At 41.6% G+C, this 121896-nt stretch overlaps 1 protein-coding gene and 3 long non-coding RNA genes across 5 annotated transcripts; 2 read left to right on the forward strand and 2 right to left on the reverse strand.

Moving 5' to 3' along the window:
• Nucleotides 1-9675: 9675 nt before the first annotated feature.
• Nucleotides 9676-21246, forward strand: LOC145458621 (L-rhamnose-binding lectin CSL3-like). Its single transcript, XM_080337043.1, has 7 exons — nt 9676-9779; nt 11697-11805; nt 13730-13917; nt 16467-16575; nt 18451-18638; nt 20109-20217; nt 20956-21246. The coding sequence occupies exons 1-7, from the start codon at nt 9713-9715 to the stop codon at nt 21128-21130; spliced, it is 945 nt and encodes a 314-aa protein (XP_080193169.1). The 5' UTR covers nt 9676-9712; the 3' UTR covers nt 21131-21246.
• A 3049-nt stretch (nt 21247-24295) lies between these two features.
• Nucleotides 24296-28478, reverse strand: LOC145434507 (uncharacterized). The gene is made up of 2 exons (XR_013913425.1): nt 27884-28478; nt 24296-24488 (listed from the first exon to the last, which is right to left on the reverse strand). It is a non-coding gene; the product is annotated as an uncharacterized LOC145434507 (long non-coding RNA).
• A 40726-nt stretch (nt 28479-69204) lies between these two features.
• Nucleotides 69205-113809, forward strand: LOC145458862 (uncharacterized). 2 transcript variants are annotated; one of them, XR_013921211.1, is made up of 6 exons: nt 69205-69817; nt 72914-73036; nt 75392-75957; nt 77093-77227; nt 78436-78532; nt 113669-113809. It is a non-coding gene; the product is annotated as an uncharacterized LOC145458862 (long non-coding RNA). The 2 variants fall into 2 exon arrangements; XR_013921210.1 differs by lacking the exon at nt 113669-113809 and having other exon boundaries at nt 78436-79729.
• Nucleotides 111419-113024, reverse strand: LOC145434508 (uncharacterized). Its single transcript, XR_013913426.1, has 2 exons — nt 112687-113024; nt 111419-112499 (listed from the first exon to the last, which is right to left on the reverse strand). It is a non-coding gene; the product is annotated as an uncharacterized LOC145434508 (long non-coding RNA).
• Nucleotides 113810-121896: the final 8087 nt, after the last annotated feature.

Below are 121896 nucleotides of genomic sequence, written 5' to 3' on the forward strand. Positions count from 1 at the left end.
AACCGATTAAGCTGATTGAAGGATTCCAGATGCGCATTCAAGGTTACTACTAATGGTTAAGAACCTACCGAAGTAGAAGGAGCCCCCATTACCCAGGCATATAGAAGAAACACTAAATATTGGATAATCAGCGACCACTAGCAGGCATATTTTGACAAACACGGTAGGAATTTGGTATGGATTGGTCCCCAACTCCAATCCCGCTTGGACACGCAACTGCCGTCATCAAGGTATAAAAATTTTTGATACCAACTACTTATTTTCTAATTTATTTAAAAGTAGGAATGATCGACCTACTTTTTACATCGCAACTTCTACCTGTATACCTTATTAGGAACGCTGATTAGTTTTTGGTCACCTTTTCCATTTTTTGCATGCTCAAATGTGAGGCAACCATTTTGCACGCATCTTTACCATTACAGTGTTTTCGCACGTCACCGAACTTTCTGTTCTTACATTGTGCATGTCGAACCTACTCGACACGACTGTGAGTGCGTGTTTGGTCATTCCATTGAGCCCTCGCGGAAAGCAGGTTTTTGCAAATGTCAGATGCATTATCTACGTCTGCGTGTCTGGAATATTATGTAGTTAGTAGGGATGGTGTGAACGTGAGGTTCACGTTCGCGTTCTGTGTGTGAACCTCAGAAATTTAGAAGTTCACGTTCACAAACGAACCTTGGTAGGTTCTGACTGTGAACCTTTTTCATGTATTACAATTTTCACTTCATTATAACATTATTGGTTGAAATGTATTGCATTTCAACTGCGGGCCACTATATGCATGGCGCTGGCAGCATAAAAATATCAACACTAAACGAGCACGCACCTTGACAATCTCAAAAATGTTACTTGCTTTGTTTCAGAAGTTCGATCGGATATTTAGTCACTCTCTGCTGTGAGCTTGACCCGCAATCAAGAGCGAAATACACTACATGTAGGTAGCTGGTATCGTTGTCTGATGTGAAAATCTAGCCGGAGTATGGGGTATGATTTCATATGTTTATTGTAGCACAAAAACCGAATCAGTGCGATTGGAGCGTTGGCTACTGCTGTATAACTTGTTTATGGGGTAATATCGGTAGCAGGTATAGGAATCTGTCTTACACTATCCTTGATATCAACGTAGCAATACTCAGACGCCGAATACATTTGTCTGGTCTGGCCTAGACCGTTAAGGCGTAAGCTTATATTCCCTTGCAAGTCCTTGTCGAAATTGTTGGCAAAGCGACGGAAGATATTGATTTTATGTGATTAATATATCAATTGATTGCCCCAGTTGATATATTTGACGACGTTTAAAACGTCAATATGTAGGCTACTTCAGCATTGCGGCTTTCTGTGGCCCGACTCGTCGCTAGGCATCGTGTACAATAATATAAGCTATCACTTCACTGAAATGTAGGGTGTTAATGTAGGAATTCGCAATATGACGTCACCTGACGTCATGAGGTTCGCGTTCGCGTTCACACAGAACCTTTCAGAAAGGTTCGCGTTCACACGAACCTGAACCTTTTAGAGGTTCACACCATCCCTAGTAGTTAGTTAGGTACGCATGCATGATGCAGGCAGTACGAGAAGGTACGTAGGCAGCCGGTGAAGTTCCTGCTTAGTAGTAAAGATTGTACGAACTTTCGGTCCATATTTTTGCTCAGTATGTAGACCGCACCAATCCAAATACGAATTGCCAAAATAACCACAGTATGTATATGTCATCATCAGGGTTGTAACCAAGTCACAAAGCACCGAGTCACAAGTCAATCTCACTTTTATAGTTTTGACTCGAGTCAAGTCGAGTCATTTTCAATTCACCATCGAGTCAAGTCCGAGTCCAAGTCAGTGAAAAGAGGGTCAAGTCCGAGTCACAGTATTATGACTCGAGTCGAGTCCAAGTCATTGTGTTGACTGCTCAGTTTCTTGTTAAAGTCTTGTTAAAAACCCACTTTTATAAGTCTATTTGGTGGAATCGAATGTTTCAATGTTATAATATACCAATTTACCTATCTTTTAGCAATTTCTGGTCACATTTTCAAGTACCAGTACCAACAGACGAAATCCCAATAGTGTGTTGGCTTCGGAATTATAATGAAATGCCGGTCTTGGCTGTCTCAGTCTCGAGTCAATGACTTGACTCGAGTCATGCACAATGACTCGAGTCCAAGTCGAGTCAATACACAGATTGACTCGAGTCGAGTCGAGTCATTTCCCTATTTTGGAAAAATGACTCGAGTCAAGTCGAGTCATCAGAAAAGCGTGACTCGAGTCTGACTCGAGTCGAGTCATGGCTCGAGTCATTACAACCCTGGTCATCATACACCGGGAACATGTTGGTGAAATATAACATCTGTACATTTCTACAGTCATCGCGAGATTTTGGATAAGAATTCGTTGGATTTCACCATTCATATATCATCATGATTTTAGATATAATTGTTTGCACTCTTACGCTATTCTCGCTGTAAATGATAACTTGACTTTCTCTCGTCAATGCCATACACGCTATTTCATTTCAATGGATTTTCGACTTTAATTTAAGGGTACCATCAGTATAATTAAAAGTATCGTATGATGTAAAATGACGTGCTGGAAATTCCCCATGTCGTCACCCTCATCGGCTCCACCGGTTACATTGATAACGTAGACTGAGAGAGAGTAAAAATAGTTAACTATACAAATATCAATACTATTGACAAAAGGCGTTGAACACCTTTAGTGAAATTCCACGATTTGCGTGTTTCAACACCACAAATCTGGGGTTGGCCGATAGAAATAAATACATAAGTCTTGCGTACTCAAATTGCGTCATCCCGGGACTTATCCGATACACAAAGAGGAAGTGTCTGTCAAAGAGCTTTGTGTATAAAAGGAGTTGTGCTGAAAGCGCGGAGTATGGGGGCTCATGTCCATCCTATGCTGTTGCTGTTCAGATCATAGACAGCGTGTACGAGAAATTTTATCGAAATCTCAAGAGGTACGAGCCCATAATAGTTTATGAAGCACTGATCTAGAGCGAAATATTGAGAATGTCGTAGCGCACTATTGCAGCGTCAGCTGCACCTTATGCAACCATACCATCAATGATAAATGGGTGCCGGGGTACTATGTCTATATCTTTGGTATCACATACGTCGAGAAAGGCCGGCGGTATCAAATTTGAGTAAAGCGAGAGACCGGCAATCATCCAAGATCTGCTCAGGACCTTTGCCAACACAGTTTTATATTGTCATAGTGAGAAGATTCGCTCCACGTAAGTTTTGATCTGGTCAAATCGTCATAGGTGATATGTTACAAAGATATTCGACCTTTGGCAAATCGCACCTACGCTGCCAACACTGATACATAAAATGCGCGGACAGTTGGCTGTAAATCGATCGCTCATGAAAACAATGGGCATTGAGATTTCATGTGCACGTGTGTTTCGCGTCATTCTTACTTGAGAGCATAAGACTGTTGTTTCCAGCGCATGGGTCGCGACTCGCGTCCCGAAGTTGGATCATTTCATCGTTTTCGGGGTCGCTTGTTTTCAGGCATTTTGTAGCTGACCCGAAATAACAATAAAAGTATTTCAAAACATTCTGCGGCCATCTCACGCAATGGCACTTTGAATAAGGGCTGTGCAATCGGTTCACTTTACCATCGACTCGAACTTCGACTCGACTTCGAAATTATTCAGTATCGCGTGCGGCAACTTTCCAAACAATGACTCCGAGTTCATCTCCGACCCTTTTTGACCCATAACTCTGACTGCGACATTTCTCTAAATCTAATCGAATTTCCATCGCATTTTAGACATTTACGGTTCGCAGAAATAAATAAAAAAAACATAGTATCAGGAAGAAATTAAGTTTTTGAAAGTCTGTCTCCAAACGAAAAAGCTAATAACTACAACTTCCGCAGAACTATGTAGTAAAATTTACCAACATTTGTTTGAAGTCTAAAATTTAGATTGTTAGGTTATTGAAATCGAACACAGATGATTTAATGGGTTGCTGTTAAAACGTCTTTGGAATCACTGGCACAAGATAGCTACATCATATTTTGTGCTGGATACGGTTCCCGATAGCCGATAGTTATCCAGTTGTTTTTTCATAATATTCAATTCATGTTTTATGTAAGAGTGTCCCGCGACTTTTCAAGATGGCCCCCACACATAAAAATAAAAAAGTAGCCTCACGGGCTACACGCTGTAGGCATGGTAGTTTCATACAGTCAATTTTTGATTTGTTTATTATTATTGGCGTATAAACTGACAATTTTCACGTAATGCAGTGGTTCCCAAACTGTTTCAGCTTGTGGCACACTAGAAAAGTCGTAAAACTCTCGCGGCACACTTGGTCCGAGAAAATATGTTTAAAAAAAGATCGATGTTTTTTTTTATTACATGAACAGAACATATACAAATAGAAAGGAGGATGAATTGTTCACAAACTTACCCGCATTTTGTAATGGAAATCCCCAGATAATAAAACTATTTGTGAATATGGCGAACAAAACCACTTGCGTTGTAATCGCCAAACAAATTTAATCAACAACAGGCATTATGTCATTAATTCCAAGCAGTGTCTCTCGTTTGTAGCTTTTAATTTCACTAAAAAAGAAAAGTCATCTCCCCCTAGCCATGACGACTCAAATTTTATTACAATATTGATTGTTTTTGCATCGATCATGGAATAGAAGGTGCTAGCAGACAGCTTAAAATCACCCAATTTCTTTTGAAGAAATAGTTTTGAATGTTTAAATAAATTACCTACTTTTCTGCAAAAAGATGGCTTGATTTATTAGGATTCAATAACTGATTTCATTGTCACTTGTGCTTATTTATCAGCCGTTGAAGAAGTTAAAGCGCCTTTAAGTCTTCAGGTCTTTTTCGAAGTATTTATATAGTACTTTTCCAAAACTCCAAAAATGTTCGCGGCACACCTGAGAATCTGTGGCGGCACACAGTTTTGGAATCACTGACGTATTGTCTTACAGTTATACATCGCTTATCGTAATATCACTCGTTTTTTTAATTACCTCACTATATATATAGGTAGGTATTAGGACAGTGGTTCTCAGCCGGGGGTCCGCGAAGCATTTTCAGGGGGTCCGCGAGACCTCTAAATTTGCAAAATGGTGGAAACATATTTTCTATTTTTTTTTCTAATTTGGGAAATCACGAGGCAGTTTCACATTATTACTACTATAACTTCATGACTCTCATAATCAGCATGGCCGTCGGAGATCAAATATCCTACAGTGCAAACTCAATTCAATTGCCAACAGCCTATACTGATACAAACATATTGCTGTTAAGAGATGTTTTGTTTCGTGTTGTGGAAAAATACCAAGTTGGATTAGTAAGATCTATCAGGGTGACTTCGAATTATTTGCAACCAACCACATTCTGCTGTGACAGTGGTTCTCAAACTAGGATGAGGTGAAAGCATCTGAAAGGGGACGCAAAGCCGTAGTCAACTGAAAAAATTGCCGATTTATATATCATTAGTAGTTATTGCTTTGTGTATATTGTATAACTTCGATTTTCATATTTGAGAATTCTCTCTTCGACAGCCATAACCTTCCATGCCATCAAATTATCCGTTGGGATTGTTGGCATTCTGGTTGCTTTATCGCTGGCATAAGGCCGATATATTTGCACAAGAAAAATAACGGTTAGGCCTACTCGATAATCAAGCTGAATTTGATCTAAAAATTGGGGGTCCGCGGGGTTCGATGACAGTCCCAAGGGGGTCCGTGGAGACAAAAAGGGTGAGATCCACTGTATTAGGGGGTAACGGGGCTTAGCTACTCGGCTTTTTGCCCCAGGACGATTTCTGGCGATAATGACTCTAGCACTAATTCAATGATTTACTATTCTCTATATTGTCCTTCCATATCGTGAGTTCGATGTCTGGCCATATAGTGTGATCATCTGTGAGTAGGGAATCTGTCGTTATTCGTACTTTATTACGCTCGGCGGTCTCGTTATGTCACTTGTTACATTTCCGCTTCAAGTAATAAAACGCTCTTCTCTGTTGCGATAACTTGACCTTGAGTCAATGTTCCCTCTAATTTTTCACAAGTCTGCGCAAACTCAATAACTAACAATGCGGTAGATGACTTTGAGCAACAACCAGGGCCGAAACAGAACTTAGTCACGCTCCACCAAAACGCGTATTGCCGAACCAATCGATTTATTTCGTTTAACTTCATGCGCATTTGTTTTGCAGGGGAAGCGAGTGGCGCAGTGTGCTAAGCGACACGGTCACGACACCAATGGTTCTTGGTTCGAGTCTCGGCTCTATCATGTTTCTATGTGTCGGAGGTTATCTGGGCTCCTCATCGCCGATCCCGCTGTACCAACAGTGTGTTGAAAAGCCCAGACACAGAGTAAGCCACGCTCTCATAAAGTCGGCAGCTGAGACCCGAATACGGAGTACGGACGCATGCAAGAGAAAGAAAGAGTGAAAGAGTGAATGCGCTGATTGACAGTCGTCCAACGAGGAAGCAATGCATGATGTTGAAGATACTGACTGTACGATGAATCTGAACTGTACCTATATCTGTGTCGTGACGCACAAGGCCTAAACGGCGATAAGCGTCACTGTAATACCCATGTAATAATAATAATAATAATAATGCGCATTTGTTATTTGCGAAATCTTTTAGGTGAATAATGACGGTACTTGCAGTTGTATATTCTACAATTATTGTCTCAGACTCCTAGTCAACGTGATCTGATACAATAGTAGTAGTACAATAGTAATAGTACAATGTTCAAAGGAACATCTTAATCTATGTTCATGCCACGCGGATAATACTACTCACAATTTCTCGCGGTAAATATTTGTTTATTTGCATTTACGGGCCACAATTGAGACTCGGGCTCAGACTGAAGGAAAAAGAATTGAGCTTGTTACGTCATCAATTTGTGGAGCGGCAGTGCGGCAGTCACGGTCCTGGCAACATCACTCGTCCGCAGTGTGGTCATGACAGCATCGCGTTCATTCAAATCTAATAAATTCTTAAAATGACCAAGTTACAGCATTTACACTTCTGTGGTACCACTTTTAATTAGGTGCTTTAGCCCTCCAACAACGCGAGCATTAGAAAAGTCAGGCTAGATAGGCAAGACGTGTTTGATTGAGGTTTTAGCAAATTGCGTAATAGTATAATCTCTAAGCGCAGTTCCGAACTGCTATAACACTTAAAATGTGACATATATATTCCTATGTAGGCTTCTACACCGGATCTCAATTGCAACACTCCGACAAGCCGTATCTTGATGTCATGCCAATATATCATGACGACTTAACCGTATAAATGGTCATAATGACGTTGATAAGCTATGTAAATGCTATGTGAATCGCAGAATTGACTGGAACAACTGGTCGCTCACTGACTCACGTTGTAAAATTATGCGTTCACTTTATTTTCAATTCAAGTTGGATATTCTGTGCGTAAAGACCATGTCGACAGGGTGCATTTTCGCATCCGCGCACCTTTGAAGGTACAGGGACATTGACCATGATTCAATAGAAATAGCACTCATAATATAGAAGTCTATTCAATGATGAAATTGGATCCAGCCGCAGCGTCGGACCTGGAAGATCCAAAACTATAATATTCCTTCTATTATATTACGCACGAAGCATAGTTATCATTAGGGCCATTTAAAGTCATTAAAGTCATATTTTTTCAATGCATCAGTAAGTCGTGAAATCACTTTTAACACAAAAACCGCATCCCTATGAGGTAGCCTATATTAAGAAAGTTATAAAGTCATATAAAGTCATATTTTCCTGGTTAGGTCAAATCAGCTTTTCACGTTATATAGTCATATTTTCGAGTTATAAAGTCAAATCGTTGTAAACTTGAAATAAGAAGTACCAATTTAAGCGGTGAAGCAACTAAGCAGTAAGAAAGTAAGGCAGTTACTCTTTGGAGTAGCAGGTTGAATACTGATCAATATGATGCCGAGAGACCTCTACAAGTTGAAGAAATAGGGGAGATGTGGTACCGATGGATCACCGGGACCGAAAATACTTGAAAAATTCTCCATGATAATTCCTTGATTACACTCCTGGAATTTGTCTACAACTACATGCTGACAGCATCTTTCCTCACATGCAAAAAAATTCGATCTTCGTGAGTTATGGGGTCTGTGACGAATGATTTACGTTTTAGGGGGTTTAAAGTAAATTTGGATCGACATTTTATTTTTCTATATCACCTTTCAGACTATCAAACCCGCCATAATTTTTGATGTGAAGTATAGGGCTTGTATCAGGGTATATAATGGCACATATTTTTTGAATCAATACCATTCTCGAGTGTACTATTTTCAAGTCAATTACAATATTTATGAAGTTGGGGACCTATGGTACCATAGCCAAATCAAGCAAAATAGATGGACCAACTAATCACTTAGCAACAGAAACTCGCCTACATATATACAGGCTGTAAATCATAGTTACCTGTGGTGTTTTATCGCTATTACGAGGTATTTGAAAGTCAAAATGTCGATTTGCGGGTAATATGTATGTGGCATTAATTTTGTAAGTTTAGGCGTAAATCAAAACATGATTTTACGCCAGCATTTGAGTTGATATAATCAATTTTATTCTTAAAGGTCGCGACGAAACATTCTTCATTGGCTTGCTGTAGCTTAGCTTATAGTACACAACAAAACAAGCTTACAAATTTGAGTTTTGAGCGTATGTCTCATTGGTCCCAAGGTCGTGTGCCTTTGGACCCACCGGGTGGGGACCGATGACACGTTCGAGCAACAAATTTTAAACGTTTATAAATATTTTTTGAAAAGGCGGATATTCATGTAAATGTCCGCGATAGGTACAGCTTGTATCGAAGTGTTGAGACAGCAAAAGATCTGCTATTCCCGGTTGAAGATTTGAGGGCCAGAGATCATTTTGCGATTTTTGATCCATCGGTACCACATCTCCCCTACTCAATGCATAGGAAGGTAAAGGACGTATTGTAAAGAGCGACAAAAATTCAGTCAGCGATCCAAACTTGGCTAGTCAATTAACAGAAATATGCCTCCACCATAACAATATTTCAAACTTAATACTCCAAATGGAAAGTTGTACGTACGCCATCATAGAGGCCCATGCTGATCTAAATGCCCTTGATTTCGGAAAAGGTTCGCTTGAGCTCAGAAATTACATTAGGAAGCCTTTGGACAAAAACGACATTAAACAAATTATGGAGCTACAAACAAAGACATTTCACCAGCGCTTTATGCAAAACTGCAGAAGTGTCAACCCACATCAGTGTCTGTGAAGCGCTCATTTTCCTCACTAAAGTCCTTTTACGTCTAAATCGTAACTTCATAGACTCTAGCATTCCAGACCACATGAAACTGTACTACAACAGTGGTTTAAAATAAAAACATGGATGTGTATTACTGTTATGTTACGTATGTTCTACTCTTTAGTTCCGTGAGTGATGTTGTTCGCAGGTAAAACTGCATGATTTTCACATAAAGTCATATAAAGTCATATTTTCTAAAAAATATAGTCATGTTATTGATTTTTTTAGGTCATATAAAAATGGCCCTAGTTATCATTTAATCCACATCTGTAGCCGACTGATAGGTAGCTCCATGATTATTGGGTTGAAGACCTAAAAAATGTATCGAAGACAGTACAAAAGCGTTTGTGTCTTTCGATTTGCAGTTGCATAATTCACTTAGGACCGGAGTTAGCGTAAAATGAAGTCGATTTTGTCGGTCTGCTTGTTGGTGTTCTCTGCCCATGCAAAGTTCCATTCATCTACAGGTGAGTTAGATGTACAATACAAGATGCATGAAAGTGAATAATGAAGGTACCAGGGTAATAAAATCTTTCCGAATAAATTAGGGACATTATAGAACATATTTTCGATATGACACACTCTCCCACGATGCGAATACCTGACTTTAGAGCAGAGGTCTCAAACACGCGGCCTGCGAGAGCAGTTTGTGCGGCCCGCGACGGCATTTTGGAATTTCAGGTATTCAACAATATATTCACTAGGGTTATGACTAGAAAAAAAAATTTGCCTGTAGCAGGAATTAATGAACATTTTGATATAAATTATTAAAATTTTAATTATTTTGTTCAAATCGAAAAAAATGTCCCGCACAAATTAACTTCAATTTTTGACACCGGTCCAAATATAGAAATTATTTACAATTCAAAGGTATTCTTTGCTACAAATTTAATCTTCATATATATGTCCTTTTCCACTCCCGGTACAGTTCATCCATCAATTTGACTTCCCTTTCTGTTATTATGTTAGTGCCAGGGACATCTACAACAGACTTGCAATGGGATTTTTTGGCACTTTATCGCTGCAGGACATTCGAGCGCAAAGATAGCAGCAAATTAACTTTGGTATACTCTAGAGCCCGACCGATATTGAATATTTCTTGGTCGATACCGATATCTCACACCTTGGCCGAGAACCCCAATACATTCAGCCGATATTCAAAAGAAGTTGGATATACATAAGCACATTTTCAAAACTTCAGAGCATTTATTTGAACATCTTTACAGCCATTGGTAATTTGTTATACTTGAACATAAAATAAACTAGATAGGCTACATCTGGACACCAGTTAAGTGTAAGCGATGTGACATACATCAATATTCCCAGTTCATCGGTCAAAGATGATAGTTTTGTGACTTCCTACCGCAATGTTGTGACGTCACGAAAATTGTCGATAATTTTTCAGCTTCAATGGCCGATACTGATAATTCTTTCAAAGTGTGATATTGTCCTGATATTATCGGCGAACCGATGATAGGACGGGCTCCAGTATATTCCATCTATGGACTGGACATATGGTTATAATACCAGGCTTCCTAACACGCATTTACGATGAATAAGCATACCCTTAATCTCCCTCTCGCATTGCGTAGAGATGGTAGTTTATGCTATCTGATTAGTGGTAATCTACTATTTTCTCTGAAAGAGCGGCACGCTTTGCACAGCACATAGATTATTATTATTATTATTGACATATTACAGTGGTGCTTATTGCCTTTTCCAGGCTATGTGCACCACGACACAGATTTTTGTAATGTTCATTTTTCTTGGGCTTTGGTAATCTTGGGGACGACTTCGTCAATCTTTCGCTCATTCATTTGTCAGTCTCTCTCGCACCAATGCGTCCCCGTCGTGGTCTCTGCCGCCGACTTGTAAGCACGGCTCACCTTCAGTCTGGCCTTTTCAATTCACTGCAACTGCAGTGAGGTCGGCGATGAGGAGCCCAGTGAAACCTCCGACACATAGAAGTTTGTCCGAACCGGGATTCGAACCACTGCTAGTGGTGTCGTGACGCTGGTGGTTAACCAACTGCACCACTCGCTTCCCCAAATCATACGGATAAACTTAAAATTATCACTCCATCCTCGGTTTTCTAATATTTTCAGTTCACGAAATCATGGAGAACTTATAAACAGTAACGCGCTGTTTAGTTTCGATGGAGTATCAGTAATGAAATAGCGCCACCAGTCCAATATAGGGCTACACAAGTTTTCCAAATATAAGCTGGGAAAAATATCATTCAACAATAAGTTATTGAAGCTTCTGTTAACCTGCCTATGCCTCATATTTTATTTCGAAAAATAATGAATTTGTTCCATTGCATCTCCTAGTTTTAATGATGTAAAAGTGCCTTGCATATTACATATCGAACACCTTACTTTTAGCCGAAAGCATAACAGTCTGTGAACATGAAACGATGCAAATATCTTGCGATGGATCAATGCAGATCCACATTACAGATGCAAGCTACGGAAGACGGGAAGGTGCCAAAACGTATGATGCCGGGTTTGTCGTATAATCGCACGGGCGAAAACGAGCCATTATTAGACCACATAACATTCGAAAAGCCCCTAATTGTTCAATGAAAGCGTGCGCGAATAAAAATGTCTCTTCTAGTGGTTGCCATCGCATAGCTCATAGAATGAAAATCAGATTGTTGGCACTTTCAGGTACAAACTACAACCGTTTGAGGGAGGTAAATTAGTTAAGATGTGATCAAAGTAGATAGTGTTTCTACTCAAATGGCAACTAAATTACAAGTAGAAGTGGCAATTTTCAAGACCACTTAAAAGTGCCTGAAGTGGAAGTATATAAAACGAAAGTTGTATAATTATACTCCAGTAAGTCGATTACTGTGCAAAATAAAATGAAACCTTCGAAATCAATTCAGTTACCGCTTACCATGATACGGGATATTCATACCCACATTACGACTATATTCATTCATAACTTAAGCAGACTGATATTACAACTACTTTCTACTCTTCCAAATCCGAAATTATAAAATGTAAGTAGTATTGCCAGGAAAACAGTCAAGTGGAAGTGGTTGTAGTACAAAATCAGAGTCACTTGTGAAGTGGGAAAAGTAAGCAAGGCCTACCGGTGTACTCCAGCATAGTAGAATTACTTCGTTCCAGGCCACCGATAGCACAACAACTAGCTATACTCACTCTTCCGGCCAACAGAAAGCAAATCCAAATTGATATTTAAATAAGGTCTCCGAGGTGCGATCTGCAGAGTCTCCCTGCATCAGTGGTTAATATTTTTTCCTCAGTGCCCCTTTTCAAGAAATTTCCTTGTTCCACCCTTATTTTGGGGACTGCAGTAAAAAATTCGAGTAATAGGTTGCTGTCCGTACTTCTTTTCGGGCTGTGACTTTACAATTGGAACCATCGGGAACGTGCTCATATCATCTGGTTCCAGCCCGATACGGGCCCAAACATCCCGACTTCACCTCGATGATTGGCCACACGGGGATGTCTATTGTATTGGGTTTTGTTTTGTTGCTTTGTGTTAGGCCTATTGGTAAATCAACTGAAAATGTCATAGAGATCCATTCTCACATTGAATTTAGTGCTAGGCCAAGTTATTAACTTCACCATAAACTTCACCAAACAAAGCAACCAATATATTGCGAAAATTTCGAGATTTATCAGATTTTGCCTTATGTGAATTTGCAATGTCAGACATATGATCAAATAGTATCCTATCCCTACTAAATCATATACTGCGTCACCATTATTCTTCAGCGCTTCTATACCGCCCATGTCGGCATAGTGTCCCCCATATCGCCCCCTGAGCGTTTGAGCCCCATCAAAATTAAAAGCCCATGAGAGGGGATGAGAGAGCCAAGGTTAAGAAACACTGCGAACCTTAAGTCGAGTCGTGCACAAGTGTACAATTGTAAATATATGATGATTCACCACGTCAGTAGTAGTATAGATCGGTCGTGACGCGCCATTGTGGCTTATAGGCCCGCTCGCACGCGGCTGCGAAACTCGTGTTCGCACGGTAACCCTTTTGACCCCCTGTCGCTCGCACGCGGCTATTGTGTCTTATGGCCCCTCTCGCACGGTAACCCTTTTCAGTATAGGGATCGCTTGCACGCGGCTTCGAAAACCCGTGTTCGCACGACCACCCTTTTTGACCCCCTATCGCTCGCATACGGCTATTGTGTCTTGTGGTCGCATGGTAAACCTTTTCGAAGCCGCGTGCAAGCGATCCCTATACTGAAAAGGGTTACCGTGCGAGAGGGGCCATAAGACACAATAGCCGCGTGCGAGCGACAGGGGGGGTCAAAAGGGTTACCGTGCGAACACGAGTTTGCAGCCGCGTGCGAGCGGGCCCATAAACCACAATGGCGCGTCACGACCGATCTATACTACTACTCACGTCACCTCACTTCCGTCAACCACAGGTGTCCGCATTCATCGGTCAGGATGGAGTCGTACCAATGCCACGCTGAATCAAGTGAGCGCGTGCTGATTGAGGCCTGCGAAGGAAAGTCAGCATGTGTTGTCGACGCCAAGAATGGTGTCTTTGGTGATCCGTGCCGTGGTGTATTCAAGTATTTGCGGGTGGCATATATGTGCATAGATCCATCACGTAAGTGAAGTACAAAACTCGTAGAGACTATATTAGGTAAGCAAGGTAGAATCCACATTCGGTTTAGTGAAATTTGTTCCGAATTTGCCCGCGTTTGAGCGATTTTCGAAATCAGGTGGTGGCGGTGGTGCTAATGGAGATTTCATCAAACCATTTACTGGTTTAATTATAGCGTGGATAATACGAAGGATGACAATGTAGAGGATGAATTAATTACCACTACAGTTGATGAACTCATGGCGCACATATAAACAGGAAGGCGCTGTTTAGTTTTGATGGAATATCTTAGTTGATACGTGCCTTGGTCTATTCAAGTATTTGCTGGTAGCATATCACTGCATACAGCTAGGGTTGCATATAAAACAAACGGCGTTTTAAACAGTGATTTTAAAAAAAAAAACCTTTAAAAAAATTTTAAGTTGTAAAATTATGCCATAATGGTGTCAATACTTACCAAAAAACATGTTGTATGAGCTTATACGTACAATTACCACCCGGTATAGCCGACGTATATCGACATGGGAGGGCTGGAATCCGCAAAATAGTTTGTTCAATGGCAATAGCACATATATTTTTACCTTATATTTTTAATTGTCAAATGTCAATCCACTATGAAGTCACAATTGAACATTCGTGGCGTCATTACTTCAAAAAAAAACATAAAAAACAATAAAACATATGTTTCAAATTAGAGCTTTGTTTTAAACATGTTTGTTTTAAATTGATTTTTGTTTTAAATGCAACCCTACATACAGCCATCACGTAAGTAAAGTACAGAATTCTGAACAATGTTAAAATATGCAAAATATGCATAGTTGAATAACGGAGATGGTCAGAGAGAGATTGCCTTTGCTTTGCCGGGTTACTCAAGCAGGTTTGGACTAACTGCACTACTTTCACAAGTGGTTACTAAATTTGTTAATCCTTTGCCTATCCATATTTCCTCGTTTGCTTCCGAATGTCCCCAAAACACTACAAGACGTTTGATATATTTGATTTTTCGTCAATGCCTATATCGATTAATACGCATAATTTGTTTCGTACTAGTTACTGTACCAGAATTTGAGATTCTATTTTAACAGCTTCCGAGTATATGCTTCTCTAATAGTTTGCCAAACAATAGATACATTTATCTATATCGCTTCAAATAACGATTCCTGGGGATCTGTGCAGCAGTATAGATCAGGCGTATATCTAGGAACGTATGCGCGGAGGGATACCGTAAGCAGCGTTCGAGTCATGCTTTTCAAAATACAATGTTGCTGTGACGTCCGGGAGGTCATGCTATTTTAGATCGTATCCTACTAGAGGTTACACTACGGTTAGCCAGTGTTGGGATCAAGTCACTATACCTTCGAGTTATGAGTCATCTCGAGTGATTGTGAATTTTGACTCGAGTCAAGTCAAGTCAATCGATTTTTGAAGGTGACTCGAGTCAAGTCAAGTCACGAGTCAAGTCACAATTCAAGTCGAGTCGTCTTTTCGAAGTACGAGATATGATCAAGTCTTTGCATTCGCCTAATATGGAATTAAATAGACGTGCTAAAAAGCGGGTATAGCTCACGCATGCGTAGAATTGCTAAGCTACGTAAGTAACTCTATATCCTTCGTCTATATCAGTGGTCGGGAACCTATGGCTCGCGAGCCATATATGGCTCTTTTGGACATAAGATATGACTCTTTAATAAATTGTTATTTTTGTGCCTAATTTATCAATATTGCAGCAACTTGTTAATATATCTTCAGCACGACCAGTATAATTATTCTTATGGCAGTATAAAAACCACTTTGAGAGGTTAACACAGTGGCGTATTCAGGGTTAGGGGCTCGGACCTCCTTTTCAAAATCCTCAAATTTAAGTTGCTGTTGCGCCGGCGACCAATATCCCTCTCGAATTCGATGATTCCACCAACAAATCTTGGATTGCACGATACGTTGATTGATCAAAGAGACTAGGAGGCATGGTGGGCCATGGCTATACACGCTCTTGATTGATAACGTAGCTTTGCAGTTGCTGTTGAAATGTAGGCGTGTGGCTCAACGTTATGTACCAACTCATACTTTCAGAATTGAGAAGTCGAATCGGAATCAGTGCGACAATTGCATTCGATTATTATCAGTTACAAATTCTATGATATTCACGACGAATTGCGCTATCACCTATGCCCTACCTTTCCTTTAACGTTTGGTAGTAGAAAGGTTGAAAATCTAGTAGACAGGTGAGACACTGCCTCACTTGCCTCTCCTGGCCCCACGTCACTGACCCATCACATATTACAGTGGGTATTGCTGGATAGCGACCAAGTTTGACTCCACCTACGTCTGTCATTATGGGTCCTCGCATTATTAATAGCATCAAGACGAACCTACGATCTCGTATAACTGACGAAAGTCTCAAATTTTGTATGAAGCTCAACCTCAACACTAATCAAGCAAAATACCATGCAACACCAAAAAACTCATGAACTGTGAAAAGCATGCATTTCAATCCTGATTTTGTTTTAATAAACGATACATGAATGCAACGGATTTCTCTCTTATTTTTAAAGAAAATATCATGACCGTTTGCGAGCATCAGAGGATGAACATCGATTGCGGAGATGGCAAGACAATTAAAATTGAAAGCGCCAGATACGGAAGAAGAGATAATAGAGAAACGTACGTTGCCTGAACGTTACCTTCACATATTCATCGTACATTAATTCTAGACTTCTAAATCTCGCGACAATTATACTCGTCATTCCTCTAAATGAATGGTTTGCAGCCAGTGCTGGTGGGTTATTTTCATGGGTTCTCTGGAGCATAGGTGTATGGGAGGAAAAACTTTTTAGGATGCGAAAAAGTAATTCAGGTGACCTCGTTCCCCTTCAGATGCTTTCACGGTCCCAGTGGCTAAGCTGTTTAGTTGTGTTGCTGTATAACACCATGATCTGACATCCAGTATCATGTTTTACGAGGAATTGATCAGAGGTTATTAATTTTTTATCGCTGTGCTTTCAAATTTTGCGGGCGGTTGCGCGTACGGCAATAATTTCAAAAGTCGACGAATAAAACATAAGACGAAAGGCATCGCAACAAGCTCAATTATATTTGGGCTCTTCATTGCGTAGGGGAGATGTGGTACCGATGGATCAAAAATTGGAAAATGATCGCTGGCCCTTAAATGCTCAGCCGAAAACAGCAGATCTTTTGCTGGCTCAGCACTTTGATACAAGCTCTACCTATCGCGCACATATACATGAATATCCGTCTTTTCAAAAAATATTTATGGACGTATCATCGGTCCCCACCCGATGAGTCCAATGGCACACGGCCCGGGGACCTATGACATAGTACCCTAAAAAACTCAGATGTGACAACTTTTCTTGCTCAGTATTATAATCTAAGCTACAGCAAGCCAAAGAAGAATGTTTGGTCGCAACCGTCCAAAAATAGAATAAATATTAACTCAAATGTTGTCATAAAATCACGTTTCGATTTAGGCTCAAAATTATGAATTTGAGGGTACATACATATTGCCCGAAAATCGAAAGTGTGACTTCCAAATACCTCGTTATAGCGATAAAATATCATATGCAATTATTACATAAAGATTTTCTGTACGTAGGCATGTTTCATTTGTTTCATGATTAGTATGCTTGATTATTTTGCTTGATTTGGCTATTGTATCATCGGTCCCCACCCTACGAATTATATAGTTGATTGAAAAATATTCCACTCAAGGAAGGCACTGAAAAAAATAATAGGTGCTATTATATAGCATGATACAAGCCCTACACCTCACAATAAAAATGATTGCTGGTTTGTTCGTGTTGAAGGTTACAAAGAAAAATGTATTTGTCGATCTAAATTTAGTTTGCACCCCGCAAAACAAAAAACATCTGTGAGAGACCCCATAGCTCGCGCACGTCAATTTTTTTTCTATGTGAGGAAAGATTTTGCCATCATGCAATGGTAGACAAATTCACGGAGTGAAATCACGGAATTATCATAGAGAATTTTCAAAGTATTTTCGGTCCCAGTGATCCATCGGTACCACATCTCCCCTATAGATTAAACTGAATAATCACTACAAAACTAAGCGACAGTCCACTCACGACGCCATTGTTTTAGGATTATCTCATGTCATCGAGTTGATAACTTATACTGCAATGAATGTAGTCTTCAAAGAAATATAGGCCTACCCATTACTATAAATATATACCGGTGCTCGTATATTGTATGCGTGCGCATACGCCGCATCACCTTTCATACGCTGGGTCCCTCGAGGCAAAGACATTTAGCGACTACTACGGCATAGCCACACTGATTTGCAGTACAAAATCATTGTAATATTTTTTCGGAAAATCATATTGTAATAGAGTTCTCTGCTTTCTTTTATAACTGTTGTTGATACAAAGTTAATTTTACAGACAGGTCCTATGTAGGAGAGCCATATATTTATTTTTTGTCAGTAGGCAAAAATATTAACAGATAAGGGAACGGTCTCGCTAGGTTAGGAAGAATTAGGAACTCTTGCTTCGTATCCATCAGGTGCCCTCACCCAACAGTCACGTCCGCAACGTATGACTGCCGCGCTGAATCAAGTGAACAAGTGGTAATTGAGGCTTGCGAAGGAAGGTCCCGCTGCCATGTCTACGCCAGGAATAGTGTGTTTGGTGATCCGTGTCCCGGTTTATTCAAGTATCTGCGGGTCGCATACCAATGCGTAGAGTCATTACGTAAGTAAAGCAGATGATTCAGGGTTAGTTATGCCTAATTTGCGTAATGTATGAGAGGAGGAATTCCTTCATAAATTACTTTTCCTTATTCAGCTTACTTTTCACACATAAATTTTCTACTTCCCCGTGAATTAGTTTTGCTAATCTTCCGATTCTTAGTGAGTACCAACACTGAATCCTTCGACCGTATTGTATAGGCCCAGTCTTCGGATTGGTAATGCTTTATTACGGAGTTTTACACGCAAACTGTATCGCATCGTCACCACAGCATACAACATCCTTAAGCCGGCGGTCACACGACCGGCCTGCACGACGTTCCAACCGGAAAGGGGTGGATATCATGATCACAAGAAAGAAATCACGTTCACAGTTCATGGCCACAGATACAATAATAACAAGGTTAACAGCAGCACTAGGTCTGCTACATCATGTAATTAGTCATTTACATGTAGACATTCATCCAGACCAATAATACGTTGGAATTCTACCATCACAGGGAGGTTAGGAAGCAGGGTTGCAATGACTCGAGTCATGATTTTCTGATGACTCGACTTGACTCGAGTCATTTTCTCAAAATACGGAAATGACTCGACTCGACTCGAGTCATTGCGCATGACTCGAACCAAGTCATATGACTCGAGACTAAGACGGTCAAGACCGACATTTCATTGTAATTTCGAAGAATAGTAAAGTATAACCACTCCATTGGGATTTCGGCTATTGGTCCTGGTACTTGAAAATTCGATCAGAAAGTGCTGAAAGTGAGGAAAATTGGTATATTATAAATGCAGACCATCCGATATCATCAAACAGAGTTGTAAAAGTGGGTTTAACGCGACGGTAACTGCAAACTGAGCAGTCAACACAATGACTTGGACTCGGACTCGTGTCATAATACCATGACTCGGACTCAATCCTCTGCTTGGTGACTTGGACTCGGACTTGACTCGGTGGTAAATTGAAAATGACTCGACTTGACTCGAGTCAAAACTAAAAAAGTGAGATTGACTTGTGACTCGGAGCTTTGTGACTTGGTTACAACCCTGTCAGGAAGTGTACATTTTCATATAGCTCGAGATTTATTGCCGGTAATCTAGGTAATGTCCGTGGAGAAAATTGAATGGTATACCTGCAACATGTCTATTTGTTGTGACAGTAATTTTGTGTTAATCGCGAATACAGCCATCTTAAAATTTTGTAAGTAGTCACCTCCGATTAGCTAGTAAACATATGCCACCCCTCCGCCAAGTTATTTTTGACACCACTTAATTTTCTACTTCCCCTTGAAATGGTTGTCATTAAGAGAACATTCCTACCTCCCTCCTAGATGCATTTTCTCTCTCTTTCGCATTTATGATGTTTAGAATGGCCACGTTGAATAATTGTCATCATATAGGTTCGCGTTCATGTTCACTACGAGCTTGAATCCGCGATGCGTCAGCATTCGTTACGTTCAGATTACTTCTACAGCGAAATCCAAAACGGTTTGTGAGAATCAGAGGTTGGATATATACTGTGACGAGCCGAAGAAGATCATAATTGAAAGTGCAAGTTACGGGAGAAGTGACAATGGAGAAACGTACGTTATTATTGTTTGTCCCCTATCGTTCTGGGTACTACACACTGCTTGTTATTATCACTGATTTCGATATGCCACTAACCTAAATTTATCGAACAGTATGTTATGCAGTAGTACGGAATTTCGCAGTTTATTGCAACATGTTTGCGGCTGTTTTGTTGTGTTGCTGTTTAACGTCATGATCTGACTTCCAGTATCATGTTTTACGAGGAATTGTTCAGAGGTTATACATTTTTTTATCGCTGGGCTTTCAGATTTTGCGGGCGGTTGCGCGTACGGCAATAATTTCAAAAGTCGATGAATAAAACATAAGACGAAAGACATCACAACAAGCTCAAGGACTCTTTATTGCGTATAGATTAAACTGGATAATCGCTTGAAAACTAAGCGACAGTCCACTCACGATGCCATTGTTTAGGTATATAATATTGTTTTGTGTTTTTGACGATGTAGTTAAACATTACTCTTTCACGGACCCCCTAAAATTAGTTCACGGACCTGAATTGACCTACTAAGGTAGATTATCTTAGTTCAGAAGAGTCAAACTGTGACGTAAAGTGCAGAGCATAGAAACATGGTTTTCGAGTAGTTTCGTGTAGCTACTACGTCAACAGCCCTCACGTTATAATTGTGATCAATTCTAAGTGGTGTTGTTATTAGCGAGCTGGTTTTGATGCTAAGATCCGTAACTGTATGACTGTGACATAATTTAATAATAGTATGTGCTTTCTTTTACAGATGTCCCCATCCATCGATCAAGACCAACAGATGTCATGCCGAGTCAAGTGAGCGCGTGGTTTCCGAGGCCTGTGAAGGAAATTCGCAATGCCGCCTCGTGGCCTCGAATACCGTGTTTGGGGATCCCTGTGGCGGCACATTCAAATACCTGCAAGTCAAATATCGATGTTTCTGAAGCGCCACGAAATTTATGGACATTTCGAAGCTTCATGACTTCGTGATTGATCCAGGATATAATCGTCTTTGCCTATTATTGGTTTAGAATAAACTTGTTTAGAAGCGAAATAATAATCTTCGAGTCAGCAAATAGCTTGAATTAATGCAGTGCTTTTCAACGTGTTGGATGGTACGCTCTTGTGCGAATGAAAAAAAAAATGACAGGCTTGACCTATACAGTGCATCAGCACGTGTAAGCCAGCGATACGCGCGAAGAATGACGTCAAATTGACGCTCTTCTTTTTTTCTCTAAAAACAGTCTATTTATAATAACGGGTTGATTAGTGTGAGACACTAAGGTACTAGTAAATATCATTATTATAGACTCACACTGGCAAGTTACTGTAAATACTAATTTTCCCCTTTAAGGGCTCTTAAGGCAGTGGTTCTTAAAAGTTTTTATACCGTGACCCAAATCAGAGTTTTAGTTGGAACTCGTGACGCAAGCTTCACAATTTAAAAGGGATGCATTTTTAATGTCTGTATGTTTCGTTTTTACGATCCTGTGTGACATAAGAGGACGCGCAGACAACCCATCAGTTGCTAGGAACGCAATTATATGAGACATGTCGTGTGACGCACACGATGTCAAATTCTGGTGTTCTGGTGGATTATTGTCTCTGTGGGTCGCATCGGCATATCGCTTTCGGAGGTTTGGGTCAATCAGCGATCTTTTTGGAACCGCACTCTGACCAGCCGTGTCTGTCGCGCAAAACGTCATATGTTCATATGTCCCGGTCCTGAAAGGGACTGACGCGAAATACTTGTGTGTAATACTCCTGCACCAGCTCGACGGAATATTACCAGGGCCAGTTACAGATTTCCAGGGAGACCAATGTCGGACAAGTTTTATCATAACATCAAAAAAATGTATAATACTAGGTTCGGCACATTTTCATGATCAAGTCATATCACCGTAACCACTATAAGTAGCCAACACAGTGACCTTGGATCATCAGTCAATCAGGTTTATTAATATTGTCATCGTTTCAAAACATCACAAGACTGCGATACAATGAAAAGATAGGAAGGTGTCGAAACAACTTGGAGTAGCCATTAAGATCAGACACCCACCTTAGCCTAGGCGAAGTAAATAAGAGGCATGCACACTGAATGAAAAGTAATGCAGAGAATATAAGACGCTATAGCGACAAAATGAGGTGGCATGTGGCAGAGGGCGAGGTCGATGTTAAGATCGTGGTCCGGTAATCCTGAAGACTGGCTAGTATTGATTTAAAAGAAATTGCTTGTATTTCGACTTGAATGCGGACATGCTCGACGACAGTCGGATATCCGGCGAGATACTGTTCCACAATTGGGGTCCGGCATATTTGATAGAGCAATGCGTTTTCTTGTATTCAGTCCTGATCATATGGTAGTTGTTCTTCGTTAACGCGCGTGTGCTGTACTTGTGCGCTTTTGTCTCCGAGGTGAAGTAGTTGAAATTTGAGGGACATTGACCGCAATGGAACTGATACATAAACTTGGCAATTTCTAGCTTCCTCATATCTTCTAAGTTTAGAACACCAAATCTTTTGAGAAGCGATACGGATGATCCGATGTTGAAGTTTTTGCAGTGGGTCAATTGTATTCTTGCATAGGCAGCACCCTAACAAAGAATTCCGTATTTAACTTTGATAGGAATAGAGTGTTGAAGAGTATCAACAGCACGCTGACTGGCAGAGTGTAGCTAAGGCGGCGAAATAGACCACATACCTTTGATAGTTGTGCACTGTAAAAATAAAACTCGATTTACCGCGAAATGTTTGGAAGCACGGTAGCCAGACAATTCGTGGTAATGTAACATTACCGTTAGTCAATGTAAATTTAACTTACACTCTTCCGGTAATCTCACTTTACACGCCACACTGTAATGTTACAGTCACCTTGGGTATATCCAATCTACTATTATTATTGATGAAAAGATGAGTGACGCTTTTCGCCTGTAAGGCCAGGTGCGTCACGGACTAGAATGAGCGATTTACCAAAATATGGTCAATCTACATTTTCTCCTGGATATTTGCCACTGAGACTGTAATTTTACAGCCTACCTATATACATGCTGTCTGTGTAAATCAGGATTACATGCCAGCTTGTAAATCCACGTACATCCCATTAGGGATGGTGTGAACCTCTAAAAGGTTCAAGTTCGTGTGAACGCGAACCTTTCTGAAAGGTTCTGTGTGAACGCGAACCTCATGACGTCAGGTGACGTCATATTGCGAATTCCTACATTAACACCCTACATTTCAGTGAAGTGATAGCTTTTATTATTGTACACGATGCCTAGCGACGAGTCGGGCGACAGAAAGCCGCAATGCTGAAGTAGCCTACATATTGACGTTTTAAACGTCGTCAAATATATCAACTGGGGCAATCAATTGATATATTAATCACATAAAATCAATATCTTCCGTCGCTTTGCCAACAATTTCGACAAGGACTTGCAAGGGAATATAAGCTTACGCCTTAATGGTCTAGGCCAGACCAGACAAATGTATTCGGCGTCTGAGTATTGCTACGTTGATATCAAGGATAGTGTAAGACAGGTTCCTATACCTGCTACCGATATTACCCCATTAACAAGTTATACAGCAGTAGCCAACGCTCCAATCGCACTGATTCGGTTTTTGTGATACAATAAACATATGAAATCATACCCCATACTCCGGCTAGATTTTCACATCAGACAACGATACCAACTACCTACATGTAGTGTATTTCGCTCTTGATTGCGGGTCAAGCTCACAGCAGAGAGTGACTAAATATCCGAGCGAACTTCTGAAACAAAGCAAGTAACATTTTTGAGATTGTCAAGGTGCGTGCTCGTTTAGTGTTGATATTTTTATGCTGCCAGCGCCATGCATATAGTGGCCCGCAGTTGAAATGCAATACATTTCAACCAATAATGTTATAATGAAGTGAAAATTGTAATACATGAAAAAGGTTCACAGTGCAGAACCTACCAAGGTTCGTCTGTGAACGTGAACTTCTAAATTTCTGAGGTTCACACACAGAACGCGAACGTGAACCTCACGTTCACACCATCCCTACATCCCATACCTATCGCCAAGCAACCCAATGCTAAAATGTCGCAAAAGCTTCTTCACACCCCAAAACGACATTGGAACAAACTGTATATTCATTCATGATTCACGATGAGAAGGTTATCGATGGAAAAGTATCGCTGTTTGAGGTCTAATTCTTCTTTAGGAGACATGCAGTAACACGATTGGTCTCCCACCAGCGGCCAAACTTCCAATGGTTTCTTTTTCTCGTCCTCATTTCTTCTGTGTAACTAGTATCTTGCAGTTCCACTAAAAAGAATTCATGCATAAGTCGCTGTATTAAGCAGAGTTCCTAACCTAGACATGACATTATAAAGACTACTAAGACAAATGGGCTAACAAAAATATACCAATTTTTGAAGTACCGCTACCGGTACATTGTGTGATGACGGCTCCGCCTTTTACATGATATAGCAGAGATTCATGACTTACTTTATCTAATACAGTGGTTCCCAACCTTTTACGGCATGCGCCCCCCTTGGCGATGGCCCAAAAAATTGCGCCCCCTGCACTTATCGTCATGTCAAAAAGAGCACATCATCTAATATAGAGATAGGCTATGTTGATCGGTCCATATCAATTCCCGGTGAACTCCGGAGGTCCGGACTAATATACATTCGACAAAGGCCTATTGTACGCACCGAAATCACGAGTGGCAATGTTATGAGTAGTTGCTGGGATTCCATATTTTCACGCAGAGGGAGCGTGAAAATTTTTTAGATTCACGAATGAATACCCTAAGTAATAGTAGCAGTATCACATATTACTGTCAAATATTTATCTTTTTTCAGCCCATGTGATCAGATTCATCGGTAGGGTTCATGGAGGGAGTGCTTTCGAAAATTTAGGGCAAGTTATACATGATAATGCATCTTCGTGTGGGCCAATTGTTATTAGTCATGCACTTTATTGCATGCAGTTATTTCTTGGCTCCCGATCAGGATTGTCCATCGCATCGGTAGTGGAAATATATTGAAATCGCCCAAATGTACTATAAAAAAATTTCTTCCGTGAGGAGCACACGTTTCTGATTCCTGCTAAGATTTAGAAGGGCGCTACTATATTAGAATCAGAAAATTAAGTTATATTGAATTGCGTGGAACGCGAAGAAAATTTCAGGAATAATTAGGATCTCTAAAAAAATTGGGAGGGAATTGGTAATTTCAATTTGCATGTCTACGAATGCTAACACATCCTAATTGAATAAGGTGTCGACGGCCGCAAAAATTCCCTTCTACGGCAGCAGGTTTCCCATTACTGATCTAATAGCATACAAATGGTATGTCTTACGCCAAGTTTGAATCCGTATTCCAGTCTTTAACATTTCTGACAAATACCCCGAACTTGTTTGAATATAGCAAAAAAAAAAAACATTGAACAGGAAATCAATTTATTCCAAGGTAGGTTGCACTGAGACTAATCCTAATGCTGGTGGTGACTACAGAGAACAATGCCTCGTTCTGTACTGCCATGATCAATTTGATCAGTTTTGGAATTGAATTAAATTGTGTTGATATAGGGTAGCTTAATTGAGGGCGAAACTGTGCAACCTATATTGCATCCAAGCAGACATGGGGTAATCGCGATTAGTAATCGTAATCGATTACGACGATTACAGCATTTTCAAGTAATCGGAATCGTAATCGACTACTTCCCGTATTTAATCGATTTCTTTGTGAAAGAACGATTACTTTTTATTTGTACGGGACTATGACATAAACTGAACATTCGTGAACAAGGACGAGGTATTATAGTATACCAGTTAGTGATAGCACAAACGTCAGATTTTCAAATGCCACTGCTCATTATTACGTCAGAAGTGGCCTATTAGCTTTGCTCGTTATTGCGCAAGAGGTATCCACACATGTGAATAAATATTCGATGTACAATTTGTACATTGGTATGATTGTAAGAACTCTTGCCGTGCTGTATATCAAGTTATCAATACATTCCAGACGCCACTACCTCGCAGCGTAGGATAATTAATCACCACCCTGCCTGGTTTAAAATAGTAACTTTTGTATTGATATTTGTTTATGCTTAGTTAAACGCAGTTTGACCGTTGCTGCTTGGCGAACAGTAGGCCTATGTAGTACGAACGTACACCGGACAAAGGTTTGCAATTTTGTAGCCTACTTGTCAAATAAAACATTACGGTTTCCACGACGAAGCATTAAAAATCAACAGCTGCTGATATATATCATAACAGAGCCGTTTCTCATAAAGGCCGCTTGCATTACATTATCTGTATTAGGTTGAAGGCAGAATTTTGTATTCACTTTCTCGTATTCTGATATGATTCTGCTTGAATCGGGCGCCAATCGTTATTTTACTCAACATTTGAACCTGTCGCCATATCCAATGTTAGCGTGGCTTGTAGCTAGAATCAGGACAAAAACAGCAAATCGTCCCCCAATTCAAACGTTGGTATTGGGCCCCCATAGGGTAGTTAATTTTCATGTTGAAGATTTAACTTCGTCAATAATATTGGTAATTGCATAATATTACTATTAATTTTTTATCCTTTCTCAGTCCCCGATCCTCTCTCAGTCACCGATGGTCAGATTTACCTGAAAAGCTGGGAGCACGTAATTCATAATTATTATAGGGTGACCACATTTTGGAATCGAGATAGGAGGACACTTTTTCAAAATTTTCAAACTTAGAATACCTGTGGAAAATCCTGAAAAAATGGTAAATTTTTTCCACTACTAGTCGGTTGACTAAAAAAAAGTTAACTTTTGCTTAACTCGCGAAATAACCGCCTGAGCGTGAATTCAGTGCAATTTTATCTCGGTTCAATTTCAACTAAACTTCAATTAGTCACGCCCACCCAGCGCGGCTATTGTCAATGGACACATACCCAAAGTTTCGGCCAATGTCCTTCATTAGTAGTACACTTCGTGGATTCGCATGTTGGCCGAAACTGCATATGTCATTTGGTGTGTCGTGACGCGGTATTGACGGGCACCTAAATGCCTGTTACTATAAATTATGCATGCTTTTTTCTTGATGAGGAGATGTGGGCTATATATTTCAAAATCAAGCTATTTAAAGACATTTAAATCGCGATGCTCGTAGACAATTTCCAAGTTCATGAAATCTCTCGAAAGTAGTCTATAATTTGTGTTGGTTTACGAAATACTTTCGAGCCCCCTTCGAACTCGCTCCTCGTCCTATTAGGAAATTTGAGGTGCGGCAGTTGTGGACCTGGCAAGAATGCCAATCGTTGGGTGCGATAAATCGTCCGATGTAAAATGGGCAATGGGTACTTTATGACGTAACCAGCAAATGCCGCATTTTTTTTAAAGAAAGTTGTTATCTCATTAGGCCTTTTCAGTGCAATCCATATATTGTCTTACAATATAACTTCCAAGATGCAAAATAAATGTAATCGTGAGTAATCGTGATTACTTTTCCAATGTAATCGTAATCGACTACTTCCTGATTTTGCTGTAATCGTAATCGTAATCGCGTCATTCAGAAGTAATCGTAATCGCAATCGATTACATTCACGAAGTAATCACCACATGTCTGCATCCAAGTATGTCTTACGCAGTGCAGTTCGCCAGCTATTAACGACAGCTACCCAGCGCACCGAGCTTTAGGCTACTGCCAAAGCTATAAAGTAATGAATGACTTACACGTGGGAATTCCTTCAAATATTCAAAGAATATCTAAAATGTGCTCAAATGAAGTTGAGTGCGACTGTTGGAGTTTGCATTTGGCGAGCTTTCTTGAATACGGAATAAGTTTCAGCTTTAACAATCGTCTTCTAAAAATGATTGCGAGACACATGTTTAGTCAGAATTCATACAGACTTGGTCAATTTCTCGCGTTCACCAGCTTGACAACCACTAATCTTATGTATTGAAGCAAAAGGTTCCTCATTTGAGGTGACATGTGTGCCAAACAAATCCAGCAGTGGATGAAAACATCTCTTTGCTATGGCCCGAAAATGACATAAACATGCCAACAGTTTCAACTCCTCCGCGGCGGAGTATGTGGTGTCACAGGTCACTGGATAAGTCGACTAATATCCAGAAATAGAACAGATAATGCGGCGAATGAAATATTTCAATCATGAAATCTAAGTCATCCCGGTGGTGTGCACAGTAGTAGATATTCACGGTAACGAATACTATGTAGTACTATACCTTTTACGATGCGTTTCCCATTCAGCATTCTCAGGAATCTTCAACGATCGTGTCCACTTTCTTCAAGCACAGCAAGCTTCGCTCCACCCTTTGCTCAAATCTCAATAATGGCCAGACGACGATACGTCAGTGTTGCCAACTCTGGATGGAAGAAAATCGCTAGAACTGGTGTCAAAATCGCTAGATGTCGCTAAATCATGAGAAAAAAGCGCTAAGAAATAGCGCTAAATCTGCATTAATTGCTAAAGGTGTTAAATTGAACCATAATATTAATACATTTTTCTCTGCTATATTTTACTCGTCTGGCGCCAAAGTCACTCATCATATTTCTAGTTCATAATACTTAATAGTCATCTCTAAGCGGGACAAAAATGCAGTGCATTTCGATAAACCAGATCTCTTTGCGCAATGATCGATATGCGTGTGACCACTGACCAGGTTTGCAGTCATAACCGCTCACTATAAAAACGTGCCTTGCTCGATGCATCCGTGGATACGTGATGCGATATACCGTGGAAATGCGCTCGTCTTCTCTAAACTGTGTTGGGGTACTCGAGCACGACATGCGACTTGACACACTTGTACACGACATGCGACTTGCCCGACACAACACGACTTGAGCCGGGTTTACCAGCCACTATAAGTAGAGACCTTAAGAAAATAATCCGAGGACCAACCCAGGGTATGAAATTTAATAAAACTGGTCCTAATCGAAAACTATAGTGTCACACTGATTACGACAATGCGAATTAGATTCTTGTCAAGACATTGGAACGACCTCAAAACAGCCCCCAAAGTCTGAAAATAGGCATTGATACAAACAATCGCTGGACAAAATTGGTCATTGTTATGTTCATTGTGTTGCGGCGGTGCCGTTGTTGGAGCAATGCCGGTTTTCAGGCTTTGCGGGCTATTTCGGGGTGGTTCCATTGTCCTGTCGAGATTTTAATTTGTATTTCCGAAATCACTGCGACACTAGCTTTCGATCAAGACCAATTACGTTAAATTTCAGCGCTCAGGTCGCCAGATATAGCACTGCCAGTGCCAATTATGCTACTTTTGGAGTACTCAGCGCATGCGTAATCACCAGGAGTTGCGTATCTATCCGTAGGTTAGTAATCTATAATTATATATCAGTGATATCATCCGAGACAGCACTCTGGAGGCCGGTATAGCCAATGCCGTTGTCGGCAAGAACTGATCCTTATTAGGTGTTTTCGGCGAAAAAAGCGCTAAATAATCGCTAAATACTTTTCAAAAATCGGTAGATTTATCGCTAGGCGCTAGATTGATATTTTTTGGCGCTAAACCGGATGAAAAATCATTAGATCTAGCGCGAAAATCGCTAAATTGGAAACACTGCGATACGACACTCGAACGATTTCGAAATAAGCGGTATTCATCCGCTGACATGCCACCAATAATATTTATTGGCCACTTCGTTATAATGTTTGATTTAGGTCGTTTTTTCATATAGAAACATTTATCATTACATATAGTCCCTCTCTTTTCCATCTTATTGCGTATAAATTGATATTTCTTCCATGTGTTGTTGACTACTTACCGTACCTACTAAACCAGACGCTGCCTGTGATGTCACAGTAGTGCGTTGGTTGTTTACTACGAATCTCAGAAAAATCAGTAGCGCGTAACGTTAACCTAATGTAACCTATTACAGGTCGCCTTGTTCGCCAAATGGTCAACAGAGCTTGCGTTGATATTTCTAGTTTCCCGAACAATATTATACATCCTAGACTGATATTCTAACTCATCAGTCCTATCCGTAACAGCGAATGTAACCAGCGAGACCGGCATTATAGCCATAGCCTTATAATATAATATAATGGCTAACTGGCTATGGTGCATCACATTAGCTACGGTTGTCGGTTTTTTCTTTTACCCTACTATGTACTATACTGAAATCGGTACTAGGGCCAACAATCTCCGTATGACAGACCCCAGTCTCGCGAACGAGGTTGAATCAGGTCAAATCACCACGAGAATGATATCAGTAACATTCAGTTCCACATATACATTGGCTGCAGAGATTTTCAAGCTAATCAATGTTGCCAATAGCCTGGTAAACTTCAGTAACGAGTAACTGTCAGTATTTTTGCGAAGAAATTCTGACAACTTGACTTTACAGCTAAATTGAGGTAATATTACATATCAAAATGTAAAATTACAAGCTACGCACAGTTATTGGCGGCGACCGGTAATTCGTTGCAAAATTTACAGAGATTTCCCAGTAAATGTACCAGATTTTTTACAGTGGGGTTTGAGTGATTGTATGTGACTCTTCCATGACATGTCGGAATCCAGTAAAACACTAAGGTATTTGGCATTTTTAGTGTTGGAAATTGGTTGGCCAGCGATGTCAACGGTTAGGTTATCGCAGGAGTTCACGGTCAATAATTGGGATTTCGCAGCGTTAACCCGAAGGCTATTATGGGACGTCCACTCATGCACTTTGGCCATTTGATCACGGGTGACGGCATTCAAGCTTGCGGTAGTAGGTGCGTGAGATAGGAAGTGAGTATCGTCAGCGAAGAGAGTGGTATTCAATGATGAGGTTTCAAAGATATCATTGACATATAAAGTAGAAAGGACAGGTCCAAGAACAGAGCCTTGCGGAACACCACAGGTAACAAGGTGGGGGGGAGGACAAAGTGTTGGATATCGAAACCATTTGATATCTCACAGTGACCTCGGACATGTACTAACTATCCACGGTGGAACGTAAGAAGCGCAAGGAGATTTTATTTTGTTGCAAGATATTCAACAAATATTACATGGATATTACAAGATCGTTCTGGTGCGGCCATCCTTCAGGAACGCCCGTCTTAAAGCAAGGGTCACAAAGGTAGATTTTGAGTCGCCACGGCATCAGAGCGAACAGCTGAGATGTGTGTAATATTTGTTGATTTTTTTCAAGAAATTTCCTAGCCCTCGCGCGATTTTCAGAGGGATGGCTTTGCACAACAAAAATCACGATGTTGCTTACCATAAGCAATAAGATAAGCGAGACACGCAGAAAGTATGGCTTGATCATGTAAATGTATCGACCTTTGTAATACACAAATTGGTTTGAATTCATGACAAGATTTGTCCGGCTGGTTTTTCTGGAAATCACCGTCGAAGACCGTTGGGATGCATTAGTGTAGAGATGTGCAACTAACGTGTGAAGGCCTATGAGACACATTCATTTCGAGGCTAACCCCTTCCGCCTCGGGACACAAGAAGACGTAAAGATTTCGCCATCATATCGCTGGAAAAGTGCGGTGTCAAAAAGATGAGCGGCGAGAAAACCGTGGCCAATAATGGCCGTCGCGAATTGGCCAAGACTTTCTATATTGTTATACTCGGTCGTTGAAATGGTCGGCAGTCGTTGCCAAATAGTCACGTCCTCAGAATCTGAGTTAATAGTAGGAGTAATGCAAATGCGTCGCTTGGAGGAAGAAAATTCTGCCAATTGGAAATTGTGTGCGTCAAACATGCTTCGGGGAGCTGTGTTGCGTACAATTGTTGTTGGCGCGTTCTTTATGTCATGCACCCCGTAAAATCCAAGCATACTAATGTTAAAAAGGCATTCTTTTTGATGTGTGAGGCTTGGCTCGCGATATGCCACTACAACCTTTGCATCTGTCAGAAAGCATTTGCTATGCACTCGCGGAAAAAAACGGTGCATTCTGGATAGGAGTGTTGGATGGTTCTTATGAAGACCTATGGCCATCCAAGCACTAGGCATTCTCGTACAAAATCTAACAACGTATTTGGCCGAAAATAATTTTAGTGCAATATAGTTTAAATAAAAAGGAGGAAATAGAATTGTCTTTTTAAAGAGATACTTGATGGTGTAAACCGATAGCCTACTTGTTGAACACCCGGACAAAATATTTATAATTATCTTCATTTACTTTTTGTACAGCCATTTTCGGTTGACTTGTAAGAATTAATTTTTTTTTCGTCAAAAAAGTGGGAATGGCGCTTAAAACTGTTTAAAAGCACCACCGTAGTCGTACAACAGGCTTCAAACACGTCAGCATGAGAGTTACCTCCGAAATAAACGAGTCAAACCCGATCCACCGGCGTTCCACACAATTTACTGTATATAGCAGGGGTAACCAACAAATGGCTAGCGAGGTCACATTTTTCGGTCCGCGACCTGATTTGAAATTTCGGAAGAACGCATAGTAAAGCGTTTTGAAATCCTGAAATTGATTTCATTTTAAACATATAGTTGTTGTTGTTGTTCAAAGTAAGCTATTCTCCTGTGCTCAATATCACTATTCATCACTAGCTAACCTGGATAGTCCAGGGGTGGCCAATCTGCGGCCGTAGAAGGAAACTTATGCGACCGTCGACACTTAATTCGATTAAGATGTGTTGGCGGCCGTCAATATGCAAATTGTATTTACGAATTGACTCCGTAATTAATGAGAAGTTTGAATTATTCTTTGAATTTTCTTCGCGCAGTGCGCGGTTCAGTGGGAGACGATTTTCGATTTTAGTATAGTAGTATCCTTTGTAATCTGAGCCCCACAGTACATATGGGAAAAGCAGAGAAAAATAATACGCCCCATAAAGAAATACCAATTTGTAACCGAGTTCTCCTCATCACGAAATTAATTTGTTTCTGGTATAGGCCTACATTTGGGCGAATCCAATATAATCCACTCTACCGACAATCCTGAAAAAGGTCACGAAATCATAGCATGCAACAAATGGGACTAATAATAATTGGTCCACCCAAAGATGCAACACAGAATTAATAACTTCCTTAAATTTTCGAAAAAACCCTCTGCCTCAACTCTACCGGTGGATCTGAAAATATGGGCAGAGAAATGATAACAATATGATAGCAATATATGAAAGTATACTAATATTAATGACGAAATTCAGTCATGAATATAAAAAATTGCGCGCTTTGCGCGACTACAGAACGGGTCCGTGCAGTCATTCAAAACATCACTACTCACGATTTCCGTGCGCATAGTAGATTAGTTCTGAGTTCATTGGCAATGGACAATTGGACGTGTACTGTTTAACGTGGGTATTTGGCATCCAGTTAGTTCATTACGACTATGGACTGACCGTAGGCTACACAAGTAATGAAAATGCGGACGTGAGTAGTAAACAAGTTGACCACCTCTTCTTTAGTTGCTGCAGAATGTTGTCAGGTATCGTGCGCAGCTCATAGTGCAAAATAGATTGAAAGTGATGATGATGATGTTTTTTGTTGTATTTGTATTTCTTCAATGAAATATTATTTATATTATGGTAACCATGCCCGTTGTCCATGCTAGAGAGTACAGCATTGTACTGACGTATAGTTATCAAAACTTGGGTGGTAAACTGCGTTGCCTATTTTTATTTCGATTTTAAAGTCATGTGGCCCACGGCCTCTATAAATTTTGAAAAGTGCCCCGTGACCTGTTTTGAGTTGGCGACCCCTGGTGTAGACCGTCCCTGATTGCAATTAGCAGCATTTGACTGGGCCGCTGACCGATGCTAATGCTTTTGGAACTGCGAATTTGGAATCAGTAAAAAGTTAGAATCAATCCAAACGAAGTTTGTTCGCATCTATTAGTAAATCTAATCAGTACAATATTACACCACAACAATGCGATTCAATGAAAAGATAAGGGATGAGCAAATATTGCTCAGTGAGTTCAACATGGCGTATTTACGGGGTCGTCTCAAATACCGAAACATGAGATCAACATCGCTATCAAAATAATGATGACCTGAGATTCATTGAGCATCGCATCTCGGAATACTCGAGTTCCCTTAAGGCGGGGGGGGGGACTTTTGAGCTCGCGGGCCGCATTCAACATCTGAATCTATACGTGGGCCGCACTAAAATTGGGATTATAAACCAAAACGCAATATTGGTATTTGATTATATAGTGAGGGCATGGATATAATATATATGCTTATTTAAAACAAATCAAACAGTGCTTTGATGATATCGTACACGCGTCAGAAACCGTGGCGAGATTTCATAGTCTGGGCGACCTCATTAACCAATTTGTCAAATATGTAGACATGGTGGCGAGATGGCGCGGTGGTATAATCCGCGGCTGCAACGCTTGTGGGCGCGGGTTCGAGTCCAACCAAGACTTAAGATCATATGTTCTGGAGGTTTATCTAGGCTGCTTCGACACCTCATCCGCGTAAGTGGTGTCTTTCAAAAGTCTAGAAGTGCATGGGCCGTGCTATAAGTCGGCATTTACGGAAAAATTGAAGAATATCGGACTTGTGTAAATGACCATAGTAGACTACAAACACCATGAATACTACAAAAACAAAAATAAAGCTATAGAGATGAAAGTCGGTTGTCCCGGTTCTTAGAATAGGATTGAAATTTAAATCTGTGAGCACTGAGCAGCGATCTGTTCATATATTCACTAATTCCACTTTTGGTTCAGTTCCAGGACACGCAATATGCTGACAGCATCATAACCATGTTCACTTCAAACACGCTTCTACTATGTGTAAAAAAATATACATCCCTAATTCTACGCATACAGAGAACAAATCTACTTATGGCACGTGCGAGTCGTTTTCATGAGCACATCACTGAAATAATTAAAACTGGAGTGGCCAATCTGAAATCAAACTCGTGATCCGAATTATGTCAATCTCGTTTATGATTTTCGTGATGTTTAGCAGCAGTACCCTTTCAAACTGCGTGGGCCTTGAGATCAGGCTGTCGCGCCAGAAATTAAACATAAAAAATATTATAGGAAATATTTACCTTAGAACAGTGGTTCTCAAACTTTTTAAGAAGCGCCCCCCTTATAATGGTGAAAGATTTCGCGCCCCCTTATCGTCATATCACAAAACGCAACCAGGATGCTAGCCAACCTAACGGACAGTTCGATGGCTTGCAAGGTTACGAGTGTGGATGAGAGATTTTTAAATATGAAATTCAAACTAAATACTGAGCAATAATTATGAATTTAATGTAAATCGCGCAGAGCGAGAAAAAAATTCTCAGTTGAGCTCAGCTTCGCGCCCCCCAGTTTGAGAACCACTGCCTTAGAATTATCGTGGTGAAATATACCAAGAAAAAGTTTAATCAAGTCCCTGCATTATTTCGATTTTTAGTACGCATTTTATCAATATTTTTAATTAAGTTTCTTTAGCCACTCGCGGGCCGCAAAGAACGGTGTTACGGGCCACAGTTTGCCCACCCCATGACTTAAGGCAGTGCTTCCCAACCTTTTTCCACCTACGTACCACTTTGAGGTTTCATGCAGTGCTCGCGCACCACTTAAGTTACGGTCGCCATAATAGGCGGTCAAAAATGCTTTCCCCAGTTATGACGTCATTATCACGTATTTGACCTATGTGGGGTGTAATAGCTAGGACGATTGTTTACCTAAAATCGGAGGATTTTGACCCAAAAAAACCTAATTTTGACCAAGTCTTGGCCTCACGTATGTAAATTGGGTGTTTTTGCACATAATCTTAAAATTGTACTAATTATATTCATTTCAGGTTGGGACCTTCTTTTAGCGATATCTGGCCCTATGAAGAATTCAAGTAGTTACACCACGTATTGCGATATAGAGTTATTTAAATTTGTTGTAGTGCAACGTTAGATACTTTACCACATTCTCGGGTAAAAAGTGTCTGTCCTTTCTAAGTAACCTGGCAAGAATGGAGAAAGAACGTTCAACAGCAGTAGTTTGTTGGCTGACAACACTCAAGTTGTGCGTACACTGCTGGTGACACATTATGTTACTTCATTCTGACAATGTTGCGTACATAACAATTTTTCATCTTGCTCTTCTTGATATAAGAACCATGCAATGCCCAAGCAGTCTTGCATCAGTTAGGATATTGCGGTACGTTTACCAGAACAGCATGTCAATTGTCAACCTATTTGTTTCGTTTGACCTTTTATGATTCTCGATGAGAGCTTCCTTGAGGTACAGAACTTCACGATTAGATTCACGATGACCAGACAATAGGCCGTCTACAACGGTAGGCCTATAAAGTAGGCTAAAAGCTGTAAAATAGCAAATGATAAGTTCACCGACAGCGCAAAATCTACGATACAAACGAAATGGAGGGGTCAAAAATATTTTGTCTTTGTAGACAATTCTGACAATTTTTTGACCTAACACTTCAATTTTGACAAAATCTTGACTCATTTTAACATGTCAAAAAAATCGCCCTAGTAATAACAAATTCTATTAAACTATGCATTATCAGCTAGGTTGATGGGATGCATGGAATTGTTTTTCACCACTAGTCAAAAAACTTGGAAAATTCAAAATCAACCCACCTGAACAAATAATAACTCCCTTCGGTCGAAAAAAAAAACAGAATCTACTCGCGTACCACCTGGAAGACCTTCGCGTACCACTAGTGGTACGTGTAGCAAAGGTTGGGAACCACTGCCTCAAGGGAACTAGCAACCCAAAAACCTAAATTTCGGATGGCTACCACCATCACCATGAAATATTCACAGTTGGTAGATGTCACTATGCTGTAAACAAAAACCAAAAATTCTTGGTCTACCCAGCAGATTGTGTATTTTTTTGGATTTCAAGGACAGAAAATGCACCGACACGGATAATGCAAAATCTCGATATTGTGAAGCCCCTTTACTGACCTAACGCCTTCTGTAGGGCGTACTAGGACAGTGATGTGCTATGCTAAAATTCCAAGGATTATGTGCAACCCATCTCAAAGAAATTTCATTTCGAAATTTAAAAATTAGAAAATCCTAATTTTGGTCATCAATTTGCTGCAAGTTTACTGTGCCGTTCTGTACCTCCTGAAATGGTAGACCTATGACTAAAAACTTGTAGCATAGCGTAGGTCTGAATCTCAGGTTTTCAAAAAACCTTGAGTGACACATTTACGACAAGTATTTCATACAAATTTTGGTTTACCGTGATGCGACGTAACACAATTTTTCAATTTAGGAAACGACAATCAAACATTTGAAACATACAAAGTCAATGAACAAGTGTTACCGATGAAATGATAAGAATGAGTACCAGAATCCTAGAATGTCATCTGACAACAATCTAACAAATCAGTACCCGGAGATAATATAGATAGATATATCTTATAACAGGCAAACCATATATTTCATATAGTTTCGTACGAAACGTGCGAACTTTTGGTTGGAACTTGAAACTTGGGTGAAATAAGGCCATGAGGTGACAGCAGAGAAACAATGTTACTGGTTCCTATCGAAAAAAAAAAATTGGAAATTTTGATTATTTTTTGGGTTGCTAGTCCCCTTAATGTAAATGTCATAAGAATGACGTGGCATCTCTGAAAGTCGACAAAATGAGTCGTAAGTTGTAGTTCGCTCGCCAGAGGAATTTAGACATTCTACAGTAGGATATCGAACAAATAATCTCGGAATGCGTTGTGAAGACAACATCCCCAAACTTATTTGTTCTCATAATGTGGAATTCACACTGGTGCGACAAATGATATCAACTATATCCTGGGAAATATACTACACTGTATTTTACCTGCCTGGCAATATATTTTCTGTTTATGGTCCCAGATTTCAGTGCTGAAAGTATTCAATTTGGAATGTATATTACCATCGTTTTCACGGGGCTCTCTCAATATATAGTTCCAGCTTATCAGTGCCATATTCAATTTTACTTTATCAGCAATTTCATCATCCAAAATTCATCACAGGTACTTGGAAAAGTCATCATTCTCCTTTCAGACATGCCTGTAGCACGATTGTGATAGAAGTGTCGAAAAGATTCCATGGCTTTTATTGTGGTCTGAATTGACCAATATTTGGCGTGTAGCTTTATTTCAGGTAACCTGGCGATTTTATCTCGCCACCGGTGCGAGTACGACGATTATGATCGGAAAGGGAGTTTAAAGAGGCACTGCGCTCTAAAAATGATGTGGTCTCAAATTGAAGATAAAAACGAACAAAAATTTTTGGCCATTGTCATTTCCTTCAGAACGCCACCGTAATGGAGCTGCAATTTATTGAAATTTCTACAAGACCAGCTGTCGCGGTTGCTTAACCCGTTACATGGCAATATATTTCCACCGTCGCACTTGCTCGACGCGATTAGGCAGTCACGCAGAGAACGAATTTTAGATAGTTGTCAGCCGATGTTTTGAAGGAAATGTGTATAACTTTCGTTCTCTGCGTGACTGCCTTATCGCGTCAAGCAAGTGCAACGATGAAGACATCGTGCCATGTAACGGGTTAAGCAGCCGCTGCAGCTGGTCTTGTAGAAATTTCAATAAAATGCAGCTCCATTACGGTGGTGTTCTGAAGGAAACGGCCGCGACCAAAAATTTTTGTTCGTTTTTATTTTCAATTTGAGACCACATAATTTTTAGAGCGCAGTGCCCCTTTAAGTATTGTGCTAGCTTCTGTTTGTACGTGGTTGAACGTTGAAGTGAGGCAAAGTTGCAAGATAACAAAAATAATTCGCGAACGTGTGAAGCAACAAATCTTTCGAAACATATCAAGACACATTCATATATGATTGTTGTAATTAGATTAGACTATTTTCACGAAACATTGTCGCCCCGAGTTTGACGGCTTTGATGGGGATGGATATGCGCATGTGAGTTTTCTGTTCATGCTCTTAGACGTACTGTTGATTGAAAATCAATGTTCCAGTTATCACAAAATGTAGGCTTTTGCCAGCATGGAACGTGCCAGTGGTGAAGCGGTGGTAATATTATGTGAACAGCGATTACTTTTGACATGGATTGTGCAAGGCAATATTGCAATTTTCGATTGAGCTATTGCAGGTGCAAACAAGTCCGTCAATTCAGAAGCAGTGTTGTAGCAGTGGGGTAATTACTGAATAACTTCCGTGAATTATAATGGAACGTATACTGCTATCGGCATGCGATATGCACCAACTGCAGGCAACTCGTATTCGCGTGAGGCAGTAACAAGAATTCCTGTTTCAATCGAGTAACCGAATCTGTTCGCGATACGCAGTGTCGGTCCCGCCAATGTTGATTGACTTGGTTCATTGAAAGTTATTGAGTAGCTGCCGACGTCCTTCCTTGAATGATTCTGATTAATGTTTCCTTCTAGATTGAACATGCTATCGCCGATCGTTTATTGTGAATTCACATCAACTGAGCCCTTGGTGATTCTGTTTTGCCCAGGCCTATATTCATACCCGCCTTTCCCGGCATCGAAATTAAGTTGCTTCATCCTGAATGTATATTTGCGTCTATATTTTCTTTCATAATAATCCTATTTTATGCACAAAATTCTCTGCGTATCTTCTATTAGTTTAAGTTAAAAATGATGGCTCGAAATGCGTTTTCAAATTGTCGGGCGCTGCAATATGTTATTGATGCGGTACTTGATCTATGATGCCTCTTTGCATTTGTGGCCGCATCATGTGGCGTGAATATTTTGTACTTGAATCGCAATAATAAATACATATTCAATAATTCTGTGTTTTAATTTAGCGACTAAATTACAGTCTATAATCATCCATCCGATTTCGTTGGGTATCGATTCAACACACTCCATACCACGAGACTCGCGCAAAATATGGCAAATCCTAGCAATGGTGGAAACAAGTCACTACGTTCGAGTCCTATAGGTCAAGTCGAATCATTGAAAAAGCACTCGATCTTCAGAGGGGACTCGAGTCAAGTCGACATAGCGAAGTATGTGGAATGATACAAGTCAGTGCATTTTGCGAGATAATATACTTGCAGACAATTCCCGCTAAGATGTGCGCGTGCGCGGCCGTGCACTGCTGACCGAAGTCGCCGATTAGCATACATAGATAGTCCATTAGACATGATTCTGCCTGCGTCTATAATCGCCAGCGCGGGATTCAGACTGTCGCGCAGAAACATGAGCTGCTGTCGCGTCGCTGGCCAATATCACTCGTGAATTTGATGTACCGGACATCGCACGCCCCGAAATCTTAGATTGTACGATACCTGGATATATCAAAGAGAATAGCAGACATGGCGAAGCCCGTATGACCATCCATTTTTAATGTACCCCTTTATTCCTGGTCTACGCGGAGAAACGAACTGCATCGGACGTGACATCCAAAATTACGAATTCAAATTACAAACAATGCGATAGATATCCGCGTTCTTAATTGGTAAGTAGCTTTCTAATAGAGGTGTTGAGCCAGGTTATATTACTCCGAAGACTCTGGGAATTGAGAAGTTGATCAATATTTAGATTTTCGGAATCAGTGTGACAATTTCGTTCAACTAATATCCCTCATTATCAGTTTAAGCCATTTACGATGAATCGCGCTATAACAAGTGGGGCTTGAGCCGACTGTGCCTCACTTGTGCCTTACCTCTGCCGATACTTCCGAAAAACAGATGTGAAAATTGTGATATTTTTCCAGATAGAAATGTTCAAATGTTCATGAACAATTATGGAGTATTTGTTTGAAAATTTATGCCACTTTTTCAAAAAAATGTCGCGCTCGGTGCGCGATTTAATAGTGCCGAATATCTCTATCATTGGGTACCCTTCCCCCACGAAAATACGTAGATTTTATAGAAATGGAGACTTCGGCGTCGGCCATTACTGCGCGTCGACGCACCAATACATATGAAGTTATAGGCCATGTAACATGCGACTCCGAGCAGTGTGCCAGAATGATCAGCAGCGAGAAGAGCTTGCTGAGAAGGAATGCCCTTGTTCTGTCCGATAACTTCGATATATATACAATATACATACATGTTTAATTGTCCAGGCGGCTAAATGGCTGGCGCCGAATGTTACTGTCCTGGCGATCTGAACCCCACAGGACAAATGAGATCCCTCAGGGAAAAATTATTTGCCGGTAATGCAATACCAATTTGAAATCGTGTGTGCCTTTCAGTTTTGGCGATTTCCAAATCGTTTGACATAGCATATATAGGAGGTCACGAAATAGCATAATCTAACGAGGGCAATATACCAACGGGTCTGCCCGAAGAGGTTCAATACTTAGTTCGGGTCTTATCTTTTCCAGGGCACCGCACTCAGCTCTACCGGTAAATCTGATTACGTGAGCAGAAAGGGGATAAAAATTGATAGCAAAATATATGCAATTCCCGATCATATTGACCGATTCAAACATGAATTATATAAATTTTTTGCGCTTCGCGCGTTTAGTCGTTATAAGGCGACGCACTGAACAGTAAACCCAATATAGCTGATAAGTGACGGGGAAGCGAACAGGCTCAGGGTGATTGAGGCGGTTCTGGGGGGCTTTGTTTGGTGTATCACCATGTGGGGGGCCCAAGAGCAAAGTTTTTCTGGGGGGGAGGGGCTGACGAAGTGCTGTTACGGTGTTGGTGGGGAATGAAGGCTCGGAATAAATCTTAAGTGGGGAATGAAGACAAAAAGGTTGGGAACCACTGATCTAGCGTTCACTAATGATTAATGATTATTGCGACGCTGGAATAGGATATTTCGGCGAAAAGCATTTCGCAGCTGGTCGGTCTTCACGTCGGTCGGTCTTTACGTCTAACCGATTGATTGTTATTATTTTGATTGGCTAATTTAATTGTCGCGGCGTCCGTTCTCGTTTCCTTTATATGTCACTGTTCCTGTTATGTTACATTTCTCGCCAATCGACTTCTATATCGGACGAGCAAGCAATCTTGCGATCTCGCCATTTATGTATCTTCATATTTGAACAAGCTGCCCCGTATTTTCGTTTGGACTGCTTGTATTTGACTACAGAAGAGAGTTAATACGCAACGGTTCGACTAGTCCGAGTCAGATTTAGTGTGCAGCAGACAGGATCCGACACCTGAAAAACCGCCACTCATTGACTTCAGTGCCGCGTTGGAACAATGATAATTGGAATTTTCTTTTAGCGGCAATTTCATGACACTGGCTTTCGTGGTCCCGGTTTTATATTTGAGACCAAATCATATTTAGAGCGCGTGACCCCCATATCTATAAAATGCGCGTGAATAGCTTAGATTCACACTTTCACTGTTGCCTACATCTGTTTAAAATCGAAATGGTAATTGTTTGATGCTTCGTAAAAATAGCATATCGCTCTCACTGAAATACATTGAAAAAGAAGTAACTTGCAAGAAATCGATATGTAACTCAAGTTTCACATGCTCAAGTAAGCCAACCGGCATGATTGGTATGAGTTTTCACAGAGAAACTACGGCTCACGTGACGAATCAAATGGTGACTTTGGATTAGTGCTGTGATGACGCCACGACTTTCCAATTGTGACGTACTTGAAGAGTTTCTTGGATGTACAGAATATGAATATATACCATTGAATAGCATATCCATGTTGAAATGAAGCTGAATATTTTCGGCTGACACTTGTCAGGGGGGATCGTTATCAATTAGTAGAGAATTCAAAAGAACATCGTATATCAACAATCGTATCACAAAATATAACGTCACCAGCATGAAATTTCGAATTAGAGAGCATTCAATGTACCATAGTTAGATGGTACACGAACTTCTTTTGTTCGCACAGCCTTAGCTGGCTTTACTAGTTTTTGACGATTACCCCTGACTAGTGACAATCGAACGTATTCCGGTTCATTTCAATATTAATATAATGATTTATTGTGACGTACCAGTTGATTGATATTTATGGTTTTTGCCAGTGGCGGCTCGTCCTATAGGGCAACTGGGGCATTGCCCCACCTAAAATTCTGTTCAATACCAGTTCTTTACCGTTTAAAGACGCACAGCAATCTATATATACCGAAATCACAGAAAAAATCGTATTCTTCTTGTCCTTTCGCTTGTAAATGCCCGTATATAGCGAAGTCTCTGCGAAAATCGAATTCTCTTCCGTGTTTTCGCTTTGCGAATGCCTAGCTGGGGCATGCCCCGGTAGCGCTCATAACCAGCTTTCACTGTCTATTCTCTCAAAGCCGCGCACAATAAAGAAACAGTGATTTACTCTCTCCTATTCATAAAATTACCGAGCAGCCGGGGCAACATAGCCTGGTTGCCCTTAAGGTGTGATGTAACAATCGTATCTATATCTGAACTCGGTTACCGTCATATGCGTTTAGTCGACCTTTGCTGGTATAGGTCGATTTTGATGGTGTTTCACACCATGATAATTCTTGAAACTTGGTATGTCATGTCGTGATGGTGGTATTTAACACTGTCCCAAGTTTCAGGGTTTCTACTTAAAGTTTAGGGTAGTAATTCCGTTTCCGAAGTTGAGTGTGTGCTGATCCGTCATGTATCGCAAACAGATTTTACTCAAAAGCCGGTATTGGTATCCATTGATTTTGACGATGTTCCATACCGAGATCGGTCATGACATTAGGTACGGTAAGTCTTAATGTTAGTATCGAACGCTGTACGAAGTTTCAAGTTTGTCACTGTACTGTGTTAGTGGTAATTTCGTTTCCTAAGTCGAGTGAGAGCTGACTCGTCATTTATCGCAAACATATTTTACGCAAAGCCGGTATTGGTCTCCATTGATTTTACCGATGCTCCTTACCTAGATCCGTCATGAGCTTTTGCATGGTATGTCTTGATTTTAGTATCGAACGCTGTCCCACGTCTCAAGGTTGGCACTCAATGATTAGGGCAGCAATTTCGTTATTAAGGTCGAGTATGGTAGAGATGTGCGCTGATCTGACACTTAGCCTACCTAACGCATTGCGGATTTCACGCAAAAGCCGGTGTATCTGTGTTAACGCTAACTAACTGAGATAGGTGATGAGATGATGATATGGAGAAACAGTTTACTAACATCATCGATTTGCATTCAAATATTTACTTTTATTTTATATTCTCCAATGTCAATTTCACCGTGAAATTGTGGCCTTCAGGCCATTTGCTTACAATTACAACCCCTGTCAAGCGCGATAGCTGTTTCGTTTTCGATGGCGGCTAACAGCTGATCGTTTGATCAGCCTATTCCTCAGTAAATTTTACGCAAAATTCGGTATTGGTCTGTTCGTATTAATTTTGACAGTGTACCATACCGAAAACGGTCATGAGGCTACTTCTCGATGATTTCATGTAACAGTGTAACAAGTTTTCGCCTTTCATGCACGTATTTATTCGGTAATATATTTTCCAAAGGCGATTTTGCAGCAGACATATACACACTATAGATCAGAGGTCTCAAACACGCGGCCCGCGGGCCGCATGCGGCCCTCGAGAGCATTTTGTGCGGCCCGCGAAGGCATTTTTCAATTTCAAGTATTCGACAATATATTCTAGTGTCATATATCTTTTTTTTAGATTTAGGAACTTAAAGTTCACTTAGAACTACTACAAAAACCTGAAATCTAAACAAACTTCACCATCACATCGCTTCCTAAAATCTACCATGCAATGGAAGATCGCTATTACGTCACATTTCAAGTTCATGATGACAAAATATGAACCGTTTGATGAATCGCGACTGAAAATTGTGATTTTGTTTGGTGCGACCTTTCGTCAAATTACTCGATTTTGGATTGACTGAGTGATAAACTAAAAATGACTCGAGTTGAGTAGGGTAGAACGTTAAAATTAGAGAAGGACTTTCGTCGCGGAATAGTGACTTGGCAATCCTACGGACGCAAAATCTAGGAAGTTGTCGTGGGGAATAGTAATATACGAAAAGGCCGTAGCTTGCGTTGCGTAGGGTATATAGAATAAAGAAATCTAATCAGGTCTGTATGGAAACCATTGACATTCTGTGGCCCCGTGACGTATATTGGGTTACATCCTGGATGTTGTTTGTACTCTCTGTCCATGTTATTATCGGCGGCGAGTAAGGTAGTGGTACGCTCCACAGCTGTAACACCAATGGATTCTTGCGCGATTAGTCATTTCTATACCAGGGGTTCTTAACCAGGGGTCCGTATCCCCTTCGGGGTACAAAGCACCATAGGGGGTACCAGATGCATTGTGGAAATTGGCCCATATGCTGTGGAATATTTTCTGGGCTAATTTATTCAACTGGAAAATAATCTTCGCGCTACGCGCGGTTTTGTGTGAATGGGCTTTTGATTTTTATATAGGTCCCATCAAAAATTGTGTTGAAAATCGACACGGGTCACTGGAAATCTAATTGAAAGTACAAGGGGTACGATCGCTAAAACGGTTAAGAAACAATGCTATTACAATGGAACAATAATGATTATATTTAAGTTGTTATTGATCTGTTTCAATATTAATCGAAGAAAACCTAACGCTGGTTTAATTTGACTTTGGCAATGACAGTAACAATAGCCTATACTTATCACGAGTATATCAGAAACCCCGATTAGGCTACACCGCTCACATGCTCTGATACCAGATCAATCTTTAGTGAATTCTAAAATATTCTACATAAAATTGTGGCATTTCAAAGGTCCAATAGCGGCAATATTACAACCCGGCAGCTTTTACGATATCATCATGCGTCCTCACGCATGATGTCTTAACTCATTATTTCTAACAAATTATGCCCGGCACAAAAACTATTTTTTCAAATATTTGAAAATGCGATTTGTTCGTGCCAAGCGTGAATAGTATTTTCTAGATGGTTGTGGAATGCCTGTCTGCAAGGTGCCGTTAAATAAGGCCTATACTTGGATATTATAGATTGAATACCCATATTTATTGATGCTGCGGCCCGCGGATCATCACATATTAGGAAATTGGCCCGCGAGCACATTTGAGTTTGAGACCTCTGCTATAGATAGACCGTAAGCCGTATGTGTCGTGTGACAGTCTCCAGCCTCAATGCCAAAATCTCCTATGCTGTACCGGGACCAAATTTCCGAGGCTGCTATCCGTCGTAGTTCTTCAGAATTATGTTTTGGATTCAATGTTCAATCTATGAGATAACAATTGCGTATGTGTCCGAACTCGTTGACCTTTCCAGTTAGGCTTACGCAATCTCTCGAGTTATAGTCATTTCCATTTCTGCAGATAATTAGTCAGGTATAGTGCGAACATGAACCGTGTCGAATCTTTGTTCCGTACGCCGTTTACGCAGTTACCACACTTCAAGTCACAGCTCACCGGCAGACCTCTCGCGGCACATACGTTAAAATCACTGTTGTCGGGAAGTTCGTGTTACCGTAGTCCGTACCACCAAGTTACTTGTTTACGTTGGAAAACGCCATTGTGACGTCGTATTGGTGAAAAGTCGCTTGCAGCCCTTGCCCCACCACCCGATATTGTCACGAGCCGCCACTGGTTTTTGCAATTGAAAAAATAGGGCAAATGTCGCTCATTGGTTGAAAAAGGTTCCCGATCCCTGGTTTAAATATATGCAAGTAATCTATACCGATGTAGGAGAGAGAATTCGCTCGAAACAAAATGAAATACTATTGCCATAATATCAAAGCTCGACATCGCCCCAGACACCGTGATATATAACCGTAGGCTTACGATACGTCCTCTCTTAAGAGGATTTGACCTCTTTTTTAACTTTTCTGAAAGTCTCCTCGGAGGACGCCTAAATCTCTTCTTTCTTGAGAATATGTCCTCTTTTTCAGAATTTTGGTTAAATGTACGTGGAAATTGGACTGATATAAAGGAAATCAGCGGCCAAGTAACGGTCGAACGGGCGTCTCGGGACTTGAGAGCCAGAAAACTGACCATTTCTTAGTCAGCCAGCGAAAACCTCATGGGAAGCCGGTAATACAGGACTTGAGTCGGAACGTTGACCGTTTTTAGTCAACCGATCACACAGTCGAAAAATATTCACCGTTCTTCCAGGAGTTTATTCCGGTATTGTAAGTCTGGAAATTTTGAAAAAGTGTCCTCTTTTCAGATTTCCAAAATAAGGTGAGCCTAAGTATCGGTGAACAACATACTTTTATTTCCTTATTCGGATATCACGTATTCGTGAATTAATGAATTTTGGAGACGATGTTGGTCATTGCATAGTATCTATTTCGACGGGTACGCAGTTTGAAAGTGTATGATAATTCTCGCCTACACTATCTTACAAACCACGCCTCTCTACACCTCGAAGATGATTCGAAGATGACATCAAATTTTAACGTTAGGGACTCGTACAAGGAGTTACCCTATAACTCCATCGACGTGTCGATGTGCCAGATGGATTAGATCAGGGGAGAGCAAACTACGGCCCGCGGGTCGCATGCGGCCCGCAACACCGTTCTGTGCGGCCGGCGAGAATCTGAAGAAACTTATCAAAAATATTGATAAAATGCGCACTAAAAATCGAAATAATGCAGGGACTTGAGTAAACGTTTTCTTAGTATATTTCATCATGATAATTATATGGCAGTGGTTCTCAAACTGGGTGCGTGAAAGCTTCTGAACGCGAATTACATCCAATTCCTAGTTCTTGATCTCTATTTAGCCTGAATTACATGTTTAGAAATCTGTCATCCACAGTCATAACCTTCCCACGCCATCAAACCATTCATTAGGTTTGCTAGCGTCCTAGTTGCGTTTTGTGATATTGTGATATTGTAAGGGGGGGCGCGATATCTTTCACCGTCATAAGGGGGTGGCGTGTCTTACAAAAAGTTTCAGAACCGCCGTTCTAAGGTAAGTACTTTCTATAATAATTTTTATGTCTAATTTCTGGCGCGACAGCCCGATTTCAAGACCCACCCTGTTTAAAATGTTTCCACTGCTAAACATCACATAAATCCTAAACGCGATTGACATAGTTCGGATCGCGAGTGTGATTTTAAATTGGCCACTCCAGTTTTAATTATTTCAGTGATGTGCTTATGTGCTTATAAAAAACGATTCTCGCGTAGGTAGTTTCGTTCTCTGTATGCGTAGAATTAGGGTATTTATATTTTATCTACACACTGTATAGAAGCGTATTTGAAGCTAACATGGTTATGATGCTGTCAGCATTGTGTGTCCTGGAACTGAACCAAATCTGGAATTAGTAAATCTATGAACAGATCGCTGCTTCCAGATTCAAATTTCAATCCTGTCCTAAGAATCGGCACAACCGACTTTCATCGCATTAGTTTTGACAAATTGGTTATTGAGGTCAACCACCCTATGAAATCTCGCCACTGTTTCTGACGCGTGTATACGATGTCATCAGAACATTGTTTGGTTTGTTTTAAATAAGCATATGTATTATCTCCATGTCCTCACTATATAATCAAATACCAATAATGCGTTTTGGTTTATGATCCCTATTTTATATAGAGCAGTCCGCGAATAGATTCAGATGTTGAATGCGGCCCTCGAGCTCAAAAGTTTGCCCACCCCTGGATTAGATCAATACCGAACTGAGGAAACTGGTGCACCATTATAGAAGGTTGACGCTGGTGTTAATCGGGTAAATCAAAACACACAATAACTGGACACATGTTTAATAGTGCAGTTCATCGAGTAGAGACTAAGTTCGCGTTATAAATGAAAAGCGTCATCATCATATATGTAATTCCGATTTATTGTAGCCGCGTCAATAAGCTGCAACGAATAAATATCCCCAAAAGCTATAAATCATATAAACCAGGGCTGACAAACATACGGCTAGTGCACCGCATCCGACCCGCCATATACTATTTCATCAGGCCCGCGAAACAATTCTGAATAGATTGTGAAAGGCTAGTATTATCCAGCACATTTCTAACGAAAGTTAAGAGTTTTAGTGAGGAATACTTCCATTATAGAATAGGCCTACCCATGACGACAAATGTAACATAAGTATGCACATAAACCACAATATAATCATTTGCTAGCGAGATGTTGGTGCCATTCTAGTCATCATTTGGAACTAGTCGAGTTGCCAAAAACGTGCATACTGGGTTCACAGTTATATAGGGAAATTAACCAAAAAATAGTTATTCAGAGAATCGAATGCGTCAATACCAAACGTAGTGTGCAAGTGTATAATGTTGCCTACATGGATAATTTATTACAGGATTTATAAAAGTATGGGTGTCGTATACGGTATTAATTTGGGTCGTTATCGGCCCAGAGTCATTGCTAAATTTCTTACCATACAGTAAAAAAACTCGCCCTTCACACGATGTTCTGCGCATAGTTTGTTTATGTACAAGAGTGTTTCTCAAACTTTTTACATCGCAGCCCAATTATGAACTTTATTGAGATCTTGTCATCTAAGCCATAAATATCTAAATAATACATTTTAGTGTTAGTATGGTGCGTTATTACAGGTATGTATGAAATAGAGGAGATGTTAATCACCGGTATGGAACGCAGTTCTATGAAACATGTGTGCTGTATGCGATTTAAAATAGGGGTGTATTATTTTCCTTGCGTGCCGCATTTGTACTGATGGCGCAGATTACAAGGACGGCACTATTTGCTATATTGGGTAAATGTGGTACCGATGGATCGAAAATTGGAAAATTATCCCTGCATGGACCCAAAATTATCACCCGATAACAGCAGGTCGTTTTTGCTCAACACCTTCATACAAGCTCTACCTATCGGTATATATACATGAATATCCATCTTTTCAAGAAATATTTATGAACGTTCAAAATTTGTTGATCAAACGTATCATTGGTCCCCACGCGGTTTGTCCGAAGGCACACGACCAGGGGAACTATGAGACATACTCTCAAAAACTCAGATGTTACCACTTTTCTTGCCGTGTAATATATTCTAAGCTACTGCAAGCCAAAGAAGAAAGTTTGGTCGCAACCGTCAAAGATAGAATTAATAAAAATTCAAATGTTGCCACGTTTCGATTTAGGCTCGAGCTTATAAATTTGAGGGTACATACATATTACCCTTGAAACGACATTGTGACTTCCAAATACCTAGATACAGCGGTAAAACATCACAGACAATTATTTCTGTATGTAGGCATGTTTTAGTTGATACATGATTAGTTAGTGCAACTATTTTGCTATTGTATCAGCGGGCCCCACCCTATGAATTTTACATATGAATTGCATAAAAATCCAACTAAACGAAGGTATTGAATAAAAGAGTATGTGCTATTAGATAGCCTGATACAAGCCCTACACTTCACATTAAAAAGGATTGCTGGTTTTTTCGTGTTAAATGTTACAAACAAAAATGTACAATTTATTTTACACCCCCCAGAACAGAAAACATCTATCTGATACCCCATAACTCGGGTACGTCGAAATTTTTTGTATGTGATTGTGGAAAATTCACGGAGTGTACTGATGGAATTATCAGGGAGAATTTTTCAACTGTTTCTGGTCCCAGTGATCTATCGGTACCACATCTCCCCTATGAAGGGTGCGAAACTCGATTGGATCTAATGTCGATGTTTGACGCTTGGGCCGCGAGATGAAATAAAGCTCAAATTTGGGTCACGGTTCTAAAAGTGTAAGAATGCTGATATATTAGATACACAAAAATAAATTAAAATACAGTCGGTTCGACTTCATTTCCTTTCACATTTGACAGAATTCAGCGGAGCAACGTTGATCGAAATAAGGGTAAAGAAATCAATTTTTCGTTACATATGGTCATGCGTAAATTCAGACAAGATGATTGAAAACAATTTTATATTGCTTATTTAATGAATTTCAGATGCGCTAACCTGCAATAATTGGCACTAACTGCATAAATCGCTCAAGGAGACAATTAAGCGGACAATCATCCGACTTAACCGGAGGTGATTGATCTGTAGTCGCACTATAGCAGTGGTCGGGAACCTATGGCTCGCGAGCCATATATGGCTCTTTTGGGTATAAGATATGGCTCTTTGCCAAATATTTATTTTTGCACTGAATTGATCAATATTGCAGCGATTTGTTGGTTATATTTTCATCACGACCAAAATAATTATTCTCGTGGCAGTATAAACGTGTCTGTGAGAAGTAAAGACAATGCCGTCTTCAGGTTTAGGGGCCCGGACCCCCTCTCTTCAAAATCATCAAATTTAAGTGACTGTCACGCCGGCGGCCAATATCACCCGCGAATTCTATGCACAGGAATCGAAATCTTGAATGGTGCGATACGTTGATTAATCATCATCATCATCATCATCATTGGTTTATTAGCAATTTTATCAGTTCAATACACCACAAAAAATGCGATACAATGAAAAGACAGCTATTTGGCATTATCTGTGTTGGAAACGGGCTGACCAGCGATATTAACGGTTAGGTTATTTTTTGAATTTACTGTCAGCAATTGCGATTTCGAGGCGTTTATGCAAAGGTTGTTCTGGGCCGTCCACTCATGGACTTTGGGCATTTGGTCACCAGTCAGGGCATCCACCTCTGTCGTCGAAGATGCGGAAGAGAGGAGGTGAGTATCATCAGCGAACAGTGTGGTGTTCAATGAGGAGGTTTCAAAAATGTCGTTGACATATAAGGTGAAAAGGACCGGTCCAAGTACTGAGCCCTGGGGCACACCACAGGTCACCGGGTGAGGAGAGGACAAGGTGTCTGAGATCGCAACCATTTGTTGGCGTCCAGTGAGGTAACTTTTCATGAGCTCAAGTTGTGGGCCCCGAAGTCCGTAACGCGCCAATTTCGAGATGAGAATTTTATGATCTACGCAGTCAAACGCTTTTTTTAGGTCGAGAAAAATGCTACATCCCACATTTCGCTTTTCTGAGATATCATAGTACTGTTCGGCCACTGTTAGGAGGGCATGAGCGGTTTGGTGTTTGTTTCGGAAGCCAAATTGTTGAGGGTAAATGACAGACATTTTGGCGAGGAATGAGGACAGGCGGGAGAGGAGCAACTTTTCGAATACAATCCCGATGCATGGGAGAACGGATATCGGACGGTAGTTGGTGACATTAGTTCTATCCCCAGCTTTGTGTACAGGGACTACTCTGGCTTTTTTTAGATAGCTTGGGTAGACTCCATTTTCTATCATGAAGTTGAAAAAATGGGCCATATATTGACCGATATGCAGGCTTATCATTTTTAAAAACCATGATGGGATTTGGTCATAGCCGTCGGCCTTGTGCGATTTCAGTTTGTGGATGGCTACTTCTACTTCGTATTTGGTCGTAGGTTTCAGCTCAATTGACTGGGATATCGATCTCACCTCTGACCTGGCCGACACAGGTTTTGTAATAGAAGAAGCAATATTTGGGCCTACGTTACAAAAATATTCATTGAAGTGATTCGCGATGGCCGCCGGGTCTGAAAGTTTGTTTCCGGTATCCGAATTCACAATTTCCGAAACAGACTTATGGACTTGTTTTCGATGTAGGAGAGAGTTAAGTCCTGACCATGTTTTTCGAGTGTCCTTTATGTGTCTGTTGAAAAATCTCTCATTGTACTTTGCTTTTGCCTTGGAAATGAGATGCACGGTGCGATTCCTGAAACGTCGAAATCTTTCTCGTTCATGTTCTGGGCAGTTCTTGGTGTCTATTCGGTTATGCCACCGGTTACGTTTACGGATAAGTTGAATCAGCTTTGTGGTCATTCACGGATTTCGCTTAAATTTTCTTTGACTTCTCGAAAGGCGCTGTAGAGGTGCAAATTGTTCCAGCAGTGATTTGATAGCAGACATAAACTCTACAAATTTTTCGTCAAAGTTGTTTACGGAGCATAGAGATATCGCGACGACCATTTAAAAACGCAGTTTTCAAATACTCATTGTCTTCCTGATCTCCGGCGCGAAATGAACTGTTGTGGATGTAACATTCACAATTACAAACTCGAATTACAAACAATGCCATAGCTATCCACGTTCTTGATTGGTAAGTATATGTGAGTAGTGCCGACGATAAAATGTATGCGTGTAGCGCAACGTTATAGTTACCGCCGAATACTTTGAGAATTGAGAAGTCGATAATATTTAGATTTTCTGAGTCAGTGTGACAGTCACATTCGAATAATATCAGTTAAAATTAAATTCTAAGCAACTTACGACGACTTGCGTTATCAATGGTGAGGCTTGGCCCGTCTGTGCCTTACCTCTCGTTTTGAGCTTTATTTTCGAATAATAAATACCAGTTTTTACAGAGAAAATATGGCCCGCACGAGGAATCCCATGTAGTGAGTTCGAATTAGTGCTACCTAGACGTCGCGAATTTTCAATTGTGACGTAACAGTTTATTGGCATGTATGGCTCTTTGAGAGTTGAGATGGAAAAAATAGGGCCAATATGAGTCTTCAGACGAAAAAGGTTCCCGACCACTGCACTATAGTGTATCACAGTGCTTTTCAACCTTGTTGAGCTCCGTTTGCACTTTTTTTGTAAAATAAATTTCATACGCACCTACTAATCGAAAATTGTTATACAAAAGGAAGATGAAGATAGGCCTACTTAATAATAGTTTTTTAGGATATGCAACAAATTGGCTACTATGTAGCTTAAGCTATCAGGTGTCTCATTAAAAAGGCAACTTTTTTCGCTCGTCTTGCTTTCAATTATTTCACTAAAACCCTTCTCGGCCAAACAATTTTGGTGGGAATTTGTACAAGAACATGTACTAGTGCTTGGATGGCCAGGTCTTAAAATCTGTTCTGCACTCCTATCCAAAATACAGCGTATATTTCGCGAGTGAAAAATAGTTGTTGGCAGAAATCATTTTGAGAGCTGACACAAAGGTCCCGCGAGGCTCTAGTTTGTCGAAAGGATGAAAAACCCACATGTTTGTGTTGAGGCTTTTGCCTTTTACATTTGGAATATAAGGTGCAAAACGATCAAGAAGAGTAGGCACATTAGAGCTCGCTACCTGATGATACGTTGCTCCAACTTCTGTATTTATGAGAAGAGCAAAAAAGCTCACGATACTGTGTGTTTTACTCTTTAGCTGAATCTAACTTGAGAATTACAGAGCTAAAGAATGACCGTTTAATAATGGTAAAGCAGCGTTTACACTACCACAAAAATCCGAGCTTTTGTGGCATCTCGCGACCCGAGCCTCACCAATGAAAAGGAATTTATTTTTAATATTACAGTTGTATGCTACGATTTTACGGGCATGTATGACATACATAACCCGCACAGCACAATTCTACCCAACACAGCTTCACAAACACGATTTCACGCGATTTCAAATTAGGGCGAATCAAATTCCTCTGCGTATTGCAGTTGTACTCCTGTCTACTCAGATTGCAAGAACTGGACTATTTATTCCGTGCCGACGACGGAGCATATCCAATCCATATCGAAAGGCTTGGCCATCCAGCATCGGTTATTTTTAGACCAAAGTTTTTTCGCCGCTTATGTTTTTGGCACCGCATTTTATCAGCAGTTTGTTCGCCAAAACATTACGTCTTCATGTGCCCCGACGCAGAAGGGGTTGGCCTCGAAATGAATGAGTCTCATAGACCTGAACTCGCTCATTACACACCCCTACACTAGTTCATCCCAACGGTATTCGACCAGTGGCGGCTCGTCCTATAGGGCAACTGGGGCATTGCCCCACCTAAAATTCTGTTCAATAACAATTTAACCATTTATAGACGCACAGCAATCAGTATATACCGAGATCACGGCGAAACCCGCATTATTCTTGTGCTTTCGCTAACAAATGCCCATACATAGCGAAGTCTCTGCGAAAATCGAATTCTCTTCTGTGTTTTCGCTTTGTGAATGCCTAGCCGGGGCTTGCCCCGGTAGCGCTCATAACAAGCTTTCACTATCTATTCTCTCAAAGCCGCGCACAATAAAGAAACGGTGATTTACTCTCTCCTATTCGTAAAATGGCCGAGCAAGTGGGGCAACTATGCCTGTCGCCCTTAAGGTGTGATGTAACAATCGTATCTATATCTGAACTCGGTTACCGTGATATGCGTTGACTCGACCTTTGCTGGTATATGTCGATTTTGACGGTGTTTCGCACCATGATAATTCTTGAAACTTGGTACGATATGTCGTGAAGGTAGTATTTAGCACTGCTCCAAGTTTCAGGCTCGCTACTCAAAGATAAGGGTGGTAATTTCGTTTCCGAAGTTCAGTGTGTGCTGATCTATCATGTACATTGTACAGCAAACAGATTTTACTCAAAAGCCGGTATTGGTCTCCATTGATTTTGACGATGTTCCATACCGAGATCGGTCATGATATTTGGCACAGTAAGTCTTAATGTTAGTATCGACCGCTGTAATAAGTTTTAAGTTTGTCAATGAACTATGTGGGTGGTAATTTCGTTTCCAAAGTCGAGTGAGAGCTGACTCTTCATTTATCGCTATCAGATTTACGCAAAAGCCGTTATTGGTCTCTATTGATTTTAACGATGTTCCATACCTAGATCTGTCATGAGCTTTTGCACGGTATGTCTTGATTTTAGTATCGAACGCGGTGCCAAGTCTTAAAGTTGACGCTCAATGATTGAGGCAGTTATTTCGTTTTCGAGGTCGAGTATGGTAGAGATGCGCGCTGATCTGATACTTAGCCTACCTACATCATTGCGGATCTCACGGAAAAGCCGGTGTCTGTCTGTGCTAATCTAGTCTGCGTTCCATAACGAGATCGGTGATGATATTTCCAATGGTATATCTCGATGATCGCATGAAACAGCTAACTAAGATTCTCGGTTTGCATTCAAATAGTCACATAATTTTGTGTTCGCCAATGTGCATTTCACTGTGAAATTGTGGCCTTCAAACCATTTGCTTACAATCCCCTGTCAAATGCGATAGCTATTTCATTTTCGATGTCGGCTAACAGCTGATCATTCGATCAGCCTATTCCTCGATCTATTTTACTCAAAGTTCGGTGTTCGTCTGTTTGTATTGATTTTGACAGTGTACCATGCCGGAATGGGTTATGAGATTGCGAATGCTACTTCTCGATGATTTCATGTAACAGTATGCTAAGTTTACGGCTTTCATTCATGTATTTATTGATTAATATATTTTCCAACGGCGATTTGGCAGCAGACAGTAAGCCGTATGTGTTGCGTCACAATCTCCAGTTTCAAGGCCAAAATGTACTATGTTGTTCCGAGACCGAAGTTCCGAGGCTGCTGTCCTTAGTTCTTCAAAGACCATTCAAATTGATGTTCTGGATTCAATATGACAGGCCCAATCTATGAGATAACAATTGCGTATGTGTCCGAAGTCGTTGACCTTTGCAGTTAGGCTTACGCAATCTCTCGAGTTCTAGTCATTGGAATTAGTCTGGTCAAGTCAAGTGCGAACATGAATCGTATTGAATCTTTGCTCCGTACGTAGGCTAGTTTACGCAGTTGCCTTTAGAGCGAAAATTAAAGGTCTAGAAGACTACTCCTTGTCGCTTCGACATATTCCTGTCTTTTCATTGTATCGCATTTTTGTGGTGTATTGAACTGATAAAATTGCTAATAAACCAATGATGATGATGACAGAAATTGTCCAGTCCATTGATCCAATCGTACGCCGGGTACCTCCGCTTTGGTTGCCTATCACCTGGTCGTAACTCGTAACCACCAGCTCAGTGGTCGTAACACACCAGGATCGTGTACGAAACACTTTCGGACGGCATATCGATTTGCGTAATCTCTAACTCTACCATGAAATCATAACGCATGCTACTAAGGATGACCTGATAATTGATTCGTGGCATAGGGACGATTCTTAGTTCACGTACATTATGTAAAATAATCCTTTGATTAAAAAAAAATGAATAAAACATTTGGGATCACATGAACTATACGCCGTCATTTCCCGTACACAGGGAACACGAGTAAAACAATGTATCCCCATGTGCATTAATGATCCCCTATGTACGGCCTTTTCTTCAGATGCCTTTTTCTTTTTGCACTCTCTCGAATGTCATTGAAAAAGTGCTGACTCAGCGTATTTCTAGTTACGAGGTTTGAGTTTTTTCCGTCTACTCCCATTATAGAGAAATTCGCACATCTCCATAATGTACACTTTTCTTGCCTTATAATCTCAGCAGGTATGGGCCCTTTGTATTCCCTCTATTTTCCAATAAAAAGTGCTGACTCAGCGTATTTCTAGTTACGAGGTTTGAGTTTTTCCCATCTACGCCCATTACATAAAATACTTCACTTGATATCTATTACAAACACTGGCTCGTCGGGATTATTTTTGTGTGCCTTATACATATCACAAAGTCACTCAACGATTTACCAATATTACAGCATCACGCTTCACTACTTCACTATAGAAAATAGGTATATCCTGTATTTACAACTAATTTTTAAGAACCTAATCTCTAACCTTTAAACTCTGTCATTCTCCGTTGTGTTTCGTATTACTCTTATCGCCATCCATTGCTCTGCTCCGTTTCGTCTCCTCGTGTTCCTCATGCGACTTAAGGTACTACGTCGACGACACTTTATATAACTTACCCATGTTACAATCAACGGAGCAATCAACCCTATTACCGCTACTAATTCAGTCACGTTTTCTAGGGTAGGTATCAACTTCGCACCTTCCATAATCATCCTATCGATCAAGAACAATCCTCATACCTTATATTCACCTTCCATCATCACCAGTCGTGCAGCCGTTGAGTATAGTTGTAGTCAACGAATTCTGTGGCTATCTTCTCCACGGTGGTTCTTGATAGTCGGGGACATTCAGGTACGGATGTTCCCACCCCTGGGTTTTTCTGCCCAGACAGTGGCAATGCGTCAACCGTTGTTGACGTCAAGGTAATGGTCATCAGCTCGACACTACTCGTGAATACGTCGTCCTTGTCGTCTCCTGATGAATACAAAATGGACGTTTCGGCACCTACCTTATTGCCGTCATCCATAGTTAGGTAGTGCGTTCCGATGCCGCTCCCGCCGTCATCCGTGAAGTTCTGCAGAGCGTCCGTAGTGGTAACCGGATGCACTGACGTTTCTCTAGGCATTTCCACCATGATTTTCGTCATTCCGTCGGTTTGGTTTCGCGCGCGACGAGTTTGCAACTGTTGCTTCCCATGAGTCGCATCAGTTGGTTTGACATTTTCATTTTGTCCCCTTATTTTAACCATCGATCTTAATCGTTTAAAGGTTTTCGTCAGTTTTAGTTTTACAAAGCATGTCCACAGGTTTAACAACAGTAACCGGTGTGGCCTCTTCCAGTTTTCTTTCTTCAAATCTAAGAGGGAGAGTACTTCTCTTCCTTGGGCTTCTTTCAATGCCTTCGCCTGGCCCTCCCCCTTCAAATTACAAGGTCCAGATACAAATGGTTTGGTCGAAGGGTCCTTAAGTTCGATGCCGCATCTGTATGCCATGGCGTGTGAGTAGCCGAGGTGACCACGCAGGTCCTCGAGTTCGGACGCAAACGGCGCGTAGAAGGCTTTCCAGACTTCATCAGAAATAATGGTATTTTCTGGAGTCGTCAGGTCAGGAGGTTTGTACGGGAGTTTGGCCAGCGCTACATATTGTACACAAATATCTTCAAGTTCCGTCATGACGCTTGAGTTAGTGTCTTTATGCAAAACATACGCAGTAACTGGTCCAGTCATGGGCTGGTGTGAGCCTCGTGATGATCGAGGTTTTGGTGTTGGTGGAGAGAGGGCGAGGTCCCTCGATGTAGGCCTCTGATCTCGGCGCGTGCCCGCGCCTACCGTCACGCCGATGGACTCCTTTTCCGCCGGGGACCCTATTTCTGGGGTGACGTGCATCTTAAAATCCCCAGACTCCTTGTCGGACATGACTGGGCGTGTATCCGGTTGACCGGCAATAGCTGCTTTGTTTGAACCTTCTGGGAAAGTAATCATAACTGTGGCTGTCGTCATGCATCTATGGGCCGAATCATTACAGTTATTCGGACAAGTGCATCCACGAGAGCATTTAGGACCAGTTTTCTCGTGCAGGTCCTTATTTACGCCAGCGGACATTCCACGCTCGACGTCAGCTGTAGTTGTCGCCATGCATCTATGGGCCGAAGTTCTGCAGTTCTTCGGACAAGTGCATCCGCGAGAGCTTTTGGGACCAGTTTTCTCGTGCAGGTCTGTATTTACGCCAGCGTGCATTCCACGCTCGACGTCAGCTGTAGTGGTCGCCATGCATCTATGGGCCGGATTTTTACATTTATCCGGACAAGTGCATCCGCGAGAGTTTTTGGGACCAGTTTTCTCGTGCAGGTCCTTATCTACGCCAGCGGGCATTCCGCGCTCGACGTCTTCATTAACGGTGTCAGCAGGCATTCCTGCCTCGACACCAACAGTTTTCCATAGGTTCTGGGTGACGTTAGTTGTGATTTTCAACTCGTCGTTCGCACCAGTGGTGATTTCCATTTTGGTACTCGCGCCAGCGGTAATTTTCCGCTTCACGCTATCTTGGTTTGCAGCATCCATCAACCCATCGTCGATTGCAGTGTAGCTAATACCGCTTTCGACTTCGGTTCCCTTCCATTGATTGCACGGGTTCTCATCATGTAGTGTTACTAAAGACAACTCTCCATTTGCGTTAGACGGGGTTTTCAATTCCGTAACTATGCTTGGTAATTGTTGGACTCGATCAATCCATTTTAAGCCAATTACATTGAGAGGGACTCCTTTCCCGGTCGCAAATGGAACCGGTAGTTCGTCAAAATCAATTACAACCAATGAGTCAACGTGGGAGGAGCCCCCTATACCACGTAACTTCATATCTGAAGGTTGCCGTTCCTCCCAGCTCTTTGGATACATGGCTTTTACGATATTTTTCATAATTAGATTAGGTAGGCTTCCCGTGTCGGCCAAAAATGTCGTACCGGTTGTTGAATCAGTCAAGTACAAAAGCCGACCGCCGAATAACTCCGTGAAGTCTGGCTGTAGAGGGTTATCCGGTGTATTAAGGGGTAGAGAAGCGTTATGAACAATCTTTGCGGGTTGGGGTAATAAATTTTCTGGGAGCTGATTTACCGGATCAATCAGCACCCCCAGTCGTTTTTTGAGAGTCTCAACCCTTGTTCAAGTTCCTCATCCGTCCAGTGTGAGGCGTCATAGTGACGTGGCGGGCGTCGAAATAGCGGTTCCGTCCAGGCCACTTGGCTATTGCTTTGATTTGGCTGTGCAGACGGTCCCTGAGGACCCCATTGATCCTTATCATGCCAGTGAGTTCTATCTCTATTTTTTGGCCTAGTGTCATAATAGGCTTCGCACAAGGCAGTTCTCTGTGTCAGCGAGGGAGAGCCTTGGGTGGCAAGGTATCGGTCGAGGTCCGGGACCGTCAGTATGTTATTCCTCGCAAGCAAAGGCCCCCAATCACGTTCAGCGGACTCCTTAACGCGAGTAGGTATTGGTTGTACTCGCTTGCGAACTACCCATCCCAAGGTATCATTCTTGGTAAGCACCTCCTCATTTAGCCGAAGTATGAATTTTGCCACGCAATTTCGGGATTGGTGTCCCGGGGCCTTACAGCAAAAACATACGGATAAGGACTGCCCCTGAGGAGGTTTCAGATATAAGCCTAGAGGGGCGAAGATGTTTGGGTTCCCAAGAAAATTATATCTCTCCCCTTGGCTCTCCGCGATGCGGAGGGCTTCCTGACTGCTTGATGGTGTGATTTCCTGGCCACCCCTGCCGATCCCAGAGTCCTGCGTCTTCGTCAGTTGAGGTGTCCGGTTCCAAGTACTTGGTCCCTGACTAGGTTGAGAAGACCTGGAGTTTCGCGTTGGTGTAACGTTGAGTCCATTCGATGCGTTGCGCACGTTTTGTGGTCGGGCAGGTTTAGCCCTGGGAGTCGGACCACGTCTGCCGAACCCATTGCCACTCATAACGTTGGTAAAAAAACGGTTGGTCTTGGTGCCGCGAGGAGGGTTACGTCGTGGCTGTGAAGCTTGCCCGACACCGACGAGCTGCCGTGGCCACATTTCCCCAGACGGTTCGGGTGGTGTCCCTCCGATCATGTGTAGAGGTGGTTTAGGTGAGGATGGTTGCACCATCAGAGGTGGTGTTATAATCGGTGGGGGAGGGGTGTTCAGTCGTCCATCTTCACTCCCGTGAGTAGGGTAACTGTGCATCATGGGTCCTGCAGGCTGAACATAATATATGTGCACAGGTGGTAGGGGTGACATTGTCTTTCTGACCTCCCGAGAGGTGGAACGTACCTCTTGTTCATCCAAGAACTCAGAATTCCAGTACAGCTGTAAATCCTCCGCCACCTCTTGCCAAGACCTGCTATCCCATCCCCGCATCAGCAGCCTAAGTGCTTCTGGTAATCGTTGTCTTAGGTTGCGGAAGAGTCGCAGCCCATCCGGATTCTCTTTGATTTCAGCCTCCATATCTATCTCTAGTTGTTTTAGGGCACTATTCAACAGCGGAAGAGGTTCGTCTTCCCACTGATAATTCCTCCGGAAATCGTTGATGACCTTTTCATTGTTAACCAAGCCTTGCGGGTTGGATAGCGACAATGATTTCATGACCGAGACCCATTTTGCATTTCCCGAGTTGGTATTGAAGAAATTCCCCAGCTGATTAGCTTGTTTGAGGCGACCTGCACTCCGCAACTTCTTCTGCATGGCATTGGCCAGGATTATATCTGTATCGGTGTCGCCCTCGCCGTGTCGTATTCGTCTCATCGTATTAGCCATCCACTTTAGAAGGGGCATATCCCCTGGGTCCATCATTAGCTGTAGCATCTCCTTTTCCGACTGGAACCTTTCGGGCGTAGTCAACACCGGGTTCACGGCATCATTCCGTGGTTGACCTCGCGGAAGTCTCGACCTTCCTTCGCTTTCTCTTGGGGTAGATGCGTATCGAGGTAATCTGAGGTATTCAGAGATGTTTGACATATTCTCTTCGGGTTCGGTTGGGTTGGGCTGACCAGAGTCTCGCTGAAGCGTCCGTGTGGTCTCCCGAATGGCCTCCCGTGCCGCCGCTATTTTCCTACCCAATCTGTCCAATTGGGCATCAGTATCTTCCCCCGAGTCGTCAGGGTCCTCGCCTCCGTCTTGTCGGTAGTTCGTTCTCCCTTCTTGAAAGGTAACGCGCCTCGTTGCACTGCCGGCCTCACCTTGTGTCCTGGCCCGGGTTCTCTCGGCGGTTCGTTGAACGTCGGTCCATGCCCCGAGCCGCTTTCGAGCGTGTGCATAGCCGTCGTCTGAATCGGTGACGGTCCCGTTTTCACTTAGCCGGAATAGACTGGGTGTATCGACTAGGTTCCCCCTTCGTCGTTCGGGGCGTGTCCCATTCCGAACCGGTAAACATGGAGTCGTTCCTGGACGAGAATCAGATAGTGAATTCGGCTTGGAACCTGGCAACGCAGGGTAGACTGCCGTCACGGTATGGCAATCCAGGCCCTTCTGAACTGTAAGCGTGGGCAGGGGCGCTGTTGCCCTGGACGATTGCCCAACGAGCGGATCATACGCCGGTGGAGGTACTGTAGACATTACGGACAGAGAGGAAGGTGGCGGTGGTTTATCCCCAACCACTTGTGCATGGGCTTTGCCCAGCTCAAATTCTGATTTCAAGATCTCACTGAGGACGTCAGTGGAGACTTTCCCGCTGACCTTCGAAGTGGCATCGCATACTGCTTTGAGGTGGACTTGAGCTCGCCTGCCTTCTTTCTTGGCCTTTTCCAGCCCTTTTTTTGTCTCGGGCAGAGTTGATTTGACTTCTTTTAGTACCTTTGTTTGATCAGCCACGTCTTTTGCCAGCTGTCTTTCTTGTTGTCTGACGTCTTCATGGCGTTTTTGCGTTGCTTTCAGCAGCTTGATACCCTGCTCGAGCTCGTCAGCCGCCTCTGACAGCTTCTTTTTCTTCTTCCTAAAAAATTTTAGCATTCTTCGCATAATTTATGTAAATTTTGATTGTCTGTATATTAGTTCCGTGCCTTTTACTGGCCAGGGTAAGTACCGTTCTGAGGTAAATTACTCACGGACGTGGTTGTGTTGTCCCCGATCACTCGTCCTTGCGTCGTGGGTACGGAATGTCTTATAAAGATAACCGGGTCAGTTCTGTTGGTGATTACCACAGCAAATCCGTTATGTGGGACATGTAGTAGTTCGGTCGTTGTAGTGACGTCGTCAGAGAGACCTTCAGGAGTCTTCGTAGGATAGAATACCGGCGCAAGGTGTGCGTAGATCGATGCCAATATTATAAGCAGAGATATAACAGAAGTGACTACCGTCACACTGAGCACAATTCTCACGAGGGTCGTCCTTGAGAATATCAAAAGGTCAATGTTTTTACACCGGAAGTATCCCAGTGGTGCCTCCATTTGTGTCTTTATAGTGCAGCTCCATAACGATTGGTATGCGAGTCGTCTACACTTGGTTCGGATCACTTCACGGCGAAGAATTGAACTTTTATTGCACTGTACTGTCCAGACGACGTCCGTGGACGTTGATTGAAGTAGCAGTAGTTGCAGTAGTGGTATCTTTCAGCATCAGACAATGACCCTTAGGTCCAGAGTTCTAAACTAGCCTTATATAACGTGTAATTAGGCCTTAATACAACCAAATACTCCAATCATTATCATGCAGACAGAATGAGGTATCTAAGCAAAACTCGGTTAATATTGGCATATAGAATATCCATCAAATATAACACAAGATAAAGCTTAAACCTATTCATTTTCATGCACGATTAAATGTATTTTAAATACTCCAAGGTTTGTTTTCGCATATAAACTATGCGACGGCCTTTCCTGCCGAAGTGGTATCTTTCAGGGTTTGTTAACACATGATTAATGTGACGGCCTTTCCTGCCGAAAAATAGCTCATAGGTTTGTTTACACATATAATGCATGTGACGGCCTGTCCTGCCGTAAAGCAGCTCCAAGGTTAGTTTACACATATAATGCATGTGACGGCCTGTCCTGCCGTAAAGTTCATTTATGACATATCGCTACATTGTACACCATTCAATCACAATAGTCATGCACGAACTAATGTTTTCTGTTATATCTCTGGGTTCCTTTAGTATCGGTGTGTATAAGCTTTTTATTCATTCGTATGTACCGTGTCTCACAAACAATAGATTTGATTTACCACGAATCTTTAACTCTACACATGCTCCAATAAGGTAGAGGTTCCTAGCTTAGTCTAAGGGTGCGTAGCTAGTTATAACGCATAACTCCGGGAGGTTCCAACATTAAGGACTTTGTATCGTTGACCCGATTAACATGGCCATATGCCAATTAAAGTGCACTTGTTGATACTACCCTTAACAAAGGTGTTGCTTATTCGAACACTGTTAGATACCCAGGGTCCCTTTCACGGGTTTCTGGAGAAATCCCTAACCATTTCTAATCCTAAACTTCTATCCCGCTAGGGTGAAGGGTCCCGACACTAATATAGGGCGTGGTCGGTGTATAACGCCTAATTAAAGCCTACAGGCGTAGTACTCGCTATAATGTTACTGTAGTAACAACCAATTATTCACACAATAAATGTTCACTAACCCATACACATATCTACGACATAAAATGTTAGCGCCATTTTAAAGCAACCTGATGGTATTGATCAAAGATACAGTAAAGGCAGTGCTTAAACAAAATGGCGTCACTATACAATATTACATCAAAGTAACCCTCACATGAAAATACCAATGTCCTGTTATGACTCGCGCGTCTCGTCATCATGCCGCAGATTGATTCATGTCGTTGTTCGTCAACCGCATCTTCTCCGATCTCCGTCATGGTATGTTCAGGACATATTTGGCAACCGTTCGTTGGGGTACTTCGTCTCGTGCATCTATTTCGAAACCGATTTCTTCAACTCCCTTGCTGATGAAACGATTCTTCTGCGTATCTCTTCTTGATTTTGCAGCCATCTTGATCGTCTCTTCCCACCGTTATCTTTAACGTGAATTTTTGCGGGCTCTGTTTGGCACGTTCCAACCTTTGGTTCACTGGTCCTTGCTGAGCAGTGATTTTTAGTGCCGGATTTCTTCTTATTTCTTCTATTTCACTTCATTAAGCCCTAGATTCTATCGAGGGAAGCAGTTTTTCGGGACTGTCGAATAGTAATTTTATAGTTGGTACCACCAAGTCGTTTTTTAATGCCAATAGAATGTCCAGTCCATCTCGATATTCTCATGCCATTTCATCACTCCACCCAGTCTTATTATGGTCTTATTGAGAGCAAGTCATTAAGTTCTCGGCATGTTTTCCAGACGCTCTTCTTGTCATACAAGTTTTAGATACACTCGATGCGCACAGAGAGAACATTAAAACACACACATATCAGAATTTCGCGTCATTTGCTATCGTAACGTTGTCACAATACAATAATTCGCATGCACGTACTGATCACGGTGCCATAAGTGCACTCGTAAGACACATCCATTTCGTGAAACGAATGTGCAAACAAGGCGGGTCTTATTCTAATGTCATACTCAATCATCGACACATCAGTTTCGAAAAACGAATGTGTGGACAAGTTCAACCATGGGTTACTTTTCTAAGGTCTTTATTTTAGCAGTACTGGCTTGAGGTATTCCTAATGTTATAGGCCTATTATTTCCGGTTATAATGTTCATTTTTATTCAACTTATGTAGTTCCATAGCCATTCACGACGTAGCTACGTTGTAAATCGCTATGGTAGTGACCTAAACGTTTTGTAAAATCTGTCCGTCTTACCCAGGATCTAAAATCAAGGTACGGAGCTGTATCCATTGTGGATATCGTCCTTAACATTTGGGAAAATATGTCCGTCTTATCCAAGATCTAGAATCAAGGTACGGATCTATATCCATTGTGGATATGGTCCTTAATATTTTGGAAAGTCTGTCCGTCTTATCCAAGATCTAAAATCAAGGTACGGATCTATATCCATTGAGGATATGGTCCTTAACATTTTGGAAAATCTGTCCGTCTTATCCAAGATCTAGAATCAAGGTACGGATCTATATCCATTGTGGATATGGTCCTTAACATTTTGGAAAATGTGTCCGTCTTATCCAAGATCTAGAATCAAGGTACGGATCTGTAATAATTTCAATAGCAGCCCTAAACTTTTGGAAAATCTGTCCGTCTTATCCAGGATCTAGCATCAAGGTACGGATATATCAGATTTAGTAAGCCTTAACGTTTTGGAATATTTGTCGGTCTTCTCCAGGGTCTAGCACCGAGGTACCGATGACTATTGATTACAATAGTAGCCTTAAACTTTTGGAATATATTTCGGTCTTCTCCAGGGTCTACCACCGAGGTACCGATCTAGCAATTTTAGTAACCCTAAACGTTTTGGAACATATGTCGGTCTTCTCCTGGTCTACCACCGAGGTACCGATGACTATTGATTACAATAGTAGCCCTAAACTTTTGGAATATATTTCGGTCTTCTCCAGGGTCTACCACCGAGGTACCGATGTATATCCATCGTTAATTCTAGTTGCCCTAATCGTTTTGGAACATATGTCGGTCTTCTCCAGGGTCTAGCACCGAGGTACCGATATATATTAATTATAGTGGCCCTAATCGTTTTGGAAAATCTGTCCGTCTTATCCAGGATCTAACATCAAGGTACGGATGTTCATTTCTGATTTCGAAATGCGTCGCGAGGTGTCGGTTCAGATCGCTACCTCTCGTAAAGGTCCGAGCGCAAATCAAACATCGATGTGTCTTCAAATTGTAGTGTGTCATTAAATGACCGGATAGAGTTGATTTGCAGTTGAACTGTTTAGCGCAAACCCAGCATTGATTTGCTTCGACCTTGTAGTGACTTGCCAGATGTCCGTCGAGTCGATATCTCCGCGAGAACTGTTCGTCGCATAACTGGCACCGATAACTGTCCATCTCTGCGCTTAATATTTTGAGGTAGAGACACTAGTAGATTTCTGATTTTCGACAGTTCCTCTGTTGCTACGGCACTCCGTGTGCCCCCAGTTCAGACTGGGCAGACTCATTTATTGGCCGTTCATCATCAGTTTATATCTTATTTTTTCCGGAAGAGAGTGACACTTGACGGCTAATTGTGTGTGACTCCTTTGCACAATGACACATGCTTGTATATTCATGATGTGGTTCTATCTCATTTCAAGTATCAATGGCATTCATCAGCAACCCCTAGAAGTTTTCAGAAAGCCACAATATTACCCTCGATACTTCCATTCACTATTCACCATTCTGCACCTCAATAGCCAGATATTTAATTGCAAACATTGTCTCCTTCTGACTATAGACTAATCCACAAATGGATTCCTATTCATCTTTTATTCAGGGCACTTGCATGAATGACACTTCGACTAGTTGCGCCCTTTGTGAGCTTTATCACCCCCCCTGTCAATCAACCAGCACTAAAGAATGCTTGATATAGGTGTCAGAGAAGCGTCGACAATAATAACCAGTTTGTATCAATATTCGAATGCCCCAGCCGAAAAGAAATCAACTTTGTCAATGCCTAACAACTGAGGCCTTGATTTCTATTTTTACATGGGGCGGTTGGAGGCGAACGGCCAGGAATTGTCAAAACCTCCTTCTTCTGAAACGCTAAAACCCGACCTTCCAAAATACACAAACTGGACACTAACGCTCAGCTACAAATCAACGAGCCCCAGTAACAATCTGTAGCATGTAGCTTAGGGTCGTCAAGTTCAATCGAAGTCGCGGGCCAGACTCGGACATTTAGATCACTCACTGGCCAGACCAGTCAAATGATTACACAATATTACCAACTCCACAATATGTTCACTCTTGCACACCCTCCGAATCGGTCGTCAGTGTTTGCGATCCGCCCCCGACGATGACTAGAAATCACAACTCCGCCGTCAGGCGGGCCCAATGCGGTCCAAATAAGCATACTCGATATTCGCTACCCCGAAGGAAATTTCATCAGAAGCATTTTTCACCACAAACCCGATAAAGGTGCCAGTCAAAACACGTACCTTCTTCAACCCGAAACCATAATAGCCTGACGGGTCGGGTGAAACAGTTGGCCAGTTGCATGCTCGATACCCCTAAGGTAGCTATAGGGCTACAGTTACTGACGCATTCATTAGCAGTTATACGTGTGCGTGAGCGATATAATACATTTTAGCATCTATATTCACGTTCTATAATCGCCTTTTTAATTTAAGTTGTATTGCCAATCAATTTGCCTCCAGGACGGCTTAGCTATAAGAAATGACTCCGACCGATCAGGCGATCGCTCTTACTCTGAGAATTCAACCTGACGTGGTCCTTGTCCCGGCTCGGGGTCTGATCATACCCTGCTTTTGAGTAAATATCATATAAATGTAATTAAGACCATGTTCGCGTGGATTTTCATAACTGTGTTATCATTAATTACTCAATAATTTTTGGAGAACGTAGTGAATATTGCTTTTCAATACAGGAATCAGAATCATAATGGCTTAATATCCCGCGTAGGTTATATTTGTCGCGAGTATAACTGATTATAATGTAAAGAAGTGACGCTGAATGCCTTTTCATCAACGCGCACCAGAATAGAAGTATCGTTTCCAAGAAAATGCCGCGTTGGCAATATAACTAGAGTGTTACTCTCAAGTAAGCAGTTCGTGCTATGAGAACTTCACATTTCCGTTACTACTTTTTGTCATGTGCACAGCGCTAAGGTATACATTTGCAAGCAAGGTGAGATTTAGTACCATGCGTTTCTGTACCGGCTTAAACCAAATTTAGCCATACCTTTTCGACGGAGCCATACACTTCAGCTTGCGGTCTATAGCAACGTATTTATTTTATAAAATGTATTAGATTCCAGATTGGCTAAAGTTAGTGAGCTGTACTAGAGCCTGCGCGGATTGTGTGCACAGATTGAATCACACCAAAATAATATTATGACTTAATAGGGCAGAGTATTTCTAAGATTCGCTATGCTACGGCAGTTTGAAGCTAATTTTTATCATCCCAGATCGTTATGCCGACTTTGCCTACAATTATCGCTCAAGGAAATTTCACCCTACTACTGCAACCATCGCCGGATGCACTCCAGCTACGACGCAGGCCAGTAAAGTTGCGCTACTCTTTTCGAATTTACACTAAACTTGGTTATAACTACTCTATGCAGATGAATTTTCGATCAGAAAATTTCCTCTTCTGTCGCAATTATCGGGGAATGCACCTCAGCTACGATGCAGGCCAGTCATGTTGCGCTACACGTTTGTATAATGACTCTACGCAGACATACACTCCAGATTTGAAAGGTTTGCGGCATGTCTGCAATTTTGTCATCAACGCAACCCTGCCGGCCGATTTTACGGCCTAATGAGATTGATCACTTCTAAGTACTCCGTACAATATACTGAAGCTGATTCCGGCAAATTAACGGTCCTTATTTAGATGTACAAATTCGATCTCATCATTAGGAACGTGGATTCGAAACACTATCACGATTTGACGATCAAATCCACTTTCTCGTTATACAAGTTAAGGTGCATTAATCGCATTGATGAGGGCCGCAAGTTGAGCCTGAATTAATCTCTGAATCACTTCTGTGTTTTATATTCTCGAAGCGCGAAGTTAGATAGTGTTTAATTGTGTGCGCCTACTAGTTGGAACATGTTGCAATGCCCGTGACATAAATCCAACTATGCTTCGCGAACATAAGTCGAGAACTGCAGCAATGCACTCGAAACCGGGTCTTAAGATAACAACCAATAGTCGCGATGTGAGTTACTCTATATTAACAAAAACACATTGTGCCGGCGATAAGGGGCCTGACCGGTGGGACAGGCCCTTATACCATCATAATTTTCATATGTCCCTTGTTTTCTAGAATTGTCGCGCCGCAACAAGTTCCAGCACGCTGCATTTTCCCCCGTAAGTCCATTGTATTTTCAATTTTTGTGTTGCCAGCCTGCATTACGCTGTGACAAAATGTAAATCAATGTGCGAGCATGGCCATTCTTCGTCACCATGCGGTGCAAGTAACGCGATGGCGGATTGGTAATGGTTTTGTTGCAGGCCCAGACTTGACGGATGCTTATTGGGTAGATATAGAATAAATTGTGGTCCCAACCTTATTATTGCCTCGGCGAATTTTGTATAATAGGCCTATGTTACGGGTACGTAAGGCATTGCGTATAATGCTATTATATTTATTGACTCCATTCAGAAATAGACCATTTTTTTTATGTGTATGTGGGATTTCCAACCATACATTCATAACATGCCCAGGATGGGACTCGCACGTCAATAGCGGCTTATCGTAAAAACCGAAGGCCCTGTAAATAATCCATTTAAACCAGGGTGTGGCATGTTGTGATGTCAATTTTTAACTATATTAGGGAACGTTACATGCGGGACTTGTACCTTCACGTATTCGACACTGCCACATATCTTTCAAAGGATAGAAAGCTCAAAATCCACTACAAAACCGTTTCAAAATCGTTAGGCGACCCATCAAACTCAATACGGCAACACTTTCACAAGCGAGCGTGCGTTATAAGATATGCTGCCACGCCACACCACCTTTCCACAAAGAGGGAATGTGTCCCGTTGACGATCCGCGACTAATATCGAGATTCCAACACATGCGCGATCTGTTGGAGAATCACTCGAATCAGTACTGATCGGCTGATAAAAATCAAAAAAGGACCGAGTTCAACCAGTTCAAACGTCAAAACTTTCAGAAGGACCTGTGACTCGGAACCTCATCTGTTGGTAGATTGACGAACACAAAATAAGCCTCAAATTGTTCTGAGGCTCAGTAATTCTCCAACATACGTCCCACTTAGACTTGAATATCATATCAATCCTTGATAAATCCTACATATTTTACATCACATTTTCACAATTTGTGTGGAATATGCGCAGTCCGAATCTAAAATGGGGCCGACTCAACACTGATTATTCCAGATTTGGTTTTTCGAAAACAACGTACATATATATTTTTATATTTTTAATCTGCCAAGAGCCATATTTTTCGGTCGTTCATACGAAAGATCCAGAAGTGGGTGGTGTTATAAGTCTGTAGCTACGGAGAATTAACGAATAACATCGGCCCTGTGTAAATGAACACAGCGGTCGACAATCGCCATGAATACTGCAAAAGCAAAATCAACTATTCTATGCTCTTTCCGCGGCCTTTCTACAATTCACCTATTCAAATCCCAGTATAGCACATTGGTTTCCGGTTCTTTTTGTGGAAAACGGACACCTCGCAACCCTATAACTTACATCCTATTCAATTGTCAATTCGTACGCTCGATCATGAATAATACTTATGAACAGGCCGTGTTGACCTGTCATATACTAGGACAGTGGTTCCCAACCTTCTTCATATCGTTACCCCCAAGAAGAAAATGACGGATTGCAATCACCCCTTTTCAATAAATCACAAATTACAGCTTGCACTTAATTAAATCGAAGAACAGCACAGAGATGACGTCATAATGTACACTGAAAGTTACACTGTTAAAAATATCAAGTCCATGCGAAAGCTGATGCTGTTTTCGTGTTATCCAGTGGTCAAATAGAAACAAAGGGTATGATAATAATTGACAGCATCCCTCATGTAATTGTCAATCGCAAAATCATTCAGTTTGATAGAAAACCCTCCTTCATAGCAATAAGTTGAAGGAAATTCAATCACAAGGTTCAATGCCATACGAAGATTGGTTATTCATTTTTGAAGGAGAACCCAGAAGGTTCGAAAATCTTCCCCTCGTTTCTTTAAAGGCATGTTGATGATTTCAAACTTAATTTTACAGACTAGACTAGACCAGCACTACACTTTTCTATACTAACAACTATATTTCTACGATATTGTTAACGCATTATAGGTGTAAAGCTAAACTTAGACGCCCCTTGTTGTCTTTCAATTTGTCAGCCTGCGCAACAATATATGATCCGCCCTACCGCGAAATAAATTAGCATTACCTAGCACTATACTGAACTACATTCGGCCCTGTTATTCGTAATCACTAATGGTTACTATGATCTCACAGCAGGCATGGTGAACTAAGTGAAACGAAATATATAGGTCCACAAGCTCGCAAAGACATATGTTAGCCTACATTCATTTTTACGTTTGGAAATACTTTGAACAGTGCAGCGTTATAAGTATAAAAATTTGAATTACCCCCCAGAAATTGGCAAATTACCCCTTTGGGGGTAATTACCCGCTGGTTAAGAACCACTGTGCCAGGAGCTCAAATATAGCTTATCATTTATTTTTTATTGCCATTTTTCATATCTATTCCTTAACCCCTCTGGCATCACCAAGGACTCCTATATTCACGGCGTAGAATGCTATATAGTGCATTTATTAGCCTATATCAAACGAAAGTCGCTAAACATGCAGTGTCTGCTTTGTGTATGATACGCTCCCATGTTTAATACGCACCCTTAAAATAGCATGCAAATTTTAGAAAGGCCTGCACCCATGTATATTACTTGTTCTGCGTCTCAATGGGCGAGTAGTTGCGATTTTAGGGTGCGCTATCATTGCGTATTTGCGATGCAGTTATTAAACGATCATTACTCAATCAGTGGAATATTCTTTGAACGATAGCAGATAGCAGCCAAAGCTCGCAAGGCCGGCAGAGCGATAGTTTCGGCTATCGACACTATATCTTGTACACGAGGTCCATGACAAGTGTGATAGGTCAGGCCAACGATTATGTCGTGCGTACCAGGCCTGCCGATGATGCGACCGATCGCGAAAGCATTTGTATCCCGCGTACATGGCATACTATATGTGCGATTGGGGGGGCCTGTCGTTGACGTGATGAATTGGCGATTACTGCCGCGTGCGCGCTGCGATCAGTCATAAAGAATCCGATAATTTAACTGCCTCAGTGTTTTGAGTTGGACATCTTCTTAGTATACTTTACATAATAGCATCTTAGCTCATACAACGAAATGGTTTTTAGCTCAGAATTACCCTTTGCTGACCGCTATCAATTTTTTTAGCATACTCTCCACGCAAGGTCCGCTGCAACAATTCTATTCGCCTTGGGCACCTCAGAGCAAGATCGGGAAAGATCGGGAGCCACCTCAAGACGTACACCAATCGTCCATTGATCCATACCACAGGTTTGTCTTACACAATTAGTGTTTAGTATTTGATATTTTCCTGGCAATGGCGCACAACATTAGATTGAAGACATAATATTTCAAAAGACACCCCCCATTAAAAAAAAACGCTGTTTAAAATACGTTTTGAACAAGGTGTTTCAAAATAACGCCTGATCCAAATGCAATCCCAACGGCAACGCCGATCAGTTACCACGGCAACAGGCGGGATAGCCAGTAGTGTAAAAATTGATCTGATTTTAATTGGCAATTTGACACTACCCATGACGCGGAAACACGCATATGTGCGTGTTTACGCCCATATTTCCTTGCATTCACCATTCATTGCATTCATCTTCAGGGACCCTCAATGGTGTTCAATTTCTATAAAGTCTTGCGGTTCTATAGCGTTGAAATTCTATAGCTTTACAATTCTCACGGGTCGCTGTTTTTTTCCATTTGTACTATCGTCGTCATGTGTGGCATATGTAACTAATTTCGCCTAGTGCATGGTATTCGTCTAATAGATATCAGGTCCCAAACCCTAAATACAAAATACTTAAAACGCTTGACGCCTGTTAGTTAGCGAGTCCGCAACATCGCGCAAATGCCAACCAACCATCATTCTACCCCCCTCAACTAAACTGCATTGCGCGCATATCCACCAAATGTATATATATATATTTTTTTTCTTTTTGGCCCATAATAGTCTCGTAAACTATAGGTCGCGAAATAGGTTAGTATGTTTGTGTATATCCGCGAATTGACGTCATTCCTGCGCAAGGTGCACATCTACCCTGTGCGATCAAGTCATAATTAACAATTATCGGGAAATGGAGCAATACAGCTCCGACGTTGTTATCATAAGCAAACAATTGTCGCGATGTTAGATCCGGAACCTCATTGTGATGTACGCCGGTAGGGGAATTCGATTAGAGATAGGGCTTCGGAGCTGGAGTCAGTTCTTTAGGGGTAGCGACGGCTTCGACGTATTTCATAAGATGCCATTGTATATGTAATGACCATATCTGCTGAGTTAACATAATTCAACAGCAGGCCTTTTCCCCCCTTTGGCGCTATCGTTCCCGACTAACCATGTTCTTGGGGATTCAACAGCAAGGCAGTCGTATGTTCCATATTCAACTTTCATACATTAGTGCTGAACCTCGGTATGCGAATTTCGCCTGTGAATATTGTGGATATTCTGTATACCCGCAATTTCATCATCAGCACAACCTTATTGGCCAATTGTAACGTTAACGAGTACAGTGCCAGTGTTAAAACGCCGCATCAGAATTTTAATGCTGTATACTGTACAGCATTGGCACGAAGCAAAGTGGGTTCCAGTGCAACTATGACGTTAGCGACAACTGACAAGTACTCATTATATCGCCACAAGCCGGCACAGCGGCACCCATGTACCGTTGCCGCATCCGATTTTACTGACGGCCAACAGACTCCAGATTACTATAGATAACCAACTTACGGGTAAATTAATCAAACTACTCAGAATTGCTTCACATGCCGCATGCGGTCTGCTGGCCTTATGCTCGACATCGCTATCCTAGGCCATCATTGTTCGAGAAATTGACAAGAATAAGAAAAGTCGCGGTATGTCATGCTATAGCGTCTCAAAGTTTCCAAATTGCAACTGTGTTGATGACAGCATAATCTTTGCTCAGATTATAGAAGAACCTACAAAAGAGCATGGCCCAAAGTACAGTCCTTCAACTGCTGCTGAAGTTTTGATGAAGCCCTCTTCATTCAGGCAGTTGCTGACTGATGATATCCACAAGAAAGACTGGATTCCCGTCATTATCCACACTTACTTTTTTTTTTTTTACGTGTTCCCGCACCAAATAAACCTGATTCAAATTTACTGGTCTCAGGAGCTTAAAACTGCTGCAAGGGACCAGACGAGTATATTGATATTACAGTAGATTCCTGTTACCTTTAGTTACGGAAATTTTCCGTAAAACTTCCTACGGTCAGCATATGTAAAATCATATTACGGGGAGAGTTATTTCGAATTTACTGGTCTCATCAGCGTAAAACTGCTGCACTGGACCAGACCACTAACTTGGTATTACAGCCGTTTTCCGTTACATCAGGTAACGGGAATTTTTCCGTAAAAACTTTAACAGTCAATCTTTGTAAAAAATAAATTACGGTCAATAATATTTTATGGGAAAATATTTTTCAAATTCACCGGTCTCAGAGTCGTAAAACTGCTGCCAAGACCAGACCAGTAATTTGGCATAGAATATTCTCAACAGTGTATTTCATCGTTGACGATCTTTCTGTGAGCACAAACGCGAAAATAAACCCTCTCTCGCAATTGCTCATCGGCTAAATCCGGCACTTTTTCATTTTCAGATGGGGCAGTCTCCAGAGAAAAAAATCGTGTGACAATTAAACACGTGAAGCACGAAGAACGATTTCACCACTTTTTTAGTCTATTGCAATGTACGACGATTTACCAAAAATGTGACTGCTAGACCCTCGATCTGCCAATGCGTATGAGTTGACATTTCAGTCATCATCATCCAAGTGTCGCGGCCACGCCGACTATATTTTTGGCTGGCCCTGCGAGCCCACAATCTGAGCCATTCAATTTTGATAATAATATATTGAAAGTTAGCTCGCGCGCTACTCAAACCCACTCGCGGGTCACATATGGTGTTTACGTACATTTGTCACTCACACCCATGCTAGTAGGTGTGATCAAATATTGCACCGTTCTTTCATGCAACTATGAAGATTTTCTCCCTTTTAAAAAAATTAGTTTTGTGCTTTGATTTTCCAAAACTTGACCTTTGGAGTGTGGAATCTGTGTCGGTCAGGAACCCGGATAAAAGAACAGGGATGCGACAAGTGTGCACTGCTAAATGTATCCTTGTGGAAAATTTAGCCGAATCATAATGCTGCTCACCGTATAAGAAGTGAGCACCCATCTGCTGAAGTAAGCTATAGGTTGTATAGGGTATTGTCTTTCGAGGGTGAACTATCAATTGGAACGCGTGGTTTTGCCCACTTTATTGTTGTTCGTATCTCTAAATTATACGGTCTGTGCGCCGGCATCAGATATATCATTGACGAGAATCTCAAATTCGTTGATTTTTTTGACCGCCGCAAGATCCAGATCGGTTGCAATACAGCACCTGGAACGGGTATCGCAAAGCAACTCACGTTAGTGATTTAGTTAGCTAGCTATTGCTCCGCAACCTTCGAATGACGCGTAATGAAATAGGTATGGTCCAAATGAATGGTACTGAATCATCTTCGACGTGACGTCGAATTGGCATTACATTTTATAGTAATGGTTTTTGATGTAATTTTCCCTATTCTCTGATTTAAATTAAAATTAGTGTTATAGCTTCAAGGTTTTCTGTTCCAAGTCAACCTAGAAATTAGGGTTGCAGCTGCAGTTATATATATATATATTTTTTTTAAACTTAGATTGTATTTGTAATAACTATATTTCCAATATTACAACTCCGAAACTTAATCTTGTTCAGTTCATGTCAAATCATGTTCAGTCTACCAGTCAATCAGGTCCATCAGTTTATTCCTATAAGCACGAGATTGACGAATGTCTCAACAGTAAGTCTCGCTTGTTTTTCACTACGCAGTGTCCCCGCATTATCTCCAGAAACGCCGGGAACCAAATCAGAATCAATATCAGGGAACAAAATCAGAATTAATATCAGAGCTTGAATTCATTTCGCAAATTAGATCAGAATTAGATTACCGTATGAGCACTCCGCTCCAATAAGACTAAAATTTACTAGCTATCCAAGTCTACCCAATCAGAGTGATGTCACCGTTTTTGTGTCGCCACCGACATCGATCGTACGTAGGCTAAACGTTTTCATTCTTTATTTTTTGTTAGCCCTATATGTTTTTCATTATTACAGTTTGCGTGACCTAATTCCGTATGTTGAAGTCCCCGTGTCAGAACGAAGTCAGAAATCGTTACGTGTTTGCAGCCTGTGATCTGTAAACTAAAAAAAATCTCTGCCGCGCGATTATCTGTGACACGAGATCCGATATCAAACGTTTGCGAATGTAATTCAGGACAATCCCGAGAAGAACGAAGGTAAAGAGGCTCCCGACAATCCAAGGGACAGGGAAGACAAGCTGGACGAAGCGGCCCACAAGCGAAGATCAAAACTACAGGCCACTCAGGATTTTCTGCATTTCAACTGGGAGGTAACGTGTTATAAATTTTACTATGACTCCCGATCCCTGGCTCAAGGTGCGATTTTCAAAAGATCAGAGGTGTGACCGCAAATTCGAATTCTTCATTATGCAGTACAACATTTCCCGAACCCTTTCGACTTGTAGTTTTTCGTTGACTCCAAAAATCACCTCCCAAACAGTAGCGGTCAAAATTGACCGAGCGCTTCTCCCCACAGCACTTAAGTAGGTTTATCTACTAATTTCACATACCCGAGCGGTCCCTTTATTTATACTACCTATGCGTAGTAATAATTTTTAAGACTCACCTCGAGCAGCAAAACACTATTTTTTGTGAGTACCGTAAACCGGGGCAACTTTGGACATTAAATAGTAAAAGGTTACGGTCGCTAAATTATAGTTTTACGGCGGAATGTGGCCGTACGACCGCGAGTACCCTTGGCACCCTTGGTCTGACCGAATTCAGGATGAACACTTGAGCAATGCTGCAACGTATTGGGAATGCTAAACACGAATCTGAGCTGTAGCGGTGATTTCCTCAAGAATCATTAGACAGATATCGCAAGCTGAGCACATGCTAGCTCCACCCTGTGTCAAAGAGAACTTCGAAGTCCATGACCATAGGTTAAATGATGAGAAACATTTGCTTACGGCCTCACACTTTAAGATATTACACATCCAGTCAACCTGCCCTGAAGCATAAACCGGCGTATTTATTGTGATAACTATATAGTCACCGACTTCTCGGTTCATTTGCGGATCCGGTACATCCCACTACACCCCATCCGAGTGGTACACCCCCTTTTAAATATATTATGGTACACCCTGAGGTGTGCGAAAACCCCGGTTGGAGATCACTGCCTTAGACGATTCGAGGTGCCATGGCACGCTACGCTGCATAGCATAGTGTAATTTTAGATCTAATAAAAAGGTATCTGAGCATAGCAACAACAACTTACACACTTTACAGCGCGAGGGGATAAACACTTTGATGTATTTTAAGGCAGGTATAGTATGAGGCGATTGCGAAAAACAGTAGCTCCAATCACAGGGTAGGGCGGTACGAAATTTGATTATTTATTTGCTACAAATTAACTCCCGAATTTTTGGTAGGTATCGATAAATTTTAAGGTTTTCTTCGCACCGCTCCCGAGTCAATATGACTTCATTTTCGATTTTAATATAGTTTGGCCCTTAGTGATTATATCCCTACATTACAGATACGGGCAGCAGAGGGAGATGATGCACGCCATATAGAAACACAAGTTGGACTCGTGTACCCCTCACTGCAACTACAATCTTGATAGGAAACTCCAGGTCAGTGCAACTTCTGTATCCTGTTTGCCCCCTCAATAAATTATGTAGCAGACAACCAACACTTTAACCACACAAATCTACGTTAACGAGTTATCTGACCCAAACACAACTCCAAAAGCGAACATTCAAACAGTACTAAAGAGTTGCGCAAACCTTCTCGCCCCCAACTAATACTATCGAGAAATATCTTTATTACTTATCTCTCTATTAACAGTATAGTTTGTCCTGCCACGCGATTTTTGGTTATTTCGTCGTGCAACACCTCTAAAATATTTTTTAGACCCGTTATTGCAGTACCTTTTGTAAATAACATATATTAATAGGAATACGACAGACATGCATACTGACTTTGGATCAGTTCGCCATTTACGGTGTTCTGCGACGTGCTGTGTTCATTGAAAATCATCATCTCTAGTTCTGCGATTTCTGATCCGATTGGCAGAGCCAGTTTGCTGGTAGTTGACGACAAGATCGCCGTGTCGTCCCTCGGATCAATTGTTGTTGGTCCAGATGTGCTATTTGCTGATGAAATTGAAGTGGTTATTTTGGTACTTACCTTTCGATCATGCTGTTGGGTTTGGCGATCCGGCCCGGTGATGAAGAGGTGCGTATTCGTCACATAGTACGGCTCTGTTTCGATTGTTCTTCCAGCCCGTTTTATTTCCATCACATCTACGCGGCGTTGCATTGATATTGTGCGTCGATGATTTACGCGCAATGGTTGCGTATAGGGCTTGGTTTTTAGGTTAATTTCGAACGTCTCTAGTAGTCGTTTCTAAGGCATTTTTTACACTTCATTTTTCGCACCAATAGTCCGTGCTCTCTTAGAAACCGTACGTAATCACCTACGTTGGGCAACGCTCCCGCTTGAATTGATCGCAATACGTTGTATGTCCTTCCATGAACGCCTACGTAAGCTAAATGGTAGGGCATGTGCAGGTTTTCGCTTTTCGGGTATCTGCTGTTTCTTGTGGGGAAACGCCATTTTTTTTCAACAGCGCGTCGCTAGACGGTTCTCTCCTATCTGTTTCCGTGCTATGGTTAGGCAGGGCGTATAATTTACTTGCTCCATATGAGATCTAGTGAATTTAAAAACCTTCATTTCAACGTTCATGTACAGCACACATCTTATTAAAGTGAAACATTCACACTCCTATCGCACACCCACAATTCAGTGTTCCACACTGGCGCCGTCTCTATTTACGGCGCTTACTACACTTGAACCAACATTTGTTACCACACTTCAAGTCACGGCTCACCGGCAAACCTCTCGCGGCACCTACGTTAAAATCACTGTTGTCGTGAAATTCATGTGACCATCATATTAAAGTTACTTTTTTACGTTGGAAAACGCCATTGTGACGTCATGTTGATAAAAGTCGCTCGCAGCCCTTGCCCCACCACCCGATATTGTTACGAGCCGCCACTGTATTCGACCATGTTTTCCAGAAAAAGCAGTGTCGGACAAATCTTATCATGAATTATTTTGATAAAGCCATATTTAATGCGTGTCTCGCTTATTGGCTACAGTACCCAACACAGTGATCTTGGATATGTAAAAACAATCGCAGGATTTTTTTCCAATAAATTCAATAAATAATACATACATATTAACAGATAGCTCTGGCCCCGTATGTCGACCCAAAATTTACCTTCAAGGGCAAAAATCTGTGTTACAGTAACTTGCAACTGTGAGTCTGTAATGATGGTATTTACTACTATCCTCGTGCCTCGAAAATATGAAAATATGATGATTGTTTAGCAAAAGAAAGCAGAAAGTCATTTTGACGCCATTATTCCAGCCTGTCGCAGGTGGCTCATGATGGGCTGATATACGGTATGTCTGCCCCTAAAGAGATTGCAGAGATCTCTATACTGCCACTACACCAGCTTCCAAACCAGGCTTTTGATTACGTAATAATTATAGTGCAGGATTTGTGAGAGCTACGATGAGCGACGTGTCGTATCAAGTTTATACAATTGCGTCGCAACTACAAATGTTACACTGATCTTAAAGTAAACAATTACGGTAATCATGATTTTCATTCGCCCTTGATCCAGATTTTCATTCGCACCGTTCGCACCACCTTCGTCATTCGCACTTGATCCGGATTTTCATTCGCACTATTCGCACCACCTTCGTCATTCGCACTGCAATTTTTTTCATTCGCACCAGTGCGAACCGTCACACAGGTTGAAAAGCACTGGTGTATCACTTTTGACTCAAAAGACCCCCGCTTCCAGATAAATCCGAATCGCAATTTAACGTACCAAATCCCAACGTCCTCGTTTTTAGTTAAATGCAGATTAAACGCCAGATTACGACCAAACAGATAGGCACATGTAAATGCCAATTCCGTTGTTTACGATTAAAGGTGTTTCTAGAATAGAAAGAATCCCATATGACCCGTAATATAATGTGATACGCAATTATGTATATGGGCTTGATAGTAAAGTATCCAAGTGATAAACAAGGGCATGGCATTTGAGTTAACATTTTGGAATCATGTGACCGGTCCGACCGGCAAGCGATCTGAAGGTTTGAATCCCGCCCGCGACTCAAGTTTAGTTTGACACACCTGATATAAATAAATGAATGGCTATACGAGTAAATATGGCATTTGATGAATATTACAGTTGCTGTCGATTACATATTGAGATGACAGGTATTGTTCATTTTAATCGGTTTCGGCCCATGCAATTTTGACACCGGTCGAAGTAGTGGCGAGGTTGACAGTGGCCTCCCCATCGGCTGTTACTGGTGCCGGAGCATTGCTTGCATACTTGAATAGCTTTCGCGCATCCTTTTTCAGTCGATTCGCCTCGTCTCTTATGTCATTGGAAGCATGGTAGTACAGAAACGGATTCAGGCATTCCGTAAAGCGTAGTATGCCACTGGGTATGACGAACAGCAGCCACATGGCGATATTCGCTATCTTGTGCCGTAGAGCTGTGAGTATTATCTTCGAAGTGTAGTCAATGATGTAACTTATCAGGAATGTGATGACAATCGTTATAAGTTGTAGCAGTGCTTGCTCTTCTCTCTGCTTTGCAGCGGGACTTTGACTTACGGTAGTTACCGACCTTCTCTTGATTAGGAAACGAAGTGTTGCAATACCCAGGCCGATGATCGTGACAGTGGGCACGAAAATACCCAATGACAATGATATCAACGTGAGCACCTGCCACCAGATCGTAAGTTTAAGATCCAATGCGCACATCAATCCTATTTCTCGCGTTATAACAATCGACTGAAACCACATCGGAATGGCTAACAACGTAAACGACAATAGCCATGAGCTCGCAACCAGGGAACGGCACATTTTGACACTCACTTCCCACTGTGTGCTGAAGGCATGAACGATGCCTCGATACCGGATGAGGGACAGCAGCATCACGTGTTGCACCGTCACCATCGTCGTTGCAATGTCCGCCATGCCTGCCAGACCGCATGTGAAAGCGGGCAATTCGTACTGCGTTCAGCGAAGGAATGTGTGTAGCCTACACCACAAAAGGATTGATACAGGACGACACCAAGTCGGAGAATGTCAGTCCGAGTATTATGGTAACGAAGACTGTTTGCTTCAATCTGAGCAAGATGGTTAACATCACGGTGTTGGTTATACCTCCGACGACGGTGAAAATTCCAAATGTGACTACCACGGTCATTTCACCGATTACGCCATGCACAGGCTCGGTGATGATGATGTCTGAATTATTCAACTCCAACAACTCTGGCAATTTCTCTGCAGCTCCATCAGACATTGCTGATCTTGTGCGTTTGTCCCATTAAATATGCAACTACAGCTTGAAAACCCCTTTTGTCAACTTCGTGCCCATGCCTCGGTAGCAGTCCCGCACATACCCTTAGCAACTGGCACCTAATATATTGCAGCAATTTATGAGTTCTGTAAGACGAGCTAGGCTATATTACAGATGATTACATGTCAGTGAGATGAACTGTGTCTCAAAAATGCCTCTTTGGGGTAATAGCCTATATAGATTGATTGCCGGACGCTGTATTGCAAAAGTGACAATCGTAGACCAACTGCCGTCATTATCTAAACACTAGAGCGTAGATGCCTAATTGGTACTTTACCATGCAGAAATGTATTTTCGCACGGTACAAGGTAGTGCCTCTCACCTGTGTAATTGCGCGTTGTGTTTTCTCAATCGCCGGGGTGTTCCACTATTGCAGTGGCTCTTGGCCTTTTCTCTCCGCGGACCCCCTTTGGACACTCGTGGATCCCTGCGGACCCCCACATTTAACGTTCAAATTTAGCCCTATTATCGTTCGGCCGTCATCTTTCTGGTGTAAAAATTAATAGTCTAGGCTAGTTATAAACAGCACCTATAAATGATTTTTCTTGATAATAACATCACACTATTCATCTAGAAATTGGGTAGACTTTTATTATTTCCAAGCGAATTTGACAGCTACATTACTTCAGCTCGTGTCTTGACATTTCGCGCCTTCGATATGATACAAACGATTGCTGAAAATCCATTTCCACAAAAATAGGTGGTGGCGAATATAATAGTAACGGGCAGCGCTGCCAATGACACCTTTAAGTATGATCGCAAAATATGTATGGCAATGGCACCAAAATAGGGAAACCGATTTTAATGAACGTAAAACCTCCAGATCAGCCTAGTCATAGCAGGTCATCTTGAAGTTATTCTGGAATAGCGGTCATGTGTATCACAGGAGAATATGGATTTTTAAATATTTCGAAGTCACATGTCAGCCTGATCGACCTTACATACTATCTATTGCACGGGTCGGCAACCTTTTTTGTTGAAAAAGCCATATTGGCCCCATTTTTCCGTTTTAACTTCAAAAGAGCCACACATGACAATCAAATGTTACGTCACAATTGAAAATTCGTAGCGTCACGGTAGCACTAATTTGAACTCGCAAAAGAGGATTCGCTGTCTGCGCCACATTTTCTCTGTAAAAACTGGTATTTATTGTTCGAAAATAAAGCTCAAAACGAGAGGTATAAGTCACAGACGGACCAAACCTTACCATCAATAACGCAATTCATGGTAAATACACTTAAATTCATTATACCTGATATTAATCGAATGTAACTGTCACACTGATGCCGAAAATCTAAATACTTCACAATTCTCAAATTATTCGGCGGTAACATAACGTTGCGCAAAGCGCATATATGTTATCTCCAGTACTACAGAGCTACTTACCAATAAAGAACGTGGATATAGCGATGGCGATGTTTGGAATTATAGTTTATAATTGTGAATGTCACGTGCACGGTAGTTCATTTCGCGCCATAGATCAGTAAGGCAATGTGTATTTGAATATATGTGAGTCATTTATACCGATGTTGGGAAACGAATTCACTGGAAACAAAATGAAATACTACTGCGGTTATATCAACGCTAAGCATCGCCGCCAGACACCGTGATAAGCACCGGTAAATAACATAATTATAGATTTCTTTTTTCGCTTATCACGCCTTCGTGAATGAATTTTGTCGATAATATTGGCCGTTGCATAGCATATATTTCGAAGGGTACGCACGCAGTTGAAAAACGTATGACAGCTCCCGCCGTACACTCTCGTACACCCCACGACTCTCTATACCTCGAAGAAGAAGCGATGATTCCGCAAGTGATGACTTCAAATTTCCATGTGAGGGGCTTGTACAAGGTTTTGTCCTATCACTTCGTCGACGTCTCGTTGTGCCAGATCGATTAGATCGATGCCGAACTGAGGAAACTGGTGCGCCATTGTAGAAGGTTGAGGCTGGTGTTAATCGGGTAAATCCAAATACACAGTTACTGAACACATGTTTAATATTGCAGTTCATCTAGTAAACAATGTTCGCGTTACCAATGAATAACGTCATCATATATGCATAATTTCGAGAACATTGTAGCCGCGTCAATTAGCTTCGACGAATAAATATCCCCAAAAGCTATAAATCATATAAATCAGGGTTGTCAAACATACGGCTCACGTGCTGCATCCGGCCCGTGAAATAATTCGGAATAGATTCTGAAATGCTAGTATTATCTAGCACATTTCTAACGAAAGTTGAGAGTTTTACAGAGAAATACTTCCATTGAAGAATACCCCATGACGACAAATGCAATGAAAGTATGCACAAAAACCACCATAACCATCTTCTAGTGAGATATTGGTTCCACTCTAATCATCATTAGGCACAAGACGAGAAGACAAAAACGTGCGCACTGAGTTCACAGTTGTAAGGGAAAATGAACCAAAAAATAGTTATTCAGAGAATCAAATGCGCCAATGCCAAATCGTTATATTCAGGTGTCCAATGTACATGGAGAATTTAATGCAAGGTTTCTTAAAGTATGGGTCTGTAAATTTGGGTCGCTCTCGGCCCAGAGCACTTGGTAAATTTTTTGCCACAATGAAAAAATCTCGTCCTTCGCGTTGTCTCCTGGGCATAGCTTGTTTATGTACAATGATGGTCCATACACTATTTACATCGCGATCCAATTCTAAACTTTATTGTGATCTTGCGACCTAAGCCACAACCATCGAAATAATGCATTTCTAATGTTAGTATGCTACGTTATTACAGGCATCATCGACATGTATGAACTAGAGAAGGTGCCGCCAATCACCGGTACGCAACCCAGTTCTATGAAACATGTGCGATGCACGCGATTAAAAATAAGGGTGTATCATTTTCCTCGCGTGCCGCATTTGTACTGATGGCTCAGATTACAAGGACGACACTATTCGCTATATGTCAGAGGTCCCTAACACAACTTGCGCCGCGGGCCGGATTCAATCCTTCAAATCGCTCGCGGGTCGGACTAGTCAAATGATTCTAAAATGTTACCTCAAAATCCATGCCTGGGTTTTTTTCCTTGAATACCAAATTAACCAGACCATACACGTGATATTATATCACATTATGTTACCAAGGGGCTCTATTCTAGCAACGCCTTTATTTGCAAACAATTGAATTGACAAAAGCAGGATGATTTTCCGGTTGGACACACTTACAAATCCCTAAAACAGTGACTCTAGCGACGCTATGAATTTGCATATTTCTTTGCTTCCTTCGTCGTAATCTGGCGTTCGCCCTGGATATGCGTTGTGCGGAATGCAAGAGATTCAACTGTAACCGCGAACGTTGGAATTTGATTCATCAGAATTAAAGATTCGGGTTTTCGTGGACGCCCGGGATCCTTTGAGTCAAACCGGATACAGCTGTGTGACATCAAATATTTTATTACTATTTTATTCTCCATGTAACCTGCGTATAACGGCTTTGCATTGGTGTTTTGGTTTCTGCGAAGAAGTACTTTTAGTCCATTTTCTGCAAAAACCTCTGACCTCAGCGTGCACATTTTGTCTTTCGTGAATTGGATGTCAATGCCAGCGACTTGGTACCTAATGGGGACTACAGAGAGTGAAATCATAACATCTCTGTTGGGTGGCTATAATGCGACATTTTCTGTCTTGAGGGATTAATTGATGGAAATATTTCTTCCTAAATATCTAAGCATTTGTTGGATATGGGCTTCATAATTACCGGTATTTTTTTTGCGTTTTCCCGAAATTGCGTTGCGGACCAGATCAAATCGTCTTATGGCGGAACGGATGCGGCCCACGGGCCGTTAATTTGACACCCGTTCTATATATAGACCATTGCGAAGACTGGACAATGGACATATCAATATCTGCTAGCCAATCAGCGACGGTAATTTTTCGCCAACGTTTTAGCGCAGCCAATGATGACACTGAACTTTCTCTGGCCGCATGCTTGTCATAACCTCATGTCCTCAAGTGACCAGAGCGGAAAGGGTTTACCCGAAATATTTGTGTTTAGTAATCACGCACCCCCACGTTGCACTCCCCAGACTAAAGCTTCCTGGCCAGCTCTGACACCGTTAAGCGAAATTAGAAATAGTCTGTTCTTTCACAATTACAAATACCGTTAGATTCTATTATTATCCTAGCAAGTTACAGTTTTCCAGAAAAGTCACTGTCAGGCAAATCCTATCATGACATCAAACCAATTTGGGTAATACAAAGGTCGGCAGATGTTCATGATCAAGCGATATTTTCGTAACCGCGTTTCTGCGTGTATGGTATATTGGCTATAGTGCCCAACAGAGGGCTTCTGGATATGCTAAACAAAACCGATGGGATCGCGCTAAGCGCGCAGGAATGTATTTTGTTGCACGAAATTCAGAAAGTATTACATACATATTGAAATATTTGTCTGGTGCGGCGCGACTTGTGGCCCAAATCTATACCCTTCGTGACAAATACTTTAATTACCGTACATATATGGACAGGGTCACTGTGCTCGGTAGTGGGTAGTATGTCTGATTAGCGAGACAAGTAGAAAAGTGGGTACTACAATGGCCTGATCGTGAATATATACCGACCTTTGGTTTGGAACAAATTGGTTTGAAGTAATACCAATATTCGTCTGACATTTGTTTTCCTCGAAAGGTAAAAGGAGGAAACGAGCGTGACCGTAACTGCCGTATCCTATATTGTTCTTGTTTTAATTAACAGAAATGAATCAACTTTAATTGCAATTGTGCAGGAACATTCTATCCCTAGTATCGCTTAACGCAACTGGAGACCGTTCGGGTGCTTTAGTTTGGGGGTTTGAAAGGCATTACGTGGCCCCCCTTTCCGCCCGCGTCGGGACACATTAAGACATGAAGTTTTGGCAAAAATTCGGTGCCAACAACATCGGATCAATGCGATAAAACCTTCGCTGGATGGCCAAAACCTCTAATATTGAAAAGTCCAGTCTTCGAAATGGTCGGCACTTGCAATCTGAGCCCAGCAGTACAAATGTGACCCACGTAGGAAGATAATACTCCGATTTGTAATCGGGTCCGTCACACATGAGTCCTAGAAGTGCACTGCATCCAACTGGTTGTCTCAGCTTTCTCTATTTCCTAGATGCCCGCAAATACGTAACATTCTGACATTAAAAACGATTCAATGTCGATGCTTGAGGCTTGGGTCGCGAGATGAAATAAAACTCATCTTCGGGTCACGGTCCAAAAAGTGTGAGAACGCTGGTGTATTAGTTACTTAAAAATATATTCAAATACAGTCGATTCGAATTCAGCTCCGCTTTCATTTGACCGAATTCAGCGGGGAAACGGCTTCGATCGAAATAAGAGTAAAGAAATCATTTTTTCGGTACATATGGTCATGCGTAAAGTCAGGCAAGATGATAGAAATTAAAGTTAGGTTGCGTATTTAATGAATTGCAGATGCGCAATGCTGCAGTAATGAGCACGGACTGCATAAAACGCTCAAGACATAAGCAGACAAGCATCCGAATTAACCGGAGTCGACTAATCTGTAATCGCACTAGTGTATCACTTTTGACTCAAAAGACCCCCGTTTCCAGATGAATCTGAATCGCAATTTACCGTCTTTCCAAATTTCAACGTCATCGTTTACAGTTAAACGTAACGCTAGATTACGGTCAAACAAATGGGCACATGGAAATGCCAATTCCGTTGTTTGCGAATAAAGGTGTTTCTAGAATAGAAAGAATCCCATAGGATCCGTAACATAATGTGATATACAATTATGTATACAGGCTTGATATTAAAGTATCCAAGTGATAAACAAGGGCATGGGATTTGAGATGACATTTTGGAATCATGTGACCGATCCGACCCGCAAGCGATCTCAAGGTTTGAATCCCGCCCGAGACTTAAGTTTAGTTTGACACACCTGATATATATAACTAAATGAATGGCTATATACTAGGGAATATGACATTTGATGAATATTACAGTTGCTGGCGATTACATATTCAGATGACGGGTATTGTTCACTTTTAATCTGTTTCGGCCCATGCATTTTGATGCCGGTCGAAGTAGTGGCGCGGTTGGCAGTGGCCTCCCCATCGGCTGTTACTGGTGCCGGAGAATTCCTTGCACACTTGAATAGCTTTTGCACATCCTTATTCAGGCGATTCGCCTCGTCTCTTATGTCACTGGAAGCATGGTGGTACAGAAACGGATTCGGGCATTCCGTAAAGCGTACTATGCCACTAGGTATGACGAACAGCAACCAGAGGACGATATTTCCCATCTTTTACCGCCGAACTGAAAGCATTTGTTATGTTCTTGATCTTGTTTGAACAATAACTCAATACGACGAAGTTGCAGTATGAAATCAGTATGTTATACAGCAGAATAACTTACGACAGGCGACACGATCCAGAGTGCAGTTAAACGAAAAGCCAGAAGACGACAGAACACAGGGTATAAATACAGGCGCGACACACGAGGAAATAATGATTGGCTGTAATTACTAATCCTATAGAAAGAAAGAGTTGTACGACTCTAAAACTTAAATGCACTAACATAACAGTCCTCCCCAGTAAGTCGAGAGGGTTGTCCAGATTTACGTAGGTTTGTAGAAATCGGTTGGCTTTCTATGTCTACGCGGATAACGTCTACCCAACGTAGGAACAGGACTAGATCTAGAACAGGGGTTCTCAAAGGGTGGGCCATGCCCCACTGGTGGGCCAAGGAGCATTTTGAGGTGGGCCACGGGGCTATTTAGACAATTTTAGAATTAATGCAAGTTTAGTTTTATTAGTTATGTTAAACGCTAGAAATATATTCATAAACTTATCGTCCGACTTTGATGAGACGTAGTGGCACGCACGGAGTCAGCATGTACCAGTCGAAAACGGGAGGGGCAAATTGCGGCTTTTTCCACTGGCTATGACAACCTACAGCTAACAGCAAGCAACTAAAGTAATTTCGAGTATATGATACCTGGAAGGTAATGCTGAAGTAACCGAGTATTCCGACAGGGTCAAATGTCGTATGATGTGGAAAGGGGGTGCAATAAACTCGGAATATAGTGTATTTGATGAATAGATTTACTGTACTTCGGCAGGTCGTATTATTGTAAGACAAACATAGCCTTAATTAAAAATTATTAGCAACTTCTGGTGAAGGTACACTGCACCAGGGCAACGAATCGTAATGGATTGAGGATTTAGCGGAGCGCATATAAATCGTTGGAGTCGGTTTAAAATGTCCGGCCTGGAAATCATTGAACATAATGTAAGATCACATGAATTGATTGTATCATTGGATTGAATATTCTGACATTGCAACTTCAGTTGGTTTGGTACAAGACATACAATGTGCATTGTACAGCATGCATATTAAAAAACTCTTTCCCCACTTCTCTGTAGTAGTAGTAGCTCCCCATTTATTAATGAATTGTTTGAAGCTGGTCCAGAATGATTATATTTTCCCCACAATAGTGGAACTAAAACCCTAATCACAAAGTGGATGCGGTAATTTCATCATTGTGTTTCGCGACGCGAATGGAGCAGCGGACGATCATAATATACACAGGAGTTTTAGCCTATGATCTACGAGAGCAGCAGTAACTGCCGCACCAAACCCTCAATCGGGGGAGCTCGAAGGAGCCCAAGATTATGTCGTTGGTCGTTTATTGAGGATATCTATTCAACACGGAAATTTTCGTCGCGCTTTGCGCGATTTCATGTCCCTAGAGCTGTAGATATAAATATTATCAGTAAATTAAGAGAAAAATGCGCATATTTTAGATAAATAGGCATATCGTCGCCGTCGACTACCACGCATTGAACAGGATTAAGAATCTAAGATAAGAGGTGGGCCACAACACATTTTCAAACCGGAAAATGGGCCACGGCCAAGAAAGGGCTGGGAACCCCTGATCTAGAACGTTGTGCCCTATTTCTAACCAATGGTTGCTCAATTTGTGGTTGCTGAGGTCGAGCAACTTCCTGTGTGGCTATATTATTGCCAGCTGAAATCAAGCGTGGTTGGAGTTGGTTTTTGTGCCTCCTCCAATACCAATGATCTGTTTTTATAATGTAGCTCTACACAACACGTCCCAGTATTTCCGTCACCACGCCATCAACCCACTTTGGTCCGCTTCGGTAACTGCGAACGTAAACCGAGGAACCAATCTCGAAATGTGTGACTGCCGACCGTGTAGAACAGTGGTTCTCAAGCTTTTTCACTGTGGGAGCCATTTTATGAACCTCAACTCTGTCGGGAGCCGCATGATGGCACGAATAACGTAATTTATTGAGAATAGAAAAATATCATCAAAAATGGTATCAACGAAATGGTGTACGGCTAAAATAGCGACGGCCTTAATAGCGACGGCCAAAACACCGACTGGCCACAACAGCGACGGCCATAACAGCGACGGCCAAAACCGCGATTGGCTCAAACAGCGACGGCCAAAACAAATACGACAATTTCCCCAGACGACACTGTGACAGCGGGCACTCCCCATACGGACAACTTCCGAAACGACGTTACCCAGCCACGTCCCTTCACCGATGGTATACCGAGGTATACCCTTCACCGTTGAAGCCGATTGCGGATGATTTACAATTTACATTCTTCCAGATAGTAAATAGATAGTGATCACCACAGATTTAGCGTCACAACATGTTTATTGAGACTTAATCCACAATCTTTCTGAGTTCCGAGAGCATGTGAATTGAGTTTGGATGAACAAGGCGTGACGCTAAATCTGTGGTGATCACTATCTATTTTGCAACTTAGTGCGAAACTTGAAATTGAATTTGATTTTTCACAAGTTTGTCATAACGAGGTTTCATCGTGGAGGAAGCTGTGCACAAGAGCTGTTTCAGATGACGATCAGTCAATCGGTTGCGATATTTGCTTTTGATCCTCACTAATTTGCTGAAAAGGGCTTCACATACATAGGTTGAACCGAACATGCAGGCATTCTTCGATGCGTTAGCTATCAGGTTGGGGTATTTTTCTTCAGGAACAGCACCCCAAAATTCAAGGAGTCCATTGCTTTGAAACAACAGTCGCAATTCTATATCGGACTGCAAGTCCAGCAGTTCCATCTGAAAAATATCAGGGGCAGTGGCGGCATCTACTGCCATTGGGTTTGAAAATATATTCATCAGGGGTACGGAATGATGCATTCCCTCTATTCGACGTTTAAACCCGTCAATCAAGGTACTAATAACCTGGTCATATGTTTTGAATGATCCATTCTGTCGGTGGTTTGAAAGCGTTACAAAATGTGTCGTAACACCCTCCTCTAGGTGCTTTCTCCAAAGACACAATTTCTCAATGAAACCAGACACTGTCCCGTACCAGGCGTGACAGAGCTTGTTATTTCCTTGTAAGTTCCGATTTAGTGACGACAGGTGTGAGGTAATATCCACCATGAACGCCAAGTCAGCAACCCAGTGTTCGTTTCCCAACTGAGGGATGTCTTTCTTTCCTTCGACAAATATTTTAATCTCAGGAAGTAGCGCGTAAAATCTTTTGAGGCATGCAGCTCGGCTTAGCCATCGTACAGCGGTGAACATGATCAAGTCTCCATGGTCAGCATCAATATCGGTGAGAAAAGCCTTGAATTTTCGATGGTTAAGTGCGTTTGCTCGAATCCAATTTACGGTCGATATTACTATATCTGTCACATTGGACATCTTTAATGATTTAGCAACAAGACTTTCCTGGTGTATAATGCAGTGTTGCCAAGTCACAGCGTCAAGATTCTGTTCAGCACGCCATTTGTTGACGAGTCCTTGAAGACCTAGATTTTTGCCGAGCATTGCTGGGCAGCCATCTGTCGCCAATGAATATAATTTCGATGGGTCTAAATGCGCTTCTTGAAGAGTAGCATGAAATTCACGAAACATGTCGGTTCCCTTCGTTGTGCCATGAATAGATCGCAAAGTAAGAAACTCCTCGCAAATCTTGAAATCTGGCATGACTCCCCGGATGAATACAGCTAATTGCTCTATGTCGGTAATGTCGTTAGTGCTGTCAAGAGCAAGCGAGTAGTAAGAAAAATCTTGCGACTTGTGAATAAGTTGCTCATGCAGATCTTGGGATATGCAATCGACACGACGCGTTACTGTATCATTGCTAAGCTGCAATTTTTTAGCTTTCTGCTGAATGGCAGGAGAACAATTGTCTTCGGTAAACAAAACAATAGCCTGCTTCGTAATTTCGCCATCAGAATATGGCTTCATATTGCTGGCCAATAGATGACTGATCTTATATGATGTTATTGTTACCTCTTCGGGTTCTTTTTTTTTTAAAAACATTTTTCCTTGTTTGCTACGCTCTGCTTTCAGACATTCTAACTTCCGTTTCCTTGATTCACCTTGATAGACGTCGTATTTTCCCGCATGTGTTTTATAATGCCTCTTAACGTTGAAAGATTTTACACCGTTTATTATTATAGGGCACAGAAGGCATTTCGCTTTGCCGTTTTCCTCAATTTGAAAATACGCCTCTTCCCATTCACTTTGAAAGGCCCGATTTTCTTGCACAAGGGTGCGAGATTTCTTTGCAGGTTGATCTGAACCTGACATTATCATTGAACCAAAGTCTCCGATATTTTCTAACGCTATCAAGATCAAAGCAAAGAGTAAGAAAATAAAGTACCTGCAGTTACCCCAAACGTTGATTGTCTTATTGACCGAGTCTCTTGTCACCCGTATTCTAATATGAGCCGCCGTCTCGAGCGAAATAAACTTCGCCCGTCTCATTACAGACACCTGATTAGGCTTAGGTCAGACGGTCAGAGCCTTCAGTAAAGCAGTAAAGGTTCGGATTTAAAGCCTACCGAAATTACTATCGGTAATGTTACGTCACAACCCGTACAACTTGTATTACGTAGGATTCTATTGTGATCAGGGAATGACCTTCGCGTCAGTAAACGTGAACATAAACGTACATTTGTTGTGTTGAAGGCGCGATTTATTTATGATCATGAATAATTAGAATTTCCGTAGAAGCATCAATGATTTCACATCGTTAGTGAGAGCCGCACGGAGAGCAGTCGAGAGCCGCGGTTGAGAATCACTGGTGTAGAATCTCAGCAGGCGTTTTCCAGTCTATGCCCGGGTGCGGTGCATATCGGTACGTAGCGAGAAGTGTTTGGAGCGCGAAGTTGAGATCTTTCCCCTGTCGAAATTTTTTATTAATCCAGCTTTTAAAGTCTGGACGAAACGCTCCGCTTCCCCGTTCGAGGCAGGGTGAAAAAATGGTGATACGATATGGCTGATTGCCGAATTAGAACAAACCGTATCGAATTCATTCGATGTGAATTGCGGCCCGCCATCCGTGACAATTGTTATGGGCAAGCCTTCGATAGAGAAGAATTCCCTCAAAGCGTTGACCACACACAAGGTTGTGGTAGAACCGACATTCATTACTTTAACGAAAGGATATTTCGAATGCGCATCGACGATGGCAAGGAACATTTTATTGTTTATTGGACCTGCGAAATCCAAGTGAATTCGTTCAAAGCTTTCAGACGTTTTTGGCCATTCGCGATGCTGACGATCAGGCGCTTTCATTACCTTACGGCGAGCGTCGCAACTCATAACGAGATTTTCAATGTGGCGATGGAAGGCCATGCGATGTAACGTCGAGCCATCTGCTTCATTTTCGCGATACCCCAATGACCTTCGCGCAACAATGATAAGACTCGCCAGCGAAGTGACTGAGGAATACTACGCGCTGAAAACCATCAATATTGAGCATGACTATGTCTTCGTGCAGAGAAAGCGAATGTTTGCGAGTCGAAAACCAAGAAGAATCATCAATGTGCGTGTTTGGACTACAATTACCATGAGTGACAGATAATTTTGCTAGTTTCATGGTTTTGTCCGTCAGCGTCGCGTCGCGAAATTCATTGCGAGTTAACGGTAAGACATCTAATGCCATGTTAATAGCGTGAACGATCTCGGCGTTTTCACGAATTTCCAGTTCGTCAAACTCAGGGTCTGGACCCTTTGGTAGGCGAAATAAACCGTCAACGTTTCCGTGCTGATTGGTCGGTTTATAGCGAATATCGTATTGGTAAGCCATAAGCGTCAGTGCCCATCGCTGTAAGCGTTGCGCAGTAATCACGGGAATTTTCTTGACCGGCGAGAAAATAACTAAAAGCGGTTTGTGGTCCGTTACGACCGCAAATTTTCTACCATACAAGAATTGACGAAATTTAGTGACTCCGTATATGATTGACAGAGCTTCCTTCTCGATTTGAGAGTAGGATTTTTGCGAATCGAAAAGCGTTTTCGATGCGTGCGCGATCGGTCTCTCTTCGCCATTGTGCTCGATTGAGAGGACAGCGCCGATTCTGAATTGAGAAGCGTCCGTTGACAAAATGAGATGCTTGTTTACATCATAATAAGCTAACTGCGTAGCGTCGATTACGTCGTTTTTGAGAATGCAAAAATCTGCGTCACAGTTCGTATTCCAAATGAATTTAGCGTCTTTTTGAAGAAGGCGATATAACGAAGCGGCTTTTGGACGTAAATGCACTAACATAACATCATTATCTTCGAAGTGTACTCAATGCTGTAACTTATCAGGAATGTGATGACAATCGTTTTAAGTTGTAGCAGAGCCTGCTCTTCTCTCTGCTTTGCAGCGGGACTTTGACTCACGGTAGTTGCCGACCTTCTCTTCACTAGGAAACGAATTGCTGCACTACCCAGGCCGATGATCGTGACAGTGGACACGAAAATACCCAATGACAATGACATCGACGTGAGCATCTGCCACCAAATCGTAAGTTTAAGATCTAATGCGCATATCAATCCGATTTCTCGCGGTATAACAATCGACGGAAACCACATCGGAATGGCTAACAACGTAAACGACAATACCCATGAGCTCGCGACCAGGGCGCGGCACGTTTTGACACTCACTTACCACTGTGTGCTGAAAGCATGAACGATGCCTAGATACCGGATGAGGGACAACAGCATCACGTGATGCACCGTCAGCATCGTCGTTGCAATGTCCGCCGTGCCTGCCAGACCGCATGTGAAAGCGGGCATTTCGTACTGCGTCCAGTTAAGAACGAGTAGACCACAAAAGGACTTATGCAGGACGATATCAAGTCAGACAATGTCAGTCCAAGTTTTGTGGTAACGAAGACTGTCTGCTTCAATCTTAGCAAGATGACTAACATCACGGTGTAGGTGATACCTCCGACGACGCCCAAAATTCCAAATGTGATTACCACTGTCATTTCCCCGATTACGCCATGCTCAGGCTTAATGCAGATGATATCTGAAATATTCAACTGTGTCAACTCCTCTGCAGTTCCAGCAGACATCTTGTGCGTATGTCCCAATAAATATGCAAATACAACTTGGAAAACCTTTCTTTCAACTTCATGCGCATGCCTTGGCAGCAGTCCCGCACCTACCCTACTAGCAACTGGTACCAAATGTATTGCTGCAATTTATCAATTCGGTTTATGAGGTGATTGCATGTTCGGGAGATGAGCTCGGTCTCAAAAATCCGTCTTTGGGGTAATAGCCTATATAAACTGATTTCTGGACGCTGTATCGCAACAAAGGCAATCGTGTACCGATTGTGGTTATTATCTGTAGCAGAGATGCCTAGTTAGTACTTTACTACGCAGAAATGTATTTCCGCACGGTACCAGGTACTGTCCCTCGCCTGTGTAATTTTGCGTTCTGTTTTTCCAGTCGCCAGGGTGTTCCGCTATTGATATATTAATTCCCGAGTGGAGTGCACAATATGGTGCATTAACGAATAATAGCAATTCATTTTTAGTCTCCCTTCATTCAGGACTTACTCAAGCAGATATGATTTTCACTACTTCCACTTCTACTTCGTAATATTTTGTGATCTACTTACTCACTTTTCGCTATTTTCAATTTGTCAAGTAGAAGTAGTTTAATCCTCCAATCAGAAAGATAGCCTGAGGAATTTCGGGTCGTTTCACGGAGTATCAACATTTTTTTCATAAAAGTTGTGTATAGAGCCCAGAATTTTCGTCGCGCTTCGTGCACAGTGGATACAGCGTAACCAGTATGATTTCATGAAAGCATTTGTGAATATAAATTAGGTAGCGGGTGGGCGTGATTCCGTTCACACCGCATTGTCGCCCTTCGCCCATATGAAATATTTCATATATATGGCTGTACATTGTACATTCTGAAAACAGACGGTATTTTTAATTCTCATACATCATTCGTGTTTAATCTCATGTACAACTACAAATGCCAATACAGAAAGCATCCGACTGCCTTATACTCATGTTGGCGAATACAATCATCAAAATCGAGTTACTTGATCACCTCTTGTCGTTACACTAACACTGTTGCCCTACCTCGCCCAGACATTGCTTCATTGATCATTTGCTACCATTGTTTAATTTTTTTTCTATTTTCCTTTCGTAACTAAACATTTTTTTACAGCCAGACTGTTCTGAGTCAAGTGTACCTGTTTGATGCTGGTGTGATCAGACTAGATGACCTTCACGGTCTTATCGATCATTCCTATATCTAATACCGAATACTGTGCACGCATATTTTCTGTACCACCATCACTGCCGTTTGTTATGTATTTTGGTTCGATGAAAATAAAGACTCTCTCTCTCTCTCTCTCTTACCATGTCGGCAACATGCACAGGTCACGTTCTAAAGCAGGGGTGGGCAAACTTTTGAGCTTGCGGGCCGCATTTAACATCTGAATCCATTCGAGGACCGCACTATATAAAACTGGGATTATATACCAAAACGCAATATTGGTATTTTATTATAAAGTGATGACATACAGATAATAAATATGCTTACATAAAACAATTGTCACGATTCTTAGAACAGGATTGAAATTCAAATCTGTGAGGAGCGATCTCTTCATAGGTTTACTAATTCCACTTTGGTTCAGTTCCAGGACACACAATGCTGACAACAGCATAAGTTCATAACCATGTTATCTTCAAACACGCTTCTACCATATGCGTAGATAAAACAATAATACCCTAATTCTACGCACACAGAAAACGAATCTACCTAAGACACGCGCGAAACGTGTTTATAATCATATCACTGAAATAATTAAAACTGGAGTGGCCAATCTGAAATCACACTCGTGATCCAGATTATATGTCTATCTCGTTTAGGATTTCGGTGATGTTTAGCAGTTGAACTTTTTAAACTGCGTGGGCGTACATTAAACATAAAAAATACCGTAGGCAGTATTTACCTTAGAAAAGTGGCTCTGTAACTATTTAAGACACTCCCCACCCCCTTTTGATGGTAAATCATTTCGCGCCACCCTTATCGTCATATCATAAAACGAAACTAGGATACTAGCAAACCATACGGATAGTTTGATGGCATGGAAGGTTACGGTGTGTATGAGCGAATTTCAAATATGAAGTTAATACTAAATACAGAGCAATGATTATTAAGTGGATAGGAATCGCGCGGAGCGCGAAAAATAATTCCAGTAGGGCTCAGTATCGCACCTTCCTTCAGATGCTTTCACGCCCCCAAGGGGGGTGCGCCCCCCAGTTTGCGAACCCCTGCCCCAGAATTATCATGGTGTAATATACTAAGAAAAAGGTTTCTTTAGACTCTTGCGGGCCGCACAGAACGGTGCTGCAGGCCGCATGCGGCTCGCGGGCCGTAGCTTGCCCACCCCTGTTCTAAAGCGCCTGGCGTTTTAATCTAATTCCTCTGATCATAGCACATTGCCTGGTTGTAACATTTGGATGAATTCAGTTACGCGTAGGCTAGTCTGTTTTGAATGAAGCTGATATCTTCGAGCGGTCTGGATAGATTATATCCAATTCGTTACGGGTGAATAATGACTTACCGCAAATCGTGGTAAGCGCATCACAGACAAATTTGGGTACCGCTATTGATGACTGTCCCAATCGATGCTTGGTGCTAGGATACCCATCACCGACATAATCTCTGGTGCGACGAAGGGTAATTATATAAGATTTAGCTCGTTAAGACAGTCTACACACCAATGGCGTGAAGAAACAATATGAACAGTATGCGAATGCGTTCAGAATAAACATAAGCGAATTAAGATGAGCTGATTCCTCTCTCCGAGAGAGAACAAAGTGAAAATTTTAAAGGGGTTAAAGTCGAACTTGGAAAGAGTGTAGAATAGAAAGCGATTCTACCCCCTGTTCACGTCCGTATCACGCCCAATGTTCCATCTAATTTTTGACGAGTCTGCGCACACTCACCAACTCACTGCGCAGACCCTTGGAGAACAGTGCGTAGCGACAAAAAAAGGTCACCACTACGGATTTTTTGTGCGCAACTTATATTTTCTGTGCGCAGAGACCGTGTGAGCACTGCGCATTTGCGCACGGGAATGAAATGTTTGGAGGGAACATTGGTCACGCCCCCTCCAAACATTTCATTCCCGTTGAACTGGAATTATGACGCGCTTGAAGATACGCTAAACTTGTGGTGTCGTGAAATTGTGGTGGTAGAGATATCGGTGTCAACAGTGATGACACAGACGCGGTATTCTAGTAACATTACTAACAATGAGACGGGCGAAAGAAGTGATGTTCTACCAACTACCGCCACTGGTATTTGAGGATCCTAACTGTTATTAATAACTATCTGTTATTCTTTCACTTCTCTGCTCTTTATGTTGCTATGCACTTTATGATCTTATCTGATCTGATCTTATCTTATCTGATCTTCGAATCAAACAACGAAATTTGTTGCACGCCCATGTTATGTACAAATAAAAAATGTCCAGACTATACTCATGCAGTGATTCTAGTTGGTTTGGCGTGTTCGCAAACTTAATGGTTCATCGGTTTGTATTACTGCTTGTGGTATCGTTCCCACTGGCATCTGTTTCCTACACTGACGCACCGGTTTGCTTTGCTCCCATACCTTTGGTGGTACCAACAGAGTTCATAATCATCCGCCTTCGCTTTATTCGGTTTGGACTTTGGATGTTCGTTTTTGAACGGGTTTGACACGAGTTTGGCGAGCATTTCTATGGCCTTTACAATCGTGTCGGTATCAATTTCGAGATCCGATTGTATTGGATGTGACATTTGGTATTTTATCAGTTTTGTCACCCCATCTATGAGGGCACTGAATCTGGTATTTTTGTCATCAACTTTCTTCCTTCTTCTCTTCGCAGAATTTCTAGGTGTGGCATCCCTGCGAATGATATTATCCGACGACCGCAATGACGACAATGTTTTGTTCAATTCGTGCGCCATCTTGACTAGATCAGTTAAGGATTTACCGCAATCTTCCCTGATGAGGTAGCTCTTTACCGGTTCGCCAAGTAGACTCATAAAAGCATACTTCCATTTTGTTGCGCGTAACGGTTGCAGCGGTGCAGGCCCGTATAGCTTTATGACTATGTCATGTGCCTGATCCGGCGTTAAGTTGGCTACGCTTCCGAATTCGGTTAACGTGAAAGATTCGTTGTCAAGATCATCGATAGGCCTCCGGTATATATTCAGTACGCCGCGCTTCAAGTTGTCATAGCAGCTCGGATCTTCTCTCCCTATGCGGCCACCACTGGCGAGATAGATTACAGATGCTGGAACTGAGATTATCAGAAACAAGAATCGAGTATACTGCTTGGTGATTCCGTGAAAGCGAAATTGCAATTCCACCTTTTCGAAATACGATGTGACATCATTTTCGTCGAATAGTATTGCTCGAAGTTTTGTGAGAATGTACATCAGTTCTCCGTTGCGAAGACCCTCGGTAACCACGTCCTGTATTGACGGGTAATTCGATGAAAGATACGAGGCCGGAGGCAGCGCTTGAAGTCCGGGGTCTCGAGAGGATGACTCTGGAGTCCGTTCGCGTGCTGGCATTCTCAATTCGGTAGCTCTGTTGTCGGTCGGTGAACCGTTGTTATCCATTCCAGGCTAAATGCGTGCAACAGCGAGGCAATTGCGACGAACGCTTATGATAGAATGATGATGACCGTCGAACACGTCCAGTGGCGTCTATACTCCAGATATAGCTGATCCCAAACGGTATTTCGTCGATCGTAATGGACAGCACTTTAATTAAGGATTCGCAATTTTGTAATTCTGTAATGAATCAGAAATAATTCAAAATTATCTCAATTGGTAGAGGTAATACGTCCGTCGGTAAAAGGGTTGTCGAAGGGAGCTGAGCGGCGTTTAATTTATAACAACCTATAATCGCAGCGCAGTGATCAAAGTTGTCGCGCCGTACAGTATTAGATGAAAAACTGGAAACGATTATCAGCTATCAGGTAATACTCCAAACCAAACTAAAGAAAAAGCCCCATTCGTTAAGCTTACATTTCTTTTGTCCATTTATACCTTCCTGAATGTTTTTATCAGGTAAAGCGCCAAAAGATTGCGATAAAATGATGATATACGATTGAATCGAAATAACTTGATGAGGTCTATCTATCATGCACTCGTATGCGGCTGCCGAGCTGACCGAAACTGTGTTACTTTTTGGGCCTAATGCGTGGTCTCAGTTATGTAGCTCTAAGATCAGTCTTACTTCCCGCCTCAACTATTTATTCCAAACTGATTTTAGATGGTTCCTTGTTCCTTCCTTGTTTGGAATGTTTCTTGCAATAAAGCACGTGCTACGATCATGCATGGTTGCGTAATTCAATCTCTAGAAAGAGAGGAACGAGGCGATATCTGAGAGAATATTGAAATGCCTGATTAGGCATAGAAACGAAAACTTTGCGGCGGGACATGTGGGCTATGCTTTATCACAGGACGGCGATTCAATCAGAATGCCAGATATGTTAGCTCAGTGGTTCTCCGACTTGTTGAACTGTATGCCCTTTCTAATTGATTACATACACGCCGTACGCCTCAAAAATAATGTTGAATAAAGTTCACGCGATTGAAAGACAAAACAAAACAAATAATTGAAAAGTATTCAAATGAATCCGAATATTTTTAAATGTATATTGAAGGTCTGTACTTTGAGGTCGCTTTATAACAGACTATGTGTTAAAAGTTTAAATATCATTTCAACGTACCGGATAAGCTTTCTTCGCTACTCTATACGTGCAAGTCTGTTCTTGATAGTGTTTTGAAAAGGCACGCATGTTCAATTATGTTCAACGGAAAGTCTGGTGCGAAATCTGTTCTTTATCGTGCACATGCACATACAATAAAACCTTTGATCACAAGCCGCAACTGTTCCTGTTGGGGAAAAGCAACAGACACATGTTACGGATACGCCTCGGGGGAGACTGGGGGAAGTTGTAACTATTTTCACGTGTTTTGCAGTAAATCAGATTTACATAAAAATTCAAGATTCACAGATAATCAAACTAGCAACCTAATACTTGATATAATATAGGTGTAGGTATGATATGTGACGTAGGCCGTTCCTCGCCATCTCATCCGTGTAAGCAGTGTCTTATAAAAGCCTAGAAATGGGTCTTGCCAAAGTTCAAAATTTGGTCTGGTATAACCAGACCAGAGTCTTCAAATGAAAAACGAACTGGTACAATGGTTTCACTAACATCTGGGTGGAAGAAGTCGTAAAAAAAACATGCCCTACCATATAAAAGTTGATGGGTATGGATGCCTTATCAGAACAACTGAAGACGCTTATCAGAAGCGATGTTACAACTGCAATCTGACGGGACATATTGTAAAGGAATGCCCGAATGAAAAATTGGAATGCACGATGTAGACACGACTGGGTCACCGTGCAGACGAATCCAGGTCCAAACTTCGACGAGACAAACCCGGGCATATGACCAAGCCTGAAAATGCGGAAATAGACAACAAAGAAACAGTAGATACGGTTGTCCCGAAAACAACCCGGAATGACGACATGCAGAGTACTGAAACAAGGCAGACGAGCCAGGCAATTATCAAAACATACTCCTCAACTGACGCCGCATTAAAAATGCAGACCAAACACAGGAAGAAACCGAACCAGCGCAAGTCGTGTTGGAACACTACAATACTAACAAACATACAGATGGCCCCAAAGCCAGCCATCAAAAAGTCTTCGGATACGAAACTCCAGAAACCTCATAAACAGACAAGCAACGATGGAGTGACTACCAGAGGAACAGCAAGCAGCCAAGCGAAAAACAATTCTCCTAACAGAATCGATGACGAATCTATTGAAACTAACGTCGATTACCTTGAGTGGATTTTCAAATAGAATTTAAAATCTGGAACAATATATACAAACCTGCAAATGGCTATCGACGCTACACCCGACGAAATTATGCGCAACGTATACGACGGGCCACAAGCCCCGACTGTAATGAAAGCTATCCGATAGTGCGCAATAAATTGTATTTATCGACCCACAAAACCCAACCGTTTCACCCACTACCTATTCCAAGCATCCTAATTTCCCATCCCATAATCCCAACCCTTCCTCAACCCATATCACTCCCCCACCAATACCTACGAAAATTATCCACCAACCATCATAAACGATCAAATTACGACTACAAAGACTTAATATGAACAATACACGCATTCGAACCGAACGCCAATCAGCGGCGGCTTCTACTACGACTTCAACTACAAATTCGCCTCCGACAACGACTGCGATGAGATGACCTGATGATGAAGACGAGCCAAACCGAAAGAAATGCATTTATGAAATTATTGATTTATGTATACATAATTGAATAGAAATCACAAAAACGGTATAAATGACCATTGTATTGTAGTCGACAAAGACCATGTAATACATCAAACAAAATAAACTAACCTTGATATGAAAACAATTCGAAATAACTTTGATAATAATAATAATTCATCATAATTATATTTGTTTTGAAAATCACTCGCAAAGTGGGGCAATTGAAACAGCGTCTTATCGGAAAAAACATGGTTACAAATATAAGTGGTAATGTAGTATCTATATAAGACCTTCGTCTTTAAAGAGGCCATGATAACACAGCCGTAATAATGTAAATAAACATAAAAGAAAAGTTGGCGTTCTTTTGGCCAAAATCTCGAGGGTCTCTTCACTAGGTTCACGAAATTATTCACGGGTCAAAGTGGTGCAAGAAACAAGATGACTACGGCTGATTCCTAAATCTCTATACTAGCGTATTATTATCTCCCAAGGCCAAGCAAATAATTCATTTTCTTATAAAATTTATGGCGATCCTTTTCATTTTGAGACGATATTTGTGTTTTGAGAATTTTGAATAAAAATGCCAAATCAAACTGTGAAAATGAAAGCAGGAAGCGCCTAAATTGAACGTGGTCACGGTCGTGGTATACAATGATCATACATGGTTCGTGTTACAGAACTTGAATATAGCTTTCAATACAATATCCATTGTATAATAATATTTATTAACTCGAAGACTTTTCGGGTGCCTCTTTTCAAGAGTTAACGGCACACTAAAGAGATTTAAACCGATTTAAAAGCAAAACCTAAAAGGCAAAGTGTGACGCAACAATGAAAATCACAAACCATGAAATTCGCTTCGTACCAATGGCAACAATAACAAACTATGAAGTATACGGACAGATTTCCAGTAAATTTGGCCCTCGGTAAATTCGGCCCCCGGTAAACTCGGCCATGGCCAGGGTAACAATAACAGTTACAATAACATTACCTAACATTAACCCTAACCTAACCCTAATCATAACCCTAACCTAATCCTAACCTAATCTTGACCCTAACCTAACCCTAATCCTAACCTAACCTTAATCATAACCCTAACCTAACCCTAATCCTAACCCTAAAATAACCCTCACCCCAACCCTAACCTAACCCTAATCATAACCCAAATCATAACCCTAACCTCCTAATCACTTGATAATAATATAATTATGTAATATAATTCACATTAATAGTTGATAATACAACTTTACACAAAATTCTCCGAGGGCCGAATATACCGGTTGAATTCGGTCCTCAGTAAATTCGGGACCGTATATATCCGCGTTATCTCCCGTGACTGTGTGATATACGCATACCCTGGCCTCCAAATCACTCGATAATAATATAATTATGTAATTCATTCACATTAATAGTTGGTAATACAATTTTATACAAAATTCTCCTAGGGGCGAATTTACCGAGTAAATTCGGCCATCGGTAAATTCGGATCCGTGAATATCCGCGCTATCTCCCACGATTACGCGATCTACGCATACCCTGACATCCAAATCACTTAATAATAGTATAATTATGTAATTAATTCATGTTAACGGTTAGTAATACATTTTAATACAATATTCTCGGAGGGCAGAATTTACCGAGGTCATGGCCGAATTCACTGGCCGAATTTACCGAGGGCCGAATTTACTGGCAACCATACGGACATACGGTACTATAGTAGCAACGCAATTCGTAAATAAACAGTTACACGCACGAAACACATGCACTAGTGAGAATTCTCATGTTTAAATCCCTTTAGTGTGCCGTTAACTCCTGAAAAGAGGCACCCGAAAAGTCTTCGAGTTAATAAATATTATTATACAATGGATATTGTATTGAAAGCTATAATGATCATACAATTCGATAAACAGAAATACAATATACAATTGAATAGTGTAGCCAGTGGTTCTCAACCGCCGGTCCGCGGACCGGTGCCGGTCCGTGACGACGTTCCTGCCGGTCCGCCAAGCATATTAGAATTTTATACTTTAATTTCAAGATGCAATGTTGAAGGCTTGTTCATTGATAAAATAAATAAAACAGCAAATTTTAAACTGATTGATAACTTCCTGAGGTAACATAAGGGCTGGAAACATGTTCGATTTGACTTAAAGTTCAAGACGTGTCATTTGACGATATGCGAGCGACAAGTACACAGAACAGATACGAGCCGACTCAACGCTAAACAGCGCAGTTTGATCATTGGTTTTCGATTCATTCATCTTGTGCAGGACCGTAACTGGGGCACCACAAACCGCCCAATTGGAGAGGGGCCGAGCTTGAATAGGGCTCATAATTATTTCGCAAATGAACATAAATCACAGAATATTTATTTGAAACTTTTTCTAACATTTTTTAATTTCTTTTCGCGCTTTTCACGATTTAGTATCCCTAAATGTCTTGCTTATTAGGTGACCTTTTCTGGGAAATACGCAATGATTTATTGGTATTTTGGCATCAGCCATTACCACGCCACGACGCACCAACACATAATCAAGCTTAGGTTAACATGGGACTCCTAAAGAAGGGCCAAAAATTTGGCCACGAGAAAACTGCTTCACTCGTGAATGATCGAAAACTTTCTATATTGGCGCAATTAAGCTACGTAAACCCTCTGCTTACGCTGAGTAGAATGGGTGTGCTCACAAGTACAGGTGAAAACATCTACTCAATAATAGGGTCTTGGGGTGAAGCCCCCGGAAGTTTGACTTATCGCCCTGTGGGGATCCCAAGACCAGCGTCTTTGGGGATGGGCCAACGAAGTGCTTTTTCGGCTCGGATTTGCGGATGGGTGGTATAGCTGCTGTAATGTGTTTTCTTGCAGCACGCATTGTATTCGTATAGGTAGTTGTCAGAGTAGCCTGCGTCTGGTGGCAGTGGGCAATGAGCAATGTAGCACGACAAGGTGCTTGGTTCGACTACGATACGCTTCATCGCTCGATATTGTCAAAGAGAAGAATATTATTAGAGTTGGCGTGGTCGGTTGAACCGACGGCCTTCGGCGCGAAAGACTGTAAAGGACTCTCGGCGGTAGCACGTTTATCTGGACAAGGCAATTTTACCTCGACTCGGCAGACTCACTACCATAAAATCACATGGATGCCATCATGAATATCATTAAATACGATAAAAACCCTCTAAATATCGCTCTCTAGCACCATATAATTGCAGAAAACGGTTGCATACTTTACATTTTGGCTTCATTTCAATTTTGAAAGTTCACCGGTCCCCCAGACATTTTTTGAAATTTTACCGGTCCGCGAGGTGAAAAAGGTTGAGAACCACTGGTGTAGACTATTCATATCGAAATGAATCCGAATGTATTCGGTTGACACTCGTCAGGGATAATCGTCAGCAATTGTCAACAATTGGAAAGAACAATCGAGACGACCGATTTCGAATCGTAGGTCGAGGTCGTTCACAATTCCATTTGTGTGCCTTGGAATCAACTTTTATCAAAATACACCAACCAAAACTCTGTCAACAAAAGGAGTTCGTGTATCACCTAAAAATAGTACATTGAACGTTCTCTCATTCGAAATTTCATGCTGGTGACGTTATATTTTGTGATACGATTGTTGATATACAATGTTCTTTCCAACTCTCTACTAGTTGCTGACGATTACCCCTGACGAGTGTCAGCCGAAAATATTCGGGTTCATTTCAATATGAATATACTATTTAATTGTATATTGAAGTTCTGTACCTCCAAGAAGCTCTTCAAAGAACAATGTATAAAAACAATCTTATTGCAAAATATGACGTCACCGGCATGGAATTTCGAACAATCGGAGCAAGAGTAGTAAACGTAAGCCGTGTGACTCAGAGAGAGATTTGATCTGGAAATTAATGGCAATCTCTCCCGTAGAGCGTTCGAAGCTATTATGACTCCATAATTAAGTGTTGTAGCGGATAAAGGGGCATCGCAACTAGGGCAGAAACGTTAAAAGCACAAAGACCGAACTGTTTGGGTAGAAAAATATGAGGTTGTATCGCGAGCAGGCAGGGAAGCCTGTGTACAATTGGGAATTGAGTCATCGCGAGATTATACGGGATGCTCGAAAATGCCTTTCTCCAAATTGAAAGACTTTACAAAAGATAAAAAGGACGCTGCCGTAATAATTCAGCATTGCCAGTGAATTGTCATAGTGATATCTGCATTAGTTCTAATTATAGTTCTATAGTTGGGATTTTGAAAAGTGACTAGTTTTAGCTCTAGTTCTAGGTTCGGAATTTAAGAAGTCAGGAGATCTAGTTCTAGCTGTGGTTGCACATTCGAAAAACAATTAGTTGCCGAACAATTAAAAAACACGTTTGGCGTGAGTTGTGATACCGGTGTTCTGTTGTGTGATGTTTTTGCAACCATTGCGAGATCAGAGTCATCAGTGGCGTAGCCATAGAGGGTGGGTTTACGGGGTCGAAACCCCTCCCATTACATACTCGAAACCAGGTCTTTTTGAAATATCGAATAAATGTGTTGCGTCAAAGAATGAAATCTCGTTCAGTATAATTCTTGATGACCTGGGAACCCGTTCGCACGTCTGCAAGCTTTCGGGGAACCCCTGATTTTCACTTGCGGTCACAAAAACATAAAACTACGACATTGCACATCCAACTATACACATTTGATACATTACTTGTGCGTGAACATTGTTCGAGATCCATTGACATAGTTAGCTTTGTTTTACTCAATTGGTGATAGTCCCGTTGAGTAGTTGTAGTTCTAGCTGTGCATTTTGAAGATGCAGTTGTTTGTACGATTCTGCACCTGGTGTTCCCTAATCCTGACCATTACCGAGTCCTATACCCGCTAGCGCCAGAGTCACCCTTGACCACTAACCCCAGTCATCAGCAAACCTCAAACCTCAAACCGTAAACTACCTCTAACCCAGAGGTCTCAAACTCAAACGTGCTCGCGGGCCAATTCCCTGCTTTTTGATGACGCCGCAGGCCGCAGCATCAAGGGATATTCAATATATAGTTTCCAATTAGGACCTATTTACCAGGACCTTGTACACAGGCATTCCACAACATCGTGGAAATGTAATTCACTATTGTAGGCCTACTATCCATGCTTGATGCGGGAAAAGCTACATTTTCAAATATTTGAATGAAATTGTTTTTGTGCCGGGCATAATTTGTTAAAATAATGAGTTATAGACATCACGCAAGACGACGTATCATGACATCGTAAAACTGTCTGGCTATAATATTGCAGCTATTAGACCTCTGACGTGCCACGATTTTATGTAGAATATTTTTAAATCCACTTAAGATTGATCTGATATCAGAGCATTTGAGCGGTGTATCCTAATCCTGGTGTTGATATAGTCGTGATAATTAGGCTATTGTTACTGTCATTGCCACATTCAAATTAAATCAGCGTTAGATTTTGCCTTCCACTATTATTGAAACGTATCAATAACATCTTAAATATATTAATTATTGAGCCATAGCAATATAGCATTGCTTCTTAATCTTTTTAGCGATCGTACCCCATTGATGCTTCCGAAAAGATTTCTCGTAGCCCCCGTCCATTTTAATCACAATTTCTGATGGTAACTATATTAAAATCAGAAAGACCATTCACAAAAAATCGTGGGTAGCATGAAGACTATTTTCCATGACAGTTTCATAGATTGTTGCGTCTGTAGGATTACCAACTCACCGCTGCGAGTCGCAGGTCCTTCTCTGATTTTAACGTTTGACCCAACCCAACTCGAGTCATTTTATTTAATCATCCAATCCATCCGAAATCATGAGATTTTACGAAAGGTCGCGCCAAACCAAATCGAAATTTTAAGTCACGAATCATCAACGGGTCATGTTTTATCATCATGAACTAGAAATTTGACGTATTAAGTGATATTATACCGCATGGTAACTTTTAAAAGTGATGTGTTAGTGAAGTTGGTTGAGAATTCAGTGATTTTAGTAGTAGTTCGGGGTGAACTTCAGAAAAAGAGATATGGCACTTGAATATATTGATGAATACTTGAAATTCTGAAATGCCGTCGCGGACCGCACAAAACGTTCTCGCGGGCCGCGGGTTTGAGACCTAGAATACATAAATCGAATTCACTAAGTGCCGAAGTCAACATGCGCAATGTACGTCTCTCATATTCAGTGTAATAATAAGTTGCGTTTAATAATACAATTGATTAGTATAGCGGTCTCTTCGCGCCATGTATTCGAAATTTCATATCGGTGACGTCATATTTTGTGATACTATCGTATTTTACTATGAAACAGAAAACTGCCGTTTTCCAATAGTTACGTAACGCTCGACTGAATCTAGTCTATTTGGTCAATCGCAGCGCAACAATCGCAACAATTTACCGTAGATCATATTTACAGATACTCGACTTTGACTTCGAAATTACTACCCAAATCAGTTAGTCGTAATCTTGAAACTTGCTACCGTGTTAGATGACATCATTAATACGTACAATTTGAAAGCTAGTCGCTCATCTGCGTATGCAACACAATCAAAATCCACATATACCGCCACCGGCTTTTGCAAAAAATCCTTTACGCACTATAGGCTGCGCGCACCGTGCATATACATTGTACACAGTACACATACTCGACACAAATTGACTCGAGTCGAGTCGAGTCATTTTTCGTTTTCAAGAAAATGACTCGAGTCAAGTCGAGTCACCAAAAATCGCGACCCTAGTCATTGCAGCCCTGGTTAGATCGCATACAATGAAAATATGCCATACAAAATTGGACGTATTGAACACCGCCAAACTCTGGACAGGGCAATACCGACATTGGCGTAAAATATATTACGCAATAGCTCACTTTACGCACACCTTAAAGGTCAACTATATCGACCAAAACAACTTTGGCTCATTTTGTAGAGTTTTTTATGCTGATTCCAATAATATACATCCTAACTTCTAAAATTACGTATTTTCTGAGATATCGCAGTGCAAACTGCCGACCTCTGAGAAACGGCTGTAAAATCAGCAACCGTGTCGATGACGTACTACCATGAGGATTTTGCCGATACATGGAACACTGAATGGGATGTCCAAGTCAATCGTTGGCAGCACCGTAACTGCCGCACCCCTAACCCCCCAATTGGGGGGGGCCCGAGCTCGAAGGGGGCCCCAAATTATTTCGTGAATTAGCATAAATTATAGAGTATTTTTTGAAAATTTATGCAATTTTTCCCAAAATTTTTCGCGCTATGCGCGATTTAAAGTTACCAAATATCTTGATTATTTGGTACTCTTCCCCCAAGAAAAAACACGCAAGATTTATAGAAATGGACATATCGGTGTTGGCCATTAAAACCGCCACTACTCACCAAGATATATAACGATTTAGGACTTATTACATGCGACTTCAAGAAGTGTGCCAGAACGATCGGCAGCGCGAAAAGCTTGGCCGAAACGGACTGCCCTTACGCAGACCGAAAACTTCGTTATATATACAAAATATTAGGTTTAATTGTCCATAGGCGCCTAAATGACTGGCGCCATATGTTCCTGTCTTGGCAATCTGAACCTCAGAAGACAAATACCATCCAGCAGGAAAAAAATATGCCAGTGAAGAAATACCAATTTGAAATCGTGTGCGTCTTTTAGTTTAGTACGTTCGAGCGATTCTATATTTTTGATACAGCAGACAGGAGGTCACGAAATAAAATCATGTAACGAAGTCATACCAACGGGTCCGCCCGCCCGAAGATGTTTAATTATTATTTACGGGCCCTACAGTTTCCGGTAAATCTGATAACGTGAGCAGAGAGAACAAGATATTAATAGCAATAGATATGCAATTCCCGATCTTATTGGCCGATTGTATCATGAATTATCGAAAATTTTCGCGCTTCGCGCTGGCTCACTAAACAGTGCAGCTAATTTCGTGGCTAAAGCGAACACTGTGATGGCGGGTCGGTTTATCACCCTATGAGAACCCAAAACCCAAGTTTTTGTGGGGCGGGGGGGTGGGGCTGACGAAGTGCTGTTTCGTTCCTGCCAACGGGTATACTCTCGAAGATGTCTAATTATTATTGGGCGGTCCTACGTTTTAAAACAGACCTCGCTCAGCTCTACCGGTAAATCTGATTACGTGAGCATTGAGAGGATCAAAATTGATAGCAATATATATGTAATTCCCGATCATATTGCCCGATTCAATCATGAATTCTGAAATTTTTCGCGCTTCGCGCGTCTAGGCGGGAAAAGTTGTCTCACCGAACGGAGACGCAACGGAAATGTCAAATAGCGTCAAAAAGCGGATAGCCAAAGGGGGTCTGGGGGGCGAAGCCCCCCAGAAGTTAGGTTTATCACATCATGGGGGGCCCAAGGCCAACGTTTTGGGGGGGGGGCCTGACGAAGTGCTGTTACGGCCCTGATCGTTGGTTGTTGTCTTCGCCTAAATTACCTGATGCTGCGTAGTTTTGATTCGTCATGCCCGACTGGACTATTCAATCTTCATTTTATGGTACTTTAGGTTCTTATAATTTGCGATGGCTTGTGTAGAGGAAGTACAGAAGCCAACGTGCAAGGCAAGCAGTTCTGTTTCCATCTCATGTATTGATCGCATGGAAACGCCACCTCGGTAAGGACGAGGACGGCTAGCTGCCCCGCACTTCAATGAAAACAGATGCAGAGAGCAGAAGAAAAGCAAGTCCGGAAAGACCCTTTTGCAGCCCAATATAAGGAAGGCTGCTGTGCTCACCGATGTACAGTGTTTTTCAATAAGCTGCTGTAGTCGGAGTAGGAGCACTTTGCCATCACACTTTCTCTACCGCAAAGGATGCTGTACAATAGTGATGAACGACTTCTGGAGGCACATCTGTCATTCAATCATTGACCAGTTGGCCACGAGGTGTGGCCAGAACCCCCTCCCTTGCTGCTGCACGTGCAAGATTGCAACGAGATCAAGCCATACATCACGATGATGCCGTGTCACGGTACGTAATTATTATTTGAACCTCACTTTTCCCAACAAATTCAGAGTTTTGTAACTTCAAACAACCACCTCTGATCTAGGCTTACATAAAAAACTCTTGTCCTGCTGCTGGCTTTCACATAGATATTGAACCGGTGTTACAATAAAAATAAAGTAAATGGAGTGTTAGTGACTGTATATGATTGAATTTCTGCTGTAAATTATTATTTCAGAAACATTGACAATCCTGGCCGAGGGCATCATGATGGAGCATACCTTAAAAAAAGAAAATTCGCCGAAGAATCCTGGGAATATCACTTATTCACAGAGATTTATTGAGATAATTTCCTTCTATATTATAATTTTTGCGATTCTGTATTTATTAGAACCCAATAAAAGCTTTCGACTTTTCTGTATGTATTAGGATCCAGTAAAAGCTTTTGAGTAAAGCCATTTTATTACATACAAAGATAAAGTGGAAGTAGTAGTCTGTAAGAACTGATCAGCGACGTCGAAATACTTCGGATCCAGTGCATGCGGCGGAGCTGAATTCCTTTGAGTGAATCTAGTCTGGTCTAGCGTCTCTGAAAATTCAATATGTATTAGTCATATGCATCAGTCTTCAAGCTTGGATCGTCAGCATACCACACAATCTTACATGCATGCGTTACACCAATTGTTTTAGACGCGCAAGTCCAATCATTTGACCAAACGGTACGGTACTTTCGTCGTCCAGTAATGCCTGATTGTATATACCATTCAATGGCTTACCTATATACGGGAATTCCTCAATAGCGTCGGAATCAGATTTACTAGACACCGTGTAGCTATCAGTTCAGTCCACAGCTTCACAGGTTGACATTATCCCACTTCAATACATACACCACAGCCGCAGCATCAGAAATCCTCATGGTACTACGTCATCGACATGCTTCATTGATTTTACTACCGTTTTCGTCTGTGGTGGCATTTTACGACTTTCGCTGCTCGATATCTCAGAAAATACGTAATTTTAGAAGGTATGGTGTATATTTTTGGAATCAGCATGTAAAACTCTACTGAATGAGCCAAAGTTGTTTCGGTCGATATAGTTGACCTTTAACATTAAACAAGCAACTTCTAAAACGAAATTACTACACAAACCATCTGAGTGACAACCTTGAAATCTGCCGGTGTTGCTTGCCGAGAGAGATGACGAGATTGCTCATGGAATATTCGGTTTATGACCTAAACAGTCTGGCTGTAAAAAATGTTTAGTTAAAAAAGGAAAACAGAAGAAAAATTAGACGATGGTAGCAAATGATCAAATTAAGCAATGTCTGGGCGAGGTATAGGGCAACAGTGTTAGTATAACGACAGGAGGTGATCAAGTAGGTCTTTCTTGAATCTATTATAACGCAATTCACGGATATGTGGTGGTGATGCATTCCAGATGATAGGTCCCGAGTAGTCGATAGATCTCTTAGTTAGGTTGCTATTGGGTTGGGGTAAGTAGATACTTCCCTTTGACGAGGATCTCGTGTAATGGGAATGGACATTTTTAGCTGGTATGAAAAAGTCATCAAACACAGGAGGCAGACTATTGGAAAAATATTTGTGAACAACTGTTGATACTTCGAAGCGATATAGCGTTTTTTTTTATGGTACGTAAAGGTACAGATGAGATCAGCCGTATCGCACGGTTTTGCAGGGTTCGAATTCTGCGCAATAATGTTGTGCATGCATTTACCGGTACTACGATTCCATATTGCAGGTGAGAGTGGAAAAGAGAGAAGTAGATGGTCCGTAATACTGATCTGGAAACCAAAGATTGCAGACGGATCATTATTTCCACACACCGATCTAGTTTTGATATTGTGCATTCAATATGTTGCTTCTAAGACATTTTGGCATCAATCGTGACGCCGAGATATTTTGCCGAGTCACTTATGGAGATTTGTTTATGATTGATGTTCACAGTGAAATTCTGATTGGCCTTATTTAAAACGAGCATCTTGGCCTTGTCTGCATTCAAACTGAGTTTGCTTGCTTGCAGCCATCTCGACACATTCGGGAGTTCCCTATTTACAGATGCATGCAAATCATCGACAGTGCTGGATGTTATAACGGGGTAAGTATCATCAGCTAATAGGGTTGTGCGGAATAAAGATGCAATAACAATATAATTAGTATAAATGAGGAAAAAATTCGGTCCAAGGACTGAGCCGTGTGGCCCTCCACAAGTTATATCTCAAGTGTAGAGTTGCTGCAATACCCCTTATTCCATAGTGTTCTAGTTTGTATTTTAAGACTCTGCGATTACCTGTGTCGAAAGCTTTGAGTAGGTCGATGAAAATGCTGCAGTCGCTTTTTTGCTTGATGGTTTTGTTATAGTCCGGTACGATTGATAGTATTGGATGGTAGCCTAGGTGTTGTGGTTTGATCTGAATCCATGCTGAGTCGGAGACAGTACTGCATTCAATTCAGAAAATTCTTGAGTCGGCAGCATGTTCGATTTGACTTGTCGTTCAAGCAGTCTCCATCAACGACATGCGAGCGACAAGTATAGTCCTATACGAGCTGACTCGCTAAACCGCGCAGTTCGCACAATCATTCGTTTTCGATTCATTCATTTTGTGGATGAACCCGGTGTCGCTGTTACCAGGTGTTTTGTTTTCGTACGGCACATTGTATTCGCAGTACGCCTGGTGCTGGGAAAAGAGCAAGGTGGCATCACTAGGTGCTTGGTCCGACTCCGAAACGCCTCTTCTCTCGAAAAGAAAAGGATTATTCTAGTTGCCGTAGGCGGTTAACCCACGGCCTTCGGCGCGAGACTTCAGTGGACTATCGGTGGTAGCACGTTTATCTTAGGGTAACCATACGTCCTCTTTCACGACGATTTGTCCTCTTTTTCGACGCTTTTAAAGTGCCCTCGGTGAACCCCCACTCTAGTGTCCTCTTTTTACGAATTTGTACTCTTTTTTGAAAATTTAGGTTAAAATTCGACTGAGATATAGGAAATCAGTAGTCAAGTCACGTTCAGGCGGGTATTTCGGGAGTTGAGCCGGAAAGTTGACATTTTTTTAGTCAACCAGCAGAGAATTCAACTAAAGTGAATATTTCTGTAATCGAGTCGGAAAAATGACCTTTTTTATTTATTTTTTAGTCAACCAATCACAAAGACGGAAGGAATTTACAATTTTTCCCTATTTTAGTCCAGTGTTGTAAGTCTGAAAATTTTGAAAAAGTGTCCTCTTTTCAGATTTCCAAAATATGTTAACCCTAGTATATCTGGGCAAGGCGATTTTACCTCGCCTCAACAGACTCACCACCGTAAAATTTCATGGATATCATCATGAACGTATTTGACTACGAACAAAACCCTCAAATCTCACTCTCTATTACATGGGGTTCTCTTCCCGTGGCTCCACGGGCCGCATGCGGCCCGCAGACGCTTCTTTTGCGACTCGCAGCATCTTTCATCACGAAAGCAATTACTGCTGATATGGTTTTGTTACATATCAATTTAGCTATGAAGAGATGGTGTGAGCCCATAAAAGGTTCAGGTTCGCGTGAACGCGAACCTTTATGAAAAGTTCTGTGTGAACGCAAACGTAAACCTCATGACGTTAAGTGACGTCATGGTGCAGATTCCAACCCTACATTTCAGTGAAGTGATAGCCTATATTAGGGTTGCCATATTTTTGCGAAGCAAATTCCGGACACGCTTTAGCGCCCACTAGCGGATTTTATAATGAGATGTAACACATTGACGGTCAATATGACGTCACAATAGCAAAACAATGCCCATCGACTGTATACACTATACAGGAATGAAGTGGAACATAGGTCATGAATTTGGCCATCTGTAATGCAAGCTCTGGTGATTGCTACTTGCTAGGGTTTGCCATAGATTCCTCCTCGGGCCTGATGAAATCATCTGGCGGGCAGTGTCTGGCCTGTCAGGATTGTGTTTGACAGCTCTGCTATACAGTTAGGTCGGTGCGGCTATCTGTTTATGTGTTTTAATCAGGCCCGAAACAACATTTTTTTATCCCCCCCCCCTTCCGCCCCAAAAGCACTGATCTTGCGCCCACCATTTAGCTGTTAAATTTTAAGTATGAATTCTGTCAATAATATTGATTCTTCGATATATTAGGCTACTATAGAATGCAACATCAGGTTGCACATCCGGTGATTACCAACCTTTTATGCTCGCGACCTCATTTCCCACTTGAAAATGTTCCGTGGCAAAGCTCAAAACTTGATGAGCTGATTATTAAAAAAAAAAAAATTCAGCTTGCACAAACTCACTCACGGCCTAGGAAGCTGATTACGTCAAACATCATCGCGATCTCCAGATCGTGGCGGACGGCCCCAAGATTGGGAACCACTGTCTGTGATTGAAGCATCCAATCGGCCTTAACCAACTCTAGGAATATACCGTTAGCTTATAATTGCGATTACAATCGGACTTATTTGAGTAAATAATGGTTATTTATATTTATTTTGATTGCATTTTTGGCGAGGGTGGTGCCTGGAGCCAATACTAATATCATTATACGTTGCATTAATTCGCGCGCGGCACGAAGAACAATTTTGAAAGCATAAATCGGCTTGAAAATAATATTGTTTATGTTGATTTACGAAAAACTTTTTCGCCTGCTTCAAGCCTTCAAAATTCCGAACATTTTGGCATATTTTAGAAATTCCTCCCGGACGCAGATTTTTCAGTGAAATTCCGGACATGTCTGGGAAATTCCGGATGTATGGCAATCCTAGCCTATATCAATGTACACGATACCTAGCGACGACTCGGGCCACATAATGCCATAATGCTGAAGTACATATTGACGTTTTAAACGTCGTCAAATATATCAACTGGGGCAATTAGGGGAAGCGAGTGGCGCAGTTGGTTAAGCGCCAGCGTCACGACACCAATGGTGGTGGTTCGAATCCAGGTTCGGACTAATTACTATGTGTCGGAGGTTGTCTGGGCTCCTCACCGCCGATCCCGCTGTGCTAGCAGTGTATTGAAAAGCCCAGATACAGAGTATATGCCACGCTCTTAAAAAAAAAAGTCGGCAGCCGTGACTCGAAAGACGGACGCATGCAAGAAGATATGCCTGAAGAGTGAATGAAAGAGTGATTGAAAGACGTCCCATGATCAAGCTGAAGATGAAGATGAACATTCATAACTGTACAAAGTCAATGCATCTGAACTGTACAATAAATCTGTGTTGTGACGCACAAGGCCTAAACGGCGATAAGCGTCACTGTAGTACCGTGTGTAATAATAATAATAATAATAACTGGGGCAATCAAATGATATAATAATCGCATAAAATCGATATCTTCCGTCGCTTTGCCAACAATTTCGACGAGGTCTTTTAAGGTAATACATAAGTTTACGCCTTAACGGCCTAGGCCAGACCGGACAATGTTTCCGGCGTCTGAGTATTGCTACGTTGGAATTGAGCAGAGTGTTTCTATATACTTGCTACCGATAATACCCCCTTAAGTTTATACAGAAGTTAGCCAACACCCCAATCGCACTGATTTGTTTTTTTTTTTACGGTAGGTCTACAATAAATATATGAAGTTAAGATTGACCCCTACGCCTGCTAGATTTTTGTTACATCAGACAACGATATCAATTTCATTGATTGATTGAATAAGTATCTTTCGCTGACCAGGCTACACGTAATGTATTTCGCTCTAGATGTTGTGTGATTGTGGGTCGATCTCACAGCAGAGAGTCACTATATTCACAAATGGAAAGCTAAATATTCCGAGCAAACTTTTGTATCATAAAGCAAGTAAATTTTTTGAGATTGTCAAGGTGCTTGCTCGTTTGGTGTTGATTCTTATATGCCGCCAGTGTCATGCATAGCGTGGCCGGCAGTTGAAATGCAATAAATTTCAACCAGAGCATGTTATAATGAAGTGAAAATTGTAATATATGAAAAATGTTTACAGTGCAGAACCTATCAAGGTTCGTTTGCGAACGTGAACCTCTAAATATCTGAGGTTCACGCACAGAACGCGAACGCGAACGTCAAACGTTCACACCGTCCCTATATTTAGCTACTTATAGTTCTTTCATCGCACCATTCCTGTTCTGTTCATTGGTGACTCGTTCTTTGAGTGTTACAATCACGACTCACCACGACTGGCTTGAACAGATCGCGACAAGGAAAGGAAAATTAACGACGAAAACAACTGGGCTTTCAACTCTGCGCGGAACGAGGAATTTGTTTTCGCAGGGATTTCAAGTTTAAAACGACGCCACTAACAGTTTCATCTTGAGTTCGAAAATAAGTATTCACCTGGCCCACCGGATCTTTGGAAAAAAGCGTTGCAAGAGTCAAGCCCAGCAATCCATATTCAAGGCAATAACGTTAAAGAGGCATTGCTCAAAATTGCTTGGAATATCGCTGAAGCCAAGAAGTCAGGTATTCAACATGGACTTTTAAGAAAGACTGTGTGAACTCGCTGTTTCTGGAATTTAGGAACAAGGACAAAGTAACCGGGAAAATTTCGAAGTTACAGTTGTCTGATTAAACCGTGACCAGGGCCGTAACTGCCGCACCCCAACCCCCCCCCCCCCCCCAATTGGGAGAGCGAGCTCGAAGGGGGCCCAAAATTATTTCGTGAATTAGCATAAATTGATGAGTATTTTCTGAAAATATATGCAACTTTTTCAAAAAATTTTGCGCTCTGCGTGATTACAAGTCGCCAATTTCTTTATTATTGGGTACTCTTCCCGCAAGAAAAAATACACATGATTTATAAAGAAATGGGCATATCGGCGTTGGCCATTACCGCGCCATGACGCGCCTCGACATGTAAAGTTTTAGGCCATGCAACATGCGACTCCAAGAAGTGCATGAGCCAGAGAACGATCGGTAGCGAGAAAACCTTGGCCGTAATACGTAAAGGACTGCCCTTATGCTGACTGAAAACTTCGTTATATATACGAAATAGCCTACCTATTGGCCGAATTGTCCATAGGCGCCCAAATGACTGGCGCCAAATGTTCCTGTCTTGGCAATCTGAACCTCACAAAACAAATACCATCCCGCAGGAACAAATTATATGCCAGTGAAGAAATACCAATCTGAAATCGTGCGATCTTCGAGTTTAGTACGTTTGGGCGATTCTATGTTTTTTGATATAGCAGGCAGGAGGTAACGGAATAACATCAAGTAACGAAGTCATATCAACGGGGCCGCCCGCCCGAAGATGTTCAATTATTATTTACGGGCTCTACAGTTTCAAAGACACCTCACTCAGCTATACCGGTAAATGTGATTACGTGAGCAGAGAGGACAAGAAATTGATAAAGCTAAATTTGCAATTCCCGGTCTTATTGACCGATTTTGTCATGAATTATCGAACATTTCCGCACTTCGCGCTGGCTCACTGAACGTTACGGCTGTAATTACGTGGCAAATACGAACAACGTGATGGGGGGGGGGGGGGTCCGTTTATCACCTTATGGGAGCGCAATAGACTCAAGTTTTTTGGGGGGCCTGACGAAGTGCTGTTTCGTTCCTGCCAACGTGTATACACCGGGAGATGTTTAATTATTACTGAGGAGTCCTACCTTTTCAAACTCGCCTCATTCAGCTCTACCGGTAAATCAGATAACGTGATCACAGAGAGGATAAAAATTGATAGCAATATATATGTAATTCCCGATCATATTGACCGATTCAGTCATGAATTATAGAAATTTCTCGCGCTTATCGCGTTTAGGCAAGAAAGGCGGACTCACTAATCGGACCCCTAATCGGCCTCCCACCAACACGCGGCTCACGAGGTCATATTTGCATATGCGGCCCGCGACCTGATCTGAAATTTCGGAAGAACGCCTAGTAAAGCATTTTGAAATGCTAAAATCGATTTCACTTAACATATTGTTGTTGTTCAGTAAGCTTTTCTCCTGTGCCCAATATCACTATTCTATACTAGTTGATACGATTTCGGCGATGGTAATATCATTTCATGCGGGAACAATTTGCTGATATGAATGGGCATATTGCATTGACGGGCAATGACCCACCACTGCCAAGACCGAGACGCTTAGAAAACGAGTTCGGGCTCCCCTCTAAAAAAATCGTTACGAGGAGATAGTTTTCCAGCTGGTACCGTGTCTAGCTAACCCCATTATCGATACGCCTATTTGGTTCAGGGTGGCCAATCTGCGGCAGTAGATAGCGAAAGTGATGCGGCCGGTAACACTTAATTTGATTAGACAGTGGTTCCCAACCTTTTTGTCTTCATTCCCCACTTCAGATTTATTCCGACCCTTCATCCCCCACCAGGACCATAAAACCCGCGAAGCGCGAAAATTTATATAACCCATGTTTGAATCGGTCAATATGATCGGGGATTGCATATATTTTGCTATTAATTTTTTATCCCCAGCTCTCTGCTCACGTAAACAGATTTACCGGTAGAGCTGATTGAGGTGTGTTGGAAAAGGTAGGACCCCTAAATATGAATTGAACATCCTCGCGCAGATCCGTTGATATATTGACATCATTACATGATGCTATTTCGTGACCTCCTACATCTGCTATGTCAGAAGATATGGTAATCGCCCAAAACTAAAAGGCACACACGAATTTCAAATTGGTATTGCTTTACTGACAAATAATTTTCCCTGCGGGATGGCATTTGTCCTGAGGGGTTCAGATCGCCAAGGCATGAACATTCCGCGCCAGCCAGTTGGCCGCCTATGGACAATTAAACATATATGTATATTGTATATATATCGAAGTTTTCTGTCACCACAAGGGCATTCCTTCTCGGCGAAGGTCTTCTCGCTGCTGATCGTTCTGGCACACTTCTAGGAGTCGCATGTTACATGGCCTATACCTTCATGTGCCTTGATGCGTCGTGGTGCAGTAATGACCAACGCCGAAGTCTCCATTTCTATAAAATCCAAGTATTTTCGTGGGGGAAGGTTACCCAATAATCAAGATACTTGGCAATAACAAATCGCGAATCGCGCGCCCAGCGCAAAAAAAAATTGAAAAAGTGACATATATTTCCAAAAAAATACTCTCTAATTTATGTTAATTCACGAAATCATTTTGGGCCCCTTCGAGCTCGATTTGGGATGTGGCAGTTATGGTCCTGTTTCCCCCTTACCCAACACTTTTGTCATCACAGAGCAGCTATTTGCTGGTTTGACTACAGAAGACACACAACCACACCAGTACGCAAGACAATCGCTTATACCTGCAACGTAAAACGTATTGTTAACTGATATCAGTAACACTCAAAATGTCGTGAAAGCGTTATTTCACGTCTAACTAGTCGTGCTGGATGAGTCTGTGACGTCATCATTGGCCGTCCAGAGTTGAAAATCAGGTTTGGTGAACAACACGCAATATAATTTTCGATGCATACATTCCAGAACATTTAACTGGTAACGGTAGTTGCGCATGTGTCTTCATGAATATGAAGACTGTCCTGTAGATAATTTTGAACAAATGCGTGTATCCCCCACTAGAAACCCCTGCATTCCCCACCAGTGGGGAATTCCCCACCGTTTGGGAACCACTGGATTAGGATGTGTTGGCGGCCGTCAGTATTCATATTGAATTTACAAATCAACTTCCTAATTAATGAGGTTTGAATTATTATGGATTTGTTTTCGCGCTCACGTGCGGTTCAGTACGGGTGGATTTTCGATTTTAATATAGTAGTGTCCTTTCTAATCTGAGCCCCACAGACAGTACAGATGAAAACAGCAGAGGAAAATGATGCGCCCCATAAAAAAATACCATTTTTTAATCGTTTTCTCCTCGACACGAATGAAATTAGTTTCTGGTAGGCCGACGTTTGGGCGAATCCAATGTCTTTCCAAGACAATCCTCATGGGAGGTCAAGTAATAACAGCATGCTAAAAAGGGGGCTAATAACAATTGGCCCCCTCAAAGATAGAACACAGCATTATTAACTTCCCTGCATTTTCTAAGACTTGCA

The sequence above is a fragment of the Botryllus schlosseri genome, chromosome 2 (assembly GCF_051294905.1).
Source record: "Botryllus schlosseri isolate E-star chromosome 2, Bs_hap1, whole genome shotgun sequence".
In the NCBI taxonomy this organism is placed as follows: Eukaryota; Metazoa; Chordata; class Ascidiacea; order Stolidobranchia; family Styelidae; genus Botryllus; species Botryllus schlosseri.

Excerpts from the sequence above, each read along its gene's own strand:
- LOC145458621 (XM_080337043.1), top strand. The coding sequence starts at position 9,713 with ATGAAGTCGATTTTGTCGGTCTGCTTGTTGGTGTTCTCTGCCCATGCA. Across the intron at positions 11,806-13,729 it reads AGACGGGAAGGTGCCAAAAC|GTGTCCGCATTCATCGGTCA; the intron begins GTATGATGCCGG and ends CGTCAACCACAG. Across the intron at positions 16,576-18,450 it reads AGAAGAGATAATAGAGAAAC|GTGCCCTCACCCAACAGTCA; the intron begins GTACGTTGCCTG and ends CGTATCCATCAG.